We start from the raw sequence: 144,179 nt of genomic DNA on the forward strand, positions 1-144,179 counted from the left end.
TTGGACATTATGAATTTAAACGATGTGCTTTTGGAAATTTAATTAAGTATCATTTGGGAAAATTGTTTAGTTACTGATATTCTCATTTAGTAAAATGAATGGTTAATTTATATTTTTCCTCTGTTTGAGAAATAGACAATGGTACTATTGCAAATTGTGATATTGTATTCACCTTGCAATGAAGTTTTCCTGCTAGTGTATTTTTGGAATCATAGATCATGTAGAAAACTTGATCGACTTTTAATGTTTAGATCCATTCGAAAAAGATTGTATCTGCTGAATATTACCTATGCGAGTTTAATTTATGTATTCACTTTTGCTTATGTAATGGGAAGTCATGCTTTGTTTGATAGGTCCCTGTCGTATGGATTGATTTGGGGTACCTGTTTCAGTCCTCGGTTCCGAGTTGACTGTTGTTTTGTGGTGGTGTCGTATTTGGTCATATCCTCTATGTGGGTGTCGAATGATCATTCGTGGTTGACCTTAGTCAGTCAGGTCTCTAGTTAGAGTACCGCCTGTCAGTGCACCTCGTATGAAGTCATGTTTGACCAAATGGTGGATTTCTCCATTTTGAACTCCGTTCGTCTGACCATGTCTATTCCTTGGTTTTTGAGTTCATCCGAGTTTATTCTAGTGTCGTATGGGAAAGTGGCTTTCAATTGGGGGCCGCACCCAAAGTGGCTGCTGGGTAACCCATCGAAAGTGAGTCTAATAAGTGATAATCTAACAGTAGATTAGAATGTAATCTCTAAGTAAGATAATTGTGCCTCAAACATGGGACGAGTGCTAACATAGACCTGACATGCTGTGAGAAGGCCTGAAATGGCAAACCATCATCCTTGTCTTCATGAGAGGATGTGTGGGTCCACATGAGGCTTGGATGGGCCGGAGGCTCGGATTAGGTTGCCAGGGTAACCCAGTGTATGGGGCTGGGACCTATGAAGACCTGCCATGGTAACCATACCAAGTTGTGTGATGACACTTGTCCCTACGTTCGCTAGTGTGTTGTCGTTTTGTCCTATTAGGAGCACTTTTGTGGGTCGCCCTATTGTCTATGCCCTTGTGAGTACTTGGTTTCATGTTAGACCTTGGGTGGTGATGACTCAGTTTTGTGGATGCTCCATTGGACCTTTGTATTAGCTTTGATTATGTTCAGCTGGATCCTTTCCTTTTCAAGGATCGTTTATGTATTAATTGACCGATGTGGTCGTTTGTATATTGATTATGTTTTGCCTTGATGGTCGGATTGTAAATGGTGTAACCTCTTGTATTCCTAACTTTATTAATTATCAGAGGGGTCTTGCAGTTGAGCAGACCTGGAGATGTAGCCCTTTAGGGGTGAACTCCAAGATCATTATGGTGTTATGTGATGTTATTCTCTTATGTTTCCCTTATTCAACTTTATCATGTATGAATAGCTTATGTTAGAATGTATAAGTGGATAAGATGGAATTAACTTTAAATGCTTATATGCAGTCCTTTCTTGAATGCCATTTTGATCAAATGCATAAGTGGTTTAGATGAGATTTATCGTAGATGCATGTATGCAATCGTCTTTTAAAAATGCAATAAATTGGAATATGAAAGAATGTAACTTAGAGTAATGGAATCTATTCAGTTGTTGTTAAGGAAATTAAATGTGCATGAAAAGATCTCATATGTTTATGATTAAATTCTAGTGTGTTAGAATATTAGATGTATGGCTTGTATTTTAATGAAAAGCTTGAATGAAGATTATGAATAGATCTTAATGGATGAATCTTTGCTTGTGATTTATATTTCCACCTTCTGAAATAAATTATCCTGATTAAGAATTATCTCGTTATTAAGATAATCAGCTTATTGGATTAATTGTGTGAGTTAAGTGAATTGTGAAATTTAAGTAATCTCGTTGGGAAACTCTTTAGGTGTTAGTTGATGTCTTCCGCTATGTAATCTGAATCTTTGATATCTTGTTGTATCTTAATGTGGTGTAACTTAAAAAAAATAAAATTATTGCACTCTATTCTTGTGTTTTGGCTTATCCCTTCGGGGTTTCCTTGCGGGGCATTACATTTGGTATCAGAGCCTATGTTGCAAACACTAGGATCTCTGGTGTCGCGTGTGCCCTCTATTGGTGTGAGGTGTATCGACCTTATGTGTATGCTTGTCCTCCTTTTGCATGTGAGTGATTGAGTAGACCTTAACTTGTGTGTAACGTGTGTGTGTTCACACCTTGTTTTCACCTTCTTGATGTTGGTGTTTGAGTGTTTATATGTGCATTGTTTGCTTATTGATGTCTGGGTCTACAATTACCCTTATTCTGAAAGAGAGTCGTATGTACCTTCCTTTTTGAGTGTTGTACTCTATAGACTAATCCATTTGGCTTGGTCAGTGCTTGTCTTGAATCTGAAAGTGCGAATTGTGTTTGTTTAAGATTATGATCTAGCTTAGTGTTGTCCACTTGAAGGACTAGTATGGCAATTATTGAATGCTTATTTTGTAGAAAATTAAATGAGTATCACCCTTCCATTCCTCTCTCTCTCTCTAGAAATTAAAATGATTAGGATATGTGTAATTATCTTTGATTCGAGTTTTCTTGTTTGCAAGAGAGAAAAGGGTGTGACTTCTTGAACCCTTGTGTGAGCCTTATGACGCTTATGTTTTTAGATTATTAAAGGGCTATGGGTTTAAAAATTTATTTTGGTTATTGGGAGAAAATTGTATGTGTGCCTTTAAGGTATTCTCCATGTGTGTTTTGTAGGAGTAACATAATTAAATTCTATCTTAAGTAAGGTGCATTAATATGCGAATAGTTGAATTATGTGAAACTGCTTTGTTGTAAAAGATTGTTTTATGTGTTCCATGAAGGATCGTGTTATGGGTTGCATTTAGCCAGTTTGATTGAAGATTTATTTTAGCAAATGCTCCATTGAACTCACTTTTGGGTATATGTAATTACCTTAATGTGTTTAGAAAGTGCGAATGAAAAGCTTGTTTGATGTGCATGCATTAAGATGTATTATTTAGTTGATAGCTCCTCGCTTACTTTTGATCGTAATGTGATTTCTATAATAGGTTGCAAATTATGACATGTGTCTGTATTGTATTAAGAATAAGAGAGTGTTCTCAAGAGGTCTGGTATTATCAAAAAGATTGCCTGTCTTGATCTCTGTTTTGTTTGGAAAACTAGAACCTCCTGTTGCAACCATAATTATTGGAAGTGTTTTGTTAGGCTGATTGTCATCCTTCTAAACGATAGCGAAATGAAAACCATGTAATTAAAATGATAGGCTTATAGTGAGAAATTTTATAATGTAGTGTGATCTGTTGATCTTGCGTTTTTTGTAGGAAATAGTTTGGTTATCAAACTCTCTTTCCCTTCTCTTTGCCTAAGCATAAGATTTTTAGAAATGGTATTAAAGAATGCATTGATTTAAATAGAATGTTTATAAAACATGTGAAATTGTATGTTTGCTTTTGGGCTTCTTATCTAAAGATGAAAGTCTTAAGCTTTAGAAATGAATTTGCATAGTTAGTAATGTGAGTTCGGATGCTTAGCGAAAATTGAGAAAGATATAGGAATGAAGTTATTTCCTTATGTAATTGTAAATTGTTAATAATTTCAGTACTTGTATCTAGAGTAAACTTGATTCAGTTATTTATATAGAAAGCATAATTAAAATCTTCCTTGTATAGATGTTAGCGTACTGAAAAGTACTCCCCGTAAATGTGACTAAACCAGTACTGGTGTTTTCGTGTGTATTGTAAGAAACCAGTGCTTATTATATGTGCCCATGGATTGGTGAAGTAATCAACCATGGAGGATATGTTGCTTATGAGTATGGGAAACCATACTATTTATGTGATGTTGCTTATTTGTTTCCCTACTGAGTACCAAACCTTGGGTTGTGGGTAACTCAGTATGTTAAGGGGTAGTATTCGAAGTCACCATTCCTTGAATAGTATAGATTGGCATACGAGTAATGTCGGCGCGAAGCGACTTTAGCTTCTCTACTTCGAGGAATGATATAGTTGTACTATTAAACTGTATCAAAGGTGTACTCAATACTTTCCCTTTTGATGAATCTATTTTATAGGTTTATATGTGACAGCCTATTCCTCTCCTTTATTTGAGCATATGGATGGTGATTCTTGTGTATAGTGATGGTGTAATTTGGAGGATCCTTTGCCTTGTCTTCATGAAAGGTAGGTTTATTCACATGTGCTGCCAGTTAGTATGTGTTGGTGGGCATGTGGGTGGACCCTAGTCATGTATACCTCTGACTTACGGCGAGTATCCTTCTAGATAAATCGCTATGTGGGATGTGACCTGTGTGTGCTTTTTCCGTGAGGTACACTACCATGCGGGATACGCCCATTGCGTGTTTTCTCCGCTTAGGGTATTTCCATGCCACGTGATGACGTGATGCGGGGTGATGTTGACGTGCACACCGCCATGCCATGTGGGTAGTGTGACTATGTCGCACCACATGATGAGCTACTGCAATAGCTAGTCAGTTGTGTTGGTGTAAATAATTATTCATCATGGATATTATTACACTTACTTAAGTTTACTTAGGATAATGCATTACATAGTAGTTTGGATATGAGACACTTGGGTGTTTGTGCCTCATTGGGATAGTGTGTGTAGGAGAAATTCCACCTCTTATGGTGTTGATCTTGTTATTACACTATCATATCCACTTATTGTGGAGTGATAATTCCACCTTCGGTGGGTGATCCACCTCATGTGGAATATTATATTATTTCTCCTACCTACCCACACCTATTTCCTACCTACCCTTGTTTCTCATTGAGCCACTTGTCATATTTGTGTGCTCATACATCCATATGGCCTTGCCTATATAAGCAGGCCTCTATTCATTGTATTGGTTAATCCGGTTGATCATTTTTATATTGATGAGAATACAGTTTGTTCTTGTCATTCTATTGTCTCTTTTATGCTTTTCATTGTGCCCTTGATCTTGGCAAAATCCAACATGGTATCAGAGCTATTGGGGCTTCGTTGATCAGTTTTTGGAGACATCGTGGAAGGCTTCTATTTTTGGATTTGGGGATCTTCATTTTTTGGAGGCATCTTACAGCGATTTGGATATCACCGTTGAATCCGGGAGGCCATTTCCATAAATTTTGACTATAAAGTCGACCTATTTTGACCCCCCCCGTGCAGCGTGTCCCTGCAGGTGCGCAGAAACCGTACCTGTGCCGCAGACGCCGTGCTCCGTGCCTGCCAGCGCCCGTACATGCCGTCGACCGTGCCGTGCGCCGTCTGTCTCCTCCTCCCGGTAGTGCCCTCCGCCCGTTCTGCGACGCCGGCCGACTGTACCAGACACCTCCTCCCGCCGCCTCCCGCGAGCGGCTCCCGCAGCACGCAGCACCGCCCGAGATCGGTCTCCGCCTCCCACAGCGCCGGCAGCCTCCGCTTCTCCGCCCACTCCTCCGCTTCGGCTCCTCCCTCAGACATCCTCCGCCACGTGGACATCTGACCGACCAGTCAACGAAGACCGATGACCGCGTCCGCCACGTGGCAGGAGGCCACTGGCCCGCGGGTTAAACATACCACATCAGCAATTTCCGTACGCCACGTCATCAGTATGGACAGCCGAATCAGCCTGCACAGTCAGCATTTCCGTACAGTACGGAACATATACAGTCAGCAGTCTACGTAATCCGTCCGTACTGTACGGACGCCCAGTCAGCCAGGCAGCGAAGCTTTGGCGACGGTCATACGGCCGTCAAATTTAACCCCGTGTTTTGCTGACGTCAGCGCCACATCAGCATTTTTTGAAAATTTTTAAACCCCTCTCCATTGGGCTTTTCAGTTTTGCAGTCCAACTTTGGAAGGCCATATCTTGCTCATTTTTGCTCCTTTTTTGGTGCAATTTTTTTTGAAATGGGCTAAAATTTCGTGATCTTCGCAGTGGTGTGGTTACTTTCTGATTTTGATGCACAGGTTTTTTGGAATTTGCGGATTCTCTCAGCTGTACCTGTCCAATCCTCAATTCTGCAACTTCAAAGGCCTCGTTTGAGCTCATACGACCTCCTTTTCAGGTGCCGTTTTTTTTGAAAGTGCTTATTTTTTCGTCTACTTTCAGAATCTATGATCAGATTTCAGAGATTTTGAGTGAAAATTGTACTTTCAGATATTGGTCTTATTTGGCCTATTAGGTACTTGTATATTGCTTGGATCTTAGTTAGATCTCTTGCATTTTCAGTTGAGTCTCTTTTGGCCTTCTTGAGGCAGTTGTAAAATTGTAAATCAGAAGTCCACTTTGCCATTTTTTTGCAAGTGGCCCATTGTATACGCACTACTTATAAAGTGCCAAAATCATCACATTTGGGGGGGTTCTTTGATTGAGTGAATTTGGGGGGGTGTCTTGTGTGATTGTGCCTCTTTTGTGCTCTTTCCATTCTTGTTGCAATGAGTCCTAATAAGTTTCCACCATTAACTCCACATAATTATGCATCATGGAAAATTAAAGTATGGAGTAAACTCATGGAAAAGGGTCTCACACACTACATAGATGGAACAATAACAGCACCACCTGATCCTAAGGCTGATCCAAATGCTCAATTAGAATGGCTCACTAAGAATTGCATGGCTCTTGGAACCTTACGCAAGTATGTATCAGATGACCTCATTTTCCACATTGAGAAGTGTAAAACAATTAAAGAGGCTTGGGATATGTTTCAGAAATTGTATGGACAAGTTGATGAAATCAGAGGCTACCAGATTGATAATGAGCTCACCAACTTAGATCCCAAGAATTTTGATACAATCCAAGATTATGTAACCAAAGCAAATGAGCTAAGAGCAAAGCTAAAGGATTGTGGAATAGACAAAAAGGATGCTCAATTGATATTCAACTTGTTGGACAAGCTTGCACCAGAGTATGCAGCATTTGTATCAAGCTTCCAAACTCATCGTTTGACAGTGGGGAGTTCTTATGTTATGCCTTCTTTTGAAGCTTTCACAGAAATGTTGATATTAGAACAATCCAAGTTGTTGAACATGGGGCTTCTCAAGTCTTCAAAGTCCAAGGCTTTGGTGGCAAATCAAGGAAATCAAGGAAGTCAAGGCAAAAATTCCAACAAGAAGAAGAAGCAATCTAAGTCTCAACCACAACAAGAAAAGGGACAATCATCCTCTCCATCACAAGGCAATCAACAATCCTCTTCCAAGAAGGGGACAACACCTAAGAAGGATAAACCAACTTGTGCATATTGCAAAAAGTATGGTCATGATGAGCATCGATGCCACGCAAAGCAAGTTGATGAGTTAACCAATCTTCTCAAGAAAAACAACATCAACTTGCCATCCGCCTACACAAAGAAGGATTCATCTTCTTCCTCCTCACAGTCAAAAGGAAAAGGGCAAGCATTTGTGGCTAAAACAGGTTCTTCACAGCAATGGATACTTGACTCGGGTGCCTCCTATCACATGGGTTCTACAAAGGAACAGTTTTCTTCATTAGAGCCATCTAAGGTACCTCACATTTACATAGGTGATGATACACAAGTAGAGGTTGAAGGGAAAGGTTCAGTTGACATGGATGATGGAACATTTGAGAATGTTCTCTATGTTCCTAACTTGTCGACCAACCTTCTCTCCATCTACCAAATCACTCACTATGGGAATGGGAAAAAGGTTGAGTTTACACCAGATTCAGTTGTGGTAAAAGAACTTGATGATGATGCCTTGGTAGCAGTGGGACAAGTCAATGACAACTCAAGGCTTTACTCATTTTCCCACTTTGTGCCACGTTCACCTTCTAGGGCCTTGCTTACTCATTCAAATTCAGAAAGTAAGCTATGGCATGAGCGGTTTGGTCACCTCAACTACCGCTATCTACAGCAGCTCAGCACTAAAGACATGGTCACAGGTCTTCCTCGAATCAGCTTTTCAGAGGGTGTATGTTCAGGTTGTTCCATGGGCAAGCATCCCGAAGAGAAATTTGATAAAGAGAAAACTTGGAGAGCTTTGGAAGTTCTTCAACTTGTTCACAGTGATGTAGCAGGTCCATTTCCAGCACCTTCATTTAGTAAGGCCCGCTATGTTCTTACCTTCATTGATGACTACTCCCGCTTCACTTGGGTCTACTTTCTCATTCATAAGAGTGAAGTATTTGACAGATTTCAGGACTTCAAGGCTCGTGTGGAAAAGCAATCAGGGAAAGTGATCAAGATTCTTCGTACAGATAATGGCAGGGAATATGTGAACAAGAGACTTGAGGACTTTTGTACATTTGAGGGGATTGATCTTCAGCATTCTGTTGCATACACTCCACAGCAGAATGGGGTTGCAGAACGCAAGAATCGAACTCTCAAAGAAATGGCTAGCTGTATGATCCATGCACGTTCTCTTGATCCCGCCTTTTGGGCAGAGGCTATCAGTTGTGCCACACACATCCAGAATCGGGTTCCTCACAAAGCTTTACAAGGTATTACTCCTTTTGAAGCTTGGGTTGGTCGGAAACCGATTGTGAGACATTTCAGAGTCTTTGGGTGTCCAGCATGGGCTCGCATACCTCCATAGAAACGCAAGGCATTGGAACCACAGAGTCGGCCTTGCATATTTGTTGGATATCCTGAGGGTGTTAAGGCATACAGATTGATGGATCCAGAGACACATGAGGTATTCATTGAGAGGAGTGTTCACTTTGAGGAAAGCTCTCCTAGCTTAGCCTCTCTACCTCCTCCACCTTCCTCCATTGAGGATGGTGATGTTAGTGATTCAGATGATGAGACTCCCTCAACTCCGACTCGCAGGGTTACACCTCCGCAGGGTCCATTTGTAGTTGAGGTGCCTCATTCTCCACCTCCACCTAGACCTCGTTGGGCTCGACAGACACTTGAGTCCGCGGGTTCTCTTGTCGGGGATCCTTTGGATACACGGAGAACATGATCACAACATCAGGATCATCCACATGCATTTATTGCTACCGCTTCCGATCCACAGACATTCAGGGAAGCATCAGGGGTTCCTGAGTGGGACCAAGCTATGGAGGAAGAGTATAGTTCCTTGATGAGGAACAACACATGGGATCTAGTACATCTCCCTAAGGGGAGAAAGATGGTTCGATGTAAGTGGATCTATCGAACTAAGTTTGCAGCGGATGGTAGTGTGGATAAGTATAAGGCACGGCTTGTTGCCAAAGGTTTCTCGCAGGTTGCAGGTGTTGACTATACTGAGACCTTTGCACCCGTAGCTAAGATGAACTCCATTCGTTTGACACTTGCTATAGCTGCAGCTCATGGTTGGGCTGTACATCAGATGGATGTGAAGAGTGCCTTTCTTCATGGTGATCTAGATGAGGAGATTTATATGGAGCAGCCACAGGGTTTCATCCAGGATACTTCTTTGGTTTGCAGATTGAGGAAATCTATCTATGGCCTTAAGCAGGCCCCCAGGGCTTGGTATGCCAAGATGGATTCCTTTCTACTCTCTGCAGGTTTCACCAGGTGTCATTCCGATCCGAATGTCTACATTTTGCGACAGGATGACTCTCACTTGATACTAGTACTCTATGTTGATGACTTGATCATTACAGGGAGTACTGCATCCATCATTAGCAGGGTCAAATCTGCTTTGCATGACAGATTTTCTATGACTGACTTGGGTCTTTTGCACTACTTTCTCGGGATTGAGATTTCACAGTCATCTTCCGGGATTACTCTATCGCAGCCCAAGTATGCTCTTGATCTACTTACACGCTTTCATATGGCTGATTGTAAGCCTGCCCCGACTCCCTTTCTTTCAGGAGTCAAGCTTGAGGCTCAGTGTTCTTCTCCACTAGTTGATGCCACTTTGTATCGTCAGCTTGTGGGTAGTCTCATCTACTTGACTCATACACGCCCTGATATTTCATTTGCAGTTGGCATGGTTTCCCGCTTCATGCAGGAACCACATGAGCTTCATTGGAAAGCCGCCAAACGCATTCTACATTACATCCAGGGTACACATCACTATGGGATTCACTATGCAGCAGGCACAGGACTTCGCTTGGTTGGTTACACAGACTCCGATTGGGCTGGCGATCTAGTTGATCGTAAGTCTACTTCTGGTTACAGTTTTCACCTTGGTTCGGGCCCCATTTGTTGGCAGAGCAAGAAGCAACATGCTATTGCTCTCTCTTCGACTGAGGCTGAGTATCGAGGCGCTGTTAACGCAGCGACTGAGACCATTTGGCTCCAGCAGATTTTCACAGAGTTTGGATTCACTACTCCACGGCCGACAGTCCTATATTGCGACAATCAGAGTGCCATTGCCATCTCGAAGAACCCGGTCCAGCACCAGCGGACCAAACACATCGAGATTCATATGCACTATATCCGAGAGCTCATCCAGGAGCAGGTCATTGATTTGCAGTATTGTTCTACAGCAGAGCAGGTTGCTGACATATTCACCAAACCTTTCACCGAGAGTAAGTTCCAGCAGTTGCGAGCTCTCTTGGGGGTGCGGGATGTGTCATTAGGGAGGGTCAGCTGACTTCTCCTTCCTCTCTTCTGGGGGGGACTTTTTCCTCTTTGAGGTTTTGTCCTTCTTCCTTGAGATTCTTTTTCATCTCTCTTTTGGGGGGGAGTTTTTTTCCCACTGGGTTTTCTCCCTTTCTCCGTTTGTGAGAGATTGCATTGCATTGTTTTGCTTGCATTTGCATGTTGTACATGGGTACCTATCATGGCCTCGTAGCCGGGACCCATCTTGCTTAGTTGCATTGTAGACTTAAGTGCATTCCCCTAAGTTGCACTTAAGGGGGGGTGTTGGTGTAAATAATTATTCATCATGGATATTATTACACTTACTTAAGTTTACTTAGGATAATGCTTTACATAGTAGTTTGGATATGAGACACTTGGGTGTTTGTGCCTCATTGGGATAGTGTGTGTAGGAGAAATTCCACCTCTTATGGTGTTGATCTTGTTATTACACTATCATATCCACTTATTGTGGAGTGATAATTCCACCTTCGGTGGGTGATCCACCTCATGTGGAATATTATATTATTTCTCCTACCTACCCACACCTATTTCCTACCTACCCTTGTTTCTCATTGAGCCACTTGTCATATTTGTGTGCTCATACATCCATATGGCCTTGCCTATATAAGCAGGCCTCTATTCATTGTATTGGTTAATCCGGTTGATCATTTTTATATTGATGAGAATACAGTTTGTTCTTGTCATTCTATTGTCTCTTTTATGCTTTTCATTGTGCCCTTGATCTTGGCAAAATCCAACAAGTTGTTCCTTCCTTCCTCGTTGGTGGCTAGATGCTAGTCACATAGTGATGTTATGTGCAGTTGTGATATTCTTACTATTTCTTTGGGGACCAGCAATTTATTTTACTTTGATTTTGAAGGTTTAGCCACGATCTTGTGATCTTTTGCACTTTTGATTGGGTGTTGCAATTCCGGATTATTTTCTTGCCTTACTATTGGAATTGATGATTTATTATCTTTATTCATCTGTACTTTAGTGGCTAAACTGGTTTATCCTTATTGTTTTCGTATGCTGGTCTTGTGTTGAAATGTGAAATTCCTCTCCAAAGACGTATGATACAGATTTGGTAGAGTGTGTACGAGGAAGTGGATGTAGGGAACCTTGAGGATGGGGGTAGGTGAGGTTGTGTTGCAGCTAGGACCCACTACCTACCTATGTGTGGTGACTACCTCTTGGAGGCTAACCACCTTACTCAACAAGGGATGTTCACGAGGGTCTTGTATGGAAGGTAGCACCGCTATGGTGTGCCTAGCACCATCAAGCCTTGAGTGAGATATTGGATATCTATGATCATATTGCTGTTCTGAGATCAGGCATAGAGATGCTGATCATGCATGTTATCTTTGACCGAGCATTAGACATGCTCAAATGTGGCCTTTTGACTTATGTATTCCAGTTATGTGGATGGTTATTAATTATATCATGGAGTAAATTGTGTTAACTTGTCACTATGTTATGGGACATAGTCTTTGGAAAGGTTTTCTTATGCCTGACAAGTGTAATCAATTGAGTTATTTTATTGCTCTTATTTATTGGAAGTTAATTTGGTTGTAGGAATTGATATTGGAAGCTAGTCCTATGCGATAAAGTTTTATGAAAAAGATGTATTGGTAAAAGAATTGATCGTGATGGCATGTTTTCTTGTCATTTTTGGTAGATGATTATGGTAATTGTTGTTTACCTCCTTGTAATGCTTTAATTTGGTGTAATGAAAGGGAGAAGATTCTTGCTTCTTTGCTATGATTGTGGACAATTTCTAGAGTGTTATAAGAAATGTATGGATTTAGATGTATCTTGCCAATGGGTAATGGCATTTGTAAAGGATTTTGCAATAATATTTCATTTATTTATGGAAAGATTTCTATGGGCAATTTGATCTTTGTTGAATGAGTTTCAGGGCTGATGCGTACGACATGTTCTCCATCTAGCCTTACGACTTCCAGGAGTAGGTCGGAAACTAGGGGGGAGAATGTAGTACCCTTGCCCTAATCAATTTCTAATCTCGGTTTAATCTTGGTCAGTTTATCTTAATATAATGTTATAGTCAGATGTTTGAGTTAATGCATAGTTGTTGATGTGGTTTTCACACTAGTTGTATGCAAGTTGTTTAGTGTTCCTATTTCATGGTATTAATATCGGGCTAATGCTTTCATTAAGTTTATATATGTATGCATGTATGACTCTTGGTTGCAGGAGATTTCAGGTACAATGCCGCATGAGTGCGAGGTTCGTCTTCACCTGGGTTTGCAGGTTTGAGTCTACCTCTTTAATCCTTAGAGTTGGATTAGGTGGTCGTAAGACCCTAGTTGACCATAGTCGTGCTCAAGTGAGCATCGTCAGTCGTCGTCGGTGTTCCCTTCTTGTTTGGGTTTTTGAGTCGTCTGTCTGGTTGACTTTCTTGGTTTGCGTGTTTGGTGTGAATGGTTAAATTGATTAATTAGTCCTTAGTATTGAATTTGATTAAATATGTGTTTGTGCATTAAAGATTAATGGACTAAATTAATCGGGATTTCTTTATGTGAATTATCGTTGATTTGAATTGCTCGATTTAAATTGGGAGCAAGTTCAATTAAATAGTTAATTTTAATATTAAATTTGTTATGTTTATGTTGTTGAAAAAGAAAGATTTAAATTTAATTGCAATAGAATTAATTTAATCTTTTGGCATTTTTGAAATAGAAAGGTTAAATTTCAGTTGAGTGAGAAAATCAATTTTAAATGGGAAAAGCAATTTAATTTGTTGATATAGTTGGAAAATAGTCATTTTGTGAATTATTTTAAATAAAAAATTTAATTCCAAAAAAAAAATGAAATTTTGGTCAACTCTTCCTTATAACCTAGACTTTTGGAAAATTTTGGGGGATGGATATTTTTGGAGAAATGTTTTGTTGAAAAAATATTTTTGGGATGAAATTTTGGGGTTTTGGAAGGAGAAGGATTTCTTGAGCTGCAGGTTGGGGCTCTTCATCAGATCCCTTCCAGGAATGCTTACTAAGGTAGGAATTCTGGTTATCAGTTAGTTATTGTTTAAATTTTTAAAAAATGGGCATTGGATGTTCTTCATGCTATTTGGTTTTAATTTCTCCATTGATTGCCTCAAGGTTATGAATCATTGTGGAATTAGTTGGTATTGGTTTATTGGTTGCATCCTTGCATGGAAAATGAGCTTTCTTATGCCCAAAAGAATTATCCTTTCAATTTTGAAAACCTCTCATATTCTGGAAATTTCTATGTTGTTTTTCAATAAAATAAAAATTAAGTCCCATATGAATACCTTCAGTTTCATGCTTTAAATCAGAGAGACATGTCTGTGGTTAGATATATGCAAGTTAATAAATCTTTTTAGCAAATATGTTGTTGGTTTAAGAGAATTTGGGTTTTCTTTGAAATTGTAAATGGAGAATTAAATAAAAATTTAATTATTTTAGTCTCTGCTGAGACTAGCTGGAAACTGTGTTTTTTTTTAGCAGTGACTGTTTTTTTGTTTTTTTTTAAATTTAATATTAAAAAAAAAAAAATTGTTTATAATTTTGGGGAGCTACGTATCCCATTGGGATAGCAGCGCACCCCAAGGGGTGTTGCGTGCTTCCCTTTGGGAACAACAACGCTCCCTTTGGGGAATGCTGTGTGCTCCCTTGGGAAGCAGCGCTTCCCCTTTGGGGGCTGTGTGAGCTCTCCCATGGGGACCACGTGGGGTCCACGTGGAAACCCCCACCCCCTCTTTTTTTAATTTGTATTTTTTTTAATTATTTTTTTTTAGTTAAAAAAAATAAAAAATTATTAAATAAATTTATTAGTTTTAAATTTTATTTTTTTATAAAGTGTTTAATTAATTATTAATTAATATTAATATATATTTATCAATGGGAATACATGTATATATGTTGATTAATACTTAATTGGATTATTATGCAAGATTTAATATTAATTGTGTATATTTTGGGAAGATGAAATATTGTTTATATTGGAAAAATTTTCAAGATAAAACATACTTTATTCAAGAATATATATTGTTTGAAGATTTTAATGTTATAGGCCATCTGGAAATGTTAGAAATGAATATTTAACCCTTGGACATTATGAATTTAAACGATGTGCTTTTGGAAATTTAATTAAGTATCATTTGGGAAAATTGTTTAGTTACTGATATTCTCATTTAGTAAAATGAATGGTTAATTTATATTTTTCCTCTATTTGAGAAATAGACAATGGTACTATGGAAAATTGTGATATTGTATTCACCTTGCAATGAAGTTTTCCTGCAACTGTATTTTTGGAATCATAGATCATGTAGAAAACTTGATCGACTTTTAATGTTTAGATCCATTTGGAAAAGATTGTATCTACTGAATATTACCTATGCGAGTTTAATTTATGTATTCGCTTTTGATTATGTAATGGCAAGTCATCCTTTGTTTGATAGGTCCCTGTCGTATGGATTGATTTGGGGTACCTGTTTCAGTCCTCGGTTCCAAGTTGACTGTTGTTTTGTGGTGGTGTCGTATTTGGTCATATCCTCTATGTGGGTGTCGAATGATGATTCGTGGTTGACCTTAGTCAGTCAGGTCTCTAGTTAGAGTATCGTCTGTCAGTGAACCTCGTATGAAGTCATGTTTGACCAAATGGAGGATTTCTCCATTTTGAACTTCGTTCGTTTGACCATGTCTATTCCTTGGTTTTTGAGTTCGTCCGAGTTTAGTGTAGTGTCATATGGGAAAGTGGCTTTCGATTGGGGGCCGCGCCCAAAGTGGTTGTTAGGTAACCCATCGAAAGTGAGTCTAATAAGTGATAATCTAACAGTAGATTAGAATGTAATCTCTAAGTAAGATAATTGTGCCTCACACATGGGACGAGTGCTAACATAGACCCGACATGCTGTGAGAAGGCCTGAAATGGCAAACCATCATCCTTGTCTTCACGAGAGGATGTGTGGGTCCACATGAGGCTTTGATGGGCTGGAGGCTCGGATTAGGTTGCCAGGGTAACCCAGTGTATGGGTTTGGGACCTATGAAGACCTGCCATGGTAACCATACCAGGTTGTGTGATGACACTTGTCCTTACGTTCGCTAGTGTGTTGTCGTTTGGTCCTGTTAGGAGCACTTTTGTGGGTCGCCCTATTGTCTATGCCCTTTTGAGTACTTGGTTTCATGTTAGAGCTTGGGTGGTGATGACTCAGTTTTGTGGATGCTCCATTGGACCTTTGTATTAGCTTTGATTATGTTCAGCTGGATCCTTTCCTTTTCAAGGATCGTTTATGTATTAATTGACCGATGTGGTCGTTTGTATATTGATTATGTTTTGCCTTGATGGTCGGATTGTAAATGGTGTAACCACTTGTATTCCTAACTTTATTAATTATCAGAGGGGTCTTGCAGTTGAGCAGACCCGGAGATGTAGCCCTTTAGGGGTGAACTCCAAGATCATTATGGTGTTATGTGATGTTATTCTCTTATGTTTCCCTTATTCAACTTTATCATGTATGAATAGCTTATGTTAGAATGTATAAGTGGATAAGATGGAATTAACTTTAAATGCTTATATGCAGTCCTTTCTTGAATGCCATTTTGATCAAATGCATAAGTGGTTTAGATGAGATTTATCGTAGATGCATGTATGCAATTGTCTTTTAAAAATGCAATAAATTGGAATATGAAAGAATGTAACTTAGATTAATGGAATCTATTCAATTATTGTTAAGGAAATTAAATGTGCATGAAAAGATCTCATATGTTTATGATTAAATTCTAGTGTGTTAGAATATTAGATGTATGGTTTGTATTTTAATGAAAAGCTTGAATGAAGATTATGAATAGATCTTAATGGATGAATCTTTTCTTGTGATTTATATTTCCACCTTCTGAAAGAAATTATCCTGATTAAGAACTATCTCATTATTAAGATAATCAGCTTATTGGATTAATTGTGTGAGTTAAGTGAATTGTGAAATTTAAGTAATCTCGTTGGGAAACTCTTTAGGTGTTAGTTGATGTCTTCCTCTATGTAATCTGAATCTTTGATAACTTGTTGTATCTTAATGTGGTGTAACTTTTAAAAAAAAAAATTATTGCACTCTATTTTTGTGTTTTGGCTTATCCCTTCGGGGTTTCCTGGCGGGGCATTACATAGCAACCTGACATATCTTTTTTTGCTTTAGCATGGCTTTCCACATTTCCACCTCTTTGTCTGTTGGCCAACTGAATGCCTTTACCTCTTCCAACTTTGCAACTGACTATGTACATCTGGCATCTGTAACTGCCTTGGCCTCAACAATAAAATTTGTATGGTCGACCTCAACCTTGAAGAGTGAATCAAGCATATCGTTAAAGAAATAGACATCAACCTAATCATATATATGCTTGATTATTTCTTCTCCCTCCATAATCAAATCAAATTCGCTAGTCCAATCAAAAATTGATTTCAATTCTCCATTACTACCATAAATTGAAGACACCAATTTACTATAACCTTCCCCAAATGTCTGCAATTTTTCATTTATAAGCACATCCTTCCCTGTGAAAAATGCATAAGCTACATTCATTAACCCCACCATGTCTTTAGTGTCATTTTGGTAGGGAACTCGTTACTATACAACATTGCAGTATCCATCTTATCCATTAATCTGCTTCTTCTTGACCAAACATTGAACAAAGTCCAAGAAAATCGATAGCCTCAGAGGATTTTTTACTTGCCTCTTTCAAAGAAATGTGCAAATCGTGAACTGCCATCAAGTTTCCTTTTAATATATTAATCACGTGTTTCAGAATTTCTGACACAACAGAGATAGCCTTGACATTTTGTTCCTTTTCAAGATTTTCAATTTTCTTTGTGTATTCCTCCATTTTTGTTGTCACATCAGCTAGTATTTCTTGTACTTCTTTTGTAATCTATATTGGAGGGGGCTCATTTGTAATTTTTTATTTCAACTCCACTAACTCTTCCTCCATAGAGGCCATCTTCATTAGTGTCTCTTCTTATTTTTTAGCTAATGCAATCAATTGGTTATATGTTTATGTGTATCTTCTTGACAAATCCTCTCTTTTTTATAAATTCAAGAAAGAAACTTGAGTAAAAAAAGAGGCAATCTCTATGTCACTTGTGTTCTGCAAATTCCAGATCATTTTTTCGAATTTCTTTTCTACTTGGATATTTAGAAGGTGGGGATTTTGAGTGGAATGGGCCAAAGACCAAGATGCAAGTGTCTTTGACTTAGGATTAAATCTTGAACCTCTTATTACATCTCCAATTTCAAATTTAGTTTTAAACAAATGGGTCCTCTTGCTTCCTAATCTGATCAATAATAAAAATAGATTGGATATCCCAGTCAGGCATCACAATCATACCAGTACTCTTAATCAATCGTCTTGCCTGATCCACAATTATTTTCTACCTGTTAGGATCATATTCATGTAGTGCCTTGATAATCTCCTCATTCTTTTCTACATTTCCTTCCTCTATGATCAAATTGTCTTAATTAATTTTGTTTCAAACTTCTCCAAAAATTTTTAAATTCATCCGACTTAATAAAGTCATCATCTTTCATGAACTCATTTGAAAACATCACACGCTCATGAAAGCCTTGAGCAAGGGCTTCGTTTGTTTCTCCCTATTCTTCATTCTACCTAGCTTCTCTGAGATGTGTCCTTATTTGATGAAAGTAGTGTCCTTGTTATGTAACAATTGCTCTAGCAGGATCTCTCCTCACAATTTCACCCACCTCTTTGGTTTTTTTTTCTTTGTAGGTGGCACTCTGGCAGATTGAACTTCATTTCCACTCCCTACATCATCAGTAGACACAATAAGTAGCCTCTTGCCATGTGAATAATGTCCATCTTGGGGGTCTTGTTGTTGAGCAACCACTTCTAGAATTTGAGGCATTTGTTCCATCAAAGTTTCATATAAACTCAACATTTTGTTAATCCTCTCCAGGTACGGGTTATCGGGGCAGAAATTTGAGAAACTAGGGTCAACATCCTTCAATTTTTCTTCAACTCTCATCATTTTTTTCATTTTCTTCTCTATTCTTGTACTTCCTCTTTTCTCAGCAAATTTCTAACCACATATTCATAATCCAATGGTTCATGGTTCTTTATTGTGGCCCAAGGTGTCATTTTTGGCAATGCACGCTTAATAAATTGTTCAAGATCACAAAATCTAGACACGGCATTAACCAACCTATGTCGCTTAAGGAAATTGTTTACTTCATCAAATGAATTCCTACCAATGGTAAAATCAGACACAACCCAAAGCCTAGGAAGAAAATAACCCCTCATGTGTTTCTCAAGGTATTCTTTTTCAACTAGGGTCAATTGCCAAATAAACTCCATAAATGCAATCCTAATTAGAACAAATTTTGGTAAAATATGGGGAGGCTGAGGGCACCCATAGACTCTGATCACAGTAAAGTTATCAAGAAAGAAATAGTCCCCCCAATTATGTGAAGTAGACTAGTTTGGAACATACTGGTAAGGTCTCAAAACTCTCCTAACATTAATTGACAATCTTTTCCTATTTATTCCTAGCATTTACATAATTGGCAAAATAATCCAATTTTCAAAGTAAAGGAAAGAAGAATGGGGAGAACTATTGTCCCAAACCTAGTTTCATCTTTGTATTGGCATTAAGACACCAAATTCTTCTTTGCATAGCTCCAATTATTTATCCATGAACTTAAGATTATAGAACAAGATTAAATGCATCAACAATGAATAATGCTTAAATGTAGGGTTGGGTGCACCACTCTGAATTTCAACTAGAGAATTATGAATGTGTTCAACCACATAGCCCATATAATAATAATCTTTATTAACATTTGGGTGTTGAATGTTCATATCCATCATCAGTAATTCAGCTGACACTATTGAATCTCCATCAAAACCCAAGACTCTGCATAATCTATAGATTGTACAATGCATATAATGGTGGAAAGGTGTGATGTCAAATGGTGGCTTCATACTATATGGAATTCTAACTGGTTTCCTATCTACCCTAGGCATGTATCTTGGCATTGCATGCTTCTTGATAGCACCTTTGTATTTCTCATAATCCTCTGTAATTCGATCCAAATCTATATCCGTACATGCAACACCAATAATCTGGACAACTTCAACAAAGCTAGCTCTGTTAATTGAAACTAGACTGGTTCTTTCTTCTAATTACCCTAGATACTAGGCAATAGCGTTTGGCCAACTCTTTGATTAAATCCACATCATCATACACATCTGGTGCAATTAACTTTGCCACATTTGAATCCCAAGGGTTTGACATCAGGACACCCTTAACACTATTATTCCAGAAATAATGAAACACATCAGTACCAGACATATAAAGCATGGTCGGGTTTCTGCATTGGCTCCATAAATCTTTCCATGTCATTTCATTTGCATTCAAAGCAATGGAAGTCCCTGACAGCAAATCTACAAATTTTTCTTTGTATTTTTTATCCTTCTTTTCCTCAGTGGCTTGGAAATGGAACCTCCACTTGTTGTCGCCTTGCTCATTTTAGCTGTAGGAGAAAAACTTAACCAATTTTCTAAAATTTTCCCACACACAACACTTCGAATTCTCCAACGTTGCTGCAGAGCTCAATTCACTGGATTACTTCGAAGATAGAATGCAATTATATAAAATCTCGGCTTGATCATGCAATTTACAGTATTTGGGTATCGTCACTTGTCTCATTAATTGGCACATTTGCATGAACTAGCTACTGTGACATTAATTCAAAGTTGAAGTACCGGAGCAAAATTTCAATTCATGCCCTTCTATTTTATTGTCATTCAAAACTATTACAAAACCCGACAAAAAAGTCCACATGTCAATCCCTGATTGCTTAGCACCCCTTTTTCTCTTTTCTATCTCAATTAATTTTTAGAGTGTCACTCAAGCATGTGGAAACAGCTCGCATTCTTGCATGATGAACTGCACTTCCTTCAATCTCCTTTGCAAGCTAGTGACCAAGCCATTCCCCATCTTTAATCGCACACTCGCAATCAATTATAACAATTTGGAAAGTAACCAGAAAGTTAGCGATAACGCTACCAAATCCTCTTAATCACAAAGTAACCCCGTTTACAAATCCTCAAAGAATCTTGCAAGTGAGTGACAGTCGTTGATCTTCATCAAGCCCTTCAGTCTCAATCCCCCAATACCATTTGGAATATTCTTTCTTTGCCTGCAAGCTGGCAACCACTACAAATCTAACAAAACAACTTATTTCATTGCAAGCTCACCACTCAAAGCTTAACTTGACTTAAAGCCTTGCAAGCCCACGATCACAAGACACTTAAACACCATTGGATTCTCGTAACACTTTTTGACTTAAGACTTACAAACCCATGAGCATACGATGACCACAAAATCAGACCAAAAATTACTTGTCACCGGATCACAACATAAAATGCTAAACAACTTCAAAACCTACGAGCAAGCGACCAAACCAACTAAGATGCAGTACCAACCACATCGCATGATCGCAAATTAAAATGACTTAATTGCGAACATGTCACGACCTTGTGATAACATAAAATCACACTTAGTCACAATCTCACAACATAAAATGGTCAAGTGCAAAACATCTTGTGAGGTAGCGATAAATAAAATCTCTGAGTACTCACAAGCTCGTGACTTAAACTAACTTGATGACAAAGGACCTGCAAGCTAGCGATAATCATAAATTCTCAAACTATTTATCTCTTAACTGTAGCGACCCAACGAGTACCAACAAAAATCAATAGTTGCTCACTCTCCAATGTTTTATGTTACCTTCATAAATAGGCTCAAGCACTGGCACATCATGTCCATTAATGACTTACTCTCTAACTCTCATAGCTATAATGCATGAAATCAAACCAACTCGAGACCTCACGACCAAAGAAATTTCATTAACAATCTCCATCTCGCTAACATAAAATGCTAACACCCAAAAAGCTAGAGACCTTGTGATTTAAACACAAACCTACACTCGCTAAATCGCCACTTAAATTGTTAAACATGAAATTTATCTGCGAGTTAGAGATGAAACATTAAACATGTCTCATTGTCTGACCAACTCTTTGACCATACTTGACGTTGACATGGACAAATAAAGAGAGGACAACTTAGATTTTCAACGCACGACAACTTCGGTTTACTAGCCAACTAAGAAAAAAACAAACACAAAACCCTAATCATCATGAAGATGACCAGAAACCATGAAAAGATACTTCCATAAAACCAGAGGATAAACCCACAACATGAATCGAAGCTCAACATGACTTAGCCAAAAAAATTGCATTCCTAACAAGAGTTGGCATTTTGGAAAAATGGAAAAAATGTTGTTTTAACATCATGTTAAGCATTTACTATAGAATAGTAGAAAGGTTCTAACAGTTATGTAATATAAATAATTTAATGGATCTTGTGACACAAATTGTTGCATTTCATGTTCAGCATAATGTGGAACCAATTTACTAATAATTCAATTGTTTACTAATATTTTAGAAACTAAATTCTAGTTGTTTACTAATAATTCAAATTCACAATTAAAAATATGAAATAAATATTCATTCTGATTGACAAATTCAAGAAATGCAATACCAAAAGTCATCAATGACAACTATATTATTGAAAATTGTAATATGACTCAAGAAATGTAGTATAAATACCTATAAACTGACTGCTAATTCACTTCAGTGACTCAGTCTGAGGCTTCTATATCCCAAATGGACTCAAGATCCTGAAAAATGACTAGTAGTAATAGGTTCATCTTTATTTTGAGTCGGGTATTCAAAAATTTCTTCGTCTTCATGTTGACTCTGAGTCTGCGATCCATCATTTGTCTAATCTTTGATTTAAAAATCCCTAATGCACTGAAAAATCTCTCATCTTCCACTGACCCCAATATCATTATTTGACATAAATCAACAAGTTTGAAATATTCTGGTATTACATTATGTAATACTTCACTCTGATCTATCCTTTTCCAAAGCCTTGTGATTGATCCAGGTTCAAATAGATTCTCCAAGTTATCCAACTACTGTTTCATACACAATGTTGAGCATTTACATTGTTTTTTAAGATAATCTGAATTTAAAATTCCTTCTATTGGTTGTCCATTGCAATATGCATCTTTTGAAAATGTCAATATCAATTCCTCTAGTTTTTTATGAAACACCTTTGTGTCATTTGGATTATCTCCAATTGAATGCCAAAATTGAGGATACCCACAATTTGTGGCTTCAAGTATTTCTTCTCTAGGTAATTTTTCACGAATCTCAATTGAAAGTTTGTATGCAATAGACTTCAAATTATCACTAACAGATTTAACAATCCTGTCAAAATCTTCCTTTTAACTTTTATTGCTCTGCCTCGCTTGCCCGTCTTAAATTGGTGCATTGGCATATGAAATCCTTTTGCAAAGACACATAACTCATTTATTGAATTAAAATGTAAAAAAAATTCAGCATGATTCAAATCTATAATTATCTGGTACCTAAAAAAATTTGGGCTTCACCCTGTTAGATCTTAATATAGACCATCCAAGCCCAAGCATGTCATTTTATGTAGAGTGCTATACTCATTGATATACATAGTTCTGTCTTGGGCTTTCTTGACAAGTTTGTTCATTGAATCCAGTATGGGAAGAAGACTAGCTAAAGTTAACAAAGTATCTATATCACTTAACTTATGTAAGAGATCAAGAGATTTGTCTACTATGAGGTGTTGCTCGTACATTAGTCTGATCAAGGATTGATATTCTGTTAGAACTTTTTCCGCTAATCCATGCAAGGAGATCCATCTGGTCTCAACATCCCTAAGAAGCTTGTTTCTTGTTGTTACTCCCTCAACAAAAATCTAAAATTCTGCAAAACATTTAGGACTTCGACAAAAGTATGAGTGGAGCTCATGAACTAGATCTTCAACTTTTGACACTGTAGGGAAATTGCTTACAATTCTATATGCTAAATTCATTCGATGGGCCACGCAGTGAATATCAGGCATGTATGGTGCAATACTAGTTTATAATATTGTGCAAAGACTAGTCCTTTGACCTTGCATTACTGCAACTCCGTCAGCTCCAACACACCGACTTCTTGGCAATTGTCAAGTCATCCATACCAGCAATTTCATTCAAAGCTTTCTTAGCTTCCAAATATAAATTTTATGTTGTAAAATTGCTCCTCATTTTACGAACACAGAGTAGATGATCTCGGCAGACGTGTTCTTTTATGGTATACATATGCATACAAACCCAAGCAATGCTATCTACCATAGTAACTTCATCTGTGGATAATGAAATGAATTTTGACTCTTGTACACTCTCCTGTAAATTTTGCTTTTCCACCTCAGCGAGACAGTTTTCCATTTCCCATCCATCGTTTATTCACCAATGTGACATAGGATAGTGAGGTACATTCAAAAAAGATAATAAATTACTATATTCTAGGAAATCTTTCATAGGATGCCCTCTCGAAAGAATATGAAAAATAACACTCATCTGAACAATCTTTGCCAAGTTTGCATCTTTCGTTGCATGTTGAAGCCCAGCCTTGATTGTATTTCCACTATTACCAATCAGTGTCATTTTGTGGTTATGCTCTTCATACTCTGCGGCATACTTAACATGAAGACATTCTTCCTTTGATTTCCATCTTACTGCTGGTGTTTCCTTTCTGTCTATGATTTGCATTTCATAAACCTTACCAATATGCTTTTCTATGATGTCAAGCTTTAGCTACATCTTCTTGTCTCTTTTAGTTTTCCATATACAAATCTTACGCCTACATTCTATTGGTTGTTCATTATTGGTTAGGACTGGTTCAATGAATGGGTACTTTTCTACCCAATCAATATTAAAACTCGTTGTCATTTCCCACTCGCGCCCCATTTTTACTTTTCATTTCTTTTCTTCCTACCAACATCATCTTCAGTACTAGCATTTTTATCCAAGTGAATCATCTCATTGTGTGTATCCCTTAGATCATCTTCTGTCATGTAGGTATTGTCATCCTCATTCGATGCATTTAACTCAATGACAATCTCACCTTGTGGTGGTGGTGAGCTACTGTGAATGGCTTTTGCAACTACAAAAGTTGATGGACAAGAAACTTTGCCAATTCCAAAGTAAGACTTTATGGTAGTATCTTTAAGTTTTGGGAATTTTGATGGCCTTCCAATCCCTTCAGTTTCACCACCCTAAGGAGGCTTACCATTGTCTTACATCCCAATCCCTTCACCACCTTGAGGAGTCTTAGTCTCACCCTTGTTTAACATCTCAACCCATTCACCACCCCGAGGAGTCTCACCCATGTCTGACATCTTGAGTCTTGACCTCTCACTACGAATTAAAACTAATACTATCAAGTATGAAGAAATGATTACTCACCTTTATGCCTTCTCAATTATTTGAATCGGGAATCAGGAATGCATGGAACTTTGTTGCAGGATTGTAACTCTGGCCCTCCACCCTACAATCAACTTCAACATTCCAACTCAAATTGCGTAATGTGAATCGAGAGCTCCCAAATTTACTAATCAGACATGAGCAAATTGGAACCATTCCGATTGAATCTCTTAGGTTAGCCCCAATTGCAATATAGATTCGTACTTTTACCCTATATTGTATTTTAGAAAGATAGAGTAGTAAGTTAAAGGGTGAGTCTTCCATTAAAATTAGGAGAGATTCAATCTCACACACTATGCTTGAAACCACAATTTTGTAAACTTATTGATTTTACAAAATTTTCAACCAACACTAGTAGAAAATTAAGAATAAACTAGACAATTGAGTACTTGTTGTGAATGTATTGTACGGATCAACTATCTAAGTGAGATAAATACTTGTCATTGATATATTTTAGTTACAATATCTCCTACCAATCATTGTTAGGAATGCAAATCTGATGCATTGTTAAAAAAAAAAGGACTCCTTCAAGTTTGGAAACTTAAGAGAAAATGGACTCCCTCAAGTTTGGAAACTTAAGAGCGACGATCTATCCCAAGATGTTGAAAAATATTGAAGATATGGTGAAGTTAATCAAATGATGTTTAAAAGAGGTAGGAGGAAATTTTAAGGGCAGGAGAATATATTCACAATAAATCCATACATATAGAAACTAGACTCCTAAAAAGATTAATGATTAAAGTAAAGTCTTCTAGAGAGTGAAGCTACACAACTATTCGATATCTTTTGGAAAAGTATATTAAATAGCATTATCATGTAGATTGTTTTGGTGTGATTGAAGAGATGAATTTTGTAATATAGTGGTCAATATTATCTTTAGCTTTGAGTTATATCCATGATGTATTTCATGTGTCCTTGTTAAAAAGTATAACCTATAAGTTTACATCTATTTTTTATTGTCATTCATTTTATAGTCATAATTTGGAATAGTGGTGGCTTTAGAATTTATTATACTATTGCCATTTGCAAATGAATAACAAAGTAATCGAGTAGATCAAGTAGAGTGCTACTTAGAGAATTAGTTGAGATGCATGTCCCTTTTTCACATTTTGACTGAGTCATGAACCTCTTTTGTTTACGTGTCGAAGGTGATTCGCCTTTAAAATTGGGTAAAAGGAGACATCTTTTCGCTTTCACTTTTCAAGTAATTTTCTTTGGTTACTTTATGCTGGCATGTTATGGGAAAAATATTTCACTTTTCATAACAAAAAAAAAAATCTTACAAAGATGATTATAAACCAAAAAAAAACTTCCAAGAAGAAAAAAAAATTAAAGATTTTGTTAATAAAAATGTTTCTCTTTCTTCCATTTCTCACAAAATGGTAAAGGTGCTATCCTTAAAAGAACTGAACAAAGAAACTGATACATATTTGGTTTTATCTAACATATTAATAAAACTATGGCCATAACCGTTTTTTTATTATAACCGATTCAATGTACCCTCCCGATACGTAGGTATAGGAAATTTCATTTTGCATAGCCCTGTGACGAGCCAAGTTGCTGAATATTTCTTTGATGCTTTTCTCAGTGATGGGCATCAAAGACTATCTTTCACAGCTCCACCCAGTATGTCTTTCTTTGCCAAAATGGTCAACCTTGGCGATCAAAGTCTTGATCAAAATCAGGATCACCTTTTTGAATGGATATCATCAAAATGAAATAAAAAAAGCTTCCTAGCACTCAAACTTGAATATTGAGTGAGAGCTCTAAGCAATGGATCCCCTCTTGTAGATGTGATAGAAAAAAATGAGATTTTCTAGAACTAAAGAAGGAAATTATTTTCCGGAAATACACGATCCTTTACTGAGTGGGCCATTCTGCGGGTCGATGAATCAATTTAAATCACTGTGGATGCTACTTCTAGATGATTCTACCAAGCAATTACAGAAAAATGCCCATGATTCTACCAACCAACTTGATCGAATTTCCTTAATTCGACCAGAAAATAAGGAGAAAATTGTTCAACCACGAACGAAAAAATAAAAATTCTTTCCAAATGGTGGCTCAATCAAATTCATATCTTCTTATTAGAAGAACAGGAAAAAAGGAAATTCATGGATGACACTTCATTGGCAAATTTATTGTCAAGATTTGAAGTTGTTTATCTGAAAGATTCAGCCAAATATGTGTTGAAAACATTGGCAGCGATGCCTCTAACCAGACAGATAGAAAAGGAAATCGCTTCTTGCAATAAAAAAATATTCATTCAATATTTATTGCAGATTTTTCTTGAAACCACCAGTATGAAATTAGAATTGCTTCGTAACATTCTTCCTATGGAGCAGGCTTTACTTTATGAGCGATTTTTTTAATGAGCTCGGATGAACTGCCAAATTATTTGGTATGTATAGATACTAAAAAGATCCCTTAGGAGATTTCGGATAAGGACCTTCCTTCTAAAAAGAGCAATGTTAAAAAGAAAAACAAAAAGAAACTTTAACCAGATTTTCAAGATTTTTTTAATTTCTATGCCCTTTATCTCAAATTCATGAAATTGAAGGAGAAAGAGGTTGTTAATGATTATGAACCTCAAATCAAAGACTTTAATAGGTGCATTATGCCTAAATGGCCCTCAACCATAATATCAGCAATTTATGATACTATGTGTGTCAAAGATTGTCTGGAAACTCGTCCAAAAAGGGCTTGGCATCTAATTGTTATTAAACCCTTTGATAAAATACAAGAACTAGAGCTTGAAGATGAACAAAAAGAGAATTAAGAAGGAATTTTGAAAGGCTTCTTTCGATGGTTCAAAGATGAGAAACAACAATCAGAAGAATAAGAGCAAATACCAGAACAAGGAATAATGAACAAAGGGGAGGACGAAGCAGAGGAGGACCTCGTAACTAAAGATATACATGTCTTTAGTTATCCATATGAAGGAGATTTTTTGTAGATTTTTAGTCAAAGGAGTTGTCCGTTCTCAAAGATGAAAAGCATTAGTGGTCAACAATTGGATACCCAGACCACAGACGAGTCTTTTTGAGAGACTAAAAGAAATGATGCAAAAGCCATTTTGCAAGCCAAATCCTAAAAGGGAAATCAAAAAAGATATTTTGATTTCAAGACTCATAATATATTTTGACAAATATCAGGATCGAAAGCAAAAGAGAGAGGAAAATCGTTGCCGTCAAATAGAGTATGGCTTCGATTGAAAATTGCTTCATTATCTCAGAGCAGGTGTTTTATTCACACATAAATATCTTCGAAAAAGATTATATTTCCCTTCATTAATAATAGCCAAAAACGTTGCTCGTGTTTTATTATTTTAGGCCCCCGAATGGGAGCGGGATTTGTCCAATTTGAATAGGGAGTTTTATCTTAAATGTAATTACGATGGATATGAATTGATGGACATTGATGTGCCCAAAGATGGGATGAAAGAATACCTAAAAGAAGGTATTCAAATAAATATTCTATACTCTTTTCGCTTGAGACCTTGGTATGAATCTACCCCCCAATCTACTGACACTAACAACAAAACAACTAGTTTTTTATTCATGTATGGAACAGAAAATGAATTGCCTTTCAGTAATCCAACAAAAGTTCCTTCTTTTTGGAGACCTATTGGCGAATGGATTTTGAATTCTACATCTCATCGGGAAAAAACTATTATCGAAAGGATCCATCCTATTATTGAATGGATGAAACCTATCAGCTAATGGATAGAACTCCTTTGCTTAGAAAGAGTAAAGATAAAGATCAACATTCGGCCAGATACTGGGATAAAAAATATTCAAACGAATGACGAGCCTCCTATAATGATTAGGACCACCCCTACATCGAATATTCAGTTTTCTTTGGAAATCATGGAAGATTTATTAGAACCATTTTCAATGCAGATCAAAACAGATTTGGATCTCACAGATCCAGACAATTGAACAGTTACAATGAATAAGAGAATCAAGAAGATGAACAAAGAATATTTGTTGAATCGAGATATTCATAATAAATTGCGAGTTGACTTTGAAAATCGAATGAATCAACTTTCTCCTGACATAAAATCCAGATTGAAAAAAACGTTAATTCGAATAAAAAAATTTGGTTCTATTTTCCAAAACAAGAGCGTTCGATTCATTAGGAAGAAAATGTCTTACTTTATGATTTTTTTTCATTTAAGGGCAAAATTAGCGCTTAGTGGTCTCAAAATAAGTATTTTGACTCTCATCAAGTCAAATTTACAATATTACGTCCAAGTGAGTAGAAATATTGAGGCAATTCAAAAAAGATTCACTCCAAATTGAAATATAAACCCTTCTATCAAAAATAAGGAAACTCCCAAAATATCTCAAGCGTATGTATTTAAAAACGTATGGCAACAAGTAATAAGCATGAGAGGCTCCTATGCGAAAGATTTATTAAAATCTAGAGCATCGTATCCTTTCATCAAACAAAATGTCAAGGACTTTTTGGATTCGCAAGGACTATTGAATTGTAACGATCCTCGAGATTTGACTGCTAAGGATTGGAAGCAGTGGTTGAAATTGTGTGTTGGCTACAAAATAATGCTGCAGAAAAATAAAAAAATAATTAGTAGCCGATTTGGGTGGAATGACTTTGCATCCTTTTTGGGAGAAAAATAATTCGCGTGTTTTTTGAGGCGGTTAAGAAACCGCATCAAGCGTCATAGATATGAGCTTTTCTCTTATAGTTATTTGGATCATTCGAAATAAGATAATCATGGACCCGCAATTCAATACATACTAGAACCAGATCATCAAGCTACTACCAATTTTCAACAAATGAAGAATCCTGGGTACTCCAAGAAGAAGAGGAAAAATAATTTTGATTCTTCGAAAAAGAATAATTTTGATTACTCGATAACTAAGAAGAATTCATATTACAAATTCCAATTGTTGGTTGTTTCCAGATATCAGAAAAAAAAAGTGAAAAGGCCTCAAACCTTGATGACCTTTTTCCTCCAGATATACTTAGAAAACACATCAAACACATGTGGGAATTCAGGGAAATTCAAATAGCGCAAGATTTCGATGTCGATTCTTATGTAATGGAAAGTCTCAAGAAGAGAGAGGATAATAAAAGGAATAAACTCACAAAACTTTGAAAAATAAAAGAGGAAAGAAGACAACGAAGACAAGAAAGACAAAATACGAAAGAGCAGAGATTGCAAAAATTAATATTGGCGACTACTCCAGAAGAAGTGAAGAACCTGAAAAGGCTTTCAAGCTAGAAGATGAGCAGAAATGCTTAGAGAGAATGCAAGAACTAAAGAAAAGGTTCCAAGAGCACAAAAAAGACATAAAATTTAGACAGGTTGCTCGACAAGTTGAAAAACGTAGACAAGAGAAAGAAAAACAAGAAAAAAAGGAACTTCGAAAAAAACTTCGTCAAGGTTTTAAACTTGCAATGAAAATAAATGAATTTATAGTTCGAGACTTCAGAAATATTTATCATCATAAAAGAAATTACGATAAGATAAATACAGAGAAAGAGAAACTGCGAATAGCAATTAAAAAACTAATTATCAAATGCGATGAGAAGAAAAATTCTCAAGGTGATAAGAAGGGATGGGATGAGTTGAAATTAAAATTGGATTCCGAATTTGATAATAAAAATAAAAAGGTAGGCATCACATCAGAAACCAAAAACAGAGCTAAAGGAGAAAATAAACAAGAAATCAAAGATCCAAGGGGTTGAAAACGCTTTGAAAAGGAAGGGGGAAAAGAAGAAAACCCCCAAAGGGGAGTTAAACTAAAGAAAAAATGGATAAAATATCGTATCAAGAAATGATGAAAAATATTCGCATTTGGAAAACCAAATACAAGCTCAAAAAACTGCCACTTGCTCCTTGCCTTTCCAAGGGCAGAAATGTGTCCCGTTTTCTAGATAAAAAGAAACTTGGTAATGAAGTCGTTGTAGCCCAACTAACTACGCCCTATTTGGAAAATGGAGAGCAGGACTTGGATTTATTAGAAACTATTTTGTATCTCAAGAGTTGCTTCCAGGATAACAAGAATGATTTTTTTAGAATTTTTGCTGATGAAAGGTGAAGATCTATGCCACTTGTACCAAGGTACTTTAATGACCGATTTTTGATATACAAAATCGCAAGCCTCTTCTTAAAACTAAAGAAGCGGAGAATAAATGTAAATCTTTTTGATAGATCTCAACAATGAAGAAAAAGAAAAACTATTGAGGATGTCAATTAAAAAAATTCAAGTTCTTTTATTTTCGAAGATATTCTTCTTCCAAGACGTCGTAGAGAATTTCGAATTTTGAATCTTTTGAATCTAGAAACCCCTATAGATCAAAGTATAGGATTAAATAGTAAAGAGATACTAAATGACGAAGGTCTCATTGAAAAAGATGAACCTCTTTGCATAGATACATGACAAAAAAATTAGACGTTTTCTTTGGCCTCGTTATCGAGTAGAGGATTTAATTGCATGAATCGATTCTAGTGGAATACTCATAATGGTAGTCGATATGTTATGTTGAGGGTACGCATGTATCCCAAAATAGATCATTGGGAACATATGGAAAATAGTTTTTATATTATAAAACAAATTTTTCTTTCAATAAGAGAGATTCTTCAAGATTTGACAAATTGGACCAATAGTTTATTGGGTACAAAGCATTCATCTGTTTTTGGACAAAATGAACCTATAAACCAGGTAGAGCTACAAAAAAAGAATAATTTTTGTAGCATAAGTTCATCTTTTCCTTTTGGCTGCTCTTCGTGCAATGAACTTCTTACAAAATGAGAAAATTGATAAGTTTTTTTAGGGATAAACTTAAAAAATTTATAACGGAAAGTATATATTCTCTTCTAAAATTGATAAGTTCTTTTAGGGATAAACTTATACAATTTATAACAGAAAGTAGAGATTCTCTTCTAAGATTGATAAGTTCTTTTAGGAATAAACTTATAAAATTTATAACGGAAAGTAGAGATTCTCTTCTAAAAAATGAAATGATAAGAAAAAATCTTAGAAAACTTCTAACAAAATTGAAAAACTATCTTTCAAAAAATAAAAGAATAATATCTCTTTCAAAAAAGAAATGGATAAGAACTGTTTGTTCTAAAATTATAACTAAGATAGAAGAAACTATACGTTATTTAGACAAATATGAACCGACTCGGTGGCAAAAAGTAAATAATTTTGGCAAGTCTTGTTGGGCGGTTTATTGCATCAAGGGGATTTTCCTGCCGCTAGGCAAAAATTATGGACACTATTTTGGGATTCTTGATTGGCTAAAGTTTAAATTATATCATTTAGCTTCTAAATTTGTTTATATAGTTAAAGATTGTTTTAAGTTAGCATTTTAGTCTATTTTTTCTTTATTTAGAAGATAAAAATAAGTTTTTGTATTTACCAAGTTACTTAGATTCCTTTACAAATTTATTACTAATAAGTTATGTTGTTTCTGCGGGAACATGCAAATAAATGCATCTCCCGTATTAACCTTCGAGATGAATCAGAATATATTAATGTTCAATAATAGAATAGATCTACACCATCTTGCTTTCGGAGCAACAGGATTTGAACCCATGACCTCCACCACCCCAAGATGGCATGCTACTAAACTGCACTATACTCCGTTATAACAACCAACATTGTATTTTTCTATTTAATGTCAATTCGGACATTGAATAGAAAAAATTCTATTCTCTAAATATTTGTATTGACAATTTCACGAAAAATAGTGTAATATAGTAGCTAAAAAATATCAAGCCGCCATGGTGAAATTGGTAGACACGCTGCTCTTAGGAAGCAGTGCTAGATAATATTGGTTCAAATCTGAGTGGCGCCTTCTTGTTAATAAGATATTATGGTTTCAATCCCTCACACACACACACAGACACACACACAGACACAGACACAGACACACACACACACACACACACATATATATATATATTTAAAAAAATGTATGGAGTACCTATATAGTAAATTACTATCATTGTTCGATCTATGTTAATATAATTGATGGCATATCAATCGATTTTATCTTGCTCTTACAAAATGAATCCTATATTAAATAAAATAAATGGGTTTATTGTGATATTTATAACTTTAGAACATATATCAACTCATGTCTCTTTTTCTCTTACTTTTGTTGTCACTCTCATTTATTGGGAACCTTAGTTTATAAAAGTGAAGAACTAAGTAATTCGGGAGGAAAGGGCATGATAGTGACGTGTATTTGTATAACGGGAGTATTAGTTACTCGTTCACTCTATTTAGGGCATTTACCGTTAAGTAATTTGTATGAGTCATTCATGTTCCTTTCATGGACTTGCTTCATGATTCATATAGTTATAGAAGTATGGGGCCAGGATTCTTGGTGGTTAGGTGCAATCACCACACCAAGTGCTATGTTAACTCATGGTTTTGCTTCTTTAGGTCTTCCGGATAAAATGTAGCAATCTGCAATGTTAGTACCCGCTTTACAATATCATTGGTTAATGATGCATGTAAGTATGTTATTTCTTAGTTATGCAACTCTTTTATGTGGATCCCTATCATCGATAGCTTTTTTTGTCATTACATCCCAAATAAATCAAAAGATTATTATTAATGTGAAGAATTCTCTTTTCTTCAATAAAAATGGGAATTCACACGACCAAGGAAAAAAAGAATTGAAGCATAGTTTTTGCCTTTCATTTATAAATTATCGTAAATGGTTATTTACTAACCAATTAGATCAATTGAGTTATCGTGCCATTGGTCTAGGATTTTCTCTTTTGACTATAGGTATACTTTCCTAGGCAGTATGGGCCAATGAAGCGTGGGGCTCTTATTGGATTTGGGGTCCAAAAGAGACTTGGGCACTAATAACTTGGATTATATTTGCAATTTATCTACATACTAGAATAAACAGGGCTTGGAAAGGGGAAAAATTGACAATTGTTGCTTGTCTAGGATTTATTCTAGTTTGGACCTGTTACTTAGGGGTTGATTTATTAGGAATAGGGTTACACAGATATGGCTGGTTGATTTAGTAGAAATTTAAAAAAAACTACATCCTATGGTTGAGCACCTGTACTTTCATTGGTAAATTTCACCTCTACTTTTCTCTGAGTGCTCCCGCATAGCTCATCCTATGGTTGAGCACGAGTCATTGAATATTGATCTCAATTATTATATATTAAATATTAAAAGTTGAGAACAAAAATTCTTTAATGTGGTGCTTTAAATATTTTTCTTAAGCCTAGCTGGTCTTGAATATTGAATTCCTCAAAAATGAATTCCTCAACTCTTTTACAATATATTTATACATCTGTATGCACTAGAATTCTTTTTGGCTCTTTGAATTCCTTACCAATATGGAAAAGTTGCTCATGCAAGGCCTATGCCTATGTGTTTATTGTAAATCCTTACTCAATTTTGATGCCCTTGATGGCTCTTCTTTAGTAATTTATTGGGAGGGGCTCTTTGATTCCTAGTTTTAGTTAGCTTGGCACTTAATTTACATTCACAATAATCTTGGTTGATGTAGACATTTCCAATACTCTTTTTATTGAATTGGTTTTTTGAGATATAGGTGATTTTGTTTGGAAGTAGGAAAATTTTATTAGAAAGAGATAGCTTTCAAATGTATATCTTGTTTATTAATTCCAACAAATCACTTAGATTTCAAAGAACAATGGCTCCTCTAGTCATGATTGAAGATCAAGACAAGAACTTAAATTAGGCTTGATTAACCCGAGAGGCTTCTACAATGGAAACAAATTTATGTGTCAATATTTGAGGGTTTTCAAATAATTTGACGTGTATTTTCCTGTATGTGATTATTGTATGAATAACCAACTAATACAAATTTGTTAATTAATTAATAATTAAATATGTTTTCATTCTAGGGAGTTAGTTGTGCAATGGTTCATAAAAGTTTTTATTCTAAAAAAATTTCGAGAGGAGAGGATTCTTGGCTGGAGCTAGAAGATTGGAGAAATGATTGGGTAGAGGAGGGTTGATATGGATTGGGGTTGCCGAGGGATTCTTTAGCATTTGTTCATTTGTGAATTTTTCCTAGTTGACATTTAATATCTTTTCTTATTTTCTTCCTGTGATTGGTTGGCTTCTTTGCTATTCATTTAGAATATTGGTCTTCCAGGATCCTCCCCTCCTATATTTTGTTCTTCTCAGTCCCTTTCAAGAAGTTGAGTTCGAGCCAACCACTTCATGATTTTTGGTTTTTTAAGCCTATAGGCTTTTACAATCGCAACAAATTTATGTGTCAACATTTGGGAGTTTACAAATAATTTCACATGTATTTTCAAATAGGTTTCCATTCACGGGATTTGGTTCTACAATGGTTCATGAAAGTTTTTATTCTCAAAAAAAATTGAGAGGAGAGGCTTCTTGGTTGGAGTTGGAAAATTGGAGGAAATTGTAGGAGATTGGAGCAATGGTTGGGTAAAGTAGGGTTGATTTGGATTGGGGTTGCAGAGGGGTTCTTTAGCATTTTTTCATTTGTGAATTTTGATTGCCAGTGACTGGTATATGAATTGTATATTTGTGCATTTGGCTATTGTAATCATCACTTTCAAAAGATTTCTCTAATTCATCAATATACTTTGTAAAATATTGCTATTAAACAATATTTTGTTCTTCCCAGTCCCAGTCAAGAAGTTGAGTTCCGACCAACTTGATCATGATATTTGGTTTCTATGAAATGTTTGGTTTTTCATGTGTGGTAGAATCATATGTTTTTGTTTTATTTTTTCAATTAAACATAAATGGATCTTGAAAAAATATGTCATTATCTTTATCTTTATGAATAGCTTCTTTTAAATTTTAATACTCATTTGAATTGCAATAATTGATTCATTTAAAAATTAAAAACAATGAATTTATTTTAATTTTAAAATTTGAAACATGCAAAAAGAAAAAGTAGAATAGAAATGTTTCTTATATGTCTAAACAATAAAAGCTTACCGTACTTGAAAGTTATAAAAGTTTTAGCTTTAAATTTATTCCTAGAACTAATTATTGATTCACTTAACTTAAAAAAAAAAAAATTTAAAATGTGAATTGATTTTCAAGCAAAAACAATAAAGGTAGAATAGAAATGTTGTTTATATATTTAGATTGATTTATTTTCTTTTTTCAATTTCACAACTAAAAGCATACTCTAACAATTTAATATCAATTAATTTCTACTAATGCTATACAATATAAGTTTAACTTTTATTAAAATATATATAAATAATATGTATTACATAAATAAATATAAGAAAAAATAGAAATATCAAATTACTATCGATGATACTTATTTATTCTTATTTATCTAATATATTTATTAATAAAATATATATTGATATAGCCTTTGTTAATTTTATTATTATTCAAATAATTTTAAAATATTTTATTGATGTTTCAAATTATTTCATAAAGGTTAAACCCTTAATTAAGTATTCCGTTTGATTATCATTAGGGTTTGATAAGCAATAGATTTTGGCTCAATTACTGTTAGGTTAAGGTTAGAATAAAGGTTATGAGTAAGATAATTTTAATTATAAGAAACTTTGAACTATTTTAAAATGTCTATATTTTAAATTTATAGTAAAAATACCATTTCTACTAAAAGAGAGTTTAAGCTATTTTAAAATGTCTTTATTTCATTAGAACAAAATTTCAAGGTAATTATTTCATAAAAATATTGAAATAAGGAAAAAAAATATTCATAAGAAAAGTAAACAATATTTAAGATTTTTTTAATATTTTATAAAAAAACTAATTGTTGATTCATTTAACAACATTAAAAAATAAATTTATTTTAATTTTAAAATGTGAATTGATTTTAAAGCAAAAAAAAGGGTAGAATATAAATGTTTTAATATATTTAGATTAATTTCTTTTCTTTTTTCAATTTCAAAACTAAAAGCATAATCTAACAATTTAATATCAATTAATTTTTACTAATGCCTATAGAGTGTAAGTTTAACATTAATTTAAAAATATATAAATAATATATATTACATAAATAAGTATAAGAAAAAATAGAAATATTAAATTACTATTGATGATACTCATTTATTTTTATTTATCTAATATATTTATTAATAAAGTATATTTTGATACAACCTTTGTTAATTTTATTATTATTCAAATAATTTTTAAATATTTTATTGATGTTTCAAATTATTTCATAAAGGTTAAATGCTTAATTAAGTATTTGATTTTATCATCATTAGGGTTTGATAAGAATTAAAATAAGATTTTGGCTTAATTACTATTAGGGTTGGGGTTAGAATAAAGGTTATGAGTAAGATAATTTTAATTATAAGAAAATTTAAACTATTTTAAAATGTCTATATTTTAAATTTATAGCAAAAATATTATTTCAATTAAAAGAGATTTTAAGCTATTTTAAAATGTCTTTATTTCATTAGAACAAAATTTCAAGGCAATTATTTCATAAAAATATTGAAATAAGGAAACAAAATATTCATAAGAAAAGTACATAATAATAAAGATTATTTTAATATTTCATAAAAAATGATAATAAGTGTTATGAATGCATTATCTACTAGCCTTAATTTCAAACTAAACTCTAATTAACTATAAACTTAACCCCTAAACCTAATCTCTCTAATTGACTGCCAACCCTAACATAACCTTAAAGTTAACTCTTAACAATATAATTTTTAAATTTTTAAAATTATATCATAAAGCTTAAACCCTTAATTATTATTTTGGTTTGATTACCATTGGGCTTTGATAGACATTCAAAAGTATACTCTAAACCATAACTTTACCCTAAACTTAAATATAACCCTAACTTCACCCTTACTATAATCTTAACCCTAACCCTTAATACTAACACTTAACACCTATGATATAAACCTTAACCCTTGACATAATCCTCAATGCAACCCTAATCCTAAGCCTAACCATAATCTTAACCCTATACCTAACCATGATATAAATCCAAATGCTAACCATTAGCCTAACCCTAACCCTTAACTGTAACTCTAACCCTCTAATATAACTTTAAATCCTTAACCCCAATCCTAACATTGTGATATAAACCCTAACCCTAAATACAAAACTAACCATAATCGTAAATCCTAATCCTAACCCTAATCCTAAACCCATGATATAAAGCCTAACCCTGGAAATAATCATAACAATAACACTAAATCCTAATCCTGACAACAATTGTAAACCTAACCCTAACCTTAACCCTAAATCCAAAACCTAACCATTAACCTAACCCTAACAATGATGTAAACCCTTACTGCAATCTTAACCCTAACCATTAACCTAACCCTAAAAGTGATGCAAACTATCACTATAAATTCAATCCATAGACATAATTATAAATATAAACCCTAACCCTAGACACAATCCTAAATGTAACCCTAAATCCTAAGCCTAACCATAATCATAACCCTTTCCCTAACCTTAATCCTAACCATGATATACATCTTAATCCTAACCATTAGCCTAACCTTAACAATGATGTAAACCCTAACTATAATCATAACCCTAATCCTTAACCCTAACTCTAACCCTTTAATATAAACCCTAACCCTAACATTGTGATATAAACCCTACCCCTAAACATTATATTAACCATAATCACAAATCCTAATCATAACCCTAATCCTAATCCCATGATATAAACCCTAACCCTAGAAATAATCATAACAATAACACTAAATCCTAACCCTAACCTTAAACCGTAAATCTAGAACCCAACCATTAACCTAACCCTAACAATGATGTAAACCCTTACTACAATCCTAACCTTGATTCTAACATTGTGATATAAACCCTACCCCTAACCATTATATAGACCATAATCATATATCCTAATCTTAACCCTAATCCTGATCCCATGATATAAACCCTAAACCTAGAAATAATCATAACAATAATACTAAATCCTAAGCCTAACAAAAATCATAACCCTAACCGTAACTTTAAACCCTTAATCCAAACCCTAACCATTAACCTAACTCTAACAATGGTATAAACCCTTACTGCAATCCAAACCCTAACCATTAACCTAACCCTAAAAGTGATACAAACCATAACTATAACGCTAACCCTTAACCCTGAGTATAACCCTATGATATACATCCTAACCATAACCATAAATCCTAAGCCTAAACACAATCTTAACCCTAAGCCTGACCCTACCTCTAACCATTAACCTAACCCTAACAATGATGCAAAATCTATCTATAATCCTAACCCTAAACCTAATCCTATGATAAAAATGCTAACCCTAGACATAACCCTAACCATAATTCTAAATATTAAACCTAACCACAATCTTAAACTTAACCATAACCCTAACCATTGTGCTAACCCTCACCCTAACATTGTGATCTATAAACTGTAACCCTAAACATAAAACTAACCATAAATGTAAATCCTAATCCTAACCACAATCTTAACCCTAACCCTAATCATGATGTAAATTATCCAAACCGTAACCATTAAACTAACCCTAACAATGATGTAAACCTTACTTATAATCCTAACCCTAACCCTAACCCTATGATATAAAGGTCCTAACCCTACACCACAATCTTAACATTAATTCCAACACTAAACATGATGAAAATCCAAACACTAACCATTAACGTAACCCTAAAAATGATGTAAACCCTAACTATAATCCTAAAACTAGTCATTAACTCTAATCGTAACACAGACCGTAATCGTAACCCTAACCTTATGAAATAAATTCTAATCATATACCTAAAAATTAAGCCTAACTAGAACCTTAACCCTTACCATGATGTAAATCTAAACCATAACCATTAACCTAACTGTGACAATGATGTAAACCCTAACTATAATCCTAACTCTAACCTTAACCCTAGACATAATCCTCACCATAATGATAAATCCAAATCCTAACCACAATCTTAACCCTACCCCTAATCGTAATCATGAAGTAAATCCAAACCCTAATCATTAACCTAACCCTAACAATGATGTAAACCCTAACTATAATCCTAACTCTAGATCATAGCCCTATGATATAAACCACAACGCTACACATAATCCTAACCATAAACCCTAAATTCTAGCCTAATGACAATCTTAACCCTAACAATGATGTAAACCCTAACTATAATCCTAACCCTAGATCATAGCCCTATGATATAAACCATGACCCTACACATAATCCTAACCATAAACCCTAAATCATAGCCTAATCACAATCGTAACACTAACCGTAATACTAAACATGATGTAAATTCAAACCCTAACCATTGACCTAACCCCAACAATGATGTAAAACTTAACTATAACCCTAACCCTAACCCTAACAACAAGACAAAATGAACCCTATTCCTTATTGAAATAGGCCTGCTATTTTAAACCAAATCAAATCCTAACCTTAATAGTAAACCAAAATGAACCCTAATCCTTATTGCATTAGGCCTACTATTTTGATTCCAATCCTATCCATAATTCTAAATCTAGAATTGAACCAAATGGAATTTTAAATCTAACATGTATGAATCCAATATTGCACTTTAATGTTGATAAATTAATAAAGAATACATGCCTTTAGAAGGATATCTCTCAACTTATTCTATATATTTATATTTAAGCTAGTATAGAGAATGAATTTCTTAGTTTAAAAACCAAATGAAGAATGAAGATTCAATAAAAGATTTCAAGAATTGATTTAGGTAAAAATTAAAAGAAAAGAAAGTTACATATCCCTTGTTAATTCGCAAAGATAAAACTTTCCATTTCATTCGTCAATAATCAATTATTTCATTTAGTGAGAAAACAAGTTGCCCTAATTAATTCTAAATTTGAGTTATAAATAATTAATTATTTCATTCTTTTGAAAAACAAGATGTATAGTTGCCCTGATTAATTTTAAAAGAGTTATAAATAATTAATTATTTCATTCTTTTAAAAAACAAGATTTAATTTTACATTTCATTCATCAATTTGTTAATGAAAAACAAATTTTAAAAGGCAGCACAAATTCTTGATATATTTGTATATCTTTTTTAAAAAGTAAGGGTGCATTAACACTGCACTTTTTAACAATATTGTAAATTTTGAATATAAATTAACAGAATTTTACTTTCATAAACAATAAAATTTTAACAGTGGTAACTGAAATTTCAGTCAAATATTTTATACATTATACTGAAATTTCATTCAATATTTTATTAATCATACTATTCAAAATAAGAAAATACAAATCATTTTACATTGCATAGCATTTTAAATTGCACTTAATACCAATTCTAGAGAGAAAACTCCATCCACTAAAAACATCTAATCAGATAAATTAAAAATCAAGATGATAATTAAGTTATCAATCATACAATAGACATTTTTAACATTTATTAAAAGAAATTTTTATTTTCATAAACAATAAAATTGCAATAGTGGTAGCTGAAATTTTATTCATCATATTATTCAAAAGACTGACATTTCATTCAATATATTATTCATCATACTATTTAAAACACTATACATTTCCAAAAAAAATACAAAATTATTTATAACATTTGAAATTACACTACATATTACAGTGTAATTGATTTTATCATATTTCTCAAATGAACAACATAGTTAAATTTAATTAGTTTGCAATTTGATAACTAAAGAGTAAAAAAGTGATTGGATTTCACTTATAAGAAATATTGAAGTTGATATTAATACTCAGATTTATTATTTCTAAGAATAAGTTGGTTCCAATCTATCTAAAATATTAAATAAATTATGTCAATTTCATAAATAAATTTCTATACATTTGTTTACATTTTAGATTTGTTATTCCAAATAACAAACTATTTAAAAAATAAAATATTATCTCCAACAATAACTAAAACATGCTCCCAACTAATTTGTTAAATTTTTAACATTCTCAAGCATTTTCAAATATTTTGTAACAAAACTGACTACCTACATACATTCTCAAGCATTTTCAAACATTTTGTAACAAAACTGACTACCTACATAAAAAAAGAATTTCATAAATGAATATCTAAACTGTATATTATATATTTGTTATTCTAAATAACAAACTATCCCAAAAATAACATGGCATTTCCAATAATAACAAAAAAACGTGCTAGCAACTAATTTCTTGAATTTTTAATATAATTCTTACAGATTTTCAAATATTTTGTAACAAAACCGACTAGCATGCCACAATTTTGTGCAGGAATGTTGAAATAAGTGATTTGCCATGATTTAAGTGATTTTTTTGGGGAATCCATGCACAACCAGATCACTTTTTGTTGTGTTTTTTATCATTCTAAAATAATTATGTTGTTATCTGTTAAATGAAAGCATTGGTTATGGGCAATGTGAAATTTAAAAATACATAACTCTATTTAGACTCCTAGTAATAAATAACTCACGTTAGATTTCAAACACGCCTTGCATTTGTAACTTTAAATTTTCATCGCAATTTGAAATTTTATCGCTTTGCCTTTATCCAAATCTGGCCCACATCCAACACCAAAATTCTCATAGGATTTGCCCATGGTTTCTGGGATTCCTGAAACTTCAACACAGTCCACCTCATCATGCACTGATGGGAATGACGCCGAAAACTTTTCATGGCCCAACATGTTGGACAACAAGAGTTATAGTCCTACAAACAATTGTTATACAAAATATCAATTTTATTTCCGTTTGTTAGGATTCCCACAGATACTGAGGGGGGGGGGGGGTGAATCAGTATCTAACTGGTAATTAGAATTTCTTAACTTAAAACATGCAGAACATATTATAACAATGTATCAATATGCAAGAAATAATGCAATAAATAGAAATGAAAGCAACCACATAAGAAACACACCATAACACAATGATTTAACGAGAAAACCCAGTGTGAGAAAAACCTCGGTGGGATTTGTGACCCACAATATTCACTTACTGGCCAATAAGAGAATATTACTGCTACAAGAGGGGCCTGCACATGCAGGAAGGCCAACTGCCTAGAGCTCACTGCTCAATGGGAAGTCTAACTGACTTACAATATGGATTATACAAATCTAGTATCTTGTACTGCTTTACAATAGCATCTATAATGCTAGATCCAGTACCGGTTTCTGCTCTGTTCTTTACATAAAACCTTTAACCTATATTTCGCATAATAGGTCTACCTAATATCTTTTCTTCTTGTCAATTACCAAATGTCTACAATGATCTCTCTTATATATAAGAGTCATTTTACAACTTGTCAAGTTGGCTTACAAATTTTTTACAATAATAAACAAAATATAATATATCAAAAATCATGTTGGCCTCTGTGCCGGTATGCTTCCTTTCTCTGTGGTGCCAGTGGTCTGAGTGTCAGTGTAGAGTGTGATCTGTTGATGCTGGTGAACTATCTTGTCGGTGCCATAGGATTGTAAGGTTGCCATCAATGACAAAACCTTCAATCACCTACAATGTCTCATTGGAGTGTGCATATGCCAACAATCTCCCCCTTTGGCAGTGATGGCAACACTCATGAGAAAATTCAAAAGTGTATCCAAAACTTTAATTCAAAAATGCTTCCAAAAATATGTTACCAAAAATATAAGAACTCCCCCTGAGTAGACAAGTCTTTTGCCAGTTATTTTCTCATACTACTACTCCCCCTTTGGCATCAATGACAAAGGTTGTCAAGATGTCAGTAGAGTTGTAGTCTCAACCTTGTAACTGGGTGGTTACAATTTGAAATAGATCCGCCAAAATCAAATTTATACTCTCCATAAACTTCTTACTATCTCTTATTGTTGTTTTTGTTCTTTTAACTGTACCGGTGAAGTGCTACATATGCTCTGTCAGTGTTTTCTGTCCCTATATCAGTGTCTCAGATATTTCCTTCTGCAATGATGCTAGATAGTCCAATCTTGGACTCAGTTTTAATGTCAAATTCTTTGCCTTATTTACTATTCTCGCCTTTTCTCTTTCTAACTTAAGCAGCTCTTCCTCAAAATTTGTTATCCTTTGCTCAAAAACTGATAATGTATCAGGTGAGTTAACAAAATTATCAGCAAGTTTATTGATTTCATCCTGTACCTTGCTCATTTTCTTATCTATGTCTACTGTCAAAAATTTTGTGTTGCAGGTGTCTTTGTACAGAGTTTTGTATTCTTTCAATAAGTTACATAGTTTCAGTAGAAGTCTCTCAAATTCCCTAGAACACTTCTTTATCTGATCTTCAAAGAATCTTTGCTTTTCAATTTCTACCTTATTCTTCAAAGTCTCTTCCTTTATTTGCTCAATAGTCACTGTGTTCTTAGTGATGTATTTACACAAAGTATCAAGTTGTTTTAAAGAATCCTTATTGTCTATGTTACAGTTAGGAGCAATTACCTTCAAAATTGGGATTGTGTCATCTATAGCTTTATAAGCCTGTGAAATACAATATGTTATCCTTTTGATTGAATCTAAGAGTACTTGAGTTACATTTGTTGATTTGTGGCTTGCTGAGGAGGAACCAACATTCTGAATTCCACCGGTGGAGGAAGTAACCAAGCTTGTTGTGACCTCTGGTAGGTTTGTTTGTGTTTGCATTTCCTTAAGCAATGGTTTGTGTACTTCTCCTATTGCCAGTTGTACTGTTTCCTCATGACTCTGTTCCTGTACCTGTTCCTATTCTAGAGCCTTTTGCTCTTCTTGTTTCTCTGTTTGTTCTCCTGTGTTATCATCTGCCGGTTTCTCTTGTGTTTGATCAGTTTGCTCAGTTACCGGTGGCTCACTAGCCATGTCTGTCTTACCAGTTGTATCTTTATCTACCACAATGTTGATCTTTTGTGTATCAACATCTACTGTGTATAGTACCTCAAGATTAGTATCCTTTATGATTACAAAACATATATCATCCTTGTACTTGTCAACAATCTTCTGTGATAATATGATTCTCTTCTTCATTTTGGCCTTAAGTGCTTGAAAGTATCCATGGATATTCTTTTCCTTGTCTTCACCCATGTTATTCAATAGTTATGTCAACTGTTTTCCTACTGGTATATCAAATCCAAGTACTTTATAGCCTATACCGGGAACCTATTTGGTTATGTGTAGCATCAAGCATACAAGCAGATTACCAAATCTAAAAGCTCCTTTCTTATCTTTCTTTATCTTGCCTAAGTTGTCAATTAACTCATCTTTTAACCATTCACATATGTCAATTTTCACATTGTCTGTAACCATATCATAAGCACTCTTAATGCATAAACTTGAAACTGAGTTGAGTCTATTTGCATGAGTAGCTTTATACCCTAAAATCATGCTAACAAATCTCACATTTGTATCTGTTACATCATTTACCCTCAAGGACCTCTTGTCGGATGTTGCACCAGTTAGTTTAGTTACTAGGTCATTGGAGACCTTTTTAGTCTTGTCTGGTCTTTTACCGGTGGACGGTAACCCTATGACAACTTCTACAACTTCCTTGGTAATTTTGTGAATTGCATCTAGCCAGAAAAATTCACCATGTACCTTGCTTAAGACTATCCTAATCACATCCTTGGGAAATTCAGGAATGCAGAGGATTTCAGTAAATCCTAGGGTTTCAATAATTTTATGTTTCGGTTTTACATTTCTGAAATTATCACATATGATAGATTTATACATTGTTTTGATCTCTTCATCTCCCAATTCCTCTATGTTACAGTGAATGTAAATTCTGAGGTCTTCAGCATAAACAACTCCTTTTGGTATTTGAGAGAAAGCACCTATATTGTCATCTTTCTTTGCTACCTCGGGAAGTAGTTGAAATACGGGCCTAGGGCATTTTATAACCTTGACTACAGTAGGGTTTGTTATATATTCAAGTGCAGAGGTGGATGCCATGGTGATAAATACTTTTTTCTGTCTTTGGATAGATTGATTGCTTGAAGTGCTTTGCCTCTTTGCTTGAAATCCCTTAGCTCTACAAATTTCACGCTCTACGAATGTTTGAAATCACGGTGAAATGAAATGGAGCCAAAACCACAAATTTATAATGCTTATTTGCCATCTACCACATTTAATGCATGTCGGTTAAGTAGTCACTTAACATTGTCTGCCAGTAATGAAGTAATTTCCAACTTCTCATCTCTAACCGAGGGAATAATAGCACATGTGTCATTAAATTGCCAAACCCTCAAGGAAACTTTCTTCAATTTGATGAAGAACTTCCTGCCGATGGAGCACTACTCTATCCTGTCGGTGAAACATCACTCTGTCCTATGGGTGAAGCATTGATTGGTTCTACCAGTGGAGGAGTATTCCCAACATTTAGATTAGCTTTTCTAATCCATTGTTTTGAGAATTCTTACTTAACCTCTTCATCTTTTTATTTACCTTTCAAGTTAGAACTTTTGTTGTCTGTCGGTGATCCTTTACTTCTACAGAATTTTGCAATATACCCAATCTTGTTACATGCATAACAAGTCACATTATTCTTCTGAATAGCTTTCCCATAACCTATGCCAGTTTGTGTTCTGTATTGATTAGATAAATGTCCAAATCTTCCACAAACATAACATCTCACATTCATTTTGCAATTTTCACAGTTGTGACCAACTTTGTTGCATTTTGAACATTGACCGATGGGTGTGTTGATATTATGATAATTTCTAGATCTACATTCATTTTCTCTATGACCATACTTATTACAGTTAAAACATTTTTCATTGAATTTATAAGCATTAGGTTGCCTTACCAGTTTGCTGTGATCCCGTGTGTTTGCAGTACCAGAGCATTCACCAACTTCAAAGCCAATTCCAGAAGTGTCACCTTTAGGTTTTTTATTCTTCAGCAAGTTACCAAGTTCCTCTGAGCTTTTCTTGAATTTTTCTTTATGTTGATTTGCAGTTTCTAGTTATCTTTCTAAGACTTCTTTCTACCTCATCAGTTCATTGGAGTCATTCTGAGTGTGCATTATATCTGTCTTCAACAAATCATTTTCATAGCTAAGTCTTTTGTTTTCATTTGCTGCATCACTTATTCTTTTGGTCAATTCTTCTTCATTCTTCTTCCTATCTTCATTTTCCTTACAAAATCTCATAGTCATATCCTGCATCTCATTCTTTGTTGTCATGTTCTCCAGTTTTAGTTTGCTTATCATATCATTAAGTGATTCTTTTTCATCATTCTCATTTTGCATTTTTTCACAAAGTTCTCTTCTCTTATTTCTTGCAATAGGAAGATTTTATTGAAGTGCTTGAATGATATCCTAAGCAGCCTTTAGATCATCTTCTAATTTGATATTTTTCAATTTTTCTATATCATAGTCTGAGAGAGCTCCTTCAAGTTGCTTCATCAGATTTTCCATCTCTACCGGTGTCAAGATCTTCTTCAAGTTGTTAGGCTTCTGAAAATAGAGGACCAAGCTCTGATACCAATTGTTAGGATTCCCACAGATACTGAGAGGGGGGGGGGCGGGTGAATCAGTATCTAACCGGTAATTAGAATTTCTTAACTTAAAACTGATAACTCAATGATGAGTGAATAGTACAAAATCAGTGCTGAGAGGGGGGGTGAATCAGTACAGGCAAAAATATAGTCCAAAACCAGTTTGACAGCAAACACTTCAAATGACTGGCAGACAGTGATACCGGTTTGAAACAGAGTGCAACCGGCAAAGCTAAGAATTTCTAAGTCAAGCATTAACCAGTTACTCACTTAGCTTTTCACTCAACTTGAGACTACACTACCACTTCACCCTTATGCACAAACAGGTAATCTATCATCAGACCACAATAACAGCTAGTTCAACATGTTTTATTGACAGGCATAAAACATAGAACCATCATATGCTTGATAGACAATAGCAAAGCATCACAAGATAAAAGTATCACACATGACACATATTTTTCACGTGGAAACCCAACTGGGAAAAACCACAGTGGGGATGAATGCCCACAAGCTGATTTTAAACTCTTTAGAAGTCCGCTCTGTTAGAAGCCTTGTCTTGTTAGAGACATTACAATAGGTTCTGCTAGGAATTGATCTTGTTAGGGATCACCCAGTTAAGGGATGGCTACAATACCTGGTTAAGCGTTAAACCCTGTTAAAGGTTTCCTTGTTAGAGGATTTCAAGAACTCAATAGCTAAAGGATTCCAAACTCAGTAGCTTTGAATTACCCTGTTAAAGGATTTTCATCAAGCCGGTTAAGGCTACCCTGTTAAGGGATTTTCTAGCTGTTGAGGTGGTTAGAGATCAACAGGTATTACAATGATCTGGTAACAACACTCAATGCTAATGCAAATCCACTTAAGCTCCTCTTCACCTTCTGCACTTACACTCTACAGGTATCACTTCTCTCCTTTTGGTCGGGCAAGAATCACGTATCCCTTCTCTTGGATACACACACACAACTTTTGCCAACAACCTCAGAAAGAGACACAACATCGACCTTATAGGCAAACAGATAGGTCGGTAGCATAAACCTTAAACCCTAAACCTATTAGGTTAAGGAATTCAAACAGTTCAATCCTGACCGTTGAGCACACTACATTAAATGCAACATATCTTGATCCAAACTCAAGACATTCTCCATCCTCCATTTCCACCGATTTTATGGTGGCTGATAACCCATCACATGTTATCACCATTTTACAGACTTCGCACATTCCCGAGGTAGATAGGAACAATCTCCCTCATGCAAGATCCTTCACGCACATAGGCTTACGTGACAACACAATCTGTTCTTCTTTACAATGCTAACTCATCACACAATATCATCGGTTGAGCCACACAGGCTTGAAGCACATCAATTAGAAACCCTAAAGTTGAGACTACCAATCGGTAGTCATACAATACTTCCATATGTCGGTTCCCATAACTATATGCCAATTCATCATGAACAAGCACACCGCTTCACTTTGGCACAAATATCGGTTCACAGTGTTATATCAGTTCTCACATATGCCGGTTCACACCTCTTCAACATATTGACATCAATGACAACATACAATGTCATTATGTCCTCATACCAGTTCACATAATGCCAACAATCTCCCCCTTTGGCATTAATGGCACTATACAAAGATATCTCTCTGCTTCACATCTTCTCCCCCAATTTCTGCAGATATCTTCTCCGCTTCACATCTTCTCCCCTTTGACAACAATGCCAAAGTGGAGGCACAAGCTTCCCTGTTCCATTATGCTGCTCCCCCTGAGGAGTAGCATCCTTCAACACATCAACCCAAAATAAATTTGACTATGCAATACCTAACTGATGTGGAGCATATGCTTTTAGTTCACCTCCTGAAGGGGCAGTACCCCTAATTCACCTCTTAAGTATGTAAATGTAGTCTTTGGGAGAGGCTTGGTGAATATGTCTGCTAACTGCTCCTTACTGGAAACATGCTCCAGTGCAATCTCTTTGTTCTGAACCTTTTCTCTCAAGAAATGATACTTAAGCTCAAAGTGCTTGGTTCTAGAATGTAAAACCGGATTCTTGGAGATATTAATTGCACTAGTATTGTCACAAAATATACTTACCAGTTCAGATACAGGAACTTTGAAGCCATTCAATACATTCTTCATCCAGATTGTCTGAGTGTAGTTCATGAAAGCTGCAACATACTCCGCTTCCGCTATAGACTAAGAGATACAACTCTATTTTTAGTCATCCATGAGACCAGTCTACCACCAAGGAAGAATGCACCACCGGTTGTGCTCTTTTTGGTCATCTACATTACCAGCCCAATCAGCATCTGTGAACACTTTCAGGTTAAAATCATTATTGTATGGATACCATAACCCATAGTCAATAGTTCCTTTTAGATACCTAAGAATCTGCTTGACTGCAACCAAGTGGGATTCTCTTGGACTTTTCTGGAATCTTGCAGTAATGCCAACTACATGTGAAATATCCGGTCTACTATGCACTACATAATGCAACTTATCAATCATTGATCAGTATTCCTTCTCATCAACCAATGCAGAGCCATCCTCTTTGGATAGTTTACATCCGGTCACCATTGGTGTACCAACCAGTTTGCTATATTCCATGCCAAAGGTCTTCAACACCTCTTTGACATACTTGGATTGAGTGATAAAGATTTCATCCTTCATCTACTGGATCTACAGTCCAATGAAGAACTTAATCTCCCCTATGAGTGACATCTCAAACTCTTTCTTCATCTCATCTGCAAATTCATGACTCATCTTTTCATCTCCACCAAAGATAATGTCATCAAAAAATACCACATAGATCAGGATCTGATCTCCTTCAAACTTCAAGTATATATTGCTATCTTCACTTGTTCTCTCAAATCCAATCTTCACAAGATGGGAATGCAGGTGTTCATACGATGCTCTAGGTGCCTACTTTAGCCCATATAAGGCTTTATGTAGCCTACATATCATGTCACTATCTTCAGATAGGGCAAACCCATCCGGTTGCTCTATATACACCTTATCCTCAAGTACACCATTTAGGAATGTATATTTTACATCCATTTGATATACTTTGAAGCCTTTAAAAGTTGCATATGCAAGAAGCATACAAACTCCTTCCAATCTGGCTACAGGAGAAAAGGTTTCTCCATAGTCTTCTCCTTCTTCTTGGGAATATCCTTTGCACACTAGTTTGGCTTTGTTCCTGATCACTGTACCATCCTCATTCAACTTATTTCTGAAGACCCATTTGGTACCAATGACATTTTTGTGCTCCGGTCTGAGTACCAAGGACCATGTACCATTTTTCTCTATCTGGTCAAGTTCCTCTTCCATTGCCTTGATCCAGTCTTCATCCTTATGTGCCTCTTTGAATGTTTTAGGCTCGAATTCAGAAATCATACATGATTTTTCTCTGACTTTTCTTCTTGTAAGGATTTCTGCATCCTTATCTCCTATGATCTTCTTAGGATCATGATTCAGCTTGGCATACCGAGGAATGGTCTTGATAGATTCCTCTTGCTTTTCTTCTTCATCCTCATCTCCATTAGTATCAGCATCTACATCTGCCGGTGTAGGAACACTGTTACTGGTACTCGGTTGACTGACAACTGGTTTCCAGAAGGTTGCAATCAATTCGTTTACCACTTGCTCACTGTCGGTTTCCTTAGTTTTCTCAGAGGTTTCATCAACTCTTACATTGATGCTTTCCATAATTCTCTGAGTCCTATTGTTGAAGAACTTGAGAGCTTTGCTCTTGGTGGAATATCCTAGGAATATTCCCTCATCACATTTCGTATCAAATTTGCTCTGGTGTTCACTCCTCTTGATGTAACATTTGCTACCAAAGACTCTAAAGTAGCTAACCACAGGTGTCTTACCAATCCAATACTCATAAGCAGTTTTATCCTTACCTTTCTTGATGAGTACCCGGTTCATTGTGTAGACTGTAGTGCTCATCGCTTCTCTCCAAAAGGTGTGATCTACCTTTCCTTGAATCAACATGATTCTAGTTGCTTCAACCACAGTCTGGTTATTCCTCTCTGCTAGGCCATTCTGCTATGGAGTCTGGGGGGCAGACAATTGCCTCTTGATGCCATGTTCTTCACAGTACTTGTTGAATTCACCTCCTTGATCAGTTCTTAGGCACTTGATCCTTTTACTGCTTTCCTTCTCCACTAATGCTCTGAAAGCTTTAAACTTTACAAAGGCTTCAGACTTGTCTTTCAAGAATGTGACCGACATCATTCTTGAGTAGTCATCGATGAGAATCATGAAGTACCTATCACCCTGCACACTCCTAGTTTTCATAGGACCACACAAATCAGTATGCACAAGATCAAGCAAGTTGTCAACAGTGAAAGATTTAACTTTAAAGATTGAGGAAGACATTTTCCCCGATTGACACTCTCTAAACAAGGGATTATCCGGTTTGCTTAGCATCAACAACCCTCTAACTTCCTTATCTTGCTGGCCTTTACAATGTTATCAAAGTTTACATGGCAGAGTCTCCTATGCCATATGCAGCTATCATCAAATTTAGCCATAAGACATGTACTTATATTTGCATTTAGATGAAATAGATTACCTTTGGTCTACATGCCGGTGGCCACCAATTCACCATTCTTTCCTTTGATTCTGCAAACTCCATTCTTGAATTCCAGAGTGAGGCCACTATCAACACTCAGAAGGTTGTGTCTAAGACCTTCAACCCAATACACATTGTCAGCACTACTCTTTCCATTTAGAGAGATGGATCCTCTAACTTTGACCATGCATGGTGCATCATTGCCAAAGCGAGCCACACCACCATCATACTCCTCCAAGGATAGAAACTTGCTCCGGTCACTAGTCATATGGTGAGAACTACCACTGTCAATGATCCACTCATTGAAATGATCAAACCGGGACACAAGAGCCTTCTTGTTTGAAACATCTTCCTTGACAGCAACAAACACAATATCTTCATTTTCTTCATCCTCTGATTCTTCATCTGTGACACCTTCATCAACTGCCACAAAACAGTTTCTCCGGTTTCCTCCTTTGAATTTCTTGAACCTTTCCAGTTTGTCCTTGTTGTCGCCATTAGGACAGTTTACAACAATATGTCCTATCCGGTTGCAAGAAAAGCATTTCAAAGGTAGCTTACCTTTGTATTTGCCGATGCCTTTAGGAAGTTTCCTGGCAAGGAGAGCTTCAAATGCCATCAAAATCTCCTCATCATCCATTTCTCTGCTGTGTCTTGGTTTACCACTAGTGCTAGCTTCTTTTCCTTTTCTGGATGGTATAGAAAAAGATTTAAAAGCTGATCCAGTCTTTTGAACACGACCATCAATACTATTTAGCTCATAGACTGTCAACTTTGCTATGATGGAGTCCAAGGATACCTTAGTCTTTTCTATTGATCTTAGCTCCTGAATAACAACAACCCTTATTGCATAGACCGACAATAGGGATCTCAGGATTTTGCTTACCACAGTGGAGTCTTCTATTTTGCCACCTGCACTCTTGATATCTCCAACAATGGTTTTGATTCTTATTCCATACTATTGAATGGTCTCACCTTCAACCATCCTCATATCTTCAAACTTCCCTCTCAGGCTTTCTTCCTTAGCCTATTTTACATGCTCATCACCGCCATAGATATTTTCAAGAGTATCCCATACCTCTTTGGGATTTACATTGTCCTGAAAATCAATTAACTCAATGTCAGATAAACTACTAATTAGGGCTTCCATGACTTGCCCATTTTCCTGTATCTCTCTCTTTTGGTGATCAGTGAGAGTGCCGGTAGGGGCAACATAGACATTCTCAACATAGCTCCAGTGTTGAGCACCCATGCTTCTGATGTATATCTTCATCCTGTCTTTCCATATACTGAAATTTTCCCTGTTAAACTTTGGACCTTCCCTCTTCATCATTTGACTGGGATCTTTACCTCAAGCGGTTAAGCTTATAACACAGAGGACCTAGAGGACACTCTAATACCAATTGATAACTTAATGATGAGCGAATAGTACCAAACCGGTATTGAGAGGGGGGGGTGAATCAGTACAGGCAAAATTATAGTCCAAAACCAATTTGACAACAAACACTTCAAATGACTGGCAGACAGTGATACCGGTTTGAAACAGAGTGCAACCGGTAAAGCTAAGAATGTCAGAGTCAAGCATTAACCGGTTACTCACTTAGCTTTTCACTCAACTCGAGACTACACTACCATTTCACCCTTATGCATAAATAGATAATCTATCATCAGACCACAATAACAGCTAGTTCAACATGTTTTATTGACATGCATAAAACACAGAACCATCATATGCTTGACAAACAATAGCAAAGCATCACACATGACACACATATTTTTCACGTGGAAACCCAATTGGGAAAAACCACGGTGGGGATCAATACCCACAAGCTGTTTTTGAACTCTTTAGAAGTCCGCTTTGTTAGAAGCCTTGTCCAGTTAGAGACATTACAATAGGTTCTGCTAGGAACCAATCTTGTTAGGGATCACCCGGTTAAGGGATGGCTACAATACCCAGTTAAGGGTTAAACCCTGTTAAAGGTTACCTTGTTAGAGGATTTCAAGAACTCAATAGCTAAAGGATTCTGAACTCAGTAGCTTTGAATTACCCTATTAAAGGATTTTTAGCAAGCCAGTTAAGGCTACCCTATTAAGGGATTTTCCAGCTGCTAAGGTGGTTAGAGATCAATAGGTATTACAATGATCTGGTAACAACACTCGATGCCAATGCAGATCCGCTTAAGCTCCTCTTCACCTTCTACACTTACACTCTATAGGTATCACTTCTCTCCTTTTGGTCTGGCAAGAATCACGTATCCCTTCTCTTGGATACACACACACAACTTTTGCCAACAACCTCAGAAAGAGACACAACATCAACCTTATAGGAAAACAAATAGGTCAGTAGCATAAACCCTAAACCCTAAACCTGTTAGGTTAAGGAATTCAAACAGTTCAATCCTAACCATTGAGCACACTGCATTAAATACAACAGATCTTGATCCAAACTCAAGAAATTCTCCATCGTCCATTTCCATCGATTTTATGGCGGCTGATAATCCATCACATGTTATCACCGTTTTACAGACTTCACACATTCCTGAGGTAGATAGGACCAATCTCCCTCATGCAAGATCCTTCACGCACACAGGCTTACATTGCAACACGATATGTTCTTCTTTACAATGCTAACTCATCACACAATATCATTGGTTGAGCCACACAAGCTTGAAGCACATCAACCGGAAACCCTAAAGTTGAGACTACCAACCAGTAGTCATACAATACTTTCATATGCCAGTTCCCATAACTATATGCCGGTTCATCATGAACAAGCACACCGCTTCACTTTGGCACAAATGTCAGCTCACGGTGTTATACTGGTTCTCACATATGCCAATTCACACCTCTTCAACATATTGACATCAATGACAACATACAATGTCATTATGTCCTCATACCAGTTCACATAATGCCAACGAAAACAAGCAAGACATATTATAACAATGTATCGGTATGCAAGAAATAATGCAATAAATAGAAATGAAAGCAACCACATAAGAAACACACCATAACACAATGATTTAACGAGGAAACCCGGTGTGGGAAAAACCTCGGTGGGATTTGTGACCCACAATATTCACTTACTAGTCAATAAGAGAATATTACTGCTACAAGAGGGGCCTGCACATGCAGGAAGGACAACTGCCTAGAGCTCACTACTCAATGGGAAGTCTCACTGACTTACAATGTGGATTATACAAATCCAATATCTTGTACCGGTTTACAATAGCATCTATAATGTCAGATCTAGTACTGGTTTCTGCTCTATTCTTTACATAAAACCTTTAACCTGTATTTCGCATAATAGGTTTGCCTAATATCTTTTCTTCTTGTCGCTTACCAAATGTCTCCAATGATCTCTCTTATATATAAGAGTCATTTTACAACCTGTCAAGTCAGCTTACAAAGTTTTTACAATAATTGTTGGTGTAAATAAATATTCATTTTGGATATTATTACACTTTACTTAAGTTAACTTAGGATAATGCATCTCTTCGTAGTTTGGATTTGAGACACTTAGGGAAGTGTGCACATAGGGATAGAGCTTGTAGGAGAAATTCCACCTTTTGTGGTCTTATTTTGCTGTTACACTCCACATTCGGTGGGTCATCCACCTCTTGTGGAATATTATATTATTTCTCCTACCTACCCCTAGTATTTCTTACCTACCCTTGTTTCTCATTGAGCCACATGTCATAATTGTGTGCTCGTACATCCATATGGCCTTGCCTATATAAGCAGGCCTATACTCATTTTATTGATTAATCCAGTTGATCATTTGCATATTGATGAGAATACAGTTTGTTCTTATCATTCTATTGTCTCTCTTTTTTATGCTTTTCATTGTGCCCTTGATCTTGGCAAAATCCTACATGGTATCAGAGCCATTGGGGCTTCATTGATTGGTTTTGGAGACATCGCGGAAGGCTTCTATTTTCGGATTTGGGGATCTTCATTTTTTGGGAGCGTCATACGATGATTTGGACATCACCGTTGAATCCGAGAGGCCGTTTCCATAAATTTCGACTATAAAGTCGACCTATTTTGGTGAGAAATTTTTTTTTTCCCCATTTTGGCTATTATTGTACGGATTTCAAAATTTTTTTACTTTCTGAAGAAAAAAAAAATAGAAAAACAGCAATCAAAAATTTTTGAAAAAAAAATCAAAAAAATAAATATATATTTTCATTGTTTTTTGGGGGTCCGCAGACCCCCCCGTACTATGAGGTAGCCTGCAGGTTGCAGGGCAGTACTTGTTGTCGGAGCCGCCACTGCCACCGAGTAACTCCCACCGCCGCCTCGCTTCGCATACTGCTGGCAACTCTGAACTCCCGCCAACCTCCCCGATCCTGCCGTCGGCCCCCTTGGCTCCCGGCCCCCTCGGCTCCCGACCCGCCGGTATCTCCTTCTCCGGCGACGCCTAAATCCTGCCGGCGGTCCACTAAACCAATGGACCCATGCCTGCCACGTGGAAGGTGGCCACTGGCCCGTGGTCAACAATCGTACACCAGGTCACCGCACGCATGTCAGCAAGTCCGTACGGTACGACAACCCAATCAGCTGCACAAACACCACGCCCAGTCAGCAGTCCGTACGGTACGGATGCCCAGTCAGCAAGGAGGCAAAGTTTTCGCGATGGTCATACAGCCGTCAAATTTAAGCCAGTAACTTGTTGACATCAGCACCACATCAGTAGACTTTTGAAAGTTTTCAACCCCTCTTCATTGAACTTTTCAGTTTTGCAGTCCAACTTTGAAATGCCATATCTTGCTCATTTTTGCTCCTTTTTTGGTGCAATTTTTTTTGAAATGGGCTAAAATTTTGTGATCTTCATAATGGTGTGGTTATTGTTTGATTTTGGTGCACAGGGTTTTTGGAATTTTTGGATTCTCTCAGCTGTACCTGTCCAATCCTTAATTCTGCAACTTCAAAGGCCTCGTTTGAGCTCATACGACCTCCTTTTCAGGTGCCGTTTTTTTTGAAAGTGCATGTTTTTTCATCTAATTTCATAATCTATGATCAAATTTTAGAGATTTTGAGTGGAACTTATACTTTCATATATTGGTCTTATTTGGCCTATTAGGTACTTGTAAAGTGCTTGGATCTTAGTTTAGATCTCTTGCATTATTAGTTTGAGTCTCTTTTGGCCTTATTGAGGAAATTGTAAAATTGTAATCAGAAGTCCACTTTGCCATTTTTTGCAAGTGGCCCATTGTATACACACTAATTATAAAGTGTCAAATCATCACTTTTGGGGGGGTTCTTTGATTGAGTGAATTTGGGGGGGTGTCTTGTGTGATTGTGCCTCTTTTTTGTGCTCTTTTATTTTTGTTGCAATGAGTCCTCATAAATTTCCTCCTTTAACTTCACATAATTATGCATCATGGAAAATTAAAGTATGGAGTAAATTAATGGAAAAGGGTCTCACGCATTACATAGATGGAACAATAGCAGCACCACCTGATCCTAAGGCTGATCCTAATGCTCAGTTAGAATGGCTCACAAAGAATTGCAGGGCTCTTGGAACTTTGCACAAGTATGTATCAGATGACCTCATTTTTCACATTGAGAAGTGTACAACAATCAAAGAGGCTTGGGATATGTTTTAGAAATTGTATGGTCAAGTTGATGAAATCAAAGGCTATAAGATTGACAATGAGCTCACCAACTTGGATCCCAAGATTTTTGATACAATCCAAGATTATGTCACCAAAGCAAATGAGCTAAGAGCAAAGCTAAAGGATTGTGGAATTGACAAAAAGGATGCTCAATTGATATTCAACTTGTTGGACAAGCTTGTACCAGAATATGCAGCATTTGTGTCTAGCTTCCAAACTCATCGTTTGACAGTGGGGAGTTCTTATTTTATGCCTTCATTTGATGCTTTCACAGAAATGTTGATATTGGAACAATCTAAGTTGTTGAACATGGGGTTTCTCAAGTCTTCAAAGTCCAAGGCTTTGGTAGCAAATCAAGGAAATCAAGGAAGTCAAGGCAAAGATTCCAACAAGAAGAAGAAGCAATCCAAGTCTAAGACACACCAGGAAAAAGGACAATCATCCTCTCCATCACAAGGCGATTTTTCATCCTCTTCCAAGAAGGGGACACCACCTAAGAAGGATAAACCAACTTGTGCATATTGAAAAAAGTATGGTAATGATGAGCATCGATGCCATGCAAAGCAAGTTGATGAGTTAACCAATCTTCTCAAGAAAAACAACATCAACTTGCCATCCGCCTACACAAAGAAGGATTCAACTCCTTCCTCTTCCTCACAGTCTAAGGGAAAAGGGCAAGCATTTGTGGCTACAACAGGTTCTTCACAGCAATGGATACTTGACTCGGGTGCCTCATATCACATGGGTTCTACAAAGGAGCAATTTTCTTCATTGGAGCCATCTAAGGTACCTCACATTTACATAGGTGATGATACACAAGTAGAGGTTGAAGGGAAAGGTTCAGTTGACATGGATGATGGAACATTTGAGAATGTTCTCTATGTTCCTAACTTGTCTACCAACCTTCTCTCTATCTACCAAATCACTCACTATGGGAATGGGAGAAAGGTTGAGTTTACACCAGATTTAGTTGTGGTAAAGGAACTTGATGATGATGCCTTGGTAGCAGTGGGACAAGTCAATGACAAGTCAAGGCTTTATTCACTCTCCCACTTTGTGCCAAGTTCACCTTCTAGGGCCTTGCTTACTCATTCAAATTCAGAAAGTAAGCTATGGCATGAGCAGTTTGGTCACCTCAACTACCGCTATCTTCAGCAGCTCAGCACTAAAGACATGGTCACAGGTCTACCTCGAATCAATTTTTCAGAGGGTATATGTTTAGGTTGTTCCATGGGCAAGCATCCCGAAGAGAAGTTTGATAAGGGGAAAGCTTGGAGAGATTTGGAGGTTCTTCAACTTGTTCACAGTGATGTAGCAGGTCCATTTCCAACACCTTCATTTAGTAAGGCCCACTATGTTCTCACCTTCATTGATGACTACTCCCGCTTCACTTGGGTCTACTTTCTCATTCATAAGAGTGAAATATTTGACAAATTTCAGGACTTTAAGACTCCTGTGGAGAAGCAATCAAGGAAAGTGGTCAAGATTCTTCGCACAGATAATGGAAGGGAATATGTGAACAAAAGACTCTAGGATTTTTGTACATTTTAGGGGATTGATCTTCAGCATTCTGTCACATACACTCCACAGCAGAATGGGATTGCAGAATGCAAGAATAGAACTCTCAAAGAAATGGCTAGTTGTATGATACATGCACGTTCTCTTGATCCCGCTTTTTGGGTAGAGGCTATCAGTTGTGCCACACACATCCAAAATCGGGTTCCTCACAAAGCTTTGCAAGGTATTACTCCTTTTGAAGCTTGGGTTGGTAGGAAACCAATTGTGAGACATTTCAAAGTCTTTGGGTGTCCAACATGGGCTTGCATACCTCCACAGAAACGCAAGGCATTGGAACCACAGAGTCGGCCTTGCATATTTGTTGGATATCCTGAGGGTGTTAAGGCATACAGATTGATGGATCCTGAGACACATGAGGTGTTCATTGAGAGGAGTGTTCACTTTGAGGAAAACTCTCCTAGCTTAGCCTCTCTACCTCCTCCACCTTCCTCCATTGTGGATAGTGATGTTAGTGATTCAGATGATGAGACTCCTTCAACTCCGACTCGTAGGGTTACACCTCTGCAGGGTCCACTTGCTGTTAAGGAGCCTCCTTCTCCACCTCCGCCTAGACCTCGTTGGGCTTGACAGACACTTGAGTCCACGGGTTCTCTTGTTGGGGATCCTTCAGATACACGGAGAACTCGATCACAACATCAGAATCTTCCACATGCATTCATTGCTATTGCTTCCGATCCACAGACATTTAGGGAAGCATCAGGGGTTCCTGAGTGGGACCAAGCTATGGAGGAAGAGTATAGTTCCTTGATGAGGAACAACACATGGGATTTAGTCCATCTCCCTAAGGGGAGAAAGATGGTTCGATGTAAGTGGATCTATCGAACCAAGTTTGCAGCAGATGGTAGTGTGGATAAGTATAAGGCTCGACTTGTTGTGAAAGGTTTCTCTTAGGTTGCAGGTGTTGACTATACTAAGACCTTTGCACCCGTAGCCAAGATGAACTCCATTCGTTTGACACTTGCTATTGCTGCAGCTCATGGTTGGGCTGTACATCAGATGGATGTGAAGAGTGCTTTTCTTCATGGTGATCTTGATGAGGAGATTTATATGGAGCAACCACAGGATTTCATCCAGGATACTTCCTTGGTTTGCAGACTAAGGAAATCTCTCTATGGCCTTAAGCGGGCCCCCAGGGCTTGGTATGCCAAGATGGATTCCTTTCTTCTCTCTGCAGGGTTCACCAAGTGTCATTCTGATCCAAATGTCTACATTTTGCGACAGGTTGACTCTCACTTGATACTTGTGCTCTATGTTGATGACTTGATCATTACAAGGAGTACCACATCCATTATTAGTAGGGTCAAATCTGCTTTGCATGACAGATTTACTATGACTGACTTGGGTCTTTTGCACTACTTTCTCGCGATAGAGATTTCACAGTCACCTTCCGGGATTACACTATCGCAGCCCAAGTATGCTCTTGATCTACTTGCATGCTTTCATATGGCTGATTGTAAGCCTACTTCGACTCCCTTTCTTTCAAGAGTCAAGCTTGAGGCTCATTGTTCTTCTCCACCAGTTGATGCCACTTTGTATCGTCAGCTTGTGGGTAGTCTCATCTACTTGACTCATACACGCCCTGATATTTCATTCACAGTTGGCATGGTTTCCCGCTTCACGTAGGAACCACATGAGCTTCATTGGAAAGCTGCCAAACGCATCTTTCGTTACATCCAGGGTACACATCACTATGGGATTCACTATGCAGCAGGCACAGGACTTCGCTTGGTTGGTTATATAGACTCCGATTGGGCTGGCGATCTTCATGATTGTAAGTCTACTTTTGGTTATAGTTTTCACCTTGGTTCGGGCCCCATTTGTTGGCAGAGCAAGAAGCAACATGCTATTGCTCTCTCTTCGACTGAGGCTGAGTATCGAGGCGCTGTTAACGTAGCGACTGAGACCATTTGGCTCCAACAGATTCTCACAGAGTTTGGATTCACCACTCCATGGCTGACAGTTCTACATTGCGACAATCAGAGTGCTATTGCGATCTCGAAGAACCCGGTCCAGCACCAGTGGACCAAACACATCAAGATTCATATGCACTATATCCGAGAGCTCATTCAGGAGTAGGTCATTGATTTGCAGTATTGTCCTACAGTGGAGCAGGTTGCTAACATATTCACCAAACCTTTCACCAAGAGTAAGTTCCAGCAGTTGCAAGCTCTCTTGGGGGTGCGGGATGTGTCACTAGGGGGGGTCAGCTGACTTCTCCTTCCTCTCTTATGGGGGGGACTTTTTCCTCTTTGAGGTTTTGTCCTTCTTCTTTGAGAGTCTTTTGTACATTCATCTCTCTTTTGGGGGGGAGTTTTTTCCCACTGGGTTTTCTCCCTTTCTTCATTTGTGAGAGATTGCATTGCATGGTTTTGCTTGCATTTGCATATTGTACATGGGTACCTATCATGGCCTAGTAGCCGGGACCTATCTTGCATTGTTGACTTGAGTCTTCATTCACCTAAGTTGCACTTAAGGGGGGGTGTTGGTGTAAATAAATATTCATTTTGGATATTATTACACTTTACTTAAGTTAACTTAGGATAATGCATCTCTTCATAGTTTGGATTCGAGACACTTAGGGAAGTGTGCACATAGGGATAGAGCTTGTAGGAGAAATTCCACCTTTTGTGGTCTTATTTTGCTATTACACTCCACATTCGGTGGGTCATCCACCTCTTGTGGAATATTATATTATTTCTCCTACCTACCCCTAGTATTTCTTACCTACCCTTATTTCTCATTGAGCCACATGTCATAATTGTGTGCTCGTACATCCATATGGCCTTGCCTATATAAGCAGGCCTATATTCATTGTATTAGTTAATCCAGTTGATCATTTGCATATTGATGAGAATACAGTTTGTTCTTATCATTCTATTGTCTCTCTTTTTTATGCTTTTCATTGTGCCCTTGATCTTGGCAAAATCCTACAATAATAAACAAAATATAATATATCAAAAATCTTGTCAACCTCTGTGCCGGTATGCTTCCTTTCTCTGTAGTCCCGATGGTCTGAGTGTCGATGTAGAGTGTGATCTGTTGATGCTGGTGAACTATCTTGTCGGTGTAATGCCTTGTCGGTGCCATAGGATTGTAAGGTTGCCATCAATGACAAAACCTTCAATCACCTACAATGTCTCATTGGAGTGTGCATATGCCAACAACTTTTACATTTAGTAGATTTGGCTAAAAGAAAAAAAAATTAATAGCACCTCTATCCATCACACTAAATACAAACCCGGATGATAAAATGTTTGAACCATTGTAATAATAAGTATTAGTTATGTATGTATATAAGTATCTTAAATGTAATTTAACAAAGAGGCTAGTGAATCGTATTAAAAAACAAGCACAAAAAAGAAAAAGAAAAATGTTTATTAACACTTTAATCTACTTATTTTTCATGGTATATTACCAAGAAATCCTGCATTTATCATAAACTTTTGGTGATGTTTTCATTTTTTGATATATATACCCTCTGCCCTATGATTCTTTCCTCATTCTACTTGTCTCTATTGAATCTGCAATGTTGTCAACAACAACAACCAACAATTTGCAGTTCTTCTCACTTCTTTTTGAATCTGCAATCTGCCCTAGTTTCTAATTAAATATTATCCTATGCTAATTTCAAACTAGTCGCAAATGCCTATTGTACTTATTTGGATGTGTATTTCGATTGTTGATTTCAATAAATTTTATATTGGATGGGAGCTTTTAGCTAGGTGCTTGTAATCCTCCGATTGCATATGCTCAAGAAGGGTTTTTACTTTTAATAACTTATTAATATATTTAGCTGATGAAAAAGAAATGTTTCTATTTAAGCACAAATTTTATGAAAAAACTAGATATATGTTTCACGGTTTTCATTCCTAATGTGCATTCCATTGCTTGTTTGATATTGCATATTGCCATGTGTACTTTAATGGCAATTAGACAAGAAAATGTTTTCCTCAGATTTAGAAATTGTAATCAGGAAACATTGTCTTAGGCAATAGGATTACATTTCAGCTACATCTTCTATCCCATAGAGACAACTCTCACTCTCATGCACAACAGCTCTTTGCTTATGCAAGATTCACTGTCCAAATACATCTTCTTGGAGACTAATTCCTGTTGTTAATCCTACCTTGTTCAAGATGAAGGGGCAACCTTAGAAACATTAAAGCAAAGGTAAATAGGCCCAGAGTTCAAAAGACACATTAGCCAGTTATAACATGACTAACAGGAACTGAGTCTGCACATACCCACCCAATTTAGCATCTAAACTAAAACTGCCAAGTGAATCAGTATCATAATGTGAATCACAAAAGGCTCAGTTTGCTCTGAAGATTGGTCAGAAGGTTTAAATGAAAAGGGTAGGTAGTTAAATGGGTGTGCCCCTATGTAGGGTGTCTCAATGCCAAACGTTGTGTACTAAATTTGTAAATAGGCTCAGAGTTCAGAACACACATTAGCCCTTTATAAAATAACTAACAGGAACCGACTCTGCACATACCCACCCAGTTTAGCATCTAAACTAAGAACTGACAAGTAAATCAATATCAGAATGTGAACCACAAGTTTCACATCAACTCCCAATCATTAGTGTAACATTGGACAAAAAAACCATATCATTGAATCATTAACTTTCACCATTGTCATGTCTATAGAATTTCTACATTTCACCACGTACACTACAAATTGTATTTGAGAAATTATTTTATTGTAGTGGAGATGGTATTCTACAATATTTGTTCAAATGGATCCCATCGAACAACCCTGTTTCTCTTCTAATGCAGTACCTTATATTTCTTTTTCTATTCTGCAATTGAGGAAATTATCTGATTTAACCCCTTCAAATCCTGCATTCTTTTCACTTTGCCCCTTGCAAAACTTGTACTATGTGAATGGTTGTCAGAAATATAGACAGGTGCCAGATTTAATTTGTAGAGTTTCCTATAATTAGAAAATTACTTGACTCTAGGAGGCATTTGTTGCAACTATGTGGCAATTGTTTATGGTCAATTACAGTAAGAGAGCCAAACCAGATTCATTGCTCCAATAGTTGTAACTGCATATTATATACAACCTAACCTAAATATTGAACATCTGTGCATATATAAGTAATTAAAAATTTACTTGAGTCTAAGAGGCATTTGTTGTATCCATGCAACACTTGTTTTATCGTCGATTGGAGCGATTTTTATTTTTTGTTTTTCTAAAACTCTTTAAATGCAAAGGAGGGTATTCAAAGTGTTCTTGATAAGTGCTTCTCTTCTAACTCTACATATACATTGGTGATTGTAACTTTAAATTTTCATTGCGATTTGGTTGGACTGGAGATTTTCTCTTGATCCCAAGTGCAATATGGGTTGTGCTTATCGTTAAAATATATTCACTTATTTTAATTGTTGTGACATAGACTTACTATTTCACTCTACAAAACCCCATTCCTCATCTCTCGAGAATAGTTACCACTATGTCGTCTGCGATAGCCTCTCTTGATGCCTCAGAACAACCTTCTGCAGAAACTTTGATGAGCTTGTTTATACATATGTTTTCTCATATTCATCTTATTTACAAACATTATATCTCTATTTTCTCTTTTCTTTTGCAAAGCATTATCATCCATCAATGCAGGTGCATATACCAACATATGTCACTATTTCAAGTGTTTTTTTACATCTGTTTATGTATTTATATACATAAATAAATTGACAGAGGTGTTCTCTGCATTGTCCTTGTACATTTGCATGACTGAATACATCAATCTATAATCTGTCCATGCACACAAAAAAATCATCTATAAAGAAAAACACACATAGATAGTAATACAAATTGGAAGCTCCAAAAAAAAAAAAGGCTGCCATACCCATGCCTATGGATATGAATGTACATGACCTTGTGTATCTATTTGGTTGTCTTCTATTATCCTTGTAGGAAGTGGAACCACAACTACAATTGACCCCACATGCACTCCTTTGCATCAACGTTGGGGATGATGTCCCCTCTCCAGTGCTTCAGCTTTTGTCTTTTGAAAAATTGACGGCTGATGAAAATGACAGTGCCCGATATAGGGGTGTTTTGTCTGATGCCACACACATGCAATTGGTGATCCTCCCACCTAAGTACAATGATTTGCTGCTTTCAGAGACATTAAAGATAGGCTCTATCCTATCGTTGATAGCTTATGCTTGTAGAAATATTTGGAACTCGAGGTAGGGCCCTCTATATGTTCTTTTGGTTTGTTCTTGGATTCTCAAATATCCCTTTGCACACTATCCAGATTATTCAACCTCTTGTTTTGTTCATTTTACAGGACTATAGTAATATTCAGCCTTGCTATCAAATTTACAAATTCTCCATTGCTTGGAAAACCTAGATACCTGTTTAAAGAGAAAGAACAACAAATGTTGGGTCGAGACACACGTGCCACAACTAAACGCTCCCTCAAATTTGGAATACACCTCCCACCCGTGCAACATGAATCTTCTATTAATATCAGGCCAATTAAAGCCTTGAACCCCTTTCAAAATAAATGGACGATAAAGGGGCATGTGACAAACAATAGGAAGATGCATCAGTACAGTACACCCAAGTCCATTGGCCAAGTGTTTAGCTTTGACATGATAGATGATGAAGGTACTGAAATTAGAATAACTTGCTTTAGCGATGTAGTAGAGATGCATTATCATAGGGTTGAAGCAGGAACATATTATACTGTATCAAAAGGTTGCATTAAAGAAGTTGACACAAAATGGAATAAGCTTAACAACCATCTTGAGATAACTTTGGAAAATAATTCAATATTGAAGCGTTGTGATGCTGTTGTTGATAGTGAAGCAAATAATTCTCGATTCACATCGATCAATGAAATTACATACTGCACCAACAACACTTTAGTTGATGTTATTGGTATTGTAGTTGCTGTTGGAGAACCCTCATTAATTCATACAAAATATGGAAGTGAAGTAATGGAGAGAACTATAAAAATAAATGATGTCTCAACTTTTACTATCGATGTTAACTTATGAGGAGAAACATGGCAAGGGCTGGGTGAAGATTTGAAGAACATGCACACAACCTAAACAGTTGTTGTCCTTACAGTAAAAAATGCTCGTGTTGGTTATTTCAATGGAAAGGTGATCAACACAACCACAACAATAACTCTAAATATAAACCCTTCTATCCTTGAAACAGAGACACTTATGTCAAGAGGAAAGATTCTAGATGACCTTTTACCATTGTCGTGTGTTGCTGGATAGCTTAACTCACAATACAGTAGGATGACAATCACAGCTGTTTTAGAACGTACAAGTGTTCTCTCTGAAACAGTTGAAACTACTATTAGGGTTGTTGTTAGAATCATTAAAACTGATTCTTTTTGGTATCCAGCCTGCCCTTTGAAAATTAATGGCAAAGAGTGTAAAAAGAAATACATCCAGCAAAATGATAATCTATGGTTTTGTTCAAGATGTCAAACTCTTGTGTCAGAATGCAATTACAAATACTTATTGCAGATGAAGCTCCAAGATCATATAGGCACTCTTTGGGCTACTGCCTTTGATGAGGTTGGCACAAATCTACTGCAAATATTTGCCAAGGACCTTTACATGCTGCAATACGATTTGGCTACACAAAAAACACCTCAGACCATTATCAAGGGTGTCCTTTTATCTTGCTTTGTTTTAATGCTCTCTATTACAATAGACATGTACAATTCAGAGCCCAGGCTCAAAGCAACAATTACCAAAGTTGCGAAAATTGATTTCTAGGCCGAATGTACTCTTCTACTTGCAGAGATTGCTCGGATGAGTGCAGCTACACAGTTCAAGACCAATTAGATAGTGATGCTTTTCATAGGCCTTTTGATCTTCATAGAATAGATAACTTGTTACTGGTTTTTGGTGGTAATCGACAAATAGAACTAAATTATCGATGGTTGTGTATATCAACACTATCTAAACTCATGTTTTTCTTCGTTTTCCAAAACTTTTGGTTTTTGACATTGCTTTTGTTCTGAAATTCTCCAAAAGTTGCTTCTACTTCAAGTTGTTCATGTTTGCCAGAATTGTTCATCTTACCTACTAAACCCAATTCTTGTTTTGTTCTACCATGCTCCCATGCATCAAAAATATATCAAATGCAATTTTGCTTCTTTGCAGCTTGTTATCTTATATCCTTTTGTACCTTTTTATGTTGTGTTGTTATTGAACATCCATGTTTTCCAAAAATTCTTAATTTGTATATCTATATTTATACTATGCTATAAAAACATAATAAGAAAGAAACCATACAGATTACACATTGGGGCAAATATTAAAACAAGAACCAATAGCTTCAATCTATGTTCTTTTAACAAATTTCCTAACCTCGAAATCATGATTTCTATATTATGCTATTCCACCGCACTATCTCTGGCCATTTGAAATTATAATCTGCAATGTCAATGACTTGTACAATGTTGTTTATGTTTATTGTTATTAAATATTCAAAGCATTTAGTTGACCTGTCTCTTTTTTTTATTGTAATATTTTGAATCCTTTTAGATATGTTCTAATGCTTGGTCTAGACACACTTCTACTTCTCATTAATGTTGAACTGTAAATTGAAATGGAGATTTTGAGCATCCTTGCCAATTCACATACAATTATACTTTACATTCATCAGCCTTTTCCTCTTTTATAAACAACAACTTTCATATTCTTCTTTGTATTCATTCAATTTATGCAAATGTCTGTTGCCTTATATGTTCTCTCCAGTGTTTATTGCTATGCACAAACATGAATATCTCCATTTATGTATCACGATATACAAAGATACATATAAATTGCTATATGCATTTACATATATTTCCATACACGTACATGCATACATATGGTCTTGCACAGCTGCATACTCGCATACATACAACCACATATGAACCTCTATACATGTACATACAAAGGCAAACATTCACAACAGATATATATGCACATGAACAATCTTATATATCTTGAAATTTGTGTGTCTGCATATGTAAGTAAATCTGTGTGCAACATATTTTTTATGTGCATGCATGTATCAATGCATATGTGATTATATGTATGTGTTTGTGCTTCTGTATAGAAATATGTACACATGTATGTGTATATCATGGTAATTGGTATATACATTTATAAAAAAATCCATACACATACATGCATACATATATTTTTACATAGCTGCAAACTACCACGCACCTATAAACATGTTCATACAAAGGCAGGCACTCACGATAGATAAATATGAACATGCACAACATTGTATATCTTGAAAGTTGTGTGCCTACATATGTTAGTAAACTTGTCTCTAGCCATATTCTTTTATGTGCATGCATGTCTCAATGCATGTATAGTTATATGTATGGGTATGTGCTTAAATTTTGTGCAAAAGTATTTAACATATGCAATTCAAAGATTGCATCAAACAGAAGTTTCAAATAAAACAATATAGATTAGAACATAGACACTATCTTTAACAGTTGTTTCTTGCACACTCAGCATCTTATATGCTCTGTTCATTTAAATTGTCTAAAATATTAATGCAGACCACAACGCAAGAATGAAATCTTAGGAAAGAAAAAAACAGAGAACAAAATTCTCGCTATTATGCAGAACATAGAAAAGAAATCTCTAAAAAGCATCACCATGAGTGAATGAAACACAAAATGCTCTTGCCTATGCCTGCACCACGCGAAACCCCACAGATGATGGATTCGGATTCGCTTATTCTGAATCAGAACGTTCCTTTATCATGTGGCCATACCAGTATTGTATCGTAGCAAGTACAACAAACTTCCTTGAATAGTAGCAAACTATAGGAGAAACATACAGCACAAAATAGGCAACCTCTATACCATCAGACAATATTGCAGACTAGAACAACACAACAATGCACAACAAATTGTTTCTCTTCTATAGAGTACATTCAAACATTGCAAACCTTCCGCCATCGCATTGATTCACTATCCATGCTTCAAACATGTAGTATTTGTAAGGAAAGATATATTGGAATAGTAATACGTAGGAACCAACAACATATTATGTGTTCGAGATGCTTTTCTAAAAATGGTGTTCACCGTTTCTCTTTGGCAAATAACTTAGACGCGGGCGAGCAACCTGTTGTGTTAAAAAAACTTACCCAAGTAGAGGAGATGCTTATAGCTAGGGTTGCTCCTGTTTTGCAAGTCAGACATGGAAGAGGTGGCCAATACAAATACACTGGTCACACTATAAGTTTTCCCCAAGATATTTCAGAAATTGCAAAGCTTTTGCCATGAAAACTAAAAGACCTTGAAGTTCTTATTGTCCACCGAAGTAATATACAAGGCAAAAAATATGATTGTTATGTAAATAAATTCCATGTTATGGATGCATTGAGCTATAAAATACAACTTGACCAGTACTATAATGATGTTGTCATAGACTTTGATGTTGTCAACTTGCTTCCTAATACTACAACAGAAATATATCAAATATGTTGCACTCTTTACAAGAAGATACTGATGTAACAACTATTCCACCAACATAAGACCTTCTTGACAATTGCAATGAATATGATGCAGAAATTTCATCATCTTTTATTCCAAAACTGCCTGCTCCAACCTGTGAACTAGATACAGTTAATAGAACCTTGCAGTTAGATGCTAATACTGATAATAATGTACCTTGGCTTGAAATAAACTTGTCTCTAATAAATGAATATAATGCAATAGGCTTGTTAAGCATTGCATTCCCAACCCTTTTCCCATCTGGACTTGCACTTCCATTGTAGCCACATATCAAACATGTTCATTTACATGAATATGCTCTCCACTTAATGAGATATGTTGATCAAAGATTTGGACAACATGTTAGATTTTGGTATTATATTTACAATCTAATTATGAGACATCGTTCACAACAATCTGTAGCTATCTTCATTAGAACTAATTTGGGAGAACCTGTCCCAACCACTATGGAAGCGCTTCATGAATGATTGCAAAACACTCCTGATGATCAGTTGCCTAATCAATTGTTGTGATTTGGTGCAACACTTCGAGGCACTCATGCATATTGGCGTAAATCTAGAAAAGAGATTACTGCAATGATCTTCCAATTGGGGACCCCAACACTGTTCTTTACATTGAGCTCAACTGATACTAAATGGCCTGATTTGCATAGGCTTTTCTCTAAAAGTGATGGCCAAAACACACAGTTTACAAGAAAACAACTTACAAACCATGTGATCTGCAATCCACATATAATAGCCTTATACCTTCACAATAGATTTACAATATTTCATGAAGAAGTTATTCAAAAGTTGTTCCAAGCAAAGGATCATTGGTATAGGTATGAATGGCAACACCAAGGCTCATGACATATTCATGGCTTCTTATGGCTCCCTGGAGCACCAAATATGGAGACCATTGATTGGACAGATGATAATGAGGTCCAAATGGCAAAAAATTTCTTCGACAAATATGTATCTGCTTGGAATACCCACAATGCAGCAGACCGGATGAATGCAATGCACTACACTGCAATGGATGACCCATGCCTAGCTAATACAAAAAAAAATTTCACCGTGGACACTGCATTGGATTATGAAGCATTACTTAATAATTTACAGAGACACACAAAATGCATAGAACATACATGCCTCAGGAAAAAAGGTCCCACATTTGAATGTCGTTACAAAGCTCCATGGGTTCAACAAGAGATGTCTACGTTGATAGTTGATAATGACAACAACCCATGCTATAAACCTGCAAGGAATGATGATCGTTTGAATATTCATAATCCTTGGATGCTTTCACTATGGAGAGCTAATATTGATTGTCAACCAGTCACTTCAAAAAAAGTTGTCCTCCAATACATTTCAAAGTATGCTTCCAAAACAGAAAACAAATCGCAATCCTATATTGAAATGCTAAAAATGATAGTAAATACAACTAAATCAGAAGATATCATATTATTAACATATCAGAAATTTATGATGGGCATAGTAGCAGATCGTGATATCAGTGCACAAGAAACTTGCCATATGTTACAAAAATTGCCTCTTCTAAGTTGTAGCTGACAACTTGTCTCTCTAAATGTTGGCAGAAAAATACTGCACCGTGTCATAAAATCAGATAATGGAACTGACCTTTCCACAACTTATATCCATGCTTATATGCAACGCCCTTTTCAATTAAATGCAACAAGTTTGCTACAATCAACACAAGGGTTTTCATATAATTGTCAATGCAAAAAAACAAAATGGCATATCAGGGATAAAAAAGCAATTGTGACTGTATATCCTCAGTTTAGAGCCTCCAGATGAAGATACCAATGAGTTTGAGATTTTTTGTTAATCTGAACTGCTGCTATACAAACCATTTCGTGACATCCTAACAAAAATAGGAACTTCAAAGGAACAAATTATAGAAAATTGGAAAAACTTTAAAAAGACTAATTACAACCGTTTGCAAAATCAACAAATTATAGATGATTGCAACCCTCCAAATGAAGATGACAGTGACAATAATGGTTCTCAACATCAAGATGATACAAATCTATACAAGTGGAAGTTGCTCTCACAAATGGGAGCTACAAATAACTTTGCCCAAAATGATCTGCAAATGCTAGGCCGTCGTGATTATGATATTAACTACTTGTGGGGAGAAACTATTGTGGATGATCAATTAGACTACATTGTTCTTCAATTCATAGCTGCAAGCAAGCTACAATTCCAACACGCTAGCATGCAAATCTCCACACAGGATACAAAAAAAAAAAGCTATCGCCTAAACAAAAAGTTGCGCTCAACATTATTCTACAACATCGTAATAATCAATATACAACAACACCTCTACGAATGATTGTTCAAGGCACTGCTAGCACTAGTAAATCATTTTTAATAGATTGCATTAGGAAACAATTAAACATATCTCCAGCTATCACGACAAACCCATTGCTTGTTTTATCACCAACAGGTGTTGCTGCATTTAATATACAAGCAACAACAATCCATGCAGGGTTGCGCATACCTATAAGAGAAATGCATCCTTTAACAGGGCAATCATTAATGACATTGCAAGAACAATTGAAACATATAAAATATATTCTGATAGACGAAATGAGCTTTTTAGGCCTGAAATTAATACTGAAGATAGATAGCCGTTTGCACCAAGCATTCCCTAACAATCAACATGAAAGCTTTGGTGGGGTGTCCATAATTCTTGTAGGTGATCTTGCTCAGCTTCCCCCTATAATGGATAAACCTATATATGCATCACACTCTACAGCCCTTAGTTTATAGCATTCTTTTACTATTGTTGTAACATTGAACACTATTTTCCACCAATAAGGTGCATCTATAAGACAACAACAATTCAGAACACTCCTTTAGGACTTAAGAAATACTCAAGCACTGTAACATGATTGGCAGTTTCTGATGTGCCAGACAAATGCAACATTGACTATTCAACAAAAGAAGGATTTCAACTCATCAATCCATTTATTTGCAACAAATGAATCTGCATGGTTGCATAACAGGAAAATGCTCAAAGAATTAAATTTTCCTGTCGCTCTAAGTTTAGCTAAAGTTGGTAAGCAAACAAATACTGAATATGACAATGATGAACAACTACCATTGGAAGTATTACTTTCTATAAATCAGCAAGTGATGTTAATAGCTAACTTGTGGATTCAAGTTGGCCTTGTCAATGGCGCTATTGGTCTCATAAAAACAATTGTATATGAAAACAATACAAAACCGCCAGACTTGCCAAAATATGTGTTCGTGCAATTCAAGGATTATAATGGACCTCCATGGGATATAGCTCATCCAAAAGACATACCCATTTTGCCAATAACATGAGGCAGGCATACGCAAGTGCCTTTAACAATGTCTTGGGCCATCACTATTCACAAATTTGAAGGACTTACATTAGACAGAGCTACAATAGACATAGGTAATACTAAAAAGCAAGGACTCACATTCACAGCTATTTCAAGAGTGAAGACAATTGATGGGATACGGATCGAACCACCATTCTCTTTTAAAAGGTATTCTAAACTGCAAAATAATGCTTATACAACCATTAGAAAGAAAGAAGAAACTCGTTTGCAGCTGCTCTCTACCCAAACAAATATCTATTCACCTTAAAATCTTCTAGTCCAGAACCATCTTTGTTACATTCCTCTGCTTTCAACAAGGTAATTACAATTTTACAAGGTCTTATCTCTTCAAAACACGTGCATTCTTAATCGTCCCTGGTACTAATTCTTTTGCCCTCACTGTTCATTTTAGATTGCATTCATTCTAAGACATCCTCCATGCTACATTAAACACTACACACAAGTGTTCCTATCTATATAGACTGCAATGATTGTCTAAAGATATATTAGGTATAACACAGCTGCAACACATTGCACATTCACATCACTCACTGCTCCAACATAAACAAGTATCTCAAGTATGATATGTTACTTTTATTGCTTCAAATATACTCTGTTAACAAATTTTTACGCTCCAACATTGCTCTATGTCACTTTTATCTAACTTGCCTCTTTGTAAGACAACTACAATACATTGCCTCTCCACTTCACTTGTTGTCAATCAGCTATTCAATGTTGTTTTCTCCTGCACAATGCAGGTATACATACCTATCAAATAGACAAAGTTTACATTCTCTTCTTTTTATGTGGCCATATAATTCTTTGAAGTCATATTCAATGCTCACTTCAAAATTTCTTTTTCAGTTTCTCTGTATACATTAATACCTAGTACAAAAAACACGGAGAAATATGCAAAAAAAAATTTACAAACCCTTGCCCAATGGCTTTTTACAACATCAATTGTTCACAACTTGAACATATACAACTATCACAAGTATAATATTTTACTTTTATTCCTTCAAATATACTTTGTTGATTATTTTCTATGCTCCAAAACTACTTTAACCCTATTATGTGTCATTTGTTTTGAGGTTACTAAAACATATGTTTTTTAAATGTATCTTTTGAACATATTAATTCATAGATGGCCAGTTTGATGTTCTCGTTCTCACTTTTCAACTTATCACTGGTTGTAGCTCAAATGTGTTGTCAATATCAATTATACAAAGTTATACACAAAAAAAACAATGCTATGCTTGGTTTGTTCTTTTTTTCTGCAAAACATGTATTGGTCAGCCCTCAATTAATTTTCTAACTCTTTTGACACTAAAATGAATATATTTCTAATCTGTTTTTAACTTTATACTAGTCAAACATTTGTGATACAATCTAATTTGAAACATCATCCTGGTTGTGCTGCTGCTCCAACATTATACATCTATGTGAAGTTCAACAACTTTTATTAATGTCATTGTTAGAGGAACTGTGTATTATACCTCTGATAAGTTTTGTTACAAAAGTGTCTGTTGCATTCAAAACTCACTGCTCCAACATAAACAACTCTACCAGGTATGATATTTACTTTTATTGCTTCGAATATACTCTATTGACACATTTTACTACTCTAACATTGCTTTCTCTCAGTTTTATATAACTTGCCTCTTTGTACGTCAGCTACAATACATTGCCTATCCACTGCATTCATTATCAATCAACCGTTCAATGCAGGTATGCATACCTACCAAACATAAAAAGTTTACATTCTCTTCTTTTTATGTGGCCATGTAATTCTTTCAAGGCATATTCAATGTTCACTACAAAATTCCTTTTCAGTTTCTCTATCTACATTAACACCTAGTGCAAAAAATACAGTGAAATATGCAAGAACAAAATGCTTTAATCCTCTTATGTGTCATTTGTTTTGAGGTTACTCACACATATGTTTTTTAAATGTATCCTTCAAACATATTAAATCATAGATTGTTAGTTTGATGTTCTCATTCTCACTTTTCAACTTATCATTGCTTGTAGCTAAAATGTGTTGTCAACAACAATTATGTATTCTATTACTTCTTTCAAATGCAACAGACACTTTTCTATCAAATCTTCCAATAAAATCAATTAATAATCATAGTTCTGTTTGCCACGCCACTTCAGTTGTTTTAGCACATGAGTTGTATATATGTTGAATTTGAGATACCAAACATATTTCTTCTTTTTCTTGCAGTGATAAATATTAACAGAGAACGACATACCCATGCTCCCATTCAGTACCAATTACAAGCAAACAGTTTCAAGTCATTTCCAAATTCATACTTCATATGTGCTATGCAACTTTACCAAATTAATCCTTCTGACATCCCCTCCTTCAATGCATGCAAAATCTTTTGACCAACCAAACTAAATCAATTTTTCTATTTCACCAAAATCCATTCATTTTGTTCCACATATTTCAGGTCGTATTCCTTTTACTTTCTTAAAATAATTTAAAATTGCCCATTATAGTTATTTGCCACTTTTAGCGTTCTTTATTCTAGTGTTTTATCTCCCCATTACAAATAGATTTAATTGTTGTTTTCCTTCAACATTTCCTTGATTCTGCAGTGTTCCTATTCCGCCCTCTGCACTTTATTTTATCCCTTCCATTGACACTATTCAATTCTTCATCAAATTCAAAAGCATTATATGGCGACACACAGTTTTAAAAGTCTCCTATTCTCCAGGCCTCTACACCTGTAAGTATAAAACTATCTCAGGTATAACACAGTTAAAAAACATTACCTGTCCACTTCACTCACTAACTACTTTATCTTGCTTTAATCTCACTTACCTCTTTATAAGATAGCTGCAAACTATTGCCTATCCACTTCAATCACTGTCAATCAACCATTCAATGCAGTTTCTTCCTACACAATGCAGGTATACATACCTATCAAACATTCAAAGTTAAGACATATTATTAAATTTTACTGTGAATTCCTTATTATATGCCTTTTACTTAATTTACTTGGATTCTTATTCTGTGCATTTCATTTTCAAATATACTATTTTTAAATATATTCTCTTGCATCTTCAACACTAACATCTATATCCACTTTTTTTGCATGCCCTATATGTTGCTATACCGAAAATCTCACAGACAGGATTGCCAATATGTTCCATTGGTTACCTTGCACTTTCAAGCCTCAACTCTCATGCATTGTAAGTTTTCCTTGCACCTTCTTTCCTCTTACTTCATTATTTCTTGTCTCATTATGATACTATACTCCTCTTCTCATTGATTATCAATTGCCCACAATCTCATCCTTATAAAGTTTGTTTTTTTGTCACTGAAATACACAAAATAGGTACTTCGCATTTCACACGTATCCAAACTTCACCGGCCACCTCCGTCAACATAATAATTTTACAGTAGACACTCTTATTTTCAACTCTATTGCATACACATTTTTAATCATCATTACATTTCAAAACTCTTTGTCTGCAACATGTACTTCGTCCATATATATCGCAAATCTATGACTGTGTTGTCCTTACAAAATTTGCAGGCAGCAAAAAAACAACTTTAGGATGTTTTGAAACTTCGCTGCATTCCAGATTTATCACACTAATTATGTCAGTTGCAAATTTCAAGTAAATATTTTACATTGCTCTCATTTTCTCTCTTGTTATTTTTCTATTTCACTTGAATAATTAATTGCTTTCCAATTCCTTTCTTCCATTTTAAATGCTAACATTTATTTATTTTTTCTCCTCACTGCAGGAACAATTGTCCTTCGAAAATTTTCTTAATGCGCCCTCCACGATAATTCTTTCCTACATTCAATTCTTTCTGCACATTTTCTAAGGTTCCTCTTTTTTGTTTTTTGCTATTTTTCTACCAACTAATCTCTACATTTAGCATTTCTTATAGCTCCATGTTTTTTGCACCTTTTCATCTTACATACTCCTCTCTACAGGATTGCACATCATACACACTATAATAATTACAAATTACCTCTTACAATTCTATGAAGGTTGATGTACTTGATAGGCATGATATTCCTCGCCATGATGTGCAAAATGTATATTAACTTTTGCCCTTTCTTGTCAGATATTACTTGTTACTCCGATTTTGACATGCCAAATGTTTTTTGTATTTATTAAATTATTTTATAGATTATAGAATTATAGTATTGAGTAGAAATAAGACTTGAAAGATTTCCCAGTTGCAAGTTTTAAAACTCTTTCTACAGTGCACTTTTAATCTGTATTTATTCTACTTTAGCAGGTCATATGTTCGCTTTGTACTACTGAACATGAGGTAAAAAATAGATTTAACTCTTCATTCATTTTAATTTTTGTGCTCAATTTTGTTGATCCATGTATTATGGGTTTTTCACGATTCTGCAATTTCAATGGGTGTAAGTTCAACAAATAACACTTTTCACAACGACCTCTATACATTTCAACAAATAAATAATTTGACTTGAGAAAGTTTTATTTCATGTTCCCAGTCCACAAAGAAAAAGCCAAATTGAAGGAAGTGAATCTTTTGTAATGTTCTATCAAGATAATACATACTTGACCTCTTTTTCTTCACAAGTTTTTACCCAAAACCGTTTTTCCTGCACATTGTGTTGTGTAAATATCCTATGTTGCTGATTTAAATCTCCATGTCTATCTCAAAGTTATTAAATTTCAGATTTGCAAGATATTCAATTTTCCATATTTCAGTGCTTTATGTTCATTTTCTACCGCTTAGAAACACAAAAATCCTTTCTTTTAAATTGAGTACCAGAAAGATAATCTATCCATGTAGAAGCCATAAAGAAAAATCTTGATAACATATCCACTGTTCTTCACTTTTAAATGTGCCTAAAGGTTTGATAATCAACTTCTAAATTTACCATATTCTGAAATATGCAGGCTTTAAAACTAAGCGAGGGTTGTAATTTAAACAAAATTGATTGTGTTGGTTTCATGTTGTTGCTCATTAAGAAATAAGTTGTCCTAATTTTGGTTTAAACCTTTTATATTTGGTTCACTATAACTTTTACTGTTGCTAATAAATGTAGTTGTTTGATTTGCTTGCAGTGAAATTTACTTGGACATAAGCCATTAGACATCTTACAGCTTTTAGCAGCTCTCTAAATATTTGACTCTTTAAAAACTGTTTTTTAGCATGTGAGAACACTTTGTTCTCAAAGATGAAAGTGTTGAAAATCATCTGGCCGTTAACATTCGATTTTTTTTAGAGGAGTTGTTTAAATCTGGACTCAGGCAACAACTACTTATAATTATTAAGGTTGTGACATTCACTTTTTTTTACTTCTATTACTCTCTTCCATCCTTACTACATTTAATTCAGCTATATCACTACCTTCACTTGGTATGCACTTTAGCTTGGTATACTCTTTAACTTGATATCGTCTTTTAACCGTAGATATGAATGTCTAGTCTTCATCTTCGTATGGTCTTTTAACTATTCATTTAGCGGTTTCCAGTGCTTCAAGTACGATTCATTTAGCAGTTTCCAGTGCTTCAATTTTAAAGCTCTAATATTCTTCTTTTACGTATTTTTTATTGACAAATATTACTTGTTTTTCCCCATTCTTGTTATTTTAACTAAATAGCTATTCAATCGAAATTTTCATTCAATTAGTAGAAGTCGTTCATTTTGGTATGATGTAATTTTTCTGAGTTGTTTTGCTCTTTCAATTTGCCCTCTTCCAATGGTTTTCTTAATCCAAGATGCATTCAATTACATTCTAATGGGTCTTTTCAAATATCAGGCGAGAATTTTTTTTAGCAAACCAATTTACAAAACCTTTGCCTATCGGCTTCCTGTTGTGCGCCAATAGTGTGCAACTGCTAGTTTTTAATTTTTTCAAACTAACATATGCACTAAAAAGAGGTGCTATAGTTAGGGCAATAGTAAATTATGCTCTAAATAATATATTGTAGGATAAAAAATCAATTAACTTAAGAAATTGATTGTATTGAATGCATTTGGTGTTATTCGTTGAGATGTCTTCTTTGCTGTTGTGAGTGGTATTTGCTTTTCATTACCTAGCGATATATAGGGATTATTGGTATACATCTTGGGTCATTTTGGGTCCATGGTGGTTGGTTGTAATTAACAATACATGTATTATTGGCATACATTTTGGGTCAACTTGGTATTATTAGTAGCACTTGTTTTTCATGTTTTTTATCATTAACTTCAATATTTTTTAGGACATTTGTGATGAAGAATTCTAGCAAAAGTCCACATTGGATTATTGTTATATGATATCCATACCTAGTTCTAAAGTACCCATTTTTTGCATAGGGTGGAAGAATACTAGAAAAGGTTGGGGAGACTGGTCTTACCACTGGTAATTGCATTCGCTTAAAAAATTCTAAACCTTTTCAATGTAGAGATTTTGTGTGGATCCTGAAATCATTTCATTTCATGAGACAATAAAGAATGCTCTATAAAACTTGTCTTTAACTTAGTTGAGAGAAAGTTCATTGTTTCCAATAATAAGATTTAAACTCGTGCATTTTAAAAAATTCTTTTTGTTCCTTTTATATGAGCCTGATTTCTTTAAGGCTCTCTCCAGATATGCCATAACCATCACCATAGTATCAAAAAATAGATTTGGTGGATGTATTTCCAATTTTCTTTGTATCAACAAATACTATATGAATGAAAGCCACAAAATCTATGTGAATGGAAGCCACAAAATCTAACTTTCAAATGGAATTTGTCAATGAAATCTATGTTGAGCGTTTAAAGATTGTGGGTGTTCCTCTTGGAGTTGTTCATGTGTTTGATTCTTTCATAGTGGTGAAATGAAGATCTAGTTTGGAAATATGCAACTCTCCTCTTGCATGGTGGTTATGTTCCTTTTTCTTGCAGTCATTTGTAGTAAAAGGGTGTGCATGTTAGGTGTGCACTTTTAGCTCCCTAGTCACATGTGAAAACGCCTACTATTTGGACTACAATACGGACTTCTTATATCTAGTTCATGGTCAACCCATTGTTACATGAAAGAATTGGATGATTATTCATTGGTTTCTTATGGGTTGTGAATTTTGGTATAATTCATATTTTATAATCTTCTAAACAATGTAATTTCTCTCTAGGTTTTTTGACTTCTCTATTTTTAAAAGCTATGGGTTTGTTAATCTGGGTATTTCCATTTATTTAGATGGCATATTTAATTATATGAATGATTGAATGTTTAAGTGGAGTCATATTTATAGACATGGTTAAACAAATGGTTTTAGATGTTTAAGCGGTATAATTTATATGTTATAAGCTTCTCAATAACTTAGTTAGAACTCTCTAGATTTTGTAAAAAAAATTCATATCTATAAGCTATGGGTTTGTGGATCTAGGTATTTTCATTTTAGATGACATATTTAATTATATGAATATTTGGATGTTTAAATGTATTTAGATTCAAACCCTCAGGAAAAGGGCTTGTGTATTTAAACCCTTCGAGAGTGTTCAATTTGAATCAAATCCAACAAGCCAAATAATACATTTTTATGCATACCACTTCACGCTAAGAAACACTTCTGTAGCATGTCATGTACAAGTTGAATGAAGCCTGGCATCCTAGCTAAGTTGAACATTATAAAAGAATCATAATGTTCAAGCATTTTGTCATCTAAATGCCTTAACAGTTAGAGATTAGGCTTCCTTTTGCATTGTTGTTCTTCACGTTGAGTTGGGTTTCTTTTGGACTGTTATTTGCTAGAACCATTTTGCTTAAGTTTTGGAAATTACTTCAGGGTAAGAACCACCACCTGAATCTAAGAAGTATAACAAGGTTGTTGATGATTTAAAATACTTATAAGAAGCAATCTCAAGATAATAGTTTAATACATTGTTCCATATACATTTAGGTCCATATGATGAGTGAGACGAACTTTGTTGCACATCCATCTTCGATATGTTAACATGGGATGTCTGTTGGTATTAGCAAGCAATCATTTCTTCAACTTCTGGGGCAAAAATAATAGATTCTAAGCTAAACTTCTTTCATCTCTCCCTTGATTTATAAATCCAATTAATTCCTTTCAAAAATATATCCAATACACAAACATGTTACAAACAACAAATAAAAGAGTGGTTAATTTGGGGATCTTACTATAACAGCTAAATGCGTAGAACAAAATCAAGGTATTTGATAGATTGGCAACTAGATATAATTGCAGGTTTCTACAATCAAAATAGAAACTGACAATTTTAAAAACCTTTTATTTTAGGTGAAGCAACATATATCTCATGTGGAGTATAGTGGCCCTAAGTACTCCAGAGAAAAAGTTATTTGAGGTAAGGGAACACTTTTAATGAAAGATTCTATTTTTTTTAGTTTTTCATAGGTATAGCATAGTTGGAAAATCCAAAACATATATACTATGCTACATATTCTATATAGAGAGATATATAAATTTAGTTGAGTTTAATTTTATGCATGGTATTTAAATTTCTTCTAACTACATAAAACCATTTCAACTGCCTTGAAATAATGAAGCAAAATCAACAAATAAAATATAGAGTCACAAGAACCCAAGTGCTTTGAATTGTAGATGAATGGTCCTAAATTTTAAATTTGTAGCAATCATGGGTACACAAAAATTTGGGACTACATATTGCCAAAGAAGAAATTGAACACTAAATGCTTGGCAATCTCGAGCTTCCAAACCATTCATCAGGCCATTCAAATTCCATGTCGTCATAGTTATTGTAGCATCATAAATTATATCCTTGTATAGTTCACACCTCATTTTTGTGCTCCTACTTTAGCATGTCTCGTCCTAGTTATCCCCTAGGTCTGTTTTGGCCCCTTTTACCTCAAAATTGATGTCACTTGGTGATAACTCAATGATGAACCACTAGTACTGAACCGGTACTGAGAGGGGGGGGTGAATCAGTACAAACACAAATATAGTCCAAAACCGGTTTGATAGCAAATACTCCAAATGACTGATAAACAAAGATACCGGTAAAACAGAGTGCAACCGGTAACATCCAGTATAGCTCAATCAGTCATGAACCGGTCACTCAATAAGCTTTTCTCTTAGCTCAATACCACATTATCATAATATTCACATGCATGAACTAGTAGACTTAACCATCAAATCTTCACAACAGTGAGTTCAATATGTTTTATAGACAGGCATAAAACATAGAACCTTCATGTGCTTAACAGATAAAACAGAGCATCACAAGACAAGACCATTACACATGACACACATATTTTTCACGTGGAAAACCAACTGGGAAAAACCACGATGGGGATGAATACCCACAAGCTACTTTTTGAACTCTTTAGAAGTCCGCTCTGTTAGGAGCCTTGTCCGGTTAAGAACATTACAATAGGTTCTGGTAGGAACCGATCTTGTTAAGGATCACCCAGTTAAGGGTTAAACCCGGTAGGGTCACCTTGTTAGAGGATTTTAAGAGCTCAAGAGCTGAAAGGATCTCCTAAGCTTCTCTAGCTTCTCAGAACTCATTAGCCTCGAGTTACCCGATTAAGGGATTTGAAACAAGCCGGTTAAGACCACCCAATTTAAGGGATTGTGAATCAAGCCAGTGAAGGCTACCTTGTTAGGGGATTTTACAACTGTTGAAGTGGTTAGAGATCAATAGGAATTACAATGATCTATTAATAGCACTTAATGCTAATGCAGATCCATTTAGGCTCCTCTTTTCCTTCTGCACATTCACTTTGCAGGTATCTCGTCTCTCCTTTGGTCTGGCAAGAATCACGTATCACTTTCCTTGGATACACACTCACAACTTTACCAACAACATCAGATAGAAACCCAACATCGACCTTATAGGAATCATACAGGTCGGTAGCAAAAACCCTAAACCCTAAACCTGTTAGGTTGAGCAATTCAAACGGTTCGATCCTGACCGTTGAATCATACTGCATTAAATGCACTAGTATTGAATCGATCTCAAGACATTCTCCATCATCCATTATCCACCGTTTTCATAACGGCTGATAACCCATCACGCGTTATCATCATTTGATAGACTTCGCACATTCCCAAGGTAGATAGGAATAGTCATCTTTATGCAAGATCCTTCACGCACACAAAGCTTATGTGGGAACACGATCTGTCCTCCATCATACTGCTAGCTTATCACACAAAGATCATCGATTGAGTCACATAGACTTGAGGTACTCCAATCGGAAACCCCGAAGTGGAAGCTGCCTACCAACTGGTAGTCATATAGTGCTTCCATGTGCCGATTCCCATAACTGCATGCCAGTTCACCTTGAACAAATGTGCCGCTTCACTTTGGCATATATTGGTTCACACATATGTCGGTTCCTCTTTCTTCACTTATCACATGTGCGAGTTCACACTATGTCTCATATTGACATCAATGACAACATACAATATCATTATGTCTTCATGTCGGTTCACATAATGCCAACAATCTCCCCCTTTGGCATTGATGGCAATATACAAAAGATATCTTCTTTGCTTCACATCTTCTCCCCCTTTGACAACAATGCCAAAGTGGAGGTACAATCATCACTGTCTCGACATGCTGCTCCCCTTGAGGATTAGCATCCATAAACACACAAGTCAGCCAAAGATTTATCTTTTCAGTAGCTGACTGATGTGGAACACTCACTTTTAGTTCACCTCCTGAAGGGGCAAGACCCCTAATTCACCTCTCAAATGCACAAATGTTGTCTTTGGGAGAGGCTTGGTGAATATGTCTGCTAACTACTCCTTACTGGACACATGCTCCAGTGCAATCTCTTTATTATGAACTTTTTCCCTCAAGAAATGATACTTAAGCTCCAAATTCTTGTTTCTAGAATGTAAAACCGGATTCTTTGATATATTGATAGCACTTGTGTTATCAAAGAATATACTTACCGGTTTAGATATAAGGATCTTGAAGCCTTCTAGTACATGCTTCATCCAGATTGTCTGAGTGTAGTTCATGAAAGCTGCAACATACTCCACTTCTATTGTAGACTGAGAGATGCAACTCTACTTTTTACTCATCCATGAGACCAGTCTACCATCGAGAAAGAATGCACCACCGGTTGTGCTCTTTCGGTCATCCACATTACCGGCCCAATAAGCATCTATGAATACTTTCAGATTGAAATTATTGTTGTATGGGTACCACAATCCATAGTCAATTGTTCCTTTCAGATACCTAAGAATCCGCTTGACTGCACTCAAGTGAGATTCTCTTGGACTCTTCTGGAACATTGCACTGATGCCAACTGCATGTGCAATATCCGGTCTGCTATGCACTACATAATGCAACTTACCAATCATTGACTGGTATTCCTTCTCATCAACCAGTGTGGAATCATCCTCCTTTGTCAATTTGCAACCGGTCACCATCGGTGTACCAACCGGTTTGCTATCTTCCATGCCAAGAGTCTTCAACACCTCTTTGACATATTTGGACTGAGTGATGAAGATTCCATCTTTCATCTGCTGGATCTGTAGTCCAATGAAGAACTTAATCTCCCCTATGAGTGACATCTCAAACTCTTTCTTCATCTCATCAGCAAACTCATGACTCATCTTGTCATCTCCTCCAAAGATAATGTCATCAACAAAAACTTCACAGATCATAATCTGATCTTCTTCAGACTTCAAGTAGATATTGCTATCTTCACTTGTTCTCTCAAATCCAATCTTCACAAGATGGGAATGTAGGTGCTCATACCATGCCCTAGGTGCTTGCTTTAGACCATATAATGCTTTATGTAGCCTACATACCATGTCATTGTCTTCATATAGGGTAAACCCATCTGGTTGCTCAATATATACCTCCTCTTCAAGTACACCATTTAGGAGTGCAGTTTTACATCCATTTGATATACCTTGAATCTATTAAAAGCTGCATATGCAAGAAGCATACAAATTCCTTCCAATCTGGCTACAGGAGCAAAGGTTTCCCAATAGTCTTCACCTTCTTCTTGAGCATATCCTTTGCATACCAGTCTCGCTTTATTCCTAATTATTGTGCCATCCTCATTCAACTTATTTCTAAACACTCATTTGGTGCCAATGACATTTTTATGCTTTGGTCTGGGTACCAAGGACCATGTACCATTTTTCTCTATCTGGTCAAGTTCTTCTTCCATTTCCTTGATCTAGTCTTCATCTTTATGAGCCTCTTTGAATGACTTAGGCTCAAATTCAGAGATCATACATGAGTTTTCTCTGATCTTTCTTTTGGTAAGGATTCCTGCATCCTTATCACCTATGATCTTCTTGGGATCATGATTCAACTTGACATACCGAGGAATGGTCTTTACTAGTTCTTCTTGCTTTTCTTCTTCATCCTCATCTTCATCAGTATCAGCATTCACCAGTTCAGGAACACTGTTACTGGTACTAGGTTGACTGACAACCGGTTCCCAGAAGGTTGCAACTGGTTCATTTACAACTTGCTCACTACCGGTTTTCTCAGTCTTCTCAGAGGATTCATCAACTCTTACATTGATGCTTTCCATAATTCTCTGAGTCCTATTGTTGTAGCACTTGAAAGCTTTACTCTTGGTGGAATATCCTAGAAATATTCCTTCATCACATTTAGCTTCAAATTTGCCCTGATGTGCACTCCTCTTGATGTAACATTTTCTACCAAATACCTTAAAGTAGTTTACCACAAGTGTCTTACCGGTCCAATACTCATAAGGAGTTTTGTCCTTACCCTTTTTGATGAGTACCTGGTTCATAGTGTAAACTGCAGTGCTCACCGCTTCTCTCTAAAAGGTGTGAGCAACCTTTCCTTGGATCAACATAGTTCTAGCTACTTCAACCACAGTCCAGTTATTCCTCTCTGCTAGGCCATTCTATTGTGGAGTACGGGGGGCAGACAGTTGTCTCTTGATGCCAAATTCTTCACAATACTTGTTGAATTCACTAAAAGTGAATTCCCCTCCTTGATCAGTTCTAAGACATTTGATCCTTTTACCGCTTTCCTTCTCCACTAATGATCTAAAATCCTTGAATTTCCCAAAAGCTTCAAACTTTTCTTTCAAGAATGTGACCCACATCATTCTTGAGTAGTCATCAGTGAGAATCATGAAGTACCTATCACCCTGCACACTTCTAGTTTTTATAGGACCACATAAATCAGTATGCACAAGATCAAGCAAGTTGTCAACAGTAAAAGATTTACCTTTAAAGGTTGAGGAAGACATTTTCCCCAATTGACATTCTCTACACAAGGTATTATCTGGTTTGCTCAGCACCGACAACCCTCTAACTGCCTTGATCTTACTAGCCTTCACAATGTTATCAAAGTTCACATGGCAGAACCTCCTATGCCATATCCAGCTATCATCAAGCTTAGCCATAAGACATGTACTTATATTTGCATTCAGATGAAATAGGTTACCTTTAGTCTGCATGCCGGTGGCTACCAATTTATCATCTTTACCTTTGATTCTGCAAACTTCATTCTTGAATTGCAGAGTGAGACCACTCTCATTTAGTTGGGCAACACTTAGAAGGTTGTGTCTGAGACTGTCAACCCAATACACATTGTCAGCACTAGTCTTTCCATTCAAGGAGATGGACCCTCTACCCTTGACCATGCATGGTGCATCATTGTCAAAGTGAACTACACCACCATCATACTCTTCTAGGGATAGAAACTTGCTCCGGTCACCGGTCATATGGTGAGAACAACCACTGTCAATGATCCATTCATTGGAATCATCAAACCGGGAGACAAGAGCCTTCTTGTCTGCCACATCTTCCTTTACAACAACAAACACAATGTCTTCACTCTCTTCATCTTCTGATTCCTGATCTGTGACACCTTCATCAACTGCCACAAAACAATTTCTCCGGTTTCCTCCTTTGAATTTCTTGAACCTTTCCGGTTTATCCTTGTTGTCACTATTAGGACAGTTCATAGCAATATGTCCTATCCGGTTACAAGAGAAATATTTCAAAGGAAGATTACCTTTGTATTTACTGGTTCCTTTTGGAAATCTCCTGGCAAGAAGAGCTTCAAATTCTATCAGAAACTCTTCATCCTTCATTTCTCTAATCTGATTAGGTTCCCCACTAGTGCTAGCCTCTTTTCCTTTTCTGGATTGTATAACAGAAGCTTTAAAGGCTGATTCTGTCTTTTGAACACTACTATCAAAACTATTCAGCTCATAGGCTGTCAACTTGGCTATGATGGAGTCCAAGGATGCCTTAGACTTGTCTATTGATCTCAGCTCCTGAATAGCAGCAACCCTTATTGCATAGACCGGCAACAGGGATCTCAGGACTTTACTTACCACAGTGGAATTTTCTATTTTGCCACCTGCACTCTTTATTTCTCCAACAACTATTTTGATTCTTATTCCATACTGCTGAATGGTCTCTCCTTCAACCATCTTCATGTCTTCAAACTTTCCTCTCAAGCTCTCTTCCTTAGCCTGTTTTACATGCTCATCACCACCATAGATATTTTCAAGAGCATCCCATACTTTTTTGGGATTTGCCTTGTCCTGAACATCAATAAACTCAATGTCAGATAGACTACTGATAAGGGCTTCCATGACTTGCCCATTTTCTTGTATCTCTCTCTTTTGGTGATTGGTGAGAGTACCGATAGGAACAACATATAATTTTCAACATAACTCTAGTGTTGAACACCCATGCTTTTGATGAATATCTTCATCCTGTCTTTCCATATACCAAAGTTTTCCCTGTTGAACTTTCGACCTTCCCTCTTCATCATTTGGCTAGGATCTTTTCTTCAAGCGGTTAAGCTTACAACACAGAGGACCTGGAGTGCTCTGATACCAATTGATAACTCAATGATGAACCACTAGTACTGAACTGGTACTGAGAGGGGGGGGGGTGAATCAGTACAAACACAAATACAGTCCAAAACTGGTTTGACAACAAATACTCCAAATGACTGATAAACAGAGATACCGGTAAAACAAAACTCTAGCTACTGGAAGACCTCTGTACCAATCTCTTGCATCATCAACCAGGGATTGAACAAACAGTTTCATAATGACATCTTCATCAGCTATCTCATAGTCATTTATCAGATCCCCAAAAGATTTCAGATGTTCTTCAGCACTGACTGCATTGTTCCCAGCAAACTTATGGAGTTTATCTCTTAGCTCAATGGGAACATGATTTGGATACCCTGGGATCCCATCAAAAAACAATTGCCTATATTGTTCTAGATTAATTGGCCTTCTTTGGAAAGGGGAAATAGTACTATTATTCCCCATGATCATTTTAGCTTTTGGGATTGGGGATTGAGATGTTTGGGTGTACTGTTTATTTGAAGGTATCTAGCTTGCTGAGGCAATGTTAGTATGTATTGCAGGTTGAGTATTGACCTAAGGAAAAGAGATGTGTTGGGGATTAGGCTTGCTAAGATCTTCTGATGGGAATGTAATAGGGGGAGCTTTTAAGTAGTTTATCTTTCTTTTAACTTCCTGATTTGCTGCTTCTAACTCAGCCTTTTCCAATTCCATTTGGAGGTCTTCCTTTTCCTTTCTCATCCTTTCCATCTCTCTCTCATGTGCTAGGATCCTATGAGAACTCCCTTCTACAGTTTTAGACTCTACTTCATCATCTACCCATATCTGTTTCCCTTTGTCTAAATTGACTTTAGGAAGTTGGGAGTCATTAGATACTTCCTTACTTGACTGGGCTATTGACTTAGAAACTGGTCTAATCTTAGGGATTAAGATCTCCCTAATCACTGGGCCCTCTTCATCACCTTTTTCCTTTTCCTTAGCAAGCACTTCAAGATCAACTATCTGCCTAAGAAGCCTATCTCTCTCCATTATTTTGGCTTTAACTTCCTTTTCCTTATTTGCCTCCTTCTGGGCTCTCAGGGATATTAAATGATGAACTCTTTTGTTTAACTCTTCAATCTCTTGAGACATTTTATCCTCATCAGGATAATTTTCTTCAGAGTCTGATGCATTAATTTGATCTATGTCAATCAGACTAATGTTCCCATCTACTGTCCTAGGAACAGAGTGCCTAATTGCATTTGAACTGGTTCTATCTTTTACAGAAACACTAACATGAGATAGGTCTCGACTTAAAATAGGTGCATCATCAATATTTCCAAACAATCCTGAATGGAAACCTAAAATATCATGCTCTGAATCTCTAGAAGATGAATTTGACTTGGCATAGACAGGTCGATCAAGCATCTTACCAGTATTGTTGCTTTTTTGCACCCACGCAGCATTTGATGGCTCATGCATCACAGATCTCTTCTGGCCTCTTCATGACTGCTCTGGCAAACCTTCTTGCAAGGTTTCACGAGGATGTTTCTTCATGAACGATCTTGTGTTCTTATTTCCTTGCATCTTGCTTGTCTTTCTTTTAGAAAATTCGTATTCTCACAAGGACTGGTTCAATAGTAACAGAGTCGCCACCCACAAAACTATGGGAAAGATAAAAAACAAGCAGTCTTACTCACAAACACAACAATACTCTCCACAAGTCTCAGCGCAGATCTGTATCTTTATCTTTGTTATAACTGGTCCCCAGTAGAGTCGCCACTTTTGTTGTTCTCAAAATTTGATTCCCTTCAATGTCCTTAAGATAATATGGTCTAAACTGGGTGCAGAGAAAACATCAAAGATAAGGAAATTCCAGAGACAACTTATGACAAGGTTTGATTTAAACCTTCTACACTTCGGGCTTCCTTAGAGCCCAGGTGGGTATACCTTTGTGAATTAACTTCACTCTTTTAAACAATAAACCCACAGCAAACCAGTCCAGAAAACCAGTGGATTCATTCACCTTGAAATCAACTGAAAACAATGAATAGAAATTGTATTTAACTTCAGCATTTTGATCAACAAAGTATGCAATAAACAACCTCGATTAACACTAGTGCCTTATCCAAGGTCACAGAGTCACTTAAATTCAAATAAAACTTCTGAAACAATATATCCTTATCCTTCCCGTCGGCTTGGTTTCCACTAATCTTGATATATGCCTGGCACATACAAGAATTCAATCATTCTAGACTAAGCTATGGTCCTCAAAATTCAAAGTTCCTTCCAAAGAATTTACTGGTATAAGTGATCCCGCGTATTTAATTCCCCTCCTAAAGAGAAAAGCTAACAAACACTTATACTGAGATTGCTTTGCAATTCCATTCAAACTAAACAACCCTAGATTATTCAGAATAAAGACAGTAAATAAATTTGTGAACAAACGTGAAGACAACACATAACTTTTACTCAAAACTGATGGCCTGTATATTGATATTCATTTCAAAAAGTATTACAATGAATTCTGATTCTCCATTAGACTTAGAAAAGCTCAGATAAATTTCTGCAGCGGTTTCTTACAAAATTTTGTGATCATTTTCCCTCTAGTCCTGGTATCCATTTATAACAATATGGATGCACAAAGCTTCGGACTTCTCGAGGAAAGTTTGTTACAATTATTTCAAAAATTGAAGAGGTTACAATTTTTGCGTAAAGCAGTTATGTGCTTTTTTCAGCTTCTGCAGTCTGTTCAACAAGTTGTTTGGTTGTAACCTCTTCTGGCTTTTCAGGGGCGTTCTCCAACTGCTCTGGATCATGGGTAGAATATTTCACTCCCCACTCACTATATGTCTCTTTTGTCGGCCATGAAAAATTAATCACATCACTCTTAATTTTGGTCAACCTTTTCCAAGAATTTCTCAATTTGTTGACTTCTGAATTAAGGAAACTATAATGTGATTTAATCTTTTCTATTTCCTGTATTGTTATGACAAAGAAAGAGGTATCATCAAGGTCGATGATTCCCTTAACCCTTGCTGACAATTTGACCTCTACCTCTTTGAGCCATATTTGCTTATCTTTTATCTGATCCGGATTGGCAAAAATTCTCGGGAGCAACTCAAAAACCTGATCAGTGTATTCCTTCTTACATAGATTGACCTTCCTATCCACATTATCTACATCTGTAGCCAATTGCATTAAGACTTTAGCAACATCAGAGGTAGATTTTATAATGGGATTGGCCCTTGCTTCATCACAGGAAACACACATGAACTCTAAATCCTGCTCCCTTGGCCTCCATCTGTCAAAAATGGGTGTCAAAATGGCCTTATCTCTCCTTAATTCATTCCATATCTCCATGACCTTTCCCACATTATTGTGAAGCAGTGAGGCATTTATAGTGTTTGCAAAACTGGAGATTGTGGCTTTTATTTTCTCCTCATACTTCCCCGCATAATAGGCCTGAGTCTGCTTTAGGTTCTCCAATTCTTGGGGAGTTATCTCAATCATTTGAGAACTGGAAGGCGCAGGAGATGGTGGGAGCTCAATAATGGGGCTAGTAGGTGGAGGTCTTATAGGAGAAGAGGCGATCATTAATGTTGAAGACTCACCTTGTTGGCGTTGTCCTACTAGCTGGCTCTGCAATTTGGCAATAATGCTATCTTTGCCTCTTATCTCCTCCTTAGCACTATCATAAGCCTTCAAAACTATTTCCAGTTTAATCTGGAGGGCCTCCTTTTCTTTGGCTTCATTTTCAGCCACTGCAACACTGAATTTGGCAGTCTCTAACACAGTGCTAGCAGCCTCTACTACCCCTGTACTCTCTACTCTTTTAATCATCAATCCACCAATGTGACTTGTCCCTGAGGTGTCTTTACCTTTCTTGTCTTCATTTCTTTTGAGGGACCACATGACTAGTGCAGCATTGTCCTTACTGAATGTAACCCCTTCCATGGGTTTAGTCTCTTTTCTTACTGCATCCAGCACCAGAGCATCAACAATATTCCATTCTGGCAAAATGAGCACTCCAGCTTGTGCTACTAGATCCCTTCCCTATTCAGGAGTGATGGTTTTGAATTCTTCCATCATCTCCTGTTTTATTTCTTCCTCCACTGAGGCTGGATCTTTATTAGGCTGCTCTGCCCTTTTTGCTTCACATCTAGCATTATATTTATCTATATGCTGCTTCCAGATAAATTGAATGAATGCTTCAGATGTGACAAAGCTATCATCAGCTAAAAAGGCACTACTAGCCTTCTTTATCTCAGGATCCCACTCCTGGCCTTTAAGTTCAGTTGAGGTGATGTCCATTTGTGCTTCAGCAAGCTCTTCTAGCATCACTTCTTCCACCTCATCATAAGTGTATGCAATCTCTCCCAAGCTGCCCAACTGAGAGAGGTATTCAATTGCTGCTTGTTCATCTCCTATGTGGATAGGGGATTGGGATGGAGAATACAAGGGTGTATCTGATTGCACTTCCTTCCCCACCCTTTGCTTCTTTGGGCTGTCCTGGATGTCAATGACATCTTGTACCTTCCTCTTTCCTTTGGATGAAGAGGGCTCCCCTATTGTAGACACCAGCACACTGTAACCTGATTTCTTATGCAGGGTGTAGTCACCAGGAGGGATTGCTTTAGTGGAAGCTGACTTGCCTAAAATCATTCTTGCCTTTTCAGGGTTATTCTTAATTACAGCTTCCCTCTTCTCCTTTAGTGTTTGCATCACATCCTCAAAGCAAACAATCAAAAAATTTATTTTTTCTTCCAATGGGAAGAAGCTAGACAATGGGTCATAGCTTGCATCAAATTGATGCACAAAATCCAGGGTTTTCTTGTAAGCCACCCATTTTTCCTTCCTCAATTCCTGTTCATCTAAGTCAAATTCATTCCTGATGAGGTCTTCAGGAAATTGGAATTGATGAGGCCTACCTCTGCATGCTACCTTCTTCTGGAACACACCATTGTAGAAGCCCTCTGGATCAGCACACCTGGACACTGCAGCGAATAAATGGTAGGGTTTGACGAAATCCTCAAAACAATTCCAGCCTCCCTTTGTAATTACAAATTGGTGGGCTACTGTAGCTGCAGGGAAAATTGTCCCTTTACCTCTGCCTGTTAGCTCTGCCTCTTGTAGGCCACCAATTTGTCTAAGGATCTCAGCTGTTCCCACTTTGAGGGGGACCTGGTAAGGTAACAAAAATGGGGTGCCTCGGAAACCAAAAACTCTAAAAACTGTGGAGACTGGATATAAGTACATATCACCCCAGTTATGAACTATCTTGATATTCTCTGCGAATTCTTTTGGCCTTAAGAATTCCAGAAGAACCTTGGGGACTCTTGGGTTATCAGAGCAAAGGAGAATCCTTATTTTGGATGCAAAATATTTATCGAATTTTAGAAAACTAGCATCCTCTCTGTCCCATGACAACACAGTACTTCATAGTTGTACTGGCATCTTCTCTCCTTCCTTTTCTTTTACCAGGTCCATTCCACTGGCGAAATAATCACCACCTTTGAAGAGAAAAAGGTGCATCAAGAGTGAGTACCATCCGAATGGCCTATCCACCTTCCCATTTTTTATTCCTATCAACCCACCATGGATAGCATTGGCAACATAAGAAGCATAATCAAATGTAATAGCAAGAGAAGGATTCAAAATTTGAACAATCATTAACAAGTAATGGTTTGGAATATTTGATTCAACATCCTCTCCTAGAACTTGGCAGAGTGCCCAATACATCCCTTTCACCCTCAAGGTAAACATACTCAATGAAAAAGGCTCTTGCGTGTTGGGCCCTACAACTACTAACCCTCCTATTTTCAGAAAAAGTTCTTTAAGAGGCCCATTTCGAAGATGACTCCTCTGTGCACTGTACACCTGGGCTAATTGTGTGAAGTTTATGGGTTCCAAGAAGTTTGTAAACTCACTGAGCCCAAACGCTGTTCTCAGTTCTTCTGCATTGATTTCCACGAGGGTTTTCCCATTTACATCCCGGATGCACCTTGTGATTGAATCATAATTTAATGCCATTTGGGTTAGCAAGTCTGTATCCATGAATACTCCTGGGACTACTAATTTCCCAACATCTAGTTCCCAAACACTGTTTTGAGGAGCAGGAGAATTTCTCATTCCAAATCCGACTCTAAACAGCCCCAACCCGGACATTCCAACCTGTGGGTCTCTCAACCAATTACCTTTGTCATATAATCCTTCTCCAATTTTCAGACGGGGAGCCCCGGGTACTAGCTCCTTGGCCTTAGATGCCTGGTTAGTTGACAGCGTCAACTGCTCTAAAAAGTCATCACATACACTTCTTTCTAAATAATCAACCTTGCCAGAAAATTCCCTTTTAGGAGCCATTTGAAAATGCAACAAGATGAATATCACTTCTTAAACACTCCTATAACACGAGAATAATTTCACTTATTACACCACACAAGAATAGCTGCAAAATAAGAAAGATCCTGATGCTTTCTTGAAGGAATTCGCTCTGCAACTGATTCACCTTCTCTGTATTTGAAAAAGATAACTCTGCGTTATTCTTCTGCAAAATCTTTTAAAAGATATCTACACTTGGTTGTTAAGAAATCAAATGCTTGTACTCTGGGCCTTAACTATGACATTGATTCCGCATGCTTCGGCCGTCCTTTTAAAATCGAATTCATACGAGAATTCATATTTTAGCTCCAACGGGTCGAAGCCTTCCTGCAAGTGTCTCACTGTTAATTTCATTTTGACGGCTTTGTCTTTAGTCTGGGTCCCGTCTTTCTATTGGCTACATAATACCACGCGGCATCCGACCATTGGCTTAGAAAATCCCTTCGCATTCTATTTTGATACTGGCCGAATGTCTCCCTTTATACTGTGGCGGGCCCATATTTTTCCCTTTTTGCCATGTCATCATCATGACACGTGCACGGCCCTCGTTAACTCTCGCTATTTCACGGCCTTAAGAAGTGAGCACCTCACCCTTGCGAAATAGCGCGGGCCGTAGGATCATCCTTCAAGTTGATCACTTTTTAATCCTTCGAAAAGGTCCTCAGGAATGGTGGGCCCACTGAGTCGTCACTAACACCTGGCACCTAGTCACCTACTGTGCTGATTTGTCGCTCCGTCACTTGCCAGAAGAAGAACCATAGGGGGTCCCACTTTCGTCTCAACAGGTCTGTCTCTTATGTCATCATCAAGACACGTGGACGGCTGATATTCATCCTCGCTATTTCACGGGTTTAAAGGGTGAGCACTTTACCCTTGCGAAATAGCGCCGACCGTCAGATCATCTCTACAGTCGATCGGTATTTAACCCCTTAAGAAGGCTCTCAGAGATGGTGGGCCCACGAACACGTCATGGACACCTGGTGCCTTGTCACTTTCAGAGCTAACTTGTCAATTTCTCATTTGTCAAGCAGGAACCATAGGGACCCACAGTTTCCTTTTAGACCGCGTGTCATCAAGACACGTGGACGGCCCTCGTTAACTCTCGCTATTTTGCGGTCTTAAGAAGTGGGCATCTTACCCTTGCGAAATAACGCGAGCCGTTAGATCATATTTCAACCTGATCGGTATTTAAACCCTGTTAAAGGCTCTCAGAAGAGGTGGGCCCGCGGACACGTAATGGACACCTGGCGCCTCGTCACTTTCGGATCTGACTTGTCATTCTGTCATTTGCTGGAAGGAGCCACGGGGTCTCAATAAATTGTAAGAGCTGTTCCTGCCAGGTCATCTCCACCTGTGAGCTGACTCATCTTTGGGGCCCACTTTTGAACCTTTAATCCTAACCCGCTGACTGTGGCAACTTGTGCCACGTGATGCCTTTTAATACGCCAGAAGAAAACCACAGGGGCCCCACTTTCTTTGACCGCTATATCCTTTACGTCCTCCGTCATGACACATGGACGGCTGACATTCATTCTTGCTATTTTGCGGTTTTAAAGGGTGAGCACTTAACCCTTGCGAAATAGCGCGGACCGTCGGATCCCTTCTCAAGTTGATCGGCATTTACTGGGCCCGACACTTTAGAATGAAGTAATACAAGGCGAATTTTTTTTAAATAATCAACGTAACCGCCTAGGTAAATAACAAAGGGGGGACACTTCCTACGACCCCGCGACCCATGATCTAAGTAAAATAAAGTAACGGCAAAATAGAAACCAAGGGGTTTAACACAAAAAGATAAGGTCTAAAACTTTAAAAAACCCTTAAACCCTCTAGGTTAAGAACAAAGAAGCTGGAGCACCAGGGACTACACCTTATTCAAAAAAATTTAAAATACCACAGCCAATTATGGGAAAGAAGAACCCAGTTTTAAAACAGTGATAACATGAACTAGTAGACTTAACCATCAAATCTTCACAACAGTAAGTTCAATATGTTTTATAGACAAGCATAAAACATAGAACCTTCATGTGCTTAACAGATAAAACAGAGCATCACAAGACAAGAGCATTACACATGACACACATATTTTTCACATGGAAACCCAACTGGGAAAAACCACAGTAGGGATGAATACCCACAAGCTACTATTTGAACTCTTTAGAAGTCCGCTCTGTTAGGAGCCTTGTCCAGTTAAGAACATTACAATAGGTTCTGGTAGGAACCGATCCTGTTAAGGATCACCCGGTTAAGGGTTAAACCCGGTAGCGTCACCTTGTTAGAGGATTTTAAGAACTCAATAGCTGAAAGGATCTCCTAAACTTCTCTAGCTTCTCAGAACTCATTAGCCTCGAGTTACCCAGTTAAGGGATTTGAAACAAGCCGGTTAAGACCACCCGATTTAAGGGATTTTGAATCAAGCCAGTTAAGGCTACCATGTTAGGGGATTTTACAACTGTTGAAGTGGTTAGAGATCAACAGGAATTACAATGATCTATTAACAACACTTAATGCTAATGCAGATCCGTTTAGGCTCCTCTTTTCCTTCTGCACATTCACTTTACAGGTATCTCTTCTCTCCTTTGGTCTGGCAAGAATCACGTATAACTTTCCTTGGATACACACTCACAACTTTGGCAACAACATCAGACAAAAACCCAACATCAACCTTATAGGAATCATATAGGTCGGTAGCAAAAACCCTAAACCCTAAACCTGTTAGGTTGAACAATTCAAATGGTTCGATCCTGACCGTTGAATCATACTGCATTAAATGCACCAATCTTGAATCAATCTGAAGACATTCTCCATCGTCCATTATCCACCGTTTTCATAACGGCTGATGACCCATCACGCATTATCACCGTTTGACAGACTTCACACATTCTTGAGGTAGATAGGAATAGTCATCTTTATGCAAGATCCTTCATACACACAGAGCTTACGTGGCAACATGATCTATCCTCAATCATACTGCTAGCTTATCACACAAAGATCATCGATTGAGTCACACAGACTTGAGGTACTCCAACCGAAAACCCCGAAGTGGAAGCTACCTACCAACCGGTAGTCATACAATGCTTCCATGTGCCGGTTCCCATAACTACATGCCGGTTCACCTTGAACAAATGTGCTGCTTCACTTTGGCATATACCGGTTCACACATATGCCGGTTCCTCTTTCTTCACTTATCACATGTGCCGGTTCACACTATGTCTCATATTGACATCAATGACAACATACAATATCATTATGTCTTCATGCTAGTTCACATAATGCCAACACTTGGTTGCATGGCTGAGTGGATCCCATCCTAGGATTGTGCCCTCCTGAACCCAACCTGTTTTACCCTATTTTGGGAGGAAAAGGGCACTTGGGGTGCCCCTATCTAGACCAAGGCATCTTGGGTGCCATGGTCCCCCTTAAATTAGCCCTAATTTAAATAAGATGGTGCACTTCCCTTCCTCGATGAGTTTTGGTCGCCATGGCTCAATGTGATCGTTGGAGGTTGGCCTAATCAATAATTTACCTATGGAACCCTATATATAAACATTATATCAACTCATTTGAGATCACTTTCATACCATAGTGTTCACATATCTACAAGAATTAAAGGAAAAATTTCATCCCACCATATTCTTCAAGCGTCATGGAGAAAATGCCTTTATGACATATCTCTTTATATTCTTTTTTCTCTTCCCAATATACTTGGGAGCTCTTCCCCATGAACCTTGAGAGGTGTGGAGACAAGAAATGCCTTTATGAAATCTCTTGAATCCCACACCTTGTCCTCTCAATCCATGTGCTCCCTCTCAGATCGATCTCAACCCTTCATCCCAAAATCAATCTTGGCCTTTCATTTTGGCCTCCTCCAACCTATAAATTGGAGTCTTCTCCACTCATTCTCTCTCCTCATGTCATATCCTCCTAACTTTCCCACTTGCACTCTAATCACTCATTATCCCACCTAATCAATATCCTTAATCATTTGTACATCCCTAATCACCTTCATCCTTTCAAAAAAATTCAAATTCCTTGAATTTCCCCATGCATCCTCTTCCCAAGGAATTTTTAATTTATTTATCCATTTAGTCTTCCCACACACCCTCTTATTTTGGAATTTTTAATTCCTCCTTCCTCCCCCCAAGGAATTTTATATTTTTTTTCTCTTCCCAATGTAGTTGGGAGCTCTTTCCCATGATCCTTGAGAGGTGTGGAGATAAGAAATGCCTTTATGACATATCTATTTATATTCCTTTTTCTCTTCCCAATGTACTTGGGAGATCTTCCCCATGAACCTTGAGAGGTGTGGAGACAGGAAATGCCTTTATGAAATCTCTTGAATCCCACACCTTGTCCTCTCAATCCATGTGCTCCCTCTCAGATCGATCTCAACCCTTCATCCCAAAATCAATCTTGGCCCTTCATTTTGGCCTCCTCACAAATCATCCACTTTTTATACATTCTTATGTTGTGCATTTAATCCATTGATCCACTTCCATCATACTCTCATGTTGTTAATTTGGGATCCAAAATCATCCATCATGCCATCATGATGCCCAAATCTTCTTTCATCTAATCTATATCCATCATCATTTAAATTCAATCCAAATTCAACCAATCAAGTTGTGTGTTTAGAGAAATCAACATCCCAATCAAGGAGCTAATACAAACAAGTTAAGGAGGGGCACATCCTTAGCTTCACCAATAGATCAATCAGAGGAACAAGAGAGAACTCCCTTGCAAGGTATAAGAATCTTGTTTTATACTTTATTTGGTTTTTTATGTTTATTTGGGTTTAAACTAACGATCTAACCTTGCATTGCTTTTCCCTTGCTTCAACAACCATTGCAAATCTAAGGTATTATGATATAACATTTACTTCAATATTTCAATTCAATTCAAGGGTAATTCCTAAATTGGGGTTTGAACTAAACCAAACCCCATCAACAACCCTATTTTCTTCTTTCTATGTCTAGGGGATTGTCTCAGGAACTACGAACGAGGAATCTAACAAAGTAGACGACGATAATCAGACTCAAATTTTGAAGCCACAAAAACATGGAGGACGAAAATCACCGACTCCCCTCAATTCTAAGAATTTATGATGACTTTCAGACAGTGGATTATGTGTATCATCGTGATCCAAAACACATCAAGTTTGTTTTCCCTCGATATTCAGAGGACTAGAGTGACCTTCCCCCCCCGATCCTAACAATTATGCCCGAAATTTTTGTCACAAGTTCTGATCTATTTTCCCTTCTTAGTTTTGAGTTTATAGCTCTCTACATGATATCTAGAACATTTTGTTACTGTAATTTTATGTTAATTCCCATTTTTTATCCCAGGATCTAGCATTTCTATTCAACCCTAATTGAAATTCATTTTCAACTCAAACAAGGAGAAATTAATCTAATCTATATTGATGCAGGAACATCCTTGGTTCTTAGCAATCTTGCATCAACCAAAAAACATTTTCTTTTTCTCTTGCTTTTTGTTTGTAGTTTCAGTATTTCTTTGCATTTGCACACCAGACCTTGTAGAGCTATATTTTTCTTGTGGACATGTTCATCTACCTTATCCTAAGTCTGCAAGACGTTTGGATCTTTTTTTCTGGCAACTTATCGCTTCCAAAATCTGGGATAGTTTCTAGCTCAGAGCACTTGAACCACTTGGACCTATTTGCTATTGAAGAAGCTTGCAGATCTTTCCCATAGCTTATGGAGCCTAATTTTGTTGCTTCTGACATTCCTTGGCATGTGACCAACCTTCCCTTGGGTCCACACATCATTCTATGTTATTTCTAGAGGGATTCCTTTGGTGGAGGCTGACTTGGTTGTTTTTCACGTTAGACCATCTTCATCGGTAATTATTTTCATCTTGGGCTGACACGGATCATCCTAGAGCCATGAATATCATATAAATCAATATAACTAAGCATATGAAAGGAATGTTTTTACATAGTGTAGCATCATAAATTGTATGCACTTGCTAGGGTGGTACAATTTCACACTTGGTTTAGCTCCCGCCTTGGCGCATTTTGCATTTTGCATTGCATTTCCCCTTTAGCACTTAATTAATTAAATTAATTAGGTCTAAGGTCTTATTTCATCACCTTCCACATCATAAAGTTGGGCCCTTTCATTAAAGTGTGCCCCTTTCATTTTTTTCCTCCAATACATCATTCAATCAAAAACCCTAATTAGGTCCTATTTTGAACTTGGGGGCTTGATTTCAGGGGTCAAAACATCTAAAAATCACCTGTAACTTCGGGATTCTCTCTAAAATTATCATATCTGACGACCCTGAAAATTTGGTGAAAAGTTGTCAGGACCATGGCACCCGGAGTGCACATGGTCCTGGACATTTTTCCTGAAATTTTAGGAGCACAATCCAATCATAAAATAAAGCTTAACCCCAAGAAATTGGTGGGAGATTCAATCTCTAGGTCAGCCAAAAGTTGAAATTAAGACCTAGGGTTTCATATATAAGAGCTCTCTTTCTTCATTTGAAAGGATCCGGATTTTGGTTTTAGGGACCTTCGGTGCAGCGAAAGAGCATATCTTTGAAGACTTCAACAACATTCAACATCCATCCATCAAGCATTCATCAAATTCATTCATCCATTTAGGGCTTCGAAGACATTGAAGAGCAATAGGGGATCACCGACTGAAGATTGGCTTGTACCCCTCCCTTGGGGTTGGGTATGATTTCATGTTGTTTTCATGTCTTTGCATAAGCCTCATTATATCATTTGTATTCATGCTTTAGATCACTTTGCATCTTGATTTGGAGCATTTACATTATCATTTACAAGCAATTAGGGTTTACTTTCTAGGTTGCTCTAGTTTGCTTACTTGCATTTTAGGATCTTGCACACACACAAGGTCTGCACACACACTACTTTTACAATACAACTTGGCTATTCATGGAGGTGGAAATCAACAAAGCAGGGGTTTGACTAAGGCAAAACCCTATATAGCCGCCTACAACCCTTTTCAGATATAAGTGCAGATTTCTGAATTTGAAGGATGCCGCAAATTACAGATCCGACGGAAGTGGACCGAGACAAAACTTCACACCAAATTCCAACCCAGAAGACCCGGACAGGGCCGTGGGGTGCCCTGGTCCTGCTAGGATAGGGGCGTTGGGCGCCCTGGTCCTACTAGGACAGCGGCGTTGGGCGCCCTGGTCCTACTAGGACAGGGGCATTGGGTGCCCTGGTCCCTGGGACAGTGGCGCTGGGCGCCCTGGTCCCTCTGTTAGACAACAATTTTTAGCATTTCCAACAGTCTTCTAGGTTGTAAAACAACAGTTTCAGGAGCAGAATCAGGACAGTGGCGCCCGCGCCCCTGTCCTAAACATTTTCACTCAGATTTTAACTCTGGGTATGCATTTGCATTCTTATCTTGTCCTTGTGTTTACAACTTTCCATTGTGTAATCTCAATTCTGGAATCTTGTTAGTAGTTCATACTTGCACTTTGGGGTTAGGAATTGAACTTGCATCATTTTATCTTTCAATTACAACAAAGGAATAGAAACCCTAATAGGTAGCCCGTGGCTCTCTCTTCCACAAAAAGAAGTAGCCAATTGTGTGATACCTCTAGGCTCTTTCGTATTCCACAATGTGTGTCAAAAGGTAGGATTAGGGTATGTTAGCCTGGTCTCGCTTTTTCTCCTACACATTTTGGTGAACCCGACGTGAATCTTATTATTGCTTTCTCTTGCATTGCATTTGTTAGATCTAGATCTAGATTTAGTGTGTTTCATTTAAGTTTCATTTTCAATATAAAAAAAAAAAAAAAAAGAAGAAAAAAAAAAGAAAGAGTGTGTTTCTTTGTTTCTTTGCATTGTGTGTTTAAGTTTTATGCAATTTTTATTTCAAAATGTCAGATTTTTATTTGCAAGACGTTCATATTTATGATGATGTATGCAATTATGTTGATTATGAGTATAGCCAAGATGAATTAGATGAAGCTTTGGATGAGTTTTTGAACCCTAAAGATACCCAACCTTCATTTTACCAAAAACTCATAGACATTGTTACTATGCCATTTCGTTGTGATGAGAAAGATAAGTCGAATGATTCCTCTCAAGGGTACATTCCTATCGACTCTTCCACTAAATCTAGTAACATGGTTGTTTTCAATGATCCCCTCTATGAAGTGATGTCTCCTTTTGAATCAAAAGATAAACCTTTTAATAGATATGATCATGTTTTGTTGGATGATGCTCTTGATGACTTTGTGGCTTTATCGAAATCTTTAAACAAGAACAAAACTTCTAAACTAGTTAACATGATAAACCTGAAAGAGCATAATAAGCCTCTCTTTGAAGTCCAAGGTGCTTATCCTTCTCCCACCTTTCAAGTTCCTAAATCACCTCTCCTTACTATCCAAGGAGGGTATGGTCATGGTTCCTTTCTTACTCTGAATAAACCTATCATTACTGTGCAAGGAAGAAAACCTATAAGTCCTTATAGTTATGCCAAGCAATTAACTAGAGAGAGTTATAATGCGGTTGCCCATACTTATCATACTAGAAATAATAGGTAGCCTAATCCTCCTCCTGTTACTCCAGTTTCTCTTCCTAATCCTCAACCAATTCTTCCGCAAGCTCCACGTATTTCACAAGTTCTTGGTAAGGAATATGATCTCATAGAACAACTTAAAGCTACCCCTGCTAAGATATCCCTTTGGGATTTGATCCAAACTTCTTCTGCTCATCATGGAATGTTACAAGATGCCTTGAAAGATTTGAATGTTCCTCCACCTAATATATCTAGTAATATAGTGTCTTTGGTTAACTCTGTGATGAATCCTAAAGCTCAAATTGTGTTTACTCAAGATTAATTGCCTACTAGTGAAATTCAACATCAATATGATCCCTTGATGATTGTGGTTATCATAAATGACATTTCTATAAGACGAACACTGGTAGATAATGGCTCTGGCCTTAATGTGTGTAGCATTAATCTATTGCATAAGATGAATGTGGAGACATCCCTTATTGAGCCTGACTCTCATCCCATTCGAGGCTTTGATAATGTGGCTAAGTCTTCATTAGGTATTATCACCTTACCCATCACGGTGGGACCTGTTACTTTGCCTACTCCTATCCATGTTATGTCGGGAAATCTAACATACAACTTGTTATTAGGGAGACCTTGGATTCACAGTATGCAAGCTGTCCCCTCTACATTGCATAGACAAGTTAAATTTAGTTATAACAATAAGACATATACCTTGATAGGTGATAGTAATTTTCAAGCTTGTTTGCAAACATCTACTTCCAAAGGGAGTTCTTCTAAACCTTCCTCTTCCAGTGATGACTCTTTAAACAAGATACCTATGGATGAATCATCATCCTCTGATAATCAAAATTCTTTGGATGAGCCTGAAGTTGCTAAAGAAGATTCTTCTCAACTTGAATCTACACATGAAAAGGCTTTTGATCCTGAGAAGGTTCTCGCAGAAGACGATTGGGGATCTCTTGATTTTAATCCCACCTTCGTAGGTGAGTATAGGGTTCCTCCTAGAGAGCTTAAAGTTAAAAAGAAGGAAGAAACTAAAAATCAATCAATCTTACCTGAACCTATGAACAATAATTTTGTGGCCGCTTCTCAAACTTCTTCTCCTCACACCTCTAATTCTGAAGGATTTGATTCTTTGTCTTATGAAAAACCACCTTCTCTTTCTGAAATGGCTAATCGGTATGGTCATGGTTTTCATATTTTAGCTAAGTATGGGTATAATGGAAACGGTTGTGGCGCTCACGAACAAGGGATAAAGGTTCCTCTAGGGAATAATCTTTATGATGAGACCTTTGGACTTGGTTATAATCCCTACAAACGCACTAAAGCTTCTAAGAGACCATGTATTAGTGTTAATGTTATTTCTACATCTCTACCACTGAGACACCCTAAGTATATTGATGGGGATCCTTTGTGTGCCTATGCTTTGGATGTCTTTCCTACCAATGATGCTTTAGCTGAGTTTTTAGGGGCATATGATACTCTTCCTCATTATCATCACAATAGGGGACTTCCTTATTGTTTGAACACTGAAGCCTATTTTGGAAAAGAGACTGATAATGGTGAGATTGTGGAAGAATTCCCTCAGTTAAAGGACACGCCTCAACAAAGTAATCTTCTCATAAGTGACACCATGGATGTTAAGATGGATCCTTGCAATGAAGAAAAAGTTATTAAAATTGGAAAGTGTTTGGATGAAGAAGAACAAAAACAATATGCAGATTTATTGCGTGAATTCCCTGAGATCTTTGCTTGGACATATTCTGACATGCCTGGTATAGATCCTAAGATTGTTACTCATAATATTGTCTTAGTTCCCGATGCTAAGCCTGTGAAACAAAAGATTCAAAAAATGAATCCTAAGGTAGGTTTGCTTGTTAAGGCTGAGATTGAAAAATTATTGGAGGCTGGATTTATCCGCCCTATTGATTATTCCCCATGGATTTCAAATATTGTCGTTGTGGCTAAATCAGATAATAAAATAAGAATGTGTACCGACTTTCAGGATTTAAATAAGGCTTCTTTAAAAGATGATTTCCCTCTTCCAAACATTGACATGATAGTTGATTCTACAACAGGACATGCTTTGTTATCCTTCATGGATGGTTTTTCAGGATACAATCAAATTTTCATTAATCCTCAAGATCAATTCAAAACTTCTTTCACCACTCCTTGGGGTACGTTTTGTTGGGTGATGATGCCTTTTGGACTTAAAAATGCGGGTGCAACTTATCAACAAGCAATGACCCTTATCTTTCATGATTATATGCATAAGATTTTAGAAGATTATGTTGATGATATTTTAGCCAAATCCATTCTTCGTATAGATCATATTAAGATCCTTCGTCAAATATTTGAAAGAATTCGTAAATATCACATGCGCTTGAATCCCCAAAAATGTGTTTTCGGTGTGGATAGTGGAAAACTATTAGGATTCATAGTTTCGCATCGTGGGATTGAGGTGGATACTAAGAAAATAGATGCTATTGTCAACTTGCCACCTCCTAGAAATGTGTCTCAACTCAAAAGCTTACAAGGAAAGATTCAAGCTATTCGTAGGTTCGTATCTCAACTTGCGGATCGTACTTTTTCTTTTACTCAACTTCTCAAAAAGAATATCACTTTTCAATGGAACGAAGATTGTCAGCAAGCATTTGAAGATTTAAAAGTATATTTGGCTAATCCTCCTATCCTTCAACCTGCCAAACCTTCTAAGCCCTTTCTTCTTTATACAGTTGCTTCCTCTCATGCTCTCACAGCATTATTGGCACAACATGATAAAGATGGTAAGGAGTGTCCGGTTTATTATATAAGTCATACCTTACTTGATTATGAGACCCGATATTCTGCGATAGAAAGACAATGCTTGGCCTTGGTGTTTGCAACTCAGAAATTGAGACATTATCTTTTAAATTCAAAAGTCCACGTCATGGTAAAGTTTGATCCTTTGAAGCATCTTTTCTCTAAAACTGATTTATCAGGATGCCTAGCTAAGTGGGTTATGATGTTAACTGAATTTGACCTTAAATTTGTTTCACAAAGAGCAATTAAAGGGCAAGCGTTGACCGATCACTTAGTTGAGGCCCCTTCACCTTTCTCCTTCCCTAACCCTGAGTCTTTTCCCGATGACTTCATTCTTTGTATAGAGAAAGATGAAACTTGGGAGTTGTACTTTGATGGCTCTAAGTGTCGTACGGGATCGGGGGCAGGTGTTGTTCTAATTTCTCCTACAAAGAAATCCATTCCCTTATCTTATCGTCTCAATTTCCTATGTACCAATAACATTGCTGAGTACAAGGCTCTTATAGTAGGAATAAAGGCAGCCTTGGCTCTGAATGTAAAGCACATACATATTTATGGAGATTCTCAATTGATTATAAGACAAATAACAGGACTGTATCAAGCAAAACAAGACAAATTATCACAATATAAAGACCTTGCTATCTCTTTGTTACAAAAATTCAATTCTTATACCATGGAACCTATTCCTCAAAAAGATAATCGACATGCAGATGTAATGGCATGTGTGGCTTCTCTTGTATCTTTAGAGGACCATGTGGTTGATCTTAAATTTGTTATTCACAACCTTATTTCTCCAGCTATTGTAGATGATTCTAGCTTGGTGACATGTTGTGACTTTATAGACTCAGATGAATGGTATTCGCATATCGTAAGATACTTGACCGATGGTACCTTTCCTGATTCCACCAATAGGAACACTAGGGCTAGAATCCGCAAGCTGTCCGCTAGATATATCATTCTTTCTAATGTTCTTTACCGAAGGGGTTATAACGGTCTTCTCCTTCGTTGTCTTAACAAATCGGAAATCCCTATTGCTCTTGAAGAGGCACATTCAGGTGCCTGTGGGGGGCATTTTGGAGGCAAATCCTTGGTTCAAAGATTGCTTCGTATGGGATACTATTGGCAAACTATGCATATGGATTCTTTTTCATTTGTTAAGAAATGTCATCAATGTCAACAACACAATAATCTGATTCATGCTCCTGCCCAAGAACTTCGTTCTCATGTAGCTTCTTGGCCTTTCTCTGCGTGGGGGTTGGATCTCATCGGTAAAATCTCTCCTCCTTCATCTCAAGGACACACTTTCATTATAACCACAATAAATTATTTTACAAAGTGGGTAGAAGTTGTTCCCCTTCGCTCTACTACTGCTGAAGTGATTTGTCGATTTCTTCTAGAAAATATTATTTCTCGATTTGGGATACCTTCCACTATAATCTCAGATAATGGGACATCATTTAAGAACAAGGACGTGAAGAAATTCCTCGAGAAATATCATATCAAACATCGATTTTCTACACCATACTATCCTCAATCAAATGGTCAAGCCGAATCATCCAATAAGATAATTGAACAAATTCTTCGCAAAACTGTGAATAAGCATGGTAAGGATTGGAGTACTCAGCTAATTTATGCTCTTTGGGCCTACCAAATGAGTGTACGAATTGCTACAGGAACTACCCCTTATAATCTTGTTTATGGTGCAGATGCTATTATGCCTTTAGAGTTAGAGATTCCATCACTTAGAGTTTCTCTCAAAGGTATAGTAGATGATGACTCTTATAGAGAACAAAGACTTCAACAACTTGAGATGCTTGATGAATAGCGTATAAATGCTCTTGAGCATATTCAAGTGTATCACAAAACTCTACAACGAAGCTATAATGATACGGTTATTCAATGTTCCTTCTCAGTAGGTGACTTAGTTCTCTATGAGAATCATCGCAAGGTGAATGCTTTACCTGAAGAAAAGGGAAAATTTAGTCCTAATTGGCTTGGACCATATATTGTTATTGAAGATTATGGATCAGGTGCTTACAAAATAGAGAATGTAGACGGTACGCCTCTTAAAGAACCTATAAATGCTATGCACTTGCATAGATACTATGCTTAATTCCTCATTCCTTATCTTTCATTTCATCTATCTTCTTTTCACTTCTTTGAAATTGGATAATATGTTAGCATATCTTTGTTAGAGCAAATAGAATTAAGTGATATTTTGTTTAATCTATATTGTTTTGTTCTTGACAAGCATGTTTCTTTACTCTATAGTTTGTCTTGAATTCATTTATGTAAATTGCAAAAGATTTACATTTCCATTATGCTGGCATATTATACAATGTCTTTATGTGTTAAGTAGAATTGTATCATGTTGTGTTTAAGTTTAAATTAAATCACATTAGTTATATGATTCTTAGGCTTAACACATATTTCTTCTCTATCATCAATGTAGTACTTGATTAAATATTTTATCTTAATTAAGTCACACATGTATGAATTTAATCATGGAGCATTGAAAAATCAATCACATGGAAATTAAAATTAGAACATACATGTACATCTACCAAATGTATTAACTTTAATCAAAATATACATTGTTTTAGGCATTAAAGATAACACGTTTGAGACAAAGAGAAGCATGTATATATATATATATATATATATATATATATATATGTGGATCATGTTTTCATATACAAAAGTAGGTCACTATACATCCAAAATGTGACCTATCCTACATCATGAGATCATCTCCTATCCCTAGGGCTAGTGGCTGGAGAGTGACGACTAGACGCTCCCTCTTGATCCGGCCATGAAGGTGGACCCATAGGTGTATAGCGTGATATAGACCATGAATGACTCCGAGAGGAACTCCTATGATCCCTATCCATAAGGATCGCGCGATACGAGGTAGCCTCGGCCTGAGCTGCTGCTAGGTCATGTTGTGCTCACTGAAGGTTTTTTGATAGAACTCTCTCTCTCTCCCTCCATATTTCCACCTATACTCGAAATGGGGAAAACAAGTCCTCATGCCGACCCACGTTCCCCTGAGGCCTATAAGCAACCTGTGAGGAACTAGGGATCTGTGCCATCATGGAAATATCTGTCACTGCTTGCTGGATCAAGGAGCGCCACTCCTGCACATTAGCTGTAGCAGTAGAATAGATTTTGTATTAGTACCATTCTATATCATCAAAACATTAATTTATCAATATAAACCTACTATACCTGGATCTCCCTCGCGCTAGTAGGGATCGTGATATGGTAGCATATGTGACTGGGAACTACTAGGCTCCCCATGCTCAAATGATCTGTGAACGATGGGTACAGGTCTCTGTATCACCTCGTGTTCCCCCTTTTGGGGAAAATGAGGAGGATCCAAGGCTATGGTATCATCCCCTAAATGGTGGGGAGCTAAGTCTGACTCCTCCTCATCATCTCTATCCTCCTCCTCCGCATAATCCTCATCCTCATCTACATCCTCACCCACATCCTTGTTCTCCTCATCATCATCTGTGTCATCCTCCTCTCCTTCCTCCTCCTCCTCGGCACTAGGCTGATCTCCTATGGGTGGATCAGGATCTCCTGCCTCCTCATGACCCTCTCCCTCCTCTGGCTCCTCCGATCTGGATCCCTGATCCTCATCTCGGTCTCCATGTCTCCATGGACCTGGATGGCCTGTTGGGTAATCTGGTGGAAAGATAGGCCCTAGGTATGTCCTCACAAACCATGAGAGATACCTACGCTGTGCTCTGGGATCTGCGGAGTAGTCAGTGACCACATCCTGATTGGACCCCTCTATATCTGTAATCTCGATATCATCTGTCATAGGTCTCGCTACTGCTCTAGGTCTGGGAAGGACTCGTGAGTGTCGAGTATAGATAGGTACATTGGTTGGAACACACTGCTCTAGCCCAAACTGCCTCCGTACTCGGTCAAAGTAGAATGGGACTATGATATGTGATTATCGTCCTCTTAGTAGGCAGTTCCTCTGTAAGCATGCTAGCTGCCTCTCCATTCCATCCCATCTATGCATCCACAGATATGGTCTCCATACTGCCACCTCAGCTATCAATCTATCGAATGTCACTCTCCAATATAGTAGATCCCCAAATCTCCACTCGCTGGTAAGTGGATAGGCAAACACCCTAGGTCGCTCGCTAGCTGCACTCATCGGATAGCCGACAGGCCTGGTGCATGTGAAGTGCTCAAATATCCACACCTACAGAAGTGTGCATGTCATCAAGCTACAACACTGTCCAAACACATACTCCTCGAGGTCATGATAGAGATGTGCAAGCATACTCCGACCCCCAGCATATACTCTCCTATGTCTCTCCATAGCCCTGATGCACCATGTGAGACCCCCATACATGTGCGTACCTCGCCCATTAGGGCAAACGGCTAGTGCAATGATGGAAATCATAAGACGTCTCACAAGGGGCACCTCTCCTGTAGGATGTAAGAGCCAACTGATCATGATGTGACCTCTCGTCTCACTCGGCATGACTCTCCCTATGCAATATATCTGCTCCCTTTGATGGTCCTCCGTTGACCGATCGGTCGCGTATGTCATGGTGGCTCCTCTGATAGGTAGGCGAAGTATGCGGTACAAATCCTCAAGTGTAACTATCATCTCTCCTACTGGGAGATGGAATGTACATGCATCAGGATCCCATTGCTCCATAAGTGCCATCAACATCACAGGATGGAATCGAATGGCCGGCATGAGGATCGCATACCATAAACCCACTATCGATAACGTATCCCTCTCTGGCTAAGTCAGCCAGGGAATCTGATCTCGCAGACTGCGAAGAATCTGCCTCGCAGTGTGCTCTCTCATGTATGGGAGACCCTGCGATGCAAAAACATCAGTGTAATCAGTACTCAATCATCAAAATCATCTACATGAAAAACAAAAACTGTCGAACATCAAAAGCTAACCCTGACACCCCTTGCCAAGTTCTGATTGGGACCATGGTACCCTGAGAGGACCATGGTGCCTTGAGAGGACCATGGCGCCCTTCAGGGACCATGGCGCCCTGAGAGGACCATGGCGCTCTGAGAGGACCATGGGCCCCATAGGGACCATGGTGCCCTGATAGGACCATGGCACCCTGGGTGGGACCCAGCGTCAGATTCTAGGGCCCGCATTTGATCACAGAAACTCAAAGTCAACACAAATGCAGAAACTCAAAGTCAAGGTTCAGTCAACTCACCTCATCCAATGGCTCGTCACCGATCATGACCTGTCGCATGATCTCCATCCTCGCGGGATGCTCCGGTTGTCGTGAAGGCATGATGATGGCTATGTGGGCTCCGCTGCAATGAACAATACTCAGAAATCAACAAAGTGACAAATGTAATTGTCACTTTCGAGGTATATATTTTCATTCCTTTACCTTTGCTTTCAAAACCCTAATTTTCCTCTATCACTCATTTCATCATAACTTGAGTTTGGGAGATGCGATTTTCGAACCGTTTGTTGTGTAGGAATCGTATTTTCATCCCCTTACTCCCTAGATGTTCCAAAGGGTGCTCTGATGAAGCCTCTTCAGTGAACATCTCTCATCAATAATCTCTCACACAATTTGTCGTAAGTAAACATGCTATCCTGTTTCACCTCCCTAATAAGCAAGCCGAAACAGGGGGGCATATAGCTACTCGCAAATTTCATCACTTTCCTTAGTAAGCATTAGGTGATTTTGTGATCTAACATGTGTTTTTTAGGGTGTGGTTCCTAACTATGTGCTGCAGATACCGCAGGGGGCTTCGTTCGACAGACTTATGGATATATCCTTTTTCAAATAATGTTTACTTTCCTGTACTTTAGCCTGCATATGCACGTAGTACTCATATGACCGCTAATGTGGGGGCTAAATGTAGCGTCATAAATTGTACGCACTTGCTAGGGTGGTACAATTTCACACTTGGTTTAGCTCCCGCCTTAGCGCATTTTGCATTTTGCATTGCATTTCCCCTTTAGCACTTAATTAATTAAATTAATTAGGTCTAAGGTCTTATTTCATCATCTTCCACATCATAAAGTTGGGCCCTTTCATTAAAGTGTGCCCCTTTCATTTTTTTCCTCCAATACATCATTCAATCAAAAACCCTAATTAGGTCCTATTTTGAACTTGGGGGCTTGATTTTGGGGGTCAAAACATCTCGAAATCACCTGTAACTTCAGGATTCTCTCTAAAATTATCATATCCAACGACCCTGAAAATTTGGTGAAAAGTTGTCAGGACCATGGTGCCCAGAGTGCACATGGTCCCGAACATTTTTCCCGAAATTTTAGGAGCACAATCCAATCATAAAATAAAGCTTAACCCCAAGAAATTGGTGGGAGATTCAATCTCTAGGTCGGCCAAACTTTGAAATTAAGACCTAGGCTTTCATAAATAAGAGCTCTCTTTCTTCATTTGAAAGGATCCGGATTTTGGTTTTAGGGACCTTTGGTGCAGCGAAGGAGAAGATCTTTGAAGACTTCAACAACATTCAACATCCATCCATCAAGCATTCATCAAATTCATTCATCCATTTAGGGCTTTGAAGACATTGAAGAGCAATAGGGGATCACCGACTGAAGATTGGCTTGTACCCCTCCCTTGGGGTTGGGTATGATTTCATGTTGTTTTCATGTCTTTGCATAAGCCTCATTATATCATTTGTATTCATGCTTTAGATCACTTTGCATATTGATTTGGAGCATTTACATTATCATTTACAAGCAATTAGGGTTTACTTTCTAAGTTGCTCTAGTTTGCTTACTTGCATTTTAGGATCTTGCACACACACAAGGTCTACACACACACTACTTTTACAATACAACCTAGCTATTCATGGAGGTGGAAATCACCAAAGAGGGGGTTTGACTAAGGCAAAACCCTATATAGCTACCTACAACCCTTTTCATATATAAGTGCAAATTTCTGAATTCGAAGGACGCCGCAAATTACAGATCCAACGAAAGCAGACCGAGACAAAACTTCACACCAAATTCCAACCCAGAAGACCTGGACAGGGGCGTGGGGCGCCCTGGTCCTGCCAGGATAGGGGCGCTAGGTGCCCTGGTCCCTAGGACAGTGGCGCTGGGCGCCCTGGTCCCTCTGTCAGACAGCAATTTTCAGCATTTCCGACAGCCTTCCAGGTTGTAAAACAACAGTTTCAGCAGCAGTTTCAAGAGCACAATCAGGACAGTGGCGCCCGCACCCCCGTCCCGAACATTTTCACTTAGATTTTAACTCTGGGTACGCATTTGCATTCTTATCTTGTCCTTGTGTTTACAACTTTCCATTGTGTAATCTCAATTCTGCAATCTTGTTAGTAGTTCATACTTGCACTTTGGGGTTAGGAATTGAACTTGCATCATTTTATCTTTCAATTACAACAAAGGAATAGAAACCCTAATAGGTAGCCCGTGGCTCTCTCTTCCACAAAAAGAAGTAGCCAATTGTGTGATACCTCTAGGCTCTTTCGTATTCCACAATGTGTGTCAAAAGGTAGGATTAGGGTATGTTAGCCTGGTCTCACTTTTTCTCCTACACACATAGAGAAGAATAATTAGAAGAATATATGTTAGGACATTTGTGATAAAGAATTCTAACAAAAGTCCACATTGGATTATTGCTATATGATATCCATATCTAGTTCTAAAGTTCCCATTTTTTGCATAGGGTGGAAGGATACATGAAAAGGTTGGGGAGACTGGTCTTACTGGTGATTCCACTTGCTTAAAAAATTCTAAACCTTTTCAACATAGCCATTTTGTGTGGATCCTGAAATCATTTCATTCCATGAGACAATAAAGAATGCCCTATTAAACTTGTCTTTAAAGTAGTCGAGAGAAAGTTCATCATTTCCAACAATAAGATTTAAAATTGTGCATTTTAAGCAGTTATTTTTGGTTCCTTTTATATGAACTTGACTTCTTTAAGACTCTATCCAGATATGTCACAACCATCACAATAGTATCAATAAATAGATTTGGTGGATGTATTTCCAGTTTTCTTTGTATCGACGAATAGATCTACATGAATGGAAGCCACAAAATCTAACATTCAAATGGAATTTGTTAATGAAATCTATGTTAATTGTTTAACTCTCGTGGGTGTTTAGATAAACTCATAAGGCACTGAGAGGGGGGGGTGAATCAGTGCAAGCAAAAGCAATACGAATATGATCACCAACTTAAACAACTTAAAACTTAACAAGCATAAGAGGAAAATCACCACATAATCTAATGCCCAATAAAACAAATTCCACATAGCACAAGAGATTTATACGTGGAAACCCAAAAGGGAAAAACCACGGTGGGAGTTAATACCCACAAGATTCACTATCTGTAGAATAGAAATCTTGATCGGTTAAGGTCTTACAAATATGCCCTTTTAGGAACAGACCCGGTTAGGAGTCACCCGGTTAAGGGATTTAAATGATGAGCCCTGTTAGGAGCTTTGACCTATTAGGATCAACCTCGCAAGAGGATTTAAGACTATGATATAGAGATATCATGTTAGGGGATTTAGAAATTAAGGCCTATCAGGACCTACCTGGTTAAGGGATTTTGCTGCTATAACTGTTAGGATAATAACAGTCAAATGATCTTCATGTAACACCTCTGTGTCTGATAAGATCTGCTTTAGATCCTCAAAACTTCAACAACACATCAATACAGAGCTTCACTAATCACTGCATAATCAACTTCGCCTTATTCACCTTCGATCTCATCAACATACACATGTCTATCTCATAATTCATCACATTTTTTATAGACATCAACTTAGTCGGCTACAACCTTGGAACAATTTCCTGGGTTCAATGAATCTACACAAACTAATATTGCACATCAAACTTATGTCAGCCACTGACATAACAAACTAAAAATAAAATAAAATCTATGTCGATTTACCGATTTAAGTGACTTTATCACTACCGGTTGAGTGTTCATCAGAATGCCTGATTTGTACATCAAATCTCACTTGTCTGGTTGAATCTGCCAATGCAGTCATGAATATAGCTCTAAATACCTATCTCCATCATTAATCTAAAACTACATCATCAAACTCTTCACCAATCGCTTGTACCGGTTGCATGAATGCAACTTTGTTCCTATTTACTGGTTGGAGTCCTAATTACCGGTTCTCTATTAAATTGTCTTCTGTACCAGTTAAACCTTACCAGTTGGCTTCCAAGACTTAGATGAATACAAAAATTATTGTTACCATCAATGACAACACAAGACTTATTCATCAAACATGAATCTCAATCTCTTCATCACATTCACCAATCAATTATTTACCGGTTGCATATCACCAACAGTCTTTACCAGTTCAGTCAAATGCCAACATTCTCCCCCATTGGCATTGATGGCAACACTTAGGAAAAATTTTGTCAACTAAGTGTGCAAAAACAAAAATTGACTTTATGACATATACTCCCCCTTAGCAATTACATGTTATTAAAAAAATTTAAACCATTACAAGACTCATACTACTACTCCCCATTATGAATACAACAAAATTTTGACTCTTCTACTACTCTCCCTTTGACAACAATGGCAAAGGAAAGTAAATACATACAATTACATCAAAATGTGCATCAAAATTGCATTAGCATATATGAATTTCTTTACAATGCAGTCTTAGAAAAAACATCACTAAAATGTGATTTCAACTGTGTCAGATCATTACATCAGGTCTCCAAAATATTGTCAGTTATCTCCACATGTGGCTTTATCTGTCCAACAAACTCTTCCATGGAATCTATGGTACTCATCACCAGTGTTGCAAGGATGGCTTCAATTTCCTTATAAGATCTTTGCGAGATTTCCATCGTCGGGATTAGTTGTGTCTGTAATTCCTATAGTGATATGATCCTCTTAACCTGTTCATTTTCATAAGTTCTACAACTGATCTTCCAAAATTTATTGCAAAGTCATTCAGGTGCATAAATGACTCACTAAGAACTTCAATTTCTTGCTCAGCTTCCTCCTTCTTCAAATCAACACAAAATAATGAAAATTTAGAAACATTTGAGAGGATTTTACCTCCAGTTTCAAGTCCTTCTTTCAAATCATAGTCCTTATTAACAGTCAAGGCAACTTTACCTTTATCAATTTTAGTCATTAAGTGCTCTTTTCTCTTCTTCTTGTAATATTTCTCAACACTAATATAAGTTGCATCCTCAAAAGATTTCATCTATTCTCCAACATCATTAACAAGTTGACCAATCTTGTCAATAGGAGTAACAAAATTATTAGTATCAGTCTCCAGTAGGAGACTAGACAAAATCTCAACAACATTCTTTATTGTTTCTGCCTCCTTCTGCTGTTCTTTCATCCTCTTCTTCTTGGTCTGGGATTACATGGTAGTTTCAATCTCCATCAACTCAATTGAACTTAAACTCTCCATGTTAGCTCCAAATACATGTCTCCATCATTACTTTAAAACCACATCATCCAACTCTTCATCAATTGCCTGTATCGGTTGCATGAATGCAACTCTGTTCCTATTTACAGGTTGGAGTCCTAATTACCGATTCTTTGTTAAACTATCTTCTGTATTGGTTAAACCTTACCGGTTGGCTTCCAAGACTTAGATGCCTACAAAAACATTGGTTCCATCAATGACAACACAAGACTTAGTCATCAAACATGAATCTCAATCTCTTCATCACATTCAACAATCAATCATTTACCGATTGCATATCACCAATAGTCTTTACTAGTTCAGTCAAATGCCAACATGTTCCTCTTAGAGTTTTTCATGTGCTTGATTCTTACATAGTGGTGAAATGAACATCTAGTTTGGAAATATGCAACTCTCCTCTTGCATGGTGGTTATGTTCCTTTTTCTTGTAGTCATTTGTAGTAAAAGGGTGTGCATGTTGGGTGTGCACTTTTAGCTCCCTAGTCACATGTGAAAACACTTACTATTTGGACTGCAATACCTAGTTCTTATATCTGGTTCATGGTCAATCCATTGTTACATTAAAGAAGTGGATGATTATTCATTAGTTTCTTATGGGTTATGAATTTTGGTATAATTTAAATTTAATAATCTTCTAAACAATGTAATTTCTCTCTGTAATGCCCGCCAAAATACCTTAGAGAAATAAACCATAATCTACTAACAAATGGAGATAAAAAAAAATTCCTTTTAAGTCAATCATCGCTACTACACTCTCTAACATTTATTATTGCAACATTACAACCAATATGCATCAATGCATCTTTTAACAATTACAAGAATATGTATGAATCAACAATAACATAACCATAGAACATATTATGCAAGCAAAGTTATCATTTAACCATTAACATATCTCAATACAAACTCATACATTATATTCATTTCCTAGGGTATCTCAACGTCACTACTTGACATAAACGTAACACATCATATATCCATCTAGAATATCTTACACTATCATTCTACTGATCATTTACCTCCCATATAAATATGGCAAATCATTAATATATATGCATAACTCTACCACATTTCATACCCTTTAGGTTCATTCTAGAATACCAACTAAATATTACTAATACCCTTCTTTATTCATCAATCATTTAACACTTCATAAATCTAAATGCATTTAACCTTCTCCTAGATATGGAACTAGATTATTTCCTTAAGCAAAATAATTACACAACTCATCAAAAATATTATCCATATTCATATGCAAGATTATAACAGTAAGCAGTTATCTACTTCCAAATAGGATTCCAAGCTACTAAACAAATTCAAGAGTCATACGATGCTACGAGAATAGACACATTATACCATTTCAACTCCCTAATTCAACATAGGATCTCATTCCCAACACGATGAGTATTTCTACAACATGAACCATATAATAAGTCATCATCTTATTTCAAGAGAACAGTTCTACATCATCAAGTCTAACTACATAAGAGCACATGGAACAAGCACATAGTCTCTTTTGCTACATTCCATCCTAATTCTTAATAGTACAAGTTACATAAGTACATAATCATATTCCACATTTACAAGTCAACATAATACAATAATATCTCTAATACATAGAAATCAACACCATAGGACAACCGCATATTGAAGAGTCATATATTTCCTGTAAATCCACAACAACTCATTAATTTTCCATATCCCAAGATAACTTAATCTATCTCCCTTGGACTTGCAACCAACATTAGTTTTATGCAAAAACCTGTTGAAAAAGTTAATGAAGATTGTGGGTTGACCAGCCTAAACTTTTCATCATTTATTTTGTTTATCTTACAAACGCTTCTCTATCTGTCACCTATGCGCGAAAATTCAGAGTGTATGCACTATAATATGGAATATGCATGCTAATATTCAGAGAAAATGCGCAACTTTGGAACTCATATGCGCTATACTAATGGTCCAATGCACTAAAAGACATATCAAATCATTATGTGTTGGAATAGGATTCTTATGCGTTGGTGTATTTGTCAGATGTGCTGTAAAGTATAGGACAAATATGCTGGAAAATGAGCTATATGTGCTAAAATGACTTGTAGATGCACTATTCTGGGATTCTTTCAAGAATTTATCATTAACCTATTTACAAAATGATTATAAATCTGGGGAAAGGCCCCACGGTGAGTGCCAAAAATGTATGCCAGAATAGTGGTGTCAGTTGATTAATCAGAAAGATGAGAAACTAACATACCAATGAAATGTGAGATATAAAGATAGTAAACTAGTTAAACAAACTAATCCTTAAAAAGAATCTCATTTTTCTCTATCTCATAGGATTCCTCAAGTCAATGGTTGCTCTTAGACCATTGAACAACTGGCCTTTGGAATGACAACTCCAAGAATGAGTGATAATGGATACAAATGATCTATATGCAATATGCAACTAAGATCTATATGATAAACTTATTTAGATGAGGATTATGCTATGGTAATGATAATATACTATGCTAATATGATATATGCTAACATGTGATAACATACTATACTAACAATGCTTCTAAATGATTAAGATGTTTATTTTCAACAAAGAGATGCAAAACTTAAGACTTTGATAGACTATAACCTGGATGCATTAAACTTGTGATGATGGATAATGAGAGAAATGAGGCCTATTTATAGAAGAAATGGGCAATTGGATGGTCAAGATTGAATAATATTAACAAGGGCTAGGATTGAATAAGTTTCAATCCATGTTTACAATTTTTGCTAATGAAATGGTGACAATTGTCAATATGAGATGGCTTGAGAAGAGAGAGAAGAGGCATTAAATGTGTGAGAAGACATGGTGGTTACCTTAGGGGATATGGTTAGGGTTGAGTTAGTGGATAATCCTTTTATCCTAAGGAAAAAAGAATGTGCTAGAGTTAAAGGGATAACCATGGTCAAAGCAATGAATTCTTGAAAAGACCCACACGTTAAAAATGATGGTTAATTTAGATGATAGTTTCTAACCCAGGGTAGAAGGTGAATTAACTATTAATGGTTATGTAAGAGCCTTTAATGGTTTGGAAGACTTTAGAGCTTAACTATTTGAAGACATAAACACTTTAATGGTTATTGAAGACTTTGGAGGTTTTTGAGAAGTGGCCTTTTTCTTAAGGAATGTGCAAATGTTTATGAGGGGGATTAGGCTAAATTAGAATTGACTAGAAGGATCTAGAAGGGGGTTTAGGCTTGCAAGTGGATTTTGTAGGAGAATGCAATTGGGAGGATTTTTAGTATTTAATTAAAATAAAATGATTTATTTTCAATTATTGGTTGCAACTTGCATTTGATAAATTTAAATAAATATTGATTTATTTAAATGTGTGGAAGGTATTAAATTAAATGTAAAGGGGTATTTAATTAAATAAACATGATTTATTTAATTAATAGACTAAACTTGACTAGATGAATTAAATTAAATAAATTGAATAATTTATTTAATTAATAGAGGAAAGGGTGAATTAATTAATAGAAAAATTCTTAGTGAATTAAATAAACATTAAAATATTTATTTAATTTAGAAGTCATTTTTATGTGTCTACACTTACACTTTGAGTTAATTTGTAATTTTGAAATTGTAATAAGTATTGTTGCTCTTTATTGTAAATTCTTTCTTGAAGAAAGAGGAAAGAATAACATTTATTTTGAAAAACAGGATAGGAAGATGCACCACCCAAGTTTAGATTAGGAATTAAAAGTTATAGGGTAAAAGTACAAACCCGTGTCACACTTTTATAAAGGAAAAGGTTAACACAACAATAATTGTTCAATTTTGATGACATAAAAGTGCAATTTGTATTTTGAATTTGAAGATGATGTAAACTGGTGAAATGTGTAAAATTCTATGAGATTTGAGTCTATTATTTTTTTATATTTTTTTGTCAAAGATTGATGTATTTTTCTACTTTTAAAGTCAAATTTTTTATTGCTGAAAATTAGGGAGTTTAGTTCCCACAAAAAAAATTATAAATCAACTTATTTTTTCTGATTTTGATATCCCTAATAGATGACATAAATATACAGTGCATAAGAAAAAATTAATGTTCAATGTTTATTTTTTCTGTTATAACATTTTAAAGTCGAGCATACTTGAATTTGATAGTTTTTATCTCCCACCATATTTTGTTTATTTAATTATGATAATAAAAAAATAAAAAATACCTTTTTGGAGAAGACTCTCCTCTAGTGAACCCTTTTTTTCCAAATTTTTTTTAGGTGATTCAATTTTTTTTGGGTTTTTTGAACCAGCCTCTTACCAAACATTAGTATGCCTACTTGTAGTATTTTTGAAATAATATATATTAAATCTAATCAAAACATCAAAAAAATTATGAGTAGATTCTTGACTTTGATCTCTACAAAAGGGTATTTTTTGTTTTTTTTTAATAAATTAAATTTACTTGTAGAATTTTGTTGCAGTAGTTAGAAGTTTTAGAAATTTGTCAAATTTGGTGATGCGACTGCCACTTAGGACTTTTCGGTCGAAACACTTCTGGCCGGAATGTTGGAGGCCAACGCGACCGGTCATTTCAGTGACCACGCCTCTTAAACCTCATATAAATAATGATTTATTTTTTATTTTTAAATATAAAAAAATCAAGGAGTAGGAATTAATATAATTGGGTTTTGAATTAAATCAATTTTTTTGGCAAATAAAAGCGACATTGTTGATATAAAGCAGTGAAGATTTCCAATTTTTTTGAAGATTTTGGTTCAAGGCTTCTACTTTTTTCAAGTATGCTTTTTTTTTTTTTTAAATAAATAAATATCCAATATTAGAAGGCGTTTGCAAGTATGTTATATTAAAATAAATATTCTTAAGATTTTATTAAACCTTATTTTTTGGATGCATAACTTGTTAAAGAAAAAATTGCATTGAAATGTTATTTACCTTTTATTTGTGGACTCATTTATGTAATTGTTTCTTGAAAAACATTTTTTAATTGTTATGATCTATGATTTATTTCTTACATATGATGTATATGTGTTTGTGTGTTTAGGTGTTCAATTGAAATTGAATCTGAATAGTTTGTGCAATGGGGAATAAGAGGACTAGATCAAGGTTGTATGATAAAAAAAAAAGGGACGATAAGATGAAAGGTCATACAAAAGGTAGTCAACAACAAATTGTTGATGTCCAAGATCAACCTATTAATGCTAAAGAAACGACAACCCAGGTACAAGATCAAATTAGTACATCGTCAAGTTCAAAATTGTTCTCGAGTATGAAAAATTTAATGGAAATGGATGAAGATGGTCTTTTCAATGAAATTCCTTCTGAAAATATGGTACCTGAAAGCACAATAAAATTACATTGTAAGAAAATGTGGGACGATTATTTTGAAAATAAGTCTATTATTGGAAGGGGACAATTATTTGTTAAGTTATTTAGGAAAAGAGAATTGAACCCTGTTTTGGAGTTGTTGGGTGTTGATAATAAGAAAAGCTCACATGATGCATCAGTAAAAGATACTATAATTTAAAATTTGCAAGAAGCATTGAAATGTATTGACAACACAAGTCAAGGTGTTGAATTAAGTGTTGCATGTAGAGCATTGATGACTATGATTTCTAGTAAGAAATTGCCTCTTAAAAAACAAGTTCACGTAATTTCTAAATTAATGCAAGTATCTAGAAGAATTGTTCAAAGATATATTAGGAAGATAAATATGTTAGATGAAAACATTGAAAACAATTGGGTAAATACCTGTAGGGTTCCTCAAAAGACAATTTTTTTGAAGATGTAAAAAAATAGGTCATTGATTATTGGACCAACCAACCACTCTCATGTTTCTTCCAATACAAGGGACATTATCTAGATGATAGATGAAGATGGTACAAAAATTTCACATCCAAAACATTTTCTAGACACAACATAAAGTGAACTGTTTCAAGCATTCAAGCAAGAATTTTCAGATGTGAAGATTTGTCAAAGGATGTTTGAGAGATTGCGTCCTTTCTTTGTATGCATAAATAAGGTACGTGAAACTTCTTGTTGTCGAAATTATGTTGAATTTTATCTACACTTGCAATCATATAAAAAAGTCATGGCAACAATTAATCAAAATCTAGTTATTCCTACAAGTACAACACAATTTGTGAAATCTATTTTATGTGATAAATTAGAAGATTTAGATGAGTTCAAAATATAGTGTGTAAAAGGTACATGCATTGAATGTGGAGATTTGAGTAAGTTTTTATTGGAAACTGAGAATATTGATATTACAATGCAAATTACGTGGAAGAGATTTGAATATGAGACATACCAAACTAAGTTAGGAGCTAAATCCCAAAAATTTGTGTTGAAAGAGAGTGCATTGCCCTACATTGAGTTTATGACTAGATTTCATAGTATCATATATCCACACATCCAACATTGTCATGGTGCAAGATGGCAAGCTAAGCAATTTCATGAGTCAAAGAATTGTTTTCCATTAGGTTGTATTCTTTCAATTGTAGATTTCTCTGAGAACTAAACATTCAGTCTACACACAAAAATTCAAAGTCGATATTATCATTCCGAGTAAGTTGCAATATTTGTAAAAGTTTTCTATAGACATGCACAAATTCAAGTGGATCTTATAGAGAGTACTGAAAATGAATGCATTATCATCAAGGAGGTTCATTTCTATATCAGTGATGATACCTGTCATGATAGGAGCTATGTAGCGCATTGTTTTGGAATGTTTTTTGAAGATATTAGAGAACGTGGGATAAATTGTTCACAACATTGGATTTGGTCAGACAGATGTGTCGGTAAGTGTTATTCTGAAATTATTTTTTAATTTTATTATGTGTTTTAAATTTTAAAATTTGATTTGATTTTAACACAAAGTACACACACAAACACACACACATGTGACTATTCATGTCAAGACAATTTAAGGCTATAAAAGCTTTTAACTAGCTATCCTTACTGATGCCCTACAAAGTGGACAAGATTAGTCTAAGATGAATAACACACAAGAAAAACAAGAAATTCGTTAGTGTTAGTCAATCAAAAACTAATCTAAAAAGGCATACCAAGAGAGACACTATAATCATGCTAATATATCTAACTAATGAAACAAAGATAATGAGGCATCTCCAAATGCCTCTTAGCATGTTCTTAGCTCCTTCTCCCTTGTTCCTCTCCTCTCCAAGTTTCAAAATAGTGTAGCTCTCAGCAGCTTTTTGCACTATGGATGCTTATGGAGGATTGAGATTGTACTATTGTGCTCCAAAATGTGAAATGAAAAGCTAATACTATGATGATATTAAAATGATTGATTTTAACTAAAATAACAAAAATATTAGTTTGCTATGCTAAATGCTCTCTAAAATGCCTATAGCTTAGATGCATACAAGTTTTCAGGATCTGGATTATGAAGAAATGGGCTCTATTTATAGGAAAAATGGAGCAATGAATGGTTGAGATTGAGCAATCTCAACAAGGGTCAAGATTGAATGATTTCAAATCCATGTGAGGGCTTTCAACCCAATCCCAGGATGACAAGTGTCAATGTGAGATAGGTTGAGAGGGGAGGGAATAAGCATTAAATGCTTGATATGACTTTGGGAGTTAAAGTCAAGGTTGGTTGAATGAATAAACTCTTTATTCAAAGAATAAAGTTTTTATCCAATGGATAAACTCTTGTGCAAATGTGAAATGGATAAATATGGTCAAAACAATAAATGTTTGGGGAGACAAGTTTGAAATAACCATAAATGGTTATGTAAGAGCCATAAATGGTCATGTAAGAGCCATTAGTGGTCTTGGAAGACTTTGGGGGTTAATTTGTTGAACACACAAAGTATTAAATGCTTTTCAAAGACTTTGGAGTCTTTGAGAAGTGACTCCATTTTGCTTAGGAATGTGACAATAATTAGGGGATGGATTAGGCTAATTAGGAAGGGGTTAGAAGAATCTAGAAGGGGATTAGATTTTGCAAGTGGATTTTGGTGGGTGAGGGAAAATAGGATTTTATTAAAATAAAAATTCATTTATTCCAATAAATGTGTGCAAGTTGCATTTGTAGGAAAATGCAAGTGGGGTGGGGATAATGAATTAAATAAATGTTTTATTTAATTTATTTAAAAGAGGAAAAGGGGATTTTATTAAATAAATAGATTTTATTTATTTAATTGATTTGAATTTGATTTAATGAATTAATTAAAATAAATTGAATAATTTATTTAATTAATAGAAGAATGTTTTGGGAATAAATTAATTAAATATTAATTTAATTAACTGATGGCTAATGGATTTTTAATCAAATAAATAGCGAATATTTATTTAATTAAGCTGGACAGATTTGTGTGACTACATTTGCCCCTCTTTGAGACGGTGTGGTTTATCGCGTTGTTTCAAAGAAAGAAAAACTGGTGTGAAGAAAATGCCCCATAAAATGTAAATTTAATGGGTGGTATGCCCCCTCGAGAGATGGGCCGAAAAATTTCAAAAAATCGGGCGATCTTTCGAAAAAGAATGAAAATTGGCGAGGTGGTAGAAGAGAAGAAGTTAGGCTTACGGGTGAAAAGTAGAAGAAAACGGGGGGAAAATGGAGAAATGGGGGGCTCAGGAAGTTCACGGGGACCATAGCGGTGAGCGGGGAGAAGTTACGGTGACGACGAAGGGTATAAATGGGTGAAAGGGACGAAAACATGATCATTTGTGACCGCGACCATTTGGAAATCAGAACTCTGATAGGGACATTTTGGAGGAGCGAGTAGCAGTCAGGATGTTGATTACGATCACCGAGCATAGATTTGAGTGAGTTCAATGGTTCCAGCGCCCAGACGACTACGGACCAGTGATACGCAAATTTGAAAACTTAATTTTTATGCATTTTTGATAGGTTTTTAGATGAGTCCAAGTCAAGTCGGAGCAAGAGCGCTGGAACTACGGTTTTGGCACTTTTGCTCTATGAACTAGTGCTACTGCACCGCAATGGCGCCATTGCCCCATTGTTTGAGCACTTTTGCTTTGCTGTAGCGCTATTGTAGGCAAATTTGGGCGCTATTGATTAATAAGCGCTATTGAGTACTTAATTGAGCGCTATTGCCCTTAAGTAGCACTACTGTATAATTGTTTTAGCGCAGTTGTAGTTTTAGCGCTATGGGATAGCTGATTGAGCGCTTTTGTTAGGGTTGTAGCGCTATTGTTTGAAAACTAGCGCTTTTGTTGGTATAATAGCGCTTTTGTCTTAAGATAAAAAGATGCCCCAGTTTGGATGAAGAAAATCTCCCGATGCCAATGATGGATGGATGGCGAGGTGAAGTGGGAGTTGTTTTGAACCATACCAGCCTGATGAGACTTAGGTCATTTGTTAGGATAAATGTCCATTGAAGTCTAGGTGGCCATGATTGCTTACCTGTTGAGACCCGAAGATACTTGATCAAAGTATCTGTTGGTAGTCTAGGTTTAAACTTAAGAAAGTTTGAAAACAAAACAACTGATGGTGATTGATGAATGTAAATGTGCAGGAGGAACTGCGCGTGTTGCAGTTACGCGAGTGCCATCCTGCGACACAGGGGTTGCGGGACCAATTGACACAGGCAGAGATAGACTGCATTGCCGCAACTGGTCTATATGAGGTGATGCACATGCCCATGATTCGTATGAATCATGGATTGATCACAGCACTAGTAGAGCGGTGGCACAGCGAGATGTGCACCTTCCATCTGGCACAGGGGGAGATGACAGTGACCCTAGAGGATGTGTGGCACATCCTACGGATTTCGATTCGGGGGGAGCTAGTCACATATGACAGATCCTGGGGGACTCTTGTAGTGCTAAGGATTTTTGATGAGGATGTTTTCATTGATGATGGCTCTGTTGCCTGGGAGGATATAGCTACTTTATATGAGCCTCTACCAGCAGTTTTGTCAAGGATTGTGGGAGGACTTCTTTGTCTGGATAGGCGATCACATGAGTTGGCCATCAGGTGGGGACAGGTTATCGAGATGATGATGACCGAGGGGACCTGATTTGCATGGGGGCCGTACATGCTGGCGCACATGTACCAAGAGCTCCATGAGGTGGTGTACCGGGGTAGGGGTTCCCTAGCAGTGGGCATGACGCTGCTACATATTTGGGCTTGGGAGCACCTACCAGTGACTCGACCGGTGAGTCTTAGATTCCGTGCAGTAGACCAGCCGTACATGTTCATGTATAGCAGCATGATGAGTCAGCCCTACCTGGGGAAGTTAGAGTGGTGGCGGTGGGCGCTGGATGACCTGGATGCAATGATATGGCGGCCATACTTGGAGTGTGAGCCATGGGATGATGACGCAGAGGCACTGTCATACGTGTTTATGACCCGATTCCTCATTAGGAGGACCGCATACCATGTGGAGAGACAGGTGCTTGGGAGAGTGCTGAGACAGTTTGGGTGGCAGTAGGGACTGCCGAGGGGATCAGGAGAGTATGCTCAGGTTATTCGGGAGAGGTATGCATGGGGTCCAGTGCTACCATATAATCAGGCACTGGCAGAGTTCCAGACGCTGCAGGCGAGACCATGGGATATACGACCAAGGGTCGTTGATGTAGTGGTGACAGATGAGTACACGCAGTACTGGGTAGCGCACCCGATCCCACAGATATCGGATCCAGCAGAGCCGATCCCAGCTTTTGAGGATGAGAGGGGACGGAGACGGAGGAGGGCAGGAGGTCAAGGAGGAGGAGATGGAGGAGGTGGAGGAGATGGAGGGGTTGGAGGAGGTGGAGGAGGATTGGGGATGTGGAGTCAACGAAGAGGGAGAGGTGGACTGCCTCTACAGATATCATAGGGACCATTGATACAGGGAGGAGTTCAGCTGAGTGGGAGGGGGGTGGAGAGAGAGATCCCGATGGACAGAGGGGAGGGGACTACTGGAGAGGGTGAGGCAGGGGAGGTAGCTTTGGATACTAGGGAGGGAGCCACTGGAGATCTGTGAGAGCACATGATAGTACGCTTGTAGACGTGGATAAAGGATTTGGAGGCGGAGGTGGCAGCTAGGGATGTGCAGTTATTTGCACGGGAGTCAGATCTTGCGGTGGTGCTGCGGGAGAGAGATAGTGCGGTGGAGAGATTGGTGGAGCTGCAGGAGAGAGTGCAGATTGGAGTAGGAGCACAGGGGCCTACAGGGGAGGTGATGAGGGAGATGCGGTGAGCATAGGCTAAGATAGAGTACTGGCGGGGTTTATATGAGTAGGTGGTGCCAGTTAGTCAGCAAGCTCTTAGCTATTCGCAGATGCGGCAGGCCAGATCAGAGCAATCGCAGAGGGTGCAGAGCAGTGGGGGTGTGATCGGTCCGCTGCGGAGGGAGAGATCAAGGGATGTAGGAGGGAGTGGTGGTTCGATGAGGCCTGTACGGAGAGATGGATCAGGTGGTGCAGGCACTAGTGGTGGAGCAGGTGGAGGTGTTGGGACAACATCTAGCCAGAGTGGCATTTGAGAGAGCATTTTTGCATATATGTATTGTATCCTTGTCTATTTTTTTTTGTGGACTATATCTTGGATGGCTCTTGGTAGCTGATTTTGTAGACTTCATTGTACTCTGATATATGAGATGATATATATGAGGAGATCCCATATTTTGATGAGATGCAGTTGATTATGTATGGATGTTTATGCAGGATGATGAGTTTATTGCTTAGATGGATATGTGTACATGTATGCATTTGATGAGATGTTTCTTTTATGCATGTTTTTATGATGATTTAGATACTGACATATGAATGCAGGTTTATATATGTATGATTTGTTTTTATTTTGGATGTAATTCTTTATGTATGTAATGCCATGATGATGATGTATGCTTATGATGATTTATGAATAGGATTTTGGTGTTTCCTATGCAATGATAATGATGGGATAATTTATGTGATGATGTTAATGCAATGGTTGAATGAATGATTTTATGTATGGATATGCATCTAGATGTTTTTAGATGAATGTAATATGGATAAACAAAATGTAAAGTACAAATGTGTATATGATAATGCCTAAATGAATGCTTATGTATAATGGATATATATAAAATGGTATGAACCAATGTGTTTTGGAAACAAATGGATTTATGATTCTAAATGCTTAAATATGTTTTTAAGTATAAATGATAATGTGATGATACTTATAACTAATGTTTTAATAACTGCACCTTAATGCAATTAAAAAGAGGATAAATGAATGCAATGTGAATGAATCCTAAAAATGAGCATAATAAGATACTTAGTTAATGGATGAATGAATGCACTTGTTTACTAAATGGATAAATGAATGTATGCAATAATAAATGATAAAGGATGATAAAATGATGATGGATAATCGACACTATATGAATGCATAGTAAATGACTTAATATAATCAAAGACAATTTGATCCCATGAATGAATCTAATTATTTATGATTGATGCAATGATGCAAATGTTTAATGAAAACTAATGTCCAAAATGAACTATATGCAATGTTAAGTTAAAAATGACATGAATGTTTCTTAATGCAAGATGCAACTAAATGCGACGATGATATGATCATGAGGAATGCAAGGTTTTTGAGACTTTGCATGTTGTATTTATGATGTATCAGAGTACTCGGTCACGATTGTATCCAAGACCAGCTTTTAATGGTCACTTTTGGCATAAAAGGCCTATATATGAATGAGTGAATGGATGGGTGATATGCAACGGAATGCAATGTATAAACATATGAGATGAAATGACGATCCATAGTGCTCTATTTTCATCATCGAGCTTTAAAATATTGGAAGAGAATACAAGCATCTTGACATAATGATTCAAGATGACCTGAGTATTCCTTTCATGGATTTTATATAGCAAGTTAATACAAATGACTTGATATAAGGGTCAAGTCGACCAGAGTATTGCTTGCGGAATAGACAAGGATTATCTCTGTTTATGCATGACTTGGATCATCCTCCTTGATCTTAGGCTGATCATATCCTGAGACAAGTGCATACCGTACTAAGAGATAAAAACCTTTATCCAATTTGGATGAGGAGGAACCGAAGAATGAGCATTGTACCTGCAAAAAAATAGTATATACATAAAGAATAAAGAATATGGATCCTTGGTAATGGTTTATGCCCATATGGTCGAGGTATACGCTATAGTCAGCAAGCCGTAGTGATCTATGACTGTATTTTTGCCTATGATCACGTAACTTAGTGAACTTCCCATGTAGACACCATTTGGTACATGCCCCAAAACTTCATCGGAAATAATGTGCAAATGATACAAAACAATGCTGAAAGATCCCGATACAGATAAACGAATGATTGCACTCACAAATCAACCAAGTATTTGATAGCTAACATAATTTTCTTGTCAAAGAAAACGTCACTTGTGTCTTTGTTTTGGTAAGGAAGGATGCATCCTTGTTGAAGACAGTGTCGAGTGTTGATGTTGATTATATGGTCGATTGATAAGTGGTCATCATGTGAGTATTTTGTCAATGTTTGTTTTGGTATCTGCATGGATGAGTATGTACAATGTGTTGTCGTGTTTTTGTGTGATTTTTCAATGGTTTTGTCGATGTTTTTGGATTTTGAATTGTTTTGAATTTTTTTGGATTTTGTGAGTCATTTTTGAATGTTTTTGGTATTTTGATGATTGCTTGAATCAAGAACTTAATGAACCATAAGTCAATGTAGAATCCACTTCCCTCAATAGGTTAAGGGCATTGCCCCCAGTTTTAGACATGACTATGAAAAAGCGAGATGCTAGATGTATGAAGTACTATCATAATTGCAGACGAATAACAAGCCATGGTTTTTGGATGGATGGATGTATGTATGAAGTAGATGTGATCGCAACAAGTCTGAAAGAAAATGGAGCCATAGCCTTTATGAATGGCACCTGTTTGCCAGGTTTTCACCATCGTACTTACCCAAGGTGCCACCAGAGTGGTTGTTCACCGTTTGGATGCATGATTTTTCTTTACTTTTTTGAATGTTTTTGTATTTTCTTCAGGACATTTTTCTGAATGTTTTTGATATTTTCTGGTATGTAGGGTAGCTTGATGCTCTGTATAGCTTAGGTATAAAACCATTTTAGGTGCATGCTATTGATTGGATCTGCGAGCGGTTCTCCTTCTGATGTAGCCAATTGATATGCCCCGGACCCGAACACAGCAGTGACAACATATGGGCCTAGCTAGTTTGATTCAAAATTGCCCTGATGTTCTCTGTTTGGTTGATTACGAGGATTTTCTCGAAGAACAAGATCACCTACCTCAAATGTACGAGGTCTAACCTAGTGATTGTAGCTTCTGCTCATGTGTTACTGATAGGCTTTGAGGTGATTGTATGCAGCTTGTCGCTTCTCATCAAGTAACTCTAAGTCCTGAAGACGAGATACTTTGTAGGCTTCATCATCTATTAGATTATGCAAGGAAACCCATAATGATGGTATCTCGACCTCAATAGGTAAGATAGCTTCTGCACCATAGACCAGCGAATAAGGAGTTGCACCTGTAGGGGTTCGAATGCTAGTTCGATATGCCCATAGCGTTGGATTTAGTTGAAAATGGCAATCATGGCCGACATTATTGACTGTCTTCTTGAGGATTCTTAATATGTTTTTGCTGGATGCTTCGGCCTGACCATTGCCTTGTGGGTAATAAGGGGTGGAAAAGTGATGTTGGATGTGAAATTTCTCACAAAGTTCATGAACATCCTGATTTTTGAAAGGAAGACCGTTATCTGTGATGATGGACATGGGTACACCATACCGGCAGATGATGTAATTGAGGATGAATGAGGCGATCTGCTTGCCGATGACTTGGGTAAGTGGAACAACTTCGATCCACTTTGTGAAGTATTCGATCGCGCTAATAATGAATTTATGGCCATTGGATGAAGATGGATGAATCTTACCCACAAGGTCAAGACCCCATTGACAAAAGGGCCATGGTGTTGTGATTGGTTGCAGTTCCTGGGCTAGTGCATGTATTAGGTCACCATGAACTTGACATTTCTTGCATTTTCTGACAAAGTAGTAGGAATCCTTTTCCATAGATGGCCAATAGTATCCATTGCGCAGGAGTTTCTTGGTGAGTGATGGACCACTTGAATGAGTCCCGCAAATTCCTTCATGGACTTCTTCCAGAGCCTTTGTTATCTCATCTTGTTCCAGACATCGAAGGAGAGTACCATCAAGACTGCGGCGGTATAAGGTTTCAGCAATAATGGTATATCGAGCGGTTTGGCGAATGAAGGTTTTACGTTGGTTATTCGATTGGTTGGGAGGAAGGGTGTGATCGCGGAGATAGGTGTAGAATTCACCGTACCATGGGGATTCAAAACCGACAAGGCGACATATCATTTTGGATTTGGGGATATCATAAGCGGGGATCCAAAGCTGTTCTACCAAGAACTCGTAGCGTGTTGAATTCTGTGGAAGATCTAGTAGAGATGTGATGGTAGCCATAGCGTCAGCAGCTCGATTCTGATCTCTTGGTATCTACTCAAAAGTGATAGTAGTAAATGATGTCTTTAGAGTGTCCACCATTTGCTTATATGGCATGAGTTTATCATCCTTGGTCTGATATTCATCGGTTGCTTGTCGAATGACCAGTTGGGAGTCGCCATATACTTGCAGTTCTTGTAATTTCCATTGTATGGCTAGCCTGAGTCCTGTGATCAGGGCCTCATACTCTACGATGTTGTTGGTGCAGGGAAATGTGAGCCTGTAAGACTTCGGGATGCTGTCACCTTGGGGTGTGATAAACAAAATGCCTGCCCCCGAGCCATGCCTAGTGTATGAACCATCAAAGTAAAGTTTCCATGGTTGTGTTGTTGTGGTCATGAATATCTCTTCGTCTGGAAAATTGGAAATGAGAGGATGATCACCTATGAGAGGTGCATCGGCCAACTGATCTACAATAACTTGACCTTTGATAGCTTTACGGTCCATGTACTCGATGTCAAATTCACTTAGAATCATTACCCATTTGGCCAAGTGACCTGTCAATGCTGCTTTGCTGAGTAAATACTTGAGTTGATCAATCTTTGCAATGAGTTGTACCTTGTGGGTTAATAGATAGTGCCTTAGTTTAGTGGCTGCTAAGATTACTGCTAGGCAAGCTCGCTCAATAGGGGTGTAATTGAGTTAATAGCCCACTAGTGTGCGAAAGATGTAGTAAACAGCACACTCTTTTCCTTCTGCATTATGTTGTGCCAATAGTACACCCAATGCTGTATTTGTTGCTGAGATATAGAGTAACAACGGTCTACTTGGATCTGGTGGCATCAACAATGGTGGATTCATGAGATAGTCTTTAAGCATCTGAAATGCTTGCTGGCATCGGGCATCCCATTGAAAGCGGATGTTCTTGTGTAGCAAGTGTGTAAATGGGTGACACTTATCAGCCAACTGTGCAATGAATCTTCGGATGGATTGAAGTCGCCCTTGTAATGTCCTTAGCTGACTGATATTCTTTAGAGGTGGCATGTCCATGATTGCCTTAACCTTTGCTGGATCGACCTCAATGCCTTTTCTTGAGACAATGTATCCTAGAAGTTTCCCGGAGGTTACTCCCAAGACACATTTCTTTGGGTTGAGTCGAACATGGTATTGTTCCAGTCTATCAAAGATTTTATCTAAGACGTGGAGATGCCCTTCTCTGATGAGTGATTTTGCTAGTAAGTCATCCACATAATCTTCCATCATAGTATGCATCATGTCATGGAAGATGGTGGTCATTGCTCTTTGATAGGTTGCTCCTACATTCTTGAGACCGAAAGGCATCACATTCCAGCAATATGTGCCCCATGGACATGTGAAGGTTGTCTTATGTTGATCTTCTGGTTCAATTTTTATCTGATTGTATCCTGAAAAGCCATCCATAAGTGAAAGCATGGCATGTCCTGTTGTCAGATCCACTATGATGTCAATATTTGGAAGGGGGAAGTCATCCTTAGGATAGGCCTTATTCAGATCTCTAAAGTCAGTACAAATGCGGATGCCCCCTTTTGGTTTGCTGACAGGCACAATATTGGAGATCCATTCTGCATAATCAATTGGTCTAATGAAACCAACATCTAGGAGTTTCTTGAGTTCTATTTTGACTAGCACTGCAATTTGAGGATGCATCTTATGAAGCTTCTGCTTGACAGGTTTGACTCCTTCTGCTATGGTAAGGTGATGCATGACTAAATCAGGATCAAGCCCAGGCATGTCTGCATATGACCATGCAAAGTTGATCTGACGCTTCTGGAAGAACTCTATAAACTTAGGTTGTTCTTCTGGAGTGAGAAGAGATGCCAGATGTATGAGGTGAGGATTTTCAGGAGTCCCCACATTGTATTCTTTGGTTTCCTTGATGAGAATAATTGATCGTTCCTATTGTGCATTAGCAGGGAGAATGTCAAACCCTTCATCCTCAGGCGCCTCAGAGAGGTTTTCACCATTGGATACGCTCTTTCTTTTTACTTTTGTCGGATCAAACAGTGCCACAGTGTGGTTTTCACTAGAAGATCCATGTTTGATTGTTATATTTTTGCAGCTGAAAGGTTTGGCATCCACCTCGAAGTATGTTGTGCTATTAAGTTCAATGGCGAATCCAGGTTTGTGATCCCCGCTTGGTAGGTTATCCCTTAATTCCAAAAAGTCAATGATGGCCTCATCATTTTGGAAGAGGTCAAGAAATGGGGGATTTGGTTGGTTCCATTCGATGAGTTCAGGGTGGATAATGGGCATTACTTCATCGATTAGGTTAAGTGCGTTAGATGTATCAGTGAGGGTTAAGACATTATGGTGAAGGTCGTTAATGGTACTCTCCCTGTCAGAATTAGGCATAGGATGAGATGTAGGGTCTGTGGAAGATGTTTCCAACTCAGGAACCCAAGTGGTCTTTATTTGTGCTTCTCCGTAAACAGGGATGTCTTTGTGTGGTGGAGGCGGTGATGTGTCTTCCTCATCTGAAGTGTTAAGCTGTACAGAATCAAATTCCCACTCATGTGAGTCAGTCTCTGAATCACTTTCCAGCATCCGATTACTATACCATACTGGGATGTCTTTTGAATCGAATACTGTAGGTGTGATTGGTTGATGTACCTTTGTAGTGATCGGTGCTGCAGGGTGGTTAATGGGGATAAAGGAATCTGGTATAGGGAGTATTGGTAATATTGACTCAGTTGCTTCTGCTGGAACTGCTAGTGCCATAGATGCTACTGCGGGTTCTGATATAGTGGCTACTGCTAATGGTGTTGTTGATGGGATTATGGGTTCGTTTGGTGGGATGAGTGGCATTAGTGATGGTTGTGTTGGGATTTTGAGCCTCGGTGGGGCAGTCAGGATGGTGCTTGAGGCTGCTTTAAGAATGAAAGGTGTTCTTTTGGTAGTAGGCTGACATAATGGTTTGCTAGGTTTTCCTTTGAATCTGAGTTTAGCAAAGATCTCTTTTTCAAAGCCTAGGCTTGTATTACCTTTGGGCTTTAATTCTGGCAGCAAAGGTTCATGTCATCCTTGTTTGCAATATCCCAAAGCACTCTGACCATCATACCCCATTCTTTGCATAATGAGGAGGCCTTTGCCATACTGATTCGTAGGAAGTTTAACTTGCGGTATATCAGTGGTGATAGGATCTTTATAGATCCAGTCCACTAAGTCCTCATCTTGGGTTTCTTCTTCTTGACTCTTTCCAAGGATGAAAGGCATCAAAGTACATGCCAGCGTGACTAGTGGTTGTTGGAGTACCTGCTGTGGTTTACCATGTGTTCTAGGAGATGTGGGCATTTGTCCCACACAAAAGAGTTGACTTAAGTTGTATTCCCCAAGACCTTCCTTTGCTATCTTCATCTTAAGCTTTTCTTGTTTGGGTATAGTGGTGTTTGAACTGCAAGAGAGGTGGGACTTATATATGATGTGGAAGAAATGGCTTCTCTATTATTAGGAACGATAATCTCTGGTTGATGGCTGATATTATGGCAATATGCAAAGGGATTTGCATCACCCAGGATTGTGATTTCTACACCGTTATGTGGGAACTTGATACATTGATGGTAGGTAGATGGAACGGCTTGCATGGCATGTATCCAAGGTCTTCCTAACAGTAGATTGTATGGTAGAGGAAGGTCCAGAACCTGACAAATGATGTGCTTTACCACGGGGCCCACTCGGATTGGGAGTACCACAACTCCTTTGGATGAACGCTCTGCATCTTCATAGGCTTTGATTGTGATCTTCTTACGAGGATCCACTGATTCTACTACATATCCCAATGCTGTGACCAACTGTAGTGTACAAATATTCAGGCCTGCTCCATTATCTATCAAGACTCGCTTGATCCTATGCTAGTTAATAAATCCTTCGATGTGTAGCGAGGCGTTATGAGGTTGTTGGAAGGAAGAATTGTCACTTTCAAAAAAAGTGAGACAAGGTGATGACTTTAGACTTCCAACCATGGCTTGAAATTGGTCTGTATTCAGATTTGCAGGGACTGACGCCTCTTGGAGTGCTTGATCCAAGATATTTTTATGAGATGGCGATAGGCACAATAGTTCTAAAATGGATATAAGCGTAGGTGTTTTATCTAATTGTTCCACAAGATTGTACTACTTTGGGATGGAGGTGGTGCCTTGTGGAGCTGCCTTTATGGTAACCTTGCCATGACGTGTAACAACATTGCAATTTGAGTTGGGATTTTTGAAGGTTATTGTTGCAACTTGTTCACTGGCATCATATAGATGATTTACAGTGTAATTATACGCAGCTTGTGTATAATCTGTGGTATCAGTGCCTCGCCTGGAAGTGGAAGGACCCCTTTGATCTTGTGATGGAAGTGGATTTTTGAACATCAGATGATCATTATTGGTTGTTTTTGGGTCATGTCCTTCAATTTCAATTTCTCCTTGGTCAATAAGATCCTGAATGAGATCTTTCAATTGGTGACAATTACTTGTCTTGTGTCCTCTTCCTTGATGGAATTCACAGTGTTCAGTATCTCTCCACCATGCCGGTTTGACCTGAGCCTCATAGTTTGATAGTTTAGGTAGAGTGACCAAATTTTGAGAAATGAGTTGTCACAATACTATTTCAATGGGTTCCCCTAAGGGAGTGTATGTTCATTTTTGTTTTTGCTGACGAGGTCTTGGTTCATCATGAGATGTGATGCGACCTTGATTGGAAGGAATATTTGTGTTATTCTGAGGTGGAGGATTTTGTCCTGCAAACCGAACCACAAGTTGTGCATTTTGTATAGTCTGGGCATCCACAACCCCATCATTGACGATATTCTTGTTTTTATTCCAGAAGTTTGGTTTATCGCTATTGAAGCGTGGGTGAGGACCATCTTTTGGTTCATTAAATATTTTGATGAGTCCTTTCTTGATAAGTGCCCTTTCACATTTCAAACCCTTGGTGATCATATCATTAAAAGAGTCCGTGTCTTTGACATCCAGGTGAAATTCCATTTCTTCGTTTAAGTTGAAAATAAATATTTCCACTAGTTCTCGTTCAGGTAACTGAAGAGAACGTTTGCTAGACATTTGGCGCCATCGTTGCAGGAATACTGAGAATAGTTCACCTGGTTTTTGTTTAGTGTTGCATAGATCAGCCATGGTGATGTCGCGTTCAATGTTATGAGAGTAATGAGCTAGAAACTTCTGGATGAGTTCCTCAAATGTTCTAATGCCACCTGGTAGTCAGGAAAACCATGATGTGGTTGTTCCTCCCAAGCTTTGGGGAAAAAGGCGCATTAGGTATGTGTCTTCATATGCCACTTTGAGACAAGCCGAATGAAATTCTCTGACATGATCATGGGGATCTCCCTTTCCTCTATATTTTACAAATTTGGGTGTTTCGAATCCTTGTGGAAAGGGTGGCATATAAAGATTCCTATCAAAAGGATAGGGACAAATGTCATTGAGTGAGAATTGGTTGGTCTTGACACCACTATGAAGTTGTTGGGCGAGATTCTCGACTTGTTGCCACAACATCTCCATTTCAGTTGGAGGAGGAGGTGGTGGGTTACCTCGAGGAATGTTATATCTAATGGGATCTCTACCTCTTTCCTCTTCATGGCGACTTTGTCTTTCTAATGCTTGTCTTAATTGGGCAAGATCAAAGTTAGAGGGGAGTTTTGCTCCTTCTTGAGCGAGCTTTAAAAAGTGAGCATCCGCATTGCTCCTGAGTATTTCGTTGAACAGTCTGTTAAAGAGAGGGTTATGCTGAGCCCTTTCGATTGTTGCAGGAGTAGGAGTACTTGGGTTTTCATCATTCGCATTTCCTCCAAGTGCTTCTTGGAATTCATTGAGATTTTCCTCCTCTTCTTCTTCAATTTCTATTTCACGTTGCCTTGATTGTGATCGGGTTTGAGCCATTTTGCTTATGAGTCTTTGTTGAAGTTGAGTGAAAATGATGATGAGTTGTTGATGAAATGAAAGATTGATGGTTGGTGAATTTTTTTGCATATGGATCTCTAACACTTTTAAGGTAGATGTAACCGAAATTCCTTCTTTGAATTACTTGTTTGTTTGATAAGATTTGATGTGATAAGGTGTAGAGCAATCTGAGATGTGTTATAGATTGAACTACCTAGTAATGAGAGGATTCACTCATGAACTAGTTTTAACCTGTGTAGATGTGTCTCTTAGGATGAGCTTATCCTAGATGTAGAATCAATCTAAAAAAGTGATGTGACGTGTTTGATTCAAGCAATATCTAAAAGAGAACTTTGGGACAAGAACCTCTTAATGTTTTGAGAGTTGGAACGGATTGATGATGAAGTGATGATGTATGAATAAGATAATGAATGAAATGTTTTCAATTTCAATAAAATCTTTGTGTTACAAATGGGACAAACTCTAGCTCTTCCCTCTCAGGTGTTAGTGGTATTTCTCGAGCTGTGTTGTATGTGATACAGACGTTTGGGAAGAATTTTGGATTAATCTTTCCTCCTTGGTTTTTGTGATAACTCAGAGCTCTATATTGCATAAAAGCTTTGCGGTTCAATGATTCTGAATCAAATTCGTTTGTTTTGCCTTTGAAGGTAGAGACGCATGTGACGCAGAAAAAATCTATGGGAGACAAAGATTTGTCGATTGATATAGAATAATTTCTTCCTTTTGATCAAAGCCTTTGAGCTTAATGGTCTTCTTTTCAAGTTGATATTTTGATGACGCTTCTTCTTTCGGAAGATGTGAAGAATGGTCATAAAATTTTGACTCTTTGTTGTTTGCACTTTGTTTTTGATGTGTTTGGTTGTTTTGAGAAATGTTTGGTTGGATGAATACTTTTGTTTTTCTTTTGGGAAGTGATTTTCTAATTTGATGTTTCTTTGACAAGAAAACAAAGCAAGCACACAAACACAAGATTGTAGCCTCAAAGGCACAAATGAGTATGGGTCTAGATCAACCCAATCCTTGGACTTGTATATGACCCTTCTTTTAGATGTATTTTAAGGTGTATTTCCAAAGCCTGAAGTCGGCTCAATTTGCACTTGGTCTTTAAAACGAACACACTTCAAACACTTTTTATCCCTAAGGTCAAATGGCCAGTTGTGATAAATTTAGCCCACATCTTGATATTTCTTCGACTTTGGTACTACATACCTTATGAATCTCGCCGTGGTAGGTAAGGATGTGATATACTAAGTCTTGCACGAGCATAACAAATAGATGATCCCTATGATGGGGGAGTCACCACTTTTATCAAGCCACAAGTGACTTTTCAAAAAACTATGTTTCTACTCAAGGAAATATGTATGGTGAGTATCTTGGGAGAAAAACCATCTATGCTCTTGCACTAAATTATATTGCAAATATCCTCAATCAATAGAACAGGTGGGCTACTATTTAAAGGTGTTTAGTCATGTTTGATGTTTTTGGACATAAGTTCATTCTGTAGTGACTCACTTAAGAGCCTTGTAACTGGTGGTGGGGCCCATTTGTCCTTTCGGCCAGTTACACTGTAGGAACAACTATACCCAAGGCTACAACTTTCGCTCTCACCTAATTTTTATAGCGGCTCGAAGGATTCACCGCTCGAGGTCGTTCCCAAGAGTATCGATCCCTTGGCAGGCCTCTCTTAAAAAGATAAAATTTTGAGTGTTACTAACACTTTTCTCTTGCACCTAGGACCACGAGAGCCAAGGGAGAGGATAGTGTGTGTTAGAGGTAGGACCACTCGACTGACTTTTTGCACAAGTGTGCCAAGCACGAAAGACACTTGTTCTTTTTAATCCATCATTGCAATGTGATCTAACTATTTGGAGATGTTGCTCCAATAGTCATGGTGTTCTTTTTAACTTCAAAAGCAATGTGTTTTGTAATCTATAATTCGGAAATCCTGGTCAATTTAATGAAAAACACATTTCCTTGAAGTAAAATTTGTTTGCAAAAATCAAAACAAGTGGATTGTTCTTTTTACTTGCCCAAAAATTGAAGTGTGGATTGTGATTTTTAAGTTTGATGCAAGAAAGAAAATTTGTTTTGTTGATTTTAAGCACCAAAATAAAATGTATCCCTAACTTGCAATGAAAGCAAATTTGAAGTTGTTGTTCTTTTTACCTTGCAATAAAGAAAGGTGAATTTTCTTTTAATCACCAAAAACAAGTTTGAGGTTCATTTTATGCACTCCAAAATAAAATGTGAGGTTTGTTTTAACTTGTACAAGAAGGAAGAATGGATTCTTTTTAACCAACTTTTGTTGAAAGAAAGTAAAAAAAAGAATCTTTAAAGCATTTAAACTAACTCCTTCCCCTGCACAAAAAGAGATTAGAACCTACACATAGATAATGATCAAATGTTAGTGTGGCTCACACAAGCCTAAATTCTGATTTTGGTTACAAGGTGATTTTTTTATGACATTCTGTTACAATAGCGCTAGTCTGTGTTAGAACAGAGGCACTATTTAACACAAAAGCGCTGAAAGAATGAAAATGACAGAGAGGAAAAAGCGCTTAAAGATTATCAATAGCGCCAGAAGAGTGACCAACGCGCTAAAACAGTGCCAAAAGCGCTGAAATTTGGACAATAGCACTATTGTAAGAACAATAGCGCTAAAACATAAATGTCGATAGCGCTAGAACGTGTGCAATAGCGCCAAAGCGCAACCTGTGTGACACTTTCAACAATCAGAGATGTTAGTTTACAAAAAAAGGGTATTTTTTTGGTGCTTGGATTCACGTCGGGTTCACCAAATGATGCCCTGCAAAGTGGACAAGATTAGTCTAAGATGAATAATACACAAGAAAAACCAAAAATTCGTTAGTGTTAGTCAATCAAAAACTAATCTAAAAAGGCATACCAAGAGAGACACTATAATCATGCTAATATATCTAACTAGTGAAACAAAGATAATGAGGCATCTCCAAATGCCTCTTAGCATGTTCTTAGCTCCTTCTCCCTTGTTCCTTTCCTCTCCAAGTTCCAAAATAGTGTAGCTCTCAGCAGCTTTTTGCACTATGGATGCTTATGGAGGATTGAGATTGTACTATTGTGCTCCAAAATGTGAAATGAAAAGCTAATACTATGATGATATTAAAATGATTGATTTTAACTAAAATAACAAAGATATTAGTTTGCTATGCTAAATGCTCTCTAAAATGCCTATAGCTTAGATGCATACAAGTTTTCAGGATCTGGATTATGAAGAAATGGGCTCTATTTATAGGAAAAATGGAGCAATGAATGGTTGAGATTGAGCAATCTCAACAAGGGTCAAGATTGAATGATTTCAAATCCATGTGAGGGCTTTCAACCCAATCCCAGGATGGCAAGTGTTAATGTGAGATAGGTTGAGAGGGGAGGGAATAAGCATTAAATGTTTGATATGACTTTGGGAGTTAAAGTCAAGGTTGGTTGAATGAATAAACTCTTTATTCAAAGAATAAAGTTTTTATCCAATGGATAAACTCTTGTGCAAATGTGAAATGGATAAATATGGTCAAAACAATAAATGTTTGGGGAGACAAGTTTGAAATAACCATAAATGGTTATGTAAGAGCCATAAATGGTCATGTAAGAGCCATTAGTGGTCTTGGAAGACTTTGGGGGTTAATTTGTTGAACACACAAAGCATTAAATGCTTTTCAAAGACTTTGGAGTCTTTGAGAAGTGACTCCATTTTGCTTAGGAATGTGACAATAATTAGGGGATGGATTAGGCTAATTAGGAAGGGGTTAGAAGAATCTAGAAGGGGATTAGATTTTGCAAGTGGATTTGGTGGGTGAGGGAAAATAGGATTTTATTAAAATAAAAATTCATTTATTCCACTAAATGTGTGCAAGTTGCATTTGTAGGAAAATGCAAGTGGGGTGGGGATATTGAATTAAATAAATGTTTTATTTAATTTATTTAAAAGAGGAAAAGGGGATTTTATTAAATAAATAGATTTTATTTATTTAATTGATTTGAATTTGATTTAATGAATTAATTAAAATAAATTGAATAATTTATTTAATTAATAGAAGAATGTTTTGGGAATAAATTAATTAAATATTAATTTAATTAACTGATGGCTAGTGGATTTTTAATCAAATAAATAGTGAATATTTATTTAATTAAGTTGGACAGATTTGTGTGACTACACTTACAACATGCTCAAAGTAGCATAAAATTTTTATGGAACTTCTTTGAGAGTGGACATGGAAAAGGAGAGCATGATGGAGCAGGTGCATGTGTGAAGCGTGCATTTCTCCAACGTGAACTTGTAGGTACATTCTCTTCATTTACTTTAATTTTTTATTTTTTATATCAAGCAATTTAAATATATATGGGCAAGTCCACTTTTCTAAAGCAATCTATCTTGTGTATAGGTAACACCATACGAAATTCAAATGAAATTGTTGAATGGTGCAAAATTCATTTTTCTAGTCATGATACAACTTACAACAAGCGCTATTTTTGGGAAGTTAAAGGTATTTATTCTTGTGTTTGAAAATTATTTTAAAATTCAACATGACATAAATGAAAAGTAAATTAAATTAATTTTCTTGAATTGTGAGTTTGAGTATGTACATTTATTTTAAAACTATATATTTAATTAGAAATGTAAATGTGTGTTTCTAAATTCATAAATCTGTTTAACAATTGATCGATCAAATCCTTATAATTGTCAGACAATTAATGGTATTAGAAGTTTACATCAATTCATGACTACGGGACATAGCAATCTTCTTGTTATTCTTGTAAGAGAAAAATCATGTTTTTGTGTTGATTGCATTGAGAATAACACAAATACTCAATGTGAGAATATTGAAGATGGATATGTTTTACAATGGCAAATGAAATAGTTAGTCGCAATGCCTCCTTAGGAAGATAGAGACATTAATGATATTCATGATCCTCTATATTCAGTTTATTATGAACGTGTTTCTAATTTAATTGTGTTGGAATCCAAGAACACTGAGAGGGGGGTGAATCAATGTTCTACCGGAATGATCAATTTTAACCTTATTAAAACATGCATACACCAACCGGTATACCGGTACATATAGAATTGAAAGAATTAAATCAACTAATAAGACAATCACATAAATCAATACCATAACACACAAAATTATACGTGGAAAACCTCAAAGAGGAAAAACCACAGTGAGATTTGTGACCCAGAATATCAATCCATTGGCCATATAAAGAGGTATTACAAAATATAGGGGCTTGAACTTGCAGGAAGGCTTACAGCCTAGAGCACACTACTCAATCACACAAGGAGCCTCATTGACTACATATAAATCCAAACTACAATCCAGAGAAATAATTGAACTACAAAGATAACATCTTCTATGCTTGAATGCAATTCCAGTTAAGCTCTGTCTGTTCCGGTCTGAAACCCTAAACCCTTACCGGAATAACCCTTACATAAATATCCTCACATACATGATCTCTCATATGTTTCACATCTCCTTTACATTATTATATTCTCTTATCCATCCATATTACAAAATGATCTAACCAACTGACCTATATACCCCTTTACAATTCATTAAGCCTTATGTCGACTTACAAAGATAATTACAATATGAACATACATGTCAATTAGATAACATAAATACATGAATATCAAAAACAATTATTGATGTCAGATCAAAAAGATGTCATCCTCCAATATCGATATCTTGATTCAGAACCATGTCAGCCTGCATTGCCAGTAACTTGAGAATTCCTTCCAACCTGTCGGTTTCAGTGAAGTGTTCACGAAGTGTTTGTCGGTACACAACTAACCAAAAATATGAAGACAAAATAAGTTGCCATGTTGCCATCAATGACAACATATTGAAACCAACCAATTGAGTGTCAATAACCAACAATCTCCCCCTTTGACATTGATGGCAACACTAGATGTGGAAAACATATAAGTACCAAGAAATGCCAAACAAGTCTCTCTAAATGGAAGACAACCAACAATATCCCATATAAAGATATAGGAATGAAGTTTTGAAACAAAGACCAAACTCCCCCTATGAATAATATATGTAAAGCTCTGAATTACACATATATCTCCCCTTAAGTTTTTTCTTTTTCACATTAATATATCTCCCCCTTTGACATCAATGCCATCAAAAATCCAAAAAGAATACCAAAAATTGGGATGAAGAATAAAAAATTGTACAATGAATATGTCCCAATATATCTTACAAGTCCATTTAGCATATGGGAAACGACTCTTTCTCACTAAGCTCTGTCGGTGTGGGCTTACCAACCATATATATACACTTCTTATGTACACTTAATGAATCCAACCGGGGAATCACCAATCCTCTAAAACTTCTGGCTCTCCTTATGATTTTTTCTTTTTCTTTCTCAAGAGCAAAAACTTTGGCTTCAAAAACCAAAATCTGACCATCAATAGATGTAGATAATGATTTCAATCCATCAAAAGAATTTTCTATACCTGCAATCTCCTCCTGAATATTCTTAATAATTTTATTTGTCTCAGTTGTTTGTAAACCTGAGTTACAACATATTCTATAAATACTATTACACTGCCTCAATGCATTATCCATCAATTTTAACTTATCATTAATCTCCTTCCTCTTCGACTCAATCATTTGATCAACTATAGCTCTTTTATCCTGTGTGAACCTCTCCAATGCTTGTCGGTTTGATATTTACTATAGAGACTGAAAAATCCTTTGAAATGTGCTATGTGATTGTCTTAAGCTTTCTGGATGGGCTCGCTTCTTTGTCAAACTTGCACTCTGGGACTAGTCTATACAACAAAGTGATAGACTGATTAATAACCCCTTTATCCATAGATCCCTCCTTTAACATTTTATTTGCAACCATCATCATAAGTTCAGAAAAACTCATCTCTGTTATGATTTTATTTTCAACCTGCGAGGTGTCAATAGACAACAATGATGGACTGACTATCGGTTCCTTGTTGGATTCCCCTTTCTCTCCTTCTGAT

The 144,179-nt window shown here is 36.8% G+C and overlaps 1 protein-coding gene across 1 annotated transcript; it reads left to right on the forward strand.

The window, feature by feature from the left end:
• Window positions 1-5,510: 5,510 nt before the first annotated feature.
• Window positions 5,511-66,046, forward strand: LOC131065221 (replication protein A 70 kDa DNA-binding subunit A-like). Its single transcript, XM_059214669.1, has 2 exons — window positions 5,511-5,668; window positions 65,332-66,046. The coding sequence occupies exons 1-2, from the start codon at window positions 5,511-5,513 to the stop codon at window positions 66,044-66,046; spliced, it is 873 nt and encodes a 290-aa protein (XP_059070652.1).
• The last annotated feature ends 78,133 nt before the right edge of the window (window positions 66,047-144,179 follow it).

The sequence above is a fragment of the Cryptomeria japonica genome, chromosome 2 (genome assembly GCF_030272615.1).
Source record: "Cryptomeria japonica chromosome 2, Sugi_1.0, whole genome shotgun sequence".
Classification (NCBI taxonomy): domain Eukaryota; kingdom Viridiplantae; phylum Streptophyta; class Pinopsida; order Cupressales; family Cupressaceae; genus Cryptomeria; species Cryptomeria japonica.

Coding starts and splice junctions, on each gene's coding strand:
- LOC131065221 (XM_059214669.1), top strand. CDS start 5,511: ATGACCGCGTCCGCCACGTGGCAGGAGGCCACTGGCCCGCGGGTTAAA. Junction 5,669..65,331: donor ATATACAGTCAGCAGTCTAC/GTAATCCGTCCG, acceptor TTCATTTTACAG/GACTATAGTAATATTCAGCC.